At 37.7% G+C, this 131,248-nt stretch overlaps 1 protein-coding gene and 2 pseudogenes across 1 annotated transcript; all 3 read left to right on the forward strand.

Moving 5' to 3' along the window:
- The first annotated feature begins 25,898 nt into the window (after window positions 1-25,898).
- Window positions 25,899-63,869, forward strand: Vmn2r116l-ps34 (vomeronasal 2, receptor 116 like, pseudogene 34; annotated as a pseudogene).
- A 2,228-nt stretch (window positions 63,870-66,097) lies between these two features.
- On the forward strand, window positions 66,098-84,228 carry Vom2r16 (vomeronasal 2 receptor, 16). Its single transcript, NM_001099655.1, has 6 exons — window positions 66,098-66,294; window positions 68,699-68,990; window positions 70,473-71,285; window positions 76,954-77,181; window positions 80,693-80,816; window positions 83,333-84,228. Exons 1-6 carry the CDS (start codon window positions 66,098-66,100, stop codon window positions 84,226-84,228), a joined length of 2,550 nt encoding a protein of 849 aa, NP_001093125.1.
- Vom2r-ps32 (vomeronasal 2 receptor, pseudogene 32) lies at window positions 120,311-120,554 on the forward strand (annotated as a pseudogene).

The following is a 131,248-nucleotide window of genomic DNA, read 5'->3' on the forward strand; positions in this document are numbered from 1 at the left end:
TACTGCTTGTAATATTCTTTCTTCATTTTATGCATTTGGTGTTTTGACTATTATGTGACAGGAGGAGTTTCTTTTCTGGTCGAATCTATTTGGAGTTCTGTAGGCTTCTTGTATGCTTATGGGCATCTCTTTCTTTAGGTTAGGGAAGTTTTCTTCTATGATTTTGTTGAAGAAATTTATTGGTCCTTTGAGCTGGGAGTCTTCACTTTCTTCTATACCTATCATCCTTAGGTTTGATCTCAGTGAGTCCTGGATTTCCTGTATGATTTTGACCAGTAGCTTTTTCCATTTTCCATTTTCATTGACAGTTGTGTCGATGATTTCTATGGAATTTTCTGCTCCTGCGATTCTCTTTTCTATCTCTTGTATTCTGTTGGTGATGCTTGTATCTACGGCTCCTTGTCTCTTCCTTTGGTTTTCTATATTCAGGGTTGTTTTCCTGTCTTCTTTCTTCATTGCTTCTATTTCCTTTTTTAATTCCTTCAACTGTTTGATTGTGTTTTCCTGGAATTCTTTCAGGGATTTTTGTGATTCCTCTCTATAGGCTTCTACTTGTTTATGTATGTTTTCCTGATTTTCCCTAAGGGAGTTCTTCATGTCTTTCTTGAAGTCCTCCATCATCCTGATCAAATATGATTTTAAATCTAGATCTTGCTTTTTTGGTGTGTTTGGATATTCAATGTTTGCTTTGGTGGGAGAATTGGCCTCCGATGATGCCATGTAGTCTTGGTTTCTGTTGCTTGGGTTCCTGCACTTGCCTCTCACCATCAGATTATCTCTGGTGTTACTTTCTTCTGCTATTTCTGACAGTGGTTAGACTGTCCTATAGGCCTGTGTGTCACGAGTGCTGTAGACCTGTTTTCCTGTTGTTTTTTTCAGCCAGTTATGGGAACAGAGTGTTCTGCTTTTGGGTGTGTAGTCTTTCCTGTCTACTGGTCTTCAGCTCTTCCTGTGGGACTGTGTCCTGAGTTCACCGGCAGGTTGCTTTGAGCAGAAAAGTTGGTCTTACCTGTGGTTCTGCAGCTCAAGTTTGCTCGTGGGGTGTTGCTGTTGAGCTCTCCGTGATAGAGGCAACCAGGAGGGCCTGTGTTGCCTTCTCCAGGAACCCCTGTGCACCGGGGTCCCAGATGTCGTTAAATGTTTTCCTTTGGAGTCAGAAATGTGGACAGAGTGAAGCCTCTTCTGGCTTTCCAGGCTTGTCTGCCTCTCTTAAGGTTTAGCTCTCCCTCCCACGGGATCTGGCTGCAAAGAACTGTTGATCCGGTTCCTTCAGGTCCCTGCGGTGTCTGGAGCATAGGAGACCTGCAGCTCCAGTGCCCCTATATTCCGGTTCCCAGAGGCCGTATACAGTTTCCTCTTGGGCCATGGATTTGGGCAGGGGTGGGCACTATTGGTGGTCTCTCCTGCTCTGCAGTCTCAGGAGTGACCACCTGTTGGCAGTGAGCTCTCTCTCCCAAGGGGTTTGGGAGCAGTGAGCTGTGACTGGGGATCAGGGAGGTTGGGAATCCAGCTAAAAACCGGGAGTGTTAGGTCCCAGAGGACTTTTGCCTCTGTGTGTCCTGAGACCACCAGTCACGTGGCTTGGAGTAGAAAAGTTGGTCTTACCTGTGGTCCTGCGGTTCAGGTTTGCTCATGGGGTGTTGCTTTTGAGCTCTCCGTGAGGCGGCAACCAGGAGGGCCTGCACCGCCTTTTCCTGGAGCCCTGAAAAATCATTTTCTTAATCTTTTTTTCTTTTTTTAAATAAATTATTTTATTTATTTATATTCTAAATGATGTTGCAATACATGTCCTCATCCTAGTTCTCTTTATCTCAAACCCCTCCCTTTTGCCTTTGAAAAGGTGTCCTTGTTCCCAGCCATACAAAGTCCTCTTTCCCTGGGACACTTTCTACCACAAAAATCAGTCAAGGCAGTCCTGTGCTACACATGTTCCAGAGTCCATGGTCCAGCCCACGTAAAATCTTTTGTTGATGGTTGAGTCTCTGGAATCTCTCAGGAGTCCAGTTTAGTTGATATTATTTTTCTTCTTATGACGTTGCCATCCTCTTCTGCTCCTTTGATCTTTCCCCCTAACTATTCCATAGGAGTTCCTGACCTCAGTCCAATGGTTGGCCGTTAGTATTTGCATATTTCTCAGTCTGCTGCTGGTAGAAAATCTTGGAGGACAGCTATGCTAATATTCTGTCTGAAAGAACAACATTACATAAATAATAGTGTCAGAGTTTGGTGCCTGCATTTGGAATGGAACCCAAGTTGGTCTGGTCACTAAATGGCCTTTCCATCAGTCTCTGCTCTATTTTTGTCCATGCATTTTCTTTAGGCATGAAACAATAATTCTGGGCCAAAATTTTGAAGATGGGTGTGTGACCCTATCCCACCACTGAGGACCCTGTCTAGCTACTTGAGGTGCTCTATTCAGGTTCCATCTCTGCATTTTTTGGGCATTTCCGCTAAAGTCATCCATATTGAGTTCAGAAAGACACTCACATCCCAGATATCTGGGAATTTCTAGAAGTTCCCCCACCCCTTTGCCTACATACCCTCCAGTTGCATATTTCTATTCTTTCTCCCTGTCCTCCGGGCTTCTCTCCTGTATATCCCCATATCTGTTCTGTCTCCCTTTTCCCCTACCTCTCCCATCTCCCACAAAAGTTCGTCCCCACCCCACCCCATACTTATTTTTTCCCCTTCTAAGTAGCATTGACATATCCTGACTTGGGCACTCCTTCTTGTTTAATTTCATATGGCCTATGAGTTGTATCATGGGTGTTCTTTATATATGGGATAAATGCACTTATAAATGAGGGTATATCATGTATGTCCTTTTATATCTGGGTTACCTTGCTCATAAGGATATTTTTTCCTTCCATTCATTTTCTGGCAAAATTCATACTCTCCTTGTCTTTAATAGCTTAATTACATTTTTTAGTTGAATTAAACTTTCTGTATCCATTCTTCCATTGAGGGAGATCTGTGTTTTTTCGAGTTTCCGACAATTATGAATAAGTCTGCTATGAACAGGGTAGAGCAGGTGATCTTATCTTTTGTGTGTATTCCCAAGAGTGGTATAACTGAGTCTTCAGGTAGATTTATTTCTAATGTTTTGAGGAATGACCATTTTTGTTTTCGAGAGTGATTGTACCAGTTTCAAATCATACCGGCAATGGAGGAATGGTCCTCTTTCTCTTTATCCTGGCCAGAATGTGCTTTCTATTGAGTTACCTTTCAAAGTAATCTTATAAGAATCACAAACTTTACTTTCATATAGAAATTATTTATATTAATTTTAAATGTTCTGAATGCTAAGAGTCAGAAATTCTCATTAAGTCATATCAGGAACCTGAAGGTAAAAATGAGAATGAGAAACCAACCCTTACCAATCAGATTCAGAGTTACATCAGGCAGTGCTGCCACTTTTCTTGCCCAAGACCTTTAAAATTCACTGGATTAACTAACCAAAGTATGCCTTTCTGAATTTCAAATTATTCCCTTAGATTTTGTACATCAGATCCAGTAGCAGAATCATTTCGAACTGCCTTCACTAACAACTTTATATTACTGAAAATCTGCATCTCTAAGTTCTTTCCTAGGGTGGTGATTGAATCATTCCTCCACTCCAGAAGCATTGCCTGAAAAAAATTAATTATTATCGTGAGTGCCAGAAATACTGCCTAGTAAGGTGTTGTAAGCCCATTTTGAGTTTTCATACAATTCTTAGATAAGAGGAAAGTGGTAAGATCAAGCAAAGCACAACTCTAAAACATCATGAAATCTTAAGGAAACAGTCCATGGTACCTTGCCTTAACTAAGGTGTACCCATAGTACTTCTGTTAAAAGGTAGGACATATTCTATGAGTTCTAAAGCCATTTGTCATTCCTACTCCATGGCACTGTACAACTCGATCCATCAAAACTCTGCATTTGTCACATTACTATTGAATAAAACATTTGTTTTATATACTATATATATTGTTTTATATTACTATTTTATATAGGAAGTATCAATGATGAAGAATCCATACTTTAAATATTCCTGGGCCTAGTTTATAAATGATAAATTTCTTTTGTAAAAAATATTTTATTAACTTTCCTCTATAAGGTTCTTTAATAATACACATGTATTATTGACAGAGTCAAGAATAAAGTTTAGAATCACAAGATGTAGAATTGAGATAATTTTTAGTTGCCAAGGGCATGCTAGGCAGTGAAGTAAGGTCCTTTTATGAAATAGCCAGTTCCCTGAAGTGCTCCTTATTAGAACTCACTTGTCTCTCAAAGTTTTTTATCTGCATACTTGCATCTTTATATGACTGTTCTGAAATTGTGGGACCACTAAAGTGAACTCTAACAGAGAACGCTTCCCTCTGCAGTAGTCATGTTCGGTTCTTTCCAATAATATTTCTTCACACATGTACTCACACAAAAAAAGAAATCATATAGTGTATGATCTCAAATCATTATTTATGAAACTATTTGCATTTAGATTCTTCCATACTGTTCTCTTGGAGATTCTAAGATGGCTTAGCATTTAACAGCACATAATGTTCTTGGAGAATAAGTATGTTTGATTTCCAGCATCTATATCATGGCTCACAATTGAGTGTAATTTTAGTTCTGGAAAATTTAAATTGCATAGGCACCAACAATGCCTGGGCAAGACACAAATACACACACACACACACACACACACACACACACACACACACACCCCACCACCACCACCACCACAACCACCACCACCAGACACACTTCTTTCTTTCTTTCTTTCTTTCTTTCTTTCTTTCTTTCTTTCTTTCTTTCTTTCTTTCTTCTCTCTTTGTCTCCTTTCTTTCTTTCTTTCTTTCTTCCTTTCTTTCTTTCTTTTGAATGTAAATTTTTTCTTTTTTTAATTAGTCATTCCATTTCTTTACATCTCAAATGATATCCTACATCCTGGTTACTCCCATAAACCACCCATACCACATCCACCCTCTCCCTCTCCACTTTGTCTGTATGAAGGTATTCCCACTCCAATGCTTCAGCATCACCCTATACTGAAGCTTCAAATTACTACAGGACCAAGGGCTTCCCATGTCTTTCCTGTCAGGAAAGACCATACTCTGCTAATATGTATCTGGAATTCTGGATCTCTCCCTGTATACCCCTTGGTTTGGGGTTGAGTGTCTAGGAGCACTGTGTCGTCCAGCCACCTAATGTTGTGCTTCCTATGGGATTTCAATCCCCCTCCACTCCTCCAGTCCTTCTGATCTCAGTCTGATCTCAGTCTGATGATTGATTACAAGCATACACATCTGTATTGGTCAGTTGCTGTCTGGACCTCTCAAGGAGCAGTCATACCCAAGTTCCTTTCAGCAAGTGACTCTTGACCACAGCAACAGTGTAAAGTTTGGTGTCTGCAGACAGGATGGATCCACAGCTGGGGCAGTCCCCAGATGGCCCTTCCTTTAGTCTCTGCTCTATTTTTGTCACCTTTCTTCCTTTGGACAGGACCATTTCTAGGTCACAATCTTTGAGATGAATGAGTTTCACCATCCCTCGAATGGGGGCATGACTATCTGCTGGAGGTATAATAGTTTCTATGTCCTCCTTCTCTGAGTATTTCGGCTAAAGTCATCACTGTTGGGTCCAGGGATCCCCCTTGCTTCCTTGGTATCTGAGATCTTCCAGTGGCTATCCCCAGCTCTCCATTCCCCCACCCTGCTACATAATTTTATTTGATTTCCTGAACCTCTGTAACTCTTTTCCATCCCCTGCAGTACCTGATAATGCCACCTTATTACCTCCCACTCCTGTCTCCCTCCCAGGTACCCTTCTCCCTCTACCTCCCGTGATGATCCAGTTCACTCCTCAAGACGAGAATGAAGCATCCACTCCCTGGACTTCTGTCCACCTATGCTCTGTGTGATCTCTGGGGTGAATTATGGGCATTGTGAATGTTGGGGTTTATATACAATTATGAGTGAGTACATGCCATTTGTGTTCTTTTGTGTCTGGATTACCTTACTCAGGATGAGATTTTCTAGTTCCACCCATTTTCCTGCAAATTTCATGAAGTCACTGTTTTTAATTGTTAAGTAGTACTCCATTGTGTAAATATACCACATTTTCTAGGTTGTTTCCAGGTTCTGGCTATTATAAGCAGGGCTTCTATGAACATAGAAGAACACGTGTATTTTTCTAGAAAATCATCCACTTCATCTAGATTTTCCAGTGTTGTTGAATATAGACATTTGTAGTAGGATCTGATTACTTTTTGAATGTCCTTCTTTCTGTTATTATATCTCCATTTTCATATCTGATTCTGCTTATTTGAATACTGCCTTTGTGCCCTCTGGTTAGTCTGGCTAAGGGTTTGTCCATCTTGTTGAGTTTCTCAAAGAACCTGCTCCTAGTTTTGTTGATTCTTAGTATACTTCTCTTTGTTTCTACTTTGTTGATTTTAGTCACACTAGGTTCCCAGCCATGACACAGTTTTCAGTTTGGTGTTCTCAAGTTGGGCTGTCCTTGGTTGGTCATTCCATTTGTCTCTGTTCAATTTTTTTGTTCATGTTCTTCCTTAGGACAGGAACATTTCTGGGATAAAAAACACTGAGATTGATGGGTGGTCCCATCGCTCAAACAGGGGCTGTGCCTATATACTGGGGGTGGTCTTCACAAGTTCTATCTTCACTTTCTCTGAGTATTGTAGCCAAAGTCAACCCCATTGAGTCAAGGGAACCTTATGTTTCTCAGGAGGCTGGAACCCTCCAGTAGCTATCCCTAGTTAATCATCCCCCATATTGCTTGATTTCTTGACCTCTCTGTATCCCTCTCAAATCTCTTCTAGTTTTTGATACTGCCACCCTTATTTCTTCTCCCTCCTTTCTCCTCTTTTTCCCCCATCCTTCTACCTCCAACAATTGTCCTGAAGCATCCAGCCCCTGGTATTTCTTCCTGCTATGCTCCATATAATGTGTAGGTTGCATCGTGCGAACTGTGAGCCTTTGGACTAGTATTCACTTATTAGTAATTACATATCATATGTGTTCTTTGTGTCTAGGTCACCTTACTCAGTATATTTTCTACTTCTGTCCATTTGCCTATGAGTTTTGGGAAGCTGTTTTTAATCACTGCGTAATATTTCATTGTGTATATGTACTACATTTTCTATACTCATTCTTCTGTTGCGGGACTTCTGGGTTGTTTCTAGCTTCCAGATATTATAAATAAAACTGCTAGGAACATAATGAAATATGTGTCCTTGCTATATGATGGAGCATCTTTGGATATATGCTCAGGAGTCATATAGCTGGGTCTTCAAGTAGAACTGTTTCTAATTCTTTCAGGAACCACCATACTGAGTTCCTAAGTAATTTTACTAGCTTGAAGCCCCAACAGCAATGGAGGAGGGTCACTCTTTCTGCATATCTTCACCAATATCTGCGGTCTCCTGCATTTATTTATCTTAGCCATTCTGACTACTGTGAGGTGGTTTCTCAAGGTCATTTTGATTTGCATTTCCAAGATGATGTTAACATCCCTAAGGATGTTGAACATTTCTTTAAGTGTTTTTCAGCACTTCTACATTACTCAGTCCAGAATTCTTTATTTAGCTCTGTACTCCACTTTTTGATAAGGTTATTTGGTTGTCTGGAGTCTATCTTCTTGAGTTCTTTCTATATTTTGGATATTATCCCTCTGTCAGATGTAGGGTTGGTAAACATCTTTTCCCAAATGTGTGGGTTGCATTTTGTCCTATTGATAGTGTCTTTTACTTTACAGAGGTTTTTCCATTTGGTGAGGTTCCATTTTTTAATTGTTGCTCTGGTTAACAGATCATCTGAAAGATCTAGAACCAAAAAAGCAAACACACTCAAGAGGTGTAGACAGAAGGAAATAATCAATCTCTGGGCTGAAATCAACCAAGTAGAAACCAAAAAGTACTATACAAAAATCAACAAAACTAAGAGCTTGTTCTTTGAGAAAATCACGTGAAAGACAAATCATTAGCAAGACTAACCAGAGGGAGCAGAGCCTGTAACCAAATTAACATAATTGGGAATGAATAGGGGGACATAATAACAAAAACCGAGGAAATTCAAAATTCAGATCCTACTACAAAGTTTATACTCAACAAAACTGGAAATCCTGGATGAAATGGATGATTTTTCTAGGCAGATGCCAGGTACCAAAGTTAAATCAGGATCAGATAAACCATTTAAAGAGTCCCATAGCCCTTAAAGAATAGAAGAGTCATTAGAAGTCTCCCCCACCACACATGCACACACACACACACACACACACACACACACACACACACACAGACATGCACACACACACACACACACACACACACACACACACACACACACACATATATTCAGGGCCAGATGTTTTTAGTGCAGAATTATATCAGATATTCAAAGTGTATTTAATATTCATGCTCCTCAAACTATTCCATAAAATAGAAATAGAAGGAACACTACCCAATGTTTTCTAGGAATCCACAGTTATATAGATAACTAAACCACAAAAAGACCCAAAAAGGAAAGAGAACTATAAACCAATTTCCCATATGAATATCAATGCAAAAAAACTTAATAAAACTGTCACAAACTCAATCCAAGAACACATCAAAATGATTATCTAACATGTTCAAGTAAGATGCATCCAAGTGGTCAATATATGAAAATCCATCAATGTAATTGACCATATAAACAAACTCAAAAAACCCTCATGATCATCTCATTAAATGCTGAGAAAGCCTTTGACAAAATTCAATATTCCTTCATGCTGAAGATATTATTGAGATCAGAAATTCAAGATATAGATAGATAGATAGATAGATAGATAGATAGATAGATAGACAGCAAAAAAATAGACAACATTAAAATAAATGGAAAAAAACACAAAGCATTCTCATTAAAATCAGGGAAAAGACAAGGCTGCCTACTCTCTCCTTACATACTCAATATAGTACTCAAAGTTCTAGCCAGAGTAACTAAACAACAATAAGAGATCAAAGGGATACAAATTGGAAAGGACAAAGTGAAAATATCAGTATTTGCAGATGATAAGATAGTGTAGTATTTTGATCCCCAAAAATCCAAGCATATATTCTATTAAGGTGACAAACAACTTCAGCAAAGTGGCTAGATAAAAAATTAACTCAAATAAATCAGTAGCCATCCTCTACTTAAAGGATAAAATGGATGAGAATAAATTAGGGAAACAATAAATTTCATAATAGTCGAAAATAATATAAAATACCTTGATGTGACTCTTAACAGAGAAAATGTAAGATCTGTATGACAAGAGCTTCAAATCCATGAAGAAAGAAATAAAAAAACAACTCCATATCTGGAAAGAACTCACATGCTCATGGATTGGTAGGACTAATATAGTAAAAATGGTCATCATACTGGAAGCAATGCACAGATTCAATGCAATCCCCACCAAATGCTAACTCAGTTTTTCATATTAAGCAATAGCAATTCTCAAATTCATTTGAAATAACAAAACAAACAAACAAACAACAAACTATGCAAGATAGTGAAAACTATTCTCAACCATAAAAGAACTTCTAGAGGAATCACTCCCCCTGACTTCAAACTATACTATAGAGCAATAATGATTGCAAACTGCATGGTACTCGTACATATACATGCAAGTAGATAAAAGAAATCAAATTTAAGATCCAGAAGTGAACCTGCACAAATATGGTCACTTGTTTTTTGACAAAGGAACTAAAATCATCCACCACAAAGAAGACAGCATTTTCAACAAATGGTCTTGGTTCAACTGGCAATCTGTGTGTAGAAGAATGCAAATCAATCCATTTTTATCACCTTGCACAAAGCTCAAGTCCAAATGTGTTAAGGACCTCACATAAACTAGATATGCTGAATCTAATGGAAGAGAAAGTATGGAAGGGCCTCTAATACTTGGGCACAGGGGAAAGCTTCCTAAACAGACAATAATGACGTAGGGTTTAACAGCAACGATTTCCAAGACTTTTAATATGAAAGATTAATGATTTTTGTCAAATGCTTTCTCAACATGTAATTAAATGATCATGTATTTTTTTCTGAGTTTGTTTATGTAGTGGATTACCTTGATGGAAATTTTAGTGTATTTTAATGTCACAGATCCCTAGGACTCCATGTGTCTTGCATTCTTTCTCTACTTTATGAATTCTAACTCTATGAGAAATGGAAAGTTTATCTTTTATCGTAATAAGACCTCTGATATTTTTTCTAGTTATAATTCACCATTCCATTTGCATTGAAATGCAAGCAACGGCAAATAAAATCAATATGTTGTACATGTTTGTGTGATTAATTTCATGTGTATTTACATACAAAAGTAAGCAAAGTTCATAATTTTCAGAATGATTTGCCTTTATGGGAGAGGTAAAATTGGCAAAATGAAGGTGAAGGTTTTGTAAATATAGTAATAGTAATGCTTGAACACTGCAAAAAATACTCCCTCACTTTGGTGCTCATTTTTGCAGTCTGGACACTTAATTCTTGAGTCATGTTCACAGGAAATAGTAACACTATCACTGAAGGTTAAAAACTCAGTATCTACTTAACAGTGAAAAGTCCAACATATTGATTCTATCATCTTTAGGAGAAGATAGCACCTTTTCTTTCCTTAATTGCTAACTCTGTGAGACCATCAAACTTTGAGTTATGCTTGAGTGAAGTTGGTATTAATAAATCACCATGTTATGAAAACACAAGACCACTGAACAAGAGTTGTAATATATTTGCATTTACTAATATTAGCCCATTCATGTGTTGTAATTTTCTTTATTGAAAGTCTTAAAACATGATTACAATTGTGGTAAATTTTTACATACATGCAGAGACGGATAATTCACTTCCAGAACTTGAAATACTATATTATAGGTCAATGCATTAATGTACATCTGCAAACAGTTAATTTGTTAACTTTAGTATTGGCTCTGCTGTGTATACAATATACTGTTCTTGTATAGGGACTGATTTCAGTTGCCTACTCACATATTAGGTGTTCCACACCAGAGACACTGGATGCTTCTCACTTATATATGCACTTGCATATACATAATCACTCACTCCATATACATACACTTATTTAAGTACCAATAAAATAATCTTTGATTATGTTTTCCACAGTACACACAATATTCAATTTCCTACTTGTGTTGCATTCAATATAATTTTATTACACTAAGTTTAATTACTAAGGAGTATGTTGTAAGTTGGAGGGCATTCAGGTCAGAAGAAAACTTCTAGAAGTGGGCTATGTCATCTTACTACATGGACATAAATGTACTTTAGGAACCGTTGTCAGGAGCATTTGCCTGCTTCTCAACAAAAGCATCTCTACTTGAAGAGTCACAGCATGTATGGTTCTGACTGCATACTGGCCTGCTCAAGCATGGAAGGTTAGGAGGAATACAGTTGACACTCAAGGCAAGGGGATGAATTTTATATTGACCTTGGTGGGAGGAACAGGCAAGTCTCTAGATAAGAATAGATAGCCAGTGAACATGTTAGCAATTGTTTCTGCTAGCTTGTCAAATTGCTTTTCAAGGCATCACGAGAAATAAAAATGCTATGCAAAATAAACTCAGGGCTGCTGAATCTATTTCTCTCTGTGTCATCTTTCTGACTTTTCTATCTTTAATCCTCAGTCCACATTTAGGGACTGTTCAATCTGTGCTGACATACATTGAAACAGGAAGTGATCAAACCCTAGGGCTCTGAGTGTTGGGGTATCGAGTAAAGGCCACTGCATAAAAAGTGATCACTCGGGAAAATTAATGGTGTGGTGAGTATTTCTTTGGAGTAAAAGACATAGGTAATAACATAAATGGAAGGTCAGACAAAGTAAGAAGCCTCAGAAAATGTAAAAGACATAGGGGAGAAAAAGAAGAAAAAATAAGAAATATTAACAGTTGTTAAGTTTTTGTACAAATGCTGAAGAATATGTTTTTTCCTCTTGGAAGCCAAGAAGGGCAACAACAATTTCTTATTTTTTTTTCGATTTTTGTTCAGAAGGTTTATCCTTGTTTTCCTGAGGAAGATATAGTAAATATAGGAGAAAACTTGAGTGTTTTTCATTTGATTTGGGATAATTTAGAATCAAGATAAAAAGGAGTAATGTGTTTCTGGGAAGCAGCCCCAATCTGTGGACATTTTGATGAAGGTAGAAAGTGAAACTAAACTGTCAGTTCCTGCAGTGGAGCCAGGATTTGAGCTGCCACCTTGTGAGGGGTGGTAGGAGAACCTGGATGTGGTGGATGCTGAGCAGTTGTAGGAGGAAGCCATGGGCGGGAAAGTACTTCACCACCTTGGCAAAACATGCAAATACAAGGATATGTTAGTAATGGAGGTAATACAGTGACTGTGAAACACTTTCATTTCATTTTCTGTACAAGTGCAGCAGTTAAAGGTTCTTCAACCTCAATGGGTATTTGTGGGATCATTTAAATGGATTCCAGGATTGAGGGCTAGTAAAACTACAAACATCATGGTTGGGCTAGAACCCCTCTTCCGAAGACAATGTAATGATAGTGGTGCAAAACAGTCCACTGTATTAGTGTATACATTTTATACATTAAGATGCATGTTATATAAACTAATATATATTTTACAAGTTAGACATATATATAAAACATGTAAATAAAATGTATATTTTATTCACATGTTCTCAGAAAATTACCATTCTTGATAACTACACACTATTCACACATGTATGTACGTATATAAATTATCAACATTAAATACAAATTAGTTATGATGAATATAAATTGCCACGATTAAATATAAATTATATGCTAAATATAAACTATAATGGATAAGTACAGATTATATGTGTTAAATATAAATTATTTACATTGCCTGTATATATAATACACAGTGAATATAAATTGTATGCATTGATTACAAGTTGTATACTCTAAAATATGAATTATATAAGCCAATAAATACTGTTTATACAGTATATAATAAACATATACATAAATATTACTTTAAATATAAATTATCTAAGATAAATTATACACATTAAATTGTGAGTCAAATGAGTTAAATCTATAAAATAGGAGTTAGAATCTATATAATTAAAATATAAACTTTGCATGTTCCCATGTCCTATTGTCCTATTGTCCTCATGTCCCCAAATATATAAAATTTTTATTCCATCACCTTCACTAAATTTGTAGAGCTCATCATAGCTGTTGTGGCTATATTTCAAAAGACGAATGACTCTCCTTTTAATTTGTTTACCGGTAGTCAATATATTTCCAGGGCTTTAGAAACTAATAATTTGCCTCAAGATCTTTTTTTCTGAAGTAAAATGATGTCTCCTAGAATGTACCCACCACCAGATAGGGCATATTCCAACTCATTCAGAACTCCCAGAGCATCTTGCTCACTGCAGTAGTACTAAAGATAAAGCTGGACAAGTGATAGGTCTTTCAGAAGATGAGCTATCAAAACAATGAGATGTTTTGTATCATCAAAATTGTCAGTTTCCTAAAACAATTTCATATTTCTAGAGAAGGATTATGACAAATTGTTTGCCAATATATCTCCTGTCCTGAATATTATTCCTTATCTCATTATGGGCTTAATCTTAGAGGTCTAGTTTCCAATCAGTTGTGGCAAATGGTTGTTACACATCTAGTTGAATTGGGTAGATTAAGGTATGTACATGTTTCAATAGATACATTTTGAGGTTTCATTATGGGACTGTCCAAACAGGAGAAGCCACTAAGCATGATATTTCTCATTGCTTACAGTGCTTATGAGACAACCTAACAGGATTAACATGTAGAATGTAAGCTAGAAGGTAAGTTAAATACATTATATGAGAGACTGTGAAGGGTTGAGTGGTTCCAGGTTGGGCTAAGAGGTTAAGCCTCTGAGATCCTGAAAAGAAGTTAGGAGATTTGCCTACTCCCAGGTACCAGGCCCCAGCCAAGATGAAGGCCTTCTCCTATAGATCTGCTTTCTAGTCTCTCATAGAACGTATTTCTGTGTTCCCAGCCACATCAAGCTTAAGGTAAAGCCTGCCACCAAGCCCAGGACCCTACCAATGGGACCAGTGGGAACTCCCCCTATTCTCTCCCCTATTGCTGCCAGCCAGATACTGCCTCTGGGCTCCCACTCCACTCTCAGTTCTTTCCAGGCTCCCAGCTGTGCCTGGATTTCCAAGAACCTGAGAAACAGGATGGCTTCGGACTTGTCAGAGGCCCAGTAACACTGTAAAAAGTTCTGGGTATCCTGCACTCCAGTCTGTGCTTTCCCACCCTGAAGAGGGGTTCTGCAGCTTCCCTATGGCACAACACCCAACCAAAATCTGTTTGAAGTAAGTTTAGTGAAGTCTTGCATCTCACAAGAGCTGTGATCTGTGAAAGAGGGTATGCCGGACCCACAACCCTACAACAGTACAGTATTTAGAAGATGAAGTTCCAAGGCTGAAGGTGAGATCATGTTTAGATATTACATAGAATATGGATTTGTATTACCACTAAAGCATATAACGAAAGTCAACAAGTGTAGGACAGGATAAATTTACATATTAAAGGTATTTGGCATGATGCTAATATTCTCTTGGATCTAATTCAATTGCATAAGGAAAATTTGAATCTAAGGGATGCTAAACCCCTGCAATTCAATGCTGTACAGGCTGTGTCTGATTGGTTAGAACAAATAAGAAAGAACATGCCTTTCTTCCTTCATTTACTCATTTGGCCCTTATTGTACTCACCTTGTGTGGTAGGATTATACCTGTTACCACTTATGAGTAAGTGCACCCTCCATTTCTTTTGGAATGTAAATAAAGATTTTTATCACATACAGCTCAAAACTATAACCTAATGGGTTACTTCCACAATACAGAGTTTGATAGACAAAGAGAGGTAAGATTTTCTTAGAGAATCACACTACTTAGTAGCAGTGTTAGTTGGCTTAGCAACTTCCTGGGCAAACTTCAATTTGCTGTATCCAGGGTCCAACTATCATAAATCTGCTGTTAAATCTCTACCACTCATCAATGTTTCTTTGTGTTCCAGTCAAAAATTTATAGATATTATATATATATATATTATTATTATTATAGATGCCTGAGCCAAACATATTCTATCAGAATGGTTCATTAGTATGACATGTTCTCCAGGGAATGCTATTTTCGTTAATACAAGTCTTCTTTCATCATGGAATAAATGACTGAGAGAGGGTTCACACTAGAGAATGTGTGGCAGATATGCACTTTTTGTGCTCCCCCTCACAGAGTGCATTTGACTATTATTGAGACATTCCTGGTGAAATTCTATTCACAACAAAGCAAACTGGCAACCGTATCCCATTACCTGTATAGTTGAATCTTTCTTCTTTCAGCTAGTATCCCATAGGTGGCTATCATAGCAAAGGTATATTATTCATTCTCACGACAATCTCCAGATCTTCCCAAAAGAAAAAATACTTGTTGGGGCTTCAGGAACATAGGTCAAATAAAGCTTTCCTCTTGTTTACATTAGGGAATAGCCCATCACCATCAGCATCTCCATCATCAATTGCTTTTTCCGTGTAATGAAACTAATCTCTGGAAGACATCTGTCACTTACAGCATCCTGTAAAACACACAAACATTCCCTCATATTTGCAACATCTCTCAATTCCAAAAATTGAGCTGAAGTTCACAGAGTAAAAGTTGTATACTTAGGCTTAATCATGTATCCCATAGACTGTGGTGCCATTAGAGGATCCACATGTAAAAATTATCTGAGCTCTGGGTATAGGAGTCTGTCACATTATTTTATGGAATACTAATGCATGAATACTCACAAACTGCAATAATTTATCATTAGGATTATGAATAACTCCAGATATTGCCAAAAGCAAAGGCCCATATATTCATATTTTGAAATATCTAATCAACTTGTTTTGCAAAAGTCATTGTAATACATGAGGGCTCTGCCCCGAAATACTTTTTAGATGCCTGTCGAACCATCTATAATAGAGAAACAAGAGCTTCAAGTAAGGCAGCAATACCTTAGCAGGTAAAAAGATAGGTACAAGCAAAGTACCTTGTCATACTACTATATTATGTGCATGGGCTGTAAAAAGAACATACTTATCCCAAATCTGTATATTGAATATCCTGTTGCTCAATCGCTTTCTCCACCTTATACATAGCCTGTTTACCAGAAGCCATTAATTCTCTATCAGGAACTAGATAAGCATTACTCCTCAAAATGTCAAAGAGAAGTTTTAGCTTCACTGTAGAAATTTTCAAATGAATGGTAAGCCAATTTATGTATTCCAGTACCTTTTGAAAATCATTTACATTTTCAATTCATCCTTCCTTATTTGGAGTTTAGAGGGCATAAAAGCTTTGGGCAAAAATTTATGTCACAAGCAAGAATAACATGGATCAATCTGCATTTTTTGGGTGCTATTACTAAGTCCTGTTCTTTCAAAGATTTCTTAAACGTATATAAGCTGCAAGTAGCAGCTCTTCTTCTTTATTGCTTAATATACTATCATCCATATAATGAAATAAATAAACCAGGATGTGCTTGCTTAGCTTTAATGAGACCTTGGACCTCAAAATATTAACATAAAGACAGACTCTGCCATGCGTTGGGCTAAAAACTTACCATGAAAACTTTTAATGGCTTCTTGCAATTTTATGAATGGCACACTAAAAACAAATATCTTAAAAAGCTTGGGAGTAAGAGACGGAAGAATAACTGTCCTTCAAATCCACAATAGTCTTAAAGGTACCTTCAGGTACAACAGAAGGGGTTGGCAAAGCTGACTGCAATTCTTCCCTTAAATTCATAGTTTCCTTATATCCCTAGTGATCTTGCAAGAGTCTCCAATTTCCCATTTTAGTTTTAAGCACAAAAATGGGTGAATTCCAATAGGAATTAGAGGGCTCTAGGTGGCCAGTATCAAGCTGTTCGTGTACCAACTGCTCTGCTATTGCCAATATTTCCTTTTTAAGAGATCTGCCTACACAGATTCCTTGCTCTTCCAAGTAATAAGATCTATATGAAATACTGGCCAGTACCCTCTAGAATAAATGCAAGATGCTCACAGAACTCCAAATAGATTGCACCAGAAAAGAAAGTCCTCCCGTCACACAGTGGTCAAAACACCAAATGCACAAAATAAAGAAAGAATATCAAAATCAATAAGGGAAATGGTAAAGTAACATATAAAGGCAGACCTACCAGAATTACGCCAGACTTCTTGCTAGAGACTACGAAAGCCATAAGATCCTGGACAGATATCATAGAAACCCTAAGAGAACACAAATGCCAGCCCAGGCTACTTTCAATTAACATGGATGCAGAAACAAAGATTTTCCATGACAAAACCAAATTTACATGATATCTTTCAACTAATCCTGCCCTAGAAAGGATAATATTTAGAAAAGGTCAACAAAAGGAAAGAAACTACACCATAGAAAAAACAAGAGAGTAATCTCCTTGAAACGAAACCAAAAGAAGAGAGATAACACTCCCATAATTCCATCTGTAAGTATGAAAATAAAAGGAAGCAACAATCACTATCTCTTACTATCTCTCAACATCAATTGACTCAATTCTCCAATAAAGAGACATAGACTAACAGACTAGATTCATAAAGAGGATCCAACATTTTGCTGCCTACAGCAAACACACTTCAGAGACAAAGACACATAGTACCTCAGAATAAAAAGCTGGTAAACAATTGTCCAAGGAGATATTCTAAAGAGACAAAGTGGAGTGGCCAATCTAATATCGAATAAAATCGACTTTCAACCAAAAATCATCAAAAAAGTAAAGGAAGGACACTTCATATTCATCAAAGGAAAAATCCAACAAGATAAACAATAAATCATAAATATATATGCTCCAAATGGAAGGTCACCTACATTCATAAACGAAACTTTACCAAAGATCAAATCATACATTTCACCACACACAATAATAGTGGGAGCTTTCAACACTCCATTCTCATCAATGGAAAGATCACAGAAACAGAGTTAAACAGAGAAGAAGAGAAACTAATTGAAGTTATGTACCAAATAGACTTAATAGATGTTTATAAATCATTCCATCCTAAAACAAAAAAATATGCCTTCTTCTCAACACTTCATGGCACCTTCTCCAAAACTAACCACAAAATCATTCACAAAACAGGCCTCAACAAATACCGCAAGATAGAAATAATCCCATGAAACCCATCATATCAAAATGGACTAAGGATGGTCTTCAATATCAAAAATAGTGACAGAAAACCCACATATACATGTAGGTTGAACAATGGTCTATTCAATGAAACCTGGTCAAGGAAGAAATAAAGAAAGAAATTAAAGACTTCTTAGAATTTAATGAAAATGAAGGTGCAACATACCCAAACTTATGGGACACAATGAAAGCTGTGCTAAGAGGAAAACTCATAGTTCTGAATGCATGTGAAAAGAAATAGGAGACACTGCCCAGACCTGAAGGGAATCAGTCAACAGTTCTCTGTACCCAAATCCCATGGGAGGGAGAGCTAAACCTTCAGAAGGGCAGACACGCCAGGGAAGCCAGAAGAGACTACAATCTGCCCGCATTTCTGACTCCAGAGGAAAACACCTAACACCATCTAGGACTCCAGTGCACGGGGCTATAGCAAAAGGTGGCGCAGACCCTCCTGGTTGCTGCCCTCACTGAGAGCTCAAAAGCATTCCCCAATGAGCAACTTGAGTGGCAGGACCAGAGGTAAGTCCAACTTTTCTGCTCCAAGCAACCTGCCTAGTGGACTCAGGACACAGGCCCACAGAAACAGCTCAAGACCAGTAGACAGGAAAGACTACACACCCAAAAGCAGAACACTCTGTTCCCATAACTGGCTGAAAGAAAACAGGAAAACAGGTCTACAGCACTCCTGACACACAGGCTTATAGGAGGGTCAAGCCACTATCAGAAATAGCAGAACAAGGTAACACCAGAGACAACCTGATGGTGAGAGGCAAACACAGGAACCCAAGCCACAGAAATCAAGACTACATGGCATCATCAGAGCTGAATTGTCCAACCAAAGCAAACACTGAATATCCAAACACACAGAAAAGCATGATCTAGATTGAAAATCACATTTGATCATGATGCTGGAGGACTTCAAGAAAGACACGAAGAACTCACTTAGAGAAACGTAGGAAAACATAAATAAACAGGTAGAAGCCTGTAGAGAGGAATCACAAAAATCTCTGAAAGAATTACAGGAAAACATAATCAAACAGGTGAAGCAGTTAAAAATAGAGAGAGAAGCAATAAAGAAAGGACACAGGGAAGCAATCCTTGATATAGAAAACCAAAGGAAGAGACAAGGAGTCGTAGATACAAGCATCACAAAGAGGATCGAGAGAGCGAAGAGAGAATCTCAGGAGCAGAAGAAGAAAGAAAAGAAAAGGAGATCAAGGGGATACAGATTGGAAAAGAAGAAGTCAAAATATCACTATTTGCAGATGATATGATAGTATATTTAAGCGATCCCAAGAGTTCCACCAGAGAACTACTAAACCTGATAAACACCTTCAGCAAAGTGGCTGGGTATAAAATTAACTCAAATAAATCAGTAGCCTTCCTCTACACAAAAGAGAAACAAGCTGAGAAAGAAATTAGGGAAACGACACCCTTCACAATAGTCCCAAGTAATATAAAATACCTCGGTGTGACTTTAACCAAGCAAGTAAAAGATCTGTATGATAAGAACTTCAAGCCTCTGAAGAATGAAATTGAAGAAGATCTCAGAAGATGGAAAGATCTCCCATGCTCATGGATTGGCAGGATTAATATAGTAAAAATGGCCATTTTACCAAAAGCGATCTGCAGATTCAATGCAATCCACATCAAAATACCAATCCAGTTCTTCAAAGAGTTAGACAGAACAATTTCCAAATTCATCTGGAATAACAAAAAAAAAAAAAAAACAGGATAGCTAAAACTATGCTCAACAATACAAGGACTTCTGGGGGAAACACTGTCCCTGAACTCAAGCAGTATTACAGAGCAATAGTGATAAAAACTGCATGGTATTGGTACAGAGACAGACAGATAGACCAGTAGAATAGAAGTGAAGACCCAGAAATGACCCCACACACCTATGGTCACTTGAGTTTTGGCAAAGGAGCCAAAACCATCCATTGGAAAAAAGGATAGCATTTTCAGCTGTTGGTGCTGGTTCAACTAGAGGGCAGCATGTAAAAGAATGCAGATCAATCCATGCTTATCACACTGTACAAAGCTTAAGTCCAAGTGGATCAAGGACCTCCACATCAAACCAGATACACTCAAACTAATAGAAGAAAAGGTGGGGAAGCATCTCGACACATGGGCACTGGAGAAAATTTTTTGAACAAAACACCAGTGGCCTATGCTCTAAGATCAAGAATTCACAAATGGGATCTCATAAAACTTCAAAGCTTCTGAAATGCAGAGGACACTGTTGTTAGAACAAAATGGCAAACAACAGATTGGGAAAAGATCTTCCCAATCCTACAACAGACAGAGGGCTTATATCCAAAATGCAAAAAGAACTCAAGAAGTTAGACCGCAGGAAGACAAATAACCCTATTAAAAAATGGAGTTCAGAGCTAAACAATGAATTCACAGCTGAGGAATACCAAATGGCTGAGAAACACCTAAAGAAACATTTAACATCTTTAGTGAGAAGGGAAATGCAAATCAAAATAACCCTGAGATTTCACCTCATACCAGTGAGAATGGATTAGATCAAAAACTCAGGTGATAGCAAATGCTGGCAAGGATGTGGAGAAAGAGGAACACTCCTCCATTGCAGGTGGGACTGTAAACTGGTACAAATATTCTGGAAATCAGTGTGGAGGTTCCTCAGAAATTTGGACGTTGAACTGCCTGAGGATCTAGCTATACCTCTTTTGGGCATATACACAAATGATGGCCCAACATATAACAAAGACACATGCTCCACTATGTTCATAGCAGCCCTATTTATAGTAGCCAGAAGCTGGAAAGGACCCAGATGCCTTTCAACAGAGGAATGGATACAGAAAATGTGGTACATCTACACAATGGAATATTACTCAGCTATTAAAAAACAATGACTTTATGAAATTAATAGGCAAATGGATGGAACTGGAAAATATCATCCTGAGTGAGGTAACCCAATCACAGAAAAACACAAATGGTATGCTCTCATTGATAAGTGGCTATTAGCCCAAATGGTTGAATTACCCTAGATGCACAAAACACATGAAACTCAAGAACAATGACCAAAATGCAAATGCTTCACTCCTTCTTTAAAAGGGGAACAAGGGAATAGGGAGGCAAAGATTTGAACAGAGGCAGAAGCAACACCCATTCAGAGCCTGCCCCACATGTGGCCCATACATATATAGCCACCCAATTAGATATCATGGATGAAGCAAAGTGAAGGCTGACTGGAAGTGAATGTAGATCTCTCCTGAGAGACACACCCAGAATACAACAAATACATAGGCGAATGCCAGCAGCAATCCACTGAACAGAGATCGGGACCCCCTTTGAAGGAATCAGAGAAAGGTTTGGAAAAGCTTCAGGGGGCTCGGGACATCATATGAACAACAATGCCAACCAACCAGAGCTTCCAGGGACTAAGCCAGTACCCAAAGAGTATACAAGGACTGACCCTGGCCTCCAACCTCATAGGTAGCAATGAATAGCCTAATAAGAGCACCAGTGGAAGAGAAAGCCCTTGGTCCTACCAAGGTTGAACCCCAGTGAACCTGATTGTTGTCGGGAGGGTTGTAATAGGGGGAGGATGGGGAGGACAAGCCCATATAGAAGGGGAGGGGGACAGGTTACAGGGATGTTGGCCCAGAAACTGGGCAGGGGAATAACAATCAAAATGTAAATAAGAAATACTCAAGTTAATAAAGATTAAAAAAAGAGAAAAGAAAAGAAACAGGAGAAATGAAAATCAAGAAGGATGTATAAAATGCAGATGCTTCACTCCTTCTTTAAATGGGGGACAAAGATATCCATAGGAGGGGATAGGGAGGCAAAATTTTGAGCAGAAACCGAAGGAACAGTCATTCATTGTCTGCCCCACATGTGGTGGAAACATATCTATATCTATATCATCTCTCTATATATCCATATCTATATCTATATCTATATCATCTATATATTTATATCTATATCTATTCTATATCTATATCTATATCTATATCTATATCTATATCTATATCTATATCTATCTATCTATCTCTCTATCTCTCTATCTATCTCTCTATCTATCTATCTATCTATCTATCTATCTATCTATCTATCTATCTATCCACCAAAATTAGATACGATGGATGAAGCTAAGAAGTGAATGCTGCCAGGAACCGGATATCGATGTCTCCTGAGAGACACAGGCAGAACATGGCAAATACAGAGGCGAATGCTAACAGCAAACCACTGAAGTGAGAATGAGTTCCTTGTTGCAGGAATCAAGGAATGGGTGAAAGAGCTAAAGGGGCTTACAACCCCATAAGAAAACAATGTCAATGCCAATCAACCAGATCTCCCGAGGATTAAACTACCCAAAGACTATACATAAACTGACCCATGGCTCCAACTGCATATGTAGCAGATGAGGGCCTGTGGGGTACCAATGGAAGGAGAAATTCTTGTTCCTTGTTGGACCCCCAGTGTAGGGGATTGTCAGGGGAGGGTAAGGGGTGGCTGAATGGGGAGGAGAACACCCTTATAGAAGAAGGGGAGTGGGAAGGGATAGGGAGCTTATGGAGAGGAAACCAGGAAAGGGAATAGCATTACATATGTAAATAAAGAAATATTCAATTAAAAATAATTTCCTGTGTCATAACACAACCTGATATCTTCTGACAATTTTTCCATTTCCTGAAAACTGTATAATGCTTGCAGGCATGCGGTATTATCATTCTCAAAATAAGAATTTTGTACAGTATAATAGCTTGGGCTGGCATTATTTTTTATCTTATGGTCTACATAACATCAGTCCAAAATCTTCTAGCTTTATGGTCTCTGTTGAAAATTCTTATGCAATTCTGGTAGGTCTGCCTTTATAAGTTACTTGACATTTTTCCCTTACCACCTTTAATGTTCTTTCTTTCTTCTGTGCACATGTTGTTTGAATTATTATGTGATGGGAGATTTTTTTTCATGTCCAATCTGTTTGGTGTTCTGTAGGCTTCTTTTTTATTCATGGACATGTTTTTGTTAGGTTAGGGAAGTTTTCTTTTATAATTTTGTTGAAGATGCTTGCTGGGCCTTTGAATTGTTTATCTTTACTCTCTTCTACAGCTATTATTCTTAGGTTCTGACTTTTCATTGTGTCTATAATTCTAGAATGTTTTGAATTAGAAGCATTTTGCTTTTTGTATGTTTCTTGATTGGTGTGTATGATATCTTCTACCTGGAATTCTCATTTCCATATATTGTATTCTGTTTGTGCTTCTTATATCTTAGATGCCTCCTCTCTTTCTTAGGTTTTCCATCTCCAGGGCTGTCCTTCTTTATGTTTTCTTCAATGTTTCTATTTCTATTTATAGATCCTGGAAGGTTTTATTCACTTCCTTCACCTGTTTAATTGTGTTCTCCTCTATTTCTTTAAGGGATTTATGTTTTTTTCTCTTTAAGTGCTTCTACGTGTTTACCTGTATTCTACTATATTTTGTTAAGGAAGTTACTTATGTATTTCCTAACATCCTCTATCATCTTCATGAAAAGAGAACTTAGATCTTAATTCTTGCTTTACAGATGTGTTGGTGTATGTATGGCTTACTGCAGTTGGACAACTGGGTTCTGATGTTGCTAAGTAGTATTGGTTGCTAAGTAGTATTGGTTTCTGTTGCTTATGTTTTTGTGCTTGCATCATGTCATATAGTTATCTCTGGCCTTAACCATCCTCACTTTCTTTGACTAGATACTGTTCCTCCTGTCAGCCTATGATCCTGTAATCCTGGATGTGTCAGAACAACTGTGGGTTGAACTACAATTAGGATATGGATTGGGTGGGTGGGAATGCAGCACAGAGGCTCTGCTCCTGACAGACATGCAAAGTTGATGATGCATGGGTCTCTGGCTAAGTAAGGGTACTGGGGAACCATGTTATGTTATGTTTTAGGATGGGGTTTAATGTACACCTGTGATCTTGGTTGTGTGACAACACACTGGGGAGTTGAGCTACAATTGGGATGTATCAAGGGTATGTGGGGATCCTGAAAAAAGGCTCTGCTCCAGGCACAGGTGTAAACTGGAAAGCACTATTTGTTTCTAAAACACTAATTGTAAGAATTCTTCAAAGCAACTACAGGAAAGTAATATTAGAAAAATCACTGTAGAAAATCAAATAAAAATTAAAAGAAATACCTCTAAACAAGGTTTTGATCTGTGAAAACTGAGGGTCAGATTTGAAGGTAATGTTTTATAACTCAAATAAATATTCAGCTTAATTTATCATTGATATTTATTGGATATGTGAGAGCTAGGTCTTTTTTTTTTTATTAACTTGAGTATTTCTTTTTTTTTTTATATATACATTTCGAGTGTTATTCCCTTTCCTGGTATCCGGGCAAACATCCCCCTCCCCCCTCCCCTTCCTTATGGGTGTTCCCCTCCCAACCCTCCCCCCATTGCCACCCTCCCCCCACCAGTCTAGTTCACTGGGGGTTCAGTCTTAGCAGGACCCAGGGCTTCTCCTTCCACTGGTGCTCTTACTAGGATATTCATTGCTACCTATGAGGTCAGAGTCCAGGGTCAGTCCATGTATAGTCTTTAGGTAGTGGCTTAGTCCCTGGAAGCTCTGGTTGCTTAGCATTGTTGTACATATGGGGTCTCGAGCCCCTTCAAGATCTTCCAGTTCTTTCTCTGATTCCTTCAACGGGGGTCCTATTCTCAGTTCAGTGGTTTGCTGCTGGCATTCTTTGCTTCATCCATCTTGAGAGCTAGGTCTTAAATAGTGTTTGAAATGAGTGCACCGAATTAACATTCTCTCTGAATGTTGCTGAATATGTAAAATGCCAGAGAACCCACAGGGGTTTCATGACTAGAATGTAAATAAATAAAAACTTAAAATTAAAAATCATATTACCCTTCGTGATATATGTTGGAAGAAAATAAAATTCTAACAATACAGGAGAATTTTGTAGATGGGTATTAAAATTATGATAAAATGAGTTTAATAAAAATAGAAATATACATAAGTAAAATTAGTTTTTCTGCTGATCTGGATAGGTTATAATACAGCAGGTATAAGTACATTTCTATATTGTCATTAATTTTATTTCTCAATATAATGTAAATACATATTTTGTTTAGATATTCTGTACCTGTCAATGCTGTAGTATTGCGCATACTGCATTCTAAGTAGATATCCAGTACTTTAAAGATGAGGCTGGTTTTCCTTCTCTGGAGATTTGTAACACAATGGCCAGTATGGAACCATGACCTCAGGCCTTGTGCATCCTACATGAACCATGAAAGCAGGTCTCAACATAGATCAACTAAGAATATCCATTGACATTATTTAAGGTGTTTATATAAACAGATTTTGAAACAGTCCTGGGACCAAATTTTCTCAAAGTTGAGTCTTTCCAGGGACTTTCATTTCCACAAACACATATGATGACATTTATCTAGCAATATGATCTTCATCTATATTTATATTCATTTTATATTTTATTTTTTACAAACAAGTTTATCATATGGACAGTGGACATCAGATGAAGCTTCTCAGGAGAGTGTGTCAATGATTCCTCCAGGGGTGATGAAACACCTCTAAAAAAGGAAACATGAATACATATGTAACATCTAACTTGGCAACAGTGATAATAGTATATGGGGATATATTAGTACCTGTTAGATTTGCTGCTCTGTGTGGCACTTCTCTATCCATATTGCCTAGATTCAGAGCAAGAAAATATGTTCATCATGATTTTACTTTTATTATTCCTAAACGTTCCACTTCTACTGGCTGATCTTTTTCATCCCAGGTGCTTTTGGAGAATGAAGCAGAATGACCACAAGGATAGAAACCCGGGAACAGGTTGTACCTTCTTTATTGCATCAGTAAAATGGCCTGTGGAGAAAGAATATTTCAGTCATATTTTCAATACACAGTAAGTGCTTTTGTGTCTCACATGTAAAAGTCATCATGAATATTTCTGAAGACAACTGAGGATTAGGAGCAAAGCAAAACTTTGAGACATTTGTACTGTTTTCACACTGCAAAAAAAGCATTCAAAATTCTATTAGAGACTTAATGCTATATTACCACTTTAAATTTACATAGAGTATATTTCTTTCTATCAGCCTCACAATTACAGGAATGAAAGCTGAAAAATATAACAAATCTGGACCTTTATTTGCCTCACAAATCTCTATCCTAGACAGGTTCCACAACATAGTAGGCAATGGTGTCTTACTGAAAGAGTCCCTGTAAATTTTCTTTGACTTATCTTAAGTGTGTTTCGGCAAAGGGCCAAAGAGTCTGCTGATATTCCTTCCATCAGAGTGCAGTTTCCAGTACATGTTCTGGGGCCATGAATGTTCAAGACATACCTAGCTGTGGAGTGCTTTCTCTCTCTCTCTCTCTCTCTCTCTCTCTCTCTATATATATATATATATATATATATATATATATATATATATATGTGTGTGTGTGTGTGTGTGTGTGTGTGTGTGTGTGTGTGTGTGTGTGTATTATATTCAGTTACGTTCTTAAATTTCCTCCATGTCGTCCCTATTTATGTATTGAGGCAGCATCAACAATTTAACTAAGGGATCTGTCCACTGTGAACTTCATATTTTGATCTATACAAATTCATTGCATTTAAGGTCTTACAAAGTCCAGGTTATTCTTTTTTTAATTCTCTCTTTAGAATAAAGAAACAATGTATGCTATGGACTCTAAGCGATGCAATTGCACTAATTGAAAAGTGATGCTATTAGTAATAGTGATGACATCTCATTTATGAGAAATGACCTTTCATGAATATTTCAAGATTTTATAAACTTTGAGCTTCTATTTTCATCTCAACAACATTATACAGATTGTTTCAATATTTATGTGGACAAAACAATCTAGAGCAGGATTGTCCTTTTGTTGACTGCAAATGATTTCTCTAAATATCTGACAATTGTAAACACTGTAACCTTTTACAGAACACATTCTGAAAACCTCAAGTATGCTCTGGCTTTGGCTTTTTCTATATATGAAATCAACAGGAACCCTGATATTTTGCCAAATATGTCTCTAATATTTGCATTTTCAAGAGACACTTGTGATTGGGAATCCCAATTAAATGGTGTCATTCATAAGAGTTTACAAACTCACAATATTCTGCCTAATGATAGCTGTAAGGAATTCAACAAGTGTCCAATGGCACTTACAGGACTAAATTGGACATCAACCCTTAAACTTCATACAATCCTAAACAGCTTCATATCTCAGCGGGTAAGTAGCAAACGTGTGTGTGTGTGTGTGTGTGTGTGTGTGTGTGTGTGTGTGAGTGGTGTGTGCACACATACAATTATTGGACTCAGGGTAGGAATTCAATCATGAGATCATATATCTGTGCCAGCATGACCTTACTAAGCTTGGGATAATCTATGTAGATCAAGGGTAATATTTCAGAGACATGACATAGCTTCCACTTTCCCTTATATAAAATGAAAATGAGGGAGGAAATAATAGATAGTTGAGATTTCTAGAACTGTGCAGGAAAAACGTGTTTACAAGTACTAAGAATTCATTTTGTCTCATGCTCCTTCCTATGTTCTAGTTCCTTCAGCTTACATATGGACCCTTTCATCCTGTCTTGAGGGATAATGAAAAATTTCCATATCTATATCAGATGGCCTCTGATGATACATCTCTAGCCCTTGCTCTGGTCTCCTTCATAATTCATTTCGGCTGGAACTGGGTAGGGTTGGACATCTCAGACAATGATCAAGGTACCTAATTTCTCTCCTATTTGAGAAGAGAGATAGAAAAAAGTTCAGTCTGCTTTTCATTTATCAACATGATCCCAGTGAATATGCATTTATACATGACAAGAGCTGAAATGTATTACAACCAAATCATGACATCATCCACAAATGTTGTTATCATTTATGGTGACACAGACAGTACTTTAGCTGTGAGTTTTAGAATGTGGGAATCTCGAGGCCTACAGAGGGTATGGGTTACCACCTCAAAGTGGGCTCTCATTCATAGTAAGGAAGACTTCACATTTGATGACTTATATGGAAGTTTTGCTTTGGGGCAACACCATGGTGAGATTTCTGGTTTTAAAAAATTTGTTCAGACATTGAACCCTGTCAAATACTCAGATGAATTTCTGGTAAACCTGCAGTGGATGAACTTTAACTGTGAAGTCTCAGCATCTAAGTGTAAGACACTGAAAAACTGTTCATCTAATCACTCAATGGAATGGCTTATGATACATACTTTGACATGGCCTTTATTGAATGGAGTTATGACATATACAATGCTGTATATGCTTTTGCCCATGCACTCCATGAGATGACTTCTCAAAAGTTTAATAACATGCCCAAAAACAATGTCAAAGATTACAATTATAGATGCAAGAAGGTAGTGTTTCTACTCTTACATGATACTTAGTTTTATAAATGCCATAGTTTTAAGAGACCAATAGATACCAAATCCAAGTGTGCTAGAAAATATTTCCAAAATGCAAATAATTTTTACTGAGAAAGTAAATCTAGATATTGGTATATACCTGTAATATTAAGAGATTGGATTTGAAGGCATAATGTGTTATTATAGGCTTTGTATCTGTTACAAATTACCTGAATATCATCATGTATGTGCTAATACAAAAACCATATAGAGTCCATCCACAAGAGTCCTTTCAATGATTAATCCTTGTTCATTAATTCTCAAATATGTTCTTATCACTGAAGGAGATGGCTTTAATTAGAGTTCCCAAAACATGATGTTCACAATCTAGGCTTGTGGACTCACTTGGTGTCTGAGAGAACCTAGACATAAAATAGTGCTAGTATTCAACTCATTGCATTCCTTTGTGGTCATGTGTGTGAATGTATATTTCTCATTGCATATTTTTATTTTTCTGTGAATCTTTATGTCTGTGTGAATATCTATACCTATACCTATATTTAGATATAGATGATATATATATAGTGGGAGATATACAGAAAGATATATAGAGAAATATATGAAGATATACAGAGAGATGGATTGTTTATAGTTTTTTACCTTCTATCTATCTATTTATGGCAGTTAACATAAGTTTATTTCCATTTATTTTCTGTATGCTGGATTTTATCAATATTTATATTCCTTTATATAATTATCCATACACATGTCTGCATGTACCTGTGCATTTTGTGTGTTTTTGTGTATGTTCTTTCATTTTTTTCCTTTTGTCTGTGTGTGAGATCATAAAATTTTGTGTGTGTTAGAGTCACTTTGTGTGGGTGTCAGTACATGTCCACATCTATCTATGAATATATCTTTGTTCATGTGTTTCCCTCTGTGTGCATACCCGAGTATGTGTTTTTGTGTATCTGTTTGACATTTAGATGCATATTCTGTCTCTGTGTGCAGCTGTATTTTCACATCTGTGTTTGGCCATATATGTGTATGTTTTTGTAAATAACTGTGTGATTCTACTATTTGTGTATCTCTCATGGACACAACTCTGTCTGTTTCATGTGTCTTTATGTTTCATATTACACACATATTTGCTGTCTATATGCATGTTTATGCTTGATTGGTAATCTCCTCTTAAAGAACTAAAATAACAAGAACATTATCACTTTGTACATTGTAGAGGGCCGCAATAACATGCGCGACCACTAGATGGCGCTGGCTTCCACTGCGCCCCACGTGGAAGGCCAAGTCAGTCAAGATGGCGCCAGCCTTCGCTGCGCCAGCTGGCCCCCCTTTCAGGTAGTTAACTGTGCGCATGTGCAAGAGTGCCTTCCTGCCAGGTCTTTGCCCATTCCGGGGCGTGCCTGATGAGATCATGAGTAAGCAACCAATCAGGTGTGGATGCGTGCGCGAGGGTTAAATAGGCGTGCCTGGCCGGCGCGAAGGGCTTCTCCATGAGATAGGAGTAAAGTATCACTCATAGCAAGAATTTCTATGTCTCGCGTGCTTCTTGCCGGCGGAAAGTCGCATGTGGGACAGTACATCTCTTTAATTTCACTGAAAAAATTCACCTGCATATTGTCAATCAAGTAGCCTTTAAAATGAAACAAAAATATATTTTCTTGCTATAACAAAGAAAGTATACTCTATAGTGTGTTGCATGTCTTTCAGCTGTGTTCCTTTTTGAGGAAGACCCCCTTCACTAATCCTGTTGGAGACAGAGTGAATATGAACCAAAGAAACAAACTGAAGGAAGAGTATGACATTTTCTACATTTGGAATTTCCCACAGAGCCTTGGACTTAAAGTTAAAATAGGAATGTTTAGTCCATATTTTCCAAAAGGTCAACAGCTACGTTTATCTGAAGATATAATCAAGTGGGCAGAAGGAAGTACACAGGTAAGTTCAGAAATTGTACTAATTTAAATTGTACTGACAAATGTGTGCATCCAACCTTCCTTAAAAATGGTGAGAAACTAATTTTTACCATCTTAAACCATGTTTAGTTTTTCATGTTTTAGGTAACTTTTTAATAATTCATTGAGGATTTCCAACATGCATACAATATATTTGTATGATATCAAAAACATTTTCCTGCATTTAATGCTAACTTAACTTTTATAAAACAGTGTGATATTATTTTCGTTATAATGAGCAATATTCTATTATGTTCTATTAGTCCCAATTATTACTACTACAGGGTGATGTCCAGTCTTTTTTTTTTTTTTTTACAAAAATCTTTAATGGTTTTACAAGGGATTAAGTCACTCACTCCAATTATCCAGCTGAGCCAGAAAACAATATCATTGTTTATCGACCAATAAAAATATGTGGTTGCTATCAACATTTATGATAAATTATAGAAAATTCCTTTCAACTTCTCTATTTGATATTGTCACCAAATTTTACACAATCACTACATAATTTCTGATTTCCAGCTATTAGTACAGGATGTAAAAATTGAGTACATGTGATATCAAATCAATTCAAACTGATTGTTAGTTTGTTCTCTTTTTTTTATCAATAAGATTTTATATTAGTAAATTCTCGCCCCACAAAATGTCCACACAACAAACTCAGCCAATTGATACTGATATAAACTGCCCACCCAGACACGACAAATTGTCTTGTAATAATCCATCCCTTATAAGATATTCATAACTACCTGTGGCTATTAATTCCACACGGGGCTGGTTCATTCTTCTCCTCCCCCTCTTTATTTCTTCTCCTTTTTCTCCTCACTCTTCTGCCTTTCAAAAACGATGCCCCTGCCTTTATTTTTCATTGCCCAATCACAGACCTTGTCTTAGCTTGTGCCTGTCCTCAAGTGCATATAAATAACAACCCACACTACCCTGAGTTGTTTGGAAAATTATAAACCTTTTGTTTTCCATGACGAATCTTTCTTTTTTTTATTTATTTTTTTATTAACTTGAGTATTTCTTATTTACATTTCGAGTGTTATTCCTTTTCCTGGTTTCCTGGCCAACATCCCCCTAACCCCTCCCCCTCCCCTTCTTTATGGGTGTTCCCCTCCCCATCATCCCCCCATTGCCGCCCTCCCCCCCAACAATCACGTTCACTGGGGGTTCAGTCTTAGCAGGACCCAGGGCTTCCCCTTCCACTGGTGCTCTTACTAGGATATTCATTGCTACCTATGAGGTCAGAATCCACAGTCAGTCCATGTATAGTCTTTAGGTAGTGGCTTAGTCCCTGGAAGCTCTGGTTGCTTGTCATTGTTGTTCATATGGGGTCTCAAGCCCCTTCAAGCTCTTCCAGTTCTTTGTCTGATTCCTTTAACGGGGGTCCTGTTCTCAGATCAGTGGTTGGCTGCTGGCATTTCCCTCTGTATTTGCTGTATTCTGGCTGTGTCTCTCAGGAGAGATCTACATCCGGCTCCTGTCGGCCTCCACTTCTTTGCTTCATCCATCTTGTCTAACTGGGTGGCTGTATATGTATGGGGCACATGAGGGGCAGACTCTGAATGGGTGTTCCTTCTGTCTCTGTTTTAATCTTTGCCTCTCTATTCCCTGCCAAGGGTATTCTTGTTCCCCTTTTAAAGAAGGAGTGAAGCATTCACATTTTGATCATCTGTCTTGTGTTTCATGTGTTCTATGGATCTAGGGTAATTCAAGCATTTGGGATAATAGCCACTTACTAATGAGTGCATATCATGTGTATTTTTCTGTGATTGGGCTATCTCACTCAGGATGATATTTTCCAGTTCCAACCATTTGCCTACGAATTTCATAAAGGCATTGTTTTTGATAGCTGAGTAATATTCCATTGTGTAGATGTACCACATTTTCTGTATCCATTCCTCTGTTGAAGGGCATCTGGGTTGTTTCCAGCTTCTGGTTATTATATATAAGGCTGATATGAACATAGTGGAGCATGTGTCTTTTTATATGTTGGGGCATCTTTTGGGTATATGCCCAAGAGACTTGTAGCTGGATCCTCAGGTAGTTCAATGTCCAATTTTCGGAGGAACCTCCAGACTGATTTCTAGAATGGTTGTACCAGTCTGCAATCCCACCAACAATGGAGGAGTGTTCCTCTTTCTCCATATCCTCGCCAGCATCTGCTGTCACCTGAGTTTTTGATCTTAGCCATTTTCACTGGTGTGAGGTGAAATATCAGGGTTGTTTTGATTTGCATTTCCCTTATGACTAAAGATGTTGAACATTTCTTTAGGTGTTTCTCAGCCATTTGGCATTCCTCAGCTGTGAATTCTTTGTTTAGCTGTGAACTCCATTTTTAATAGGGTTATTTGTCTCCCTGCGGTCTAACTTCTTGAGTTCTTTGTGTATTTTGGACATAAGCCCTCTATCTCTTGCAGGATTGGTAAAGATCTTTTCCCAATCTGTTGGTTGCCTTTTTGTCCTAACCACAGTGTCCTTTGCCTTACAGAAACATTGCATTTTTATGAGATTCCATTTTTTGATTCTTGATCTTAGAGCATAAGCCATTGGTGTTTTGTTCAGGAAATTTTTTCCAGTGCCCATGTGTTCAAGATGCTGACCTAGTTTTTCTTCTATTAGTTTGAGTGTATCTGGTTTGATGTGGAGGTCCTTGATCCACTTGGACTTAAGCTTTGTACAGGGTGATAAGCATGGATCGATCTGCATTCTTCTACATGTTGTCCTCCAGTTGAACCAGCACCATTTGCTGAAAATGCTATCTTTTTTCATTTGGATGGTTTTGGTTCCTTTGTCAAAAATCAAGTGCCCATGTGTGTGGTTTCATTTCTGGATCTTCAATTCTGTTCCATTGGTCTATCTGTCTGTCTCGGTACCAATACTATGCAGTTTTTATCACTATTGCTCTGTAATACTGCTTGAGTTCAGGGATAGTGATTCCCCCTGAAGTCCTTTTATTGTTGAGGATAGTTTTAACCATCCTGGGTTTTTTGTTATTCCAGATGAATTTGCAAATTGTTCTGTCTAACTCTTTGAAGAAATGGATCGGTATTTTGATGGGGATTGCATTGGATCTGTAGATCGCTTTTGGTAAAATGGCCATTTTTACTATATTAAGCCTGCCAATCCATGAGCATGGGAGATCTTCCCATCTTCTGAGGTCTTCTTCAATTTCTTTCTTCAGAGTCTTGAAGTTCTTATTGTACAGATCTTTTATTTGCTTGGTTAAAGTCACACCGAGTTACATTATATTATTTGGGTCTATTATGTTGTTTCCCTAATTTCTTTCTTGGCTTGTTTCTCTTTTGTGTAGAGGAAGGCTACTGATTTATTTGAGTTAATTTTATACCCAGCCACTTTGCTGAAGTTGTTTATCAGCTTTAGTAGTTCTCTGGTGGAGCTTTTGGGATCACTTAAATATACTATCTTATCATCTGCAAATTGTGGTATTTTGACTTCTTCTTTTCCAGTGATGTCCAGTCTTATGATAAACTCTGTAAAACGATGTTTAAATACTCCAGTTCTTTGCAAGGACAAACTAAGTTCATCATAACCATATCGACGACTTTTATGTAATTTTTAAGCCTGTTTAATAACTAGTCTTAAATTTCCAACAACACTAGCTAACCATACATTAACATTTTGTAAGAAATTTAGATACTCCCTGAACTAGAATTTGTGGGGTTTTTCTGTTTCATTATTATTTTGGTATGGGTGATTTGTCTGCATATATATATATGTATATATATGTATATATATGTATATATGTATATATATGTATATATATGTATATATATGTATATATATGTATATATATGTATATATGTGTATATATGTATATATGTATATATATGTATATATATGTATATATATGTATATATATGTATATATACATATGTATATATGTATATATATGTATATACATATATAGATATAGATATAGATATAGATATAGATATAGATATAGATATATCTTTGAAACACCTATATGTGCAGTGCATATGGATAGATGAAGAGTTATTCAAATCTCAGGCCATTTTCAAGAGCTTCATGCCATTCAGGGTTACTGGAAATCAAACATGGGTTCTTTCCCTGAGTAATAATTTTTTTGAGAATTTGAACATATGTCCAGGCCTGAATCATAAGTTTTAAATATGGATGCTCACTGAAGTAAACTTGTCTGGTCTTGTTCATTCCTGCATAAGTCTTTCAAATAGAGGTGTCTGTGCCTAGTTGCCTTCTCTATATGAAGAGAAATTATTAGTAATAAAAACTTGCTTTGAAGGAAATTTGAAAATTAAATGGCTCATATGCATGCTAGGTATAGTACAGGTAAGAATTCTGTTGTGTTTAGTTTGGTTGTGTCATATTCAAACTGCCCTATTTTATTTGAAGTAATAACTCATGTTGCTCTGACAGTATGAAATTTAAAGTCATTATTCTTTCCTCAGTTCCACTGTTAGGGAAAAAACATAGGAGCTGAAAATGAAGTTACAGAACTGAGTATCCATTTGGAGTGTAGCATTGAAATATCACATGTGTTCTAACCATACCACACATGAGCCTTATAAACATATTCACTGGTAGAATATATATTTTTTAAAAATGAAAACAGTGTTCTACTCATATATACTTTAAATACATTATTAAATCTAATAAATAAAAATGTGAAGACATCATGTTAATATTCCCAAGATCAGAATCATAAATTTAAGTGGATATAGGTTCAATGAGGAACTAAACAATAAATAAAAGAATGGTTAAAAAATGGTTTAAAAAATCAGAGGGAAATAATCACCTCTAGTAGAATGCTATGATAGTGTCAAACTATAATATTATGAGACACTGAGTTCAGAAATGGCATAGGTATTCTGTAAAATTATAAAATAAAGAAATTTTTATATTTATATGTATGTATATGTATATGGAAAAACCAAATAAACCAAATAAATACCTCAGTGAATCGTCTTCCAGAAGTCATGCTCCAAAGTGAGGACAGGATGGCAAGACATGAAAAAAAAGACATGAACAGTAGACAACTCTAACTATGACAAATCATACAACAAGGTAAAAATGAAACTCATAGGTGAACAACAAAGTATGATTAAAGGTCAAATTTAAAATGAATGGGAACAAGCCAAGAAGAACACACTCTATGTATCAAAAGTATATCCATGAAATTGCAGCTGCATATAGCTAAAATAATGTGGGAAGGGTAGAAACCTGTCTAGTTAGAAGCATATCAATAGCAACTTTGAAATAGGAAATACTCAGCTTTTGAAATGAAATAGTGCTTCACCAATTTTTGGTAAAGTTTATTGTGGAACAAGGAGCAGATATGAAAGCTGCAGGAGAGAACCCCTCTTCATAGCAAGTCTTGCTCTGGTAAAAGGTTCTACTAGCCTCAATCATTGTCAAATGTAGTTAATTCTCACATTCACCTATTCACTTTACATAATAATAACCATTTACACATGGTCCTCTGCTTCTAGTCTTTCTCCTATCCTTCCCTTCTTTCCCATCCCCTACTTCTTCCTTTTTCAGAAAAGAGAAGCCATCTACCCTGCTCTCCCCTCTCCTCCTGGAAATCAACGTGCTTTGCCTAATATGCTGCAAAACAACTAGGCCCAGATTTATATTGCCTTATTGGTTTCAGGGGAGGCAGCCCAGAAGGGGTAAAGTATCCCAAAGAAAGGCAAAAGACCAAGACAGCAAAATTGGTATTGCTCTTAGGAGTGCAACATAAAGACCAAGCTGTACCATGGTTAAAAATGTTTAGAATGCCTAAATCAGTCCCGTGCATTATTTGTGTATAGGATGAGGTCATTATGCAGGTTAAGGCAGTTACAAGATAGAACTAGTCCTGTCATTGGATGAGATGGAAGGATGTGCAGGAGAAGACTTTTGGAAAGGATGGAGAGACTGGAACCAGAGAGTAGGTAGCCAAGAGAACATGGATGCAATTGTTAAAATTTCTCTCTGCACATTTACAGGTTTTTAGGAATATTCTCAATGGATGGATGTGTACAGAGCTTTGTATGTCTAGGTGGGCAATTATATCTTATCAATTGGATTGGAGGTTATTGTGTTGTGTGTTCTTTCATGTGGCAATTTAATTGAATTGAAGAAAGTTTGCAGTGGCTGGAGACAATGGGCAACCATAGAATTGGGTTATCTATGCCGGGCATGGTAGCAAGCTGGCTTGGGAACAAGGCAAGTAGGGAGATTGTTGCCAGACTCAGAAAGTAACCATCTGCCATGTGATATGGGATAGAGCAAAGTGGGTGAGACACTTTGCTGACAGAGATAAAGATATATACCAGATATCTTGGTACACTATGCTGTCAGATCTAGTGCTGGGCAAAAGACAGAACTTTATTTAAATCTTAAAGCAACATTCCTTGTAGTTTGTTAAGTTTCTGTGAGTCATTATGGTGTAAGATTGGTTGATTTTGTAAGTATTCTTGTGGTCTCCTTGACCTCTCTTGTTCCTACATTCCTTCTTCCCCCATTTTGTTAGGATTCTCCAAGTTCAACCTTTTGTTTAGGTGTGGATCAATGCATCAGCTTCTTTTAGTTACTGAGTGATGCCTCTCTCATTATGGATATGTTAGGCTCTTGCCTTCAAGTATAAAAGAATATTATTGCCAGCATCAGAGGTAAGCTTTCTCTCATGGGTTATCTCTCCAGATGGATCAGGCATTTGTTTCTATGCCATCATACAATGCCTCTGCTCCATCTCTACTCCCACACATTTTAGGCAGAATAAAGTGTAGATGAAATGTTTTGTGGATGATATGTTGCCTCAATCCTTACCCTGGAAAATTACTGGTTCTCTGAGATGGACATTTCAGGCCCTCTATCCCTCTTTGCTAGGAGACTTAGCTTAAGTCACCCTCGTAGATTTCAGAGAGTTTCTATAGCCTTAGCTTTCTAATTTGACTTAGACATGCCGCCCTTATTAATAGTGTCTCCAAATATTCTGTACTCTATACTCCCTCTATCATTCCCTTCTGTTCTGATCCTCATCCCTGACCTTTCAGTGCACAACCACTTCAACCACTGTGTCTATTCTATTTCATCATCTCAGGGGAATATTGCTATCTTTTTACTTAGCATTTTTTTTTTTTAGTTTTGGAGATTTTCAGAGACCATGGACATTCTTAAATGGAGAGAATAATAATTTTGTCTTTCAAAAATTCAGAAATATAATTTTGTATCCCATTATTATATCAAGTGGGTTCATTCCTTATAATAAAAGGAGATGAAAAATCTTCAGTATGAATACAATTACAATAAGCCATAACTTATAAATGAGCACTATGAAGGACTTTAAAAGAACTGTATCATGTATAAAAGTAAGATAAGCACAAGGGTCAAAACAACATATAAACAACTTTCTAATGCTTGACAGAACAACTTATAAAATGTACCAAATATTAAAGTAACAACAACTGAACAATAATTAATTATTTTAGTAATAGAGTGTTAGTGGTAATCTTCTCTATTCAAACACCACAAACAATGTATGGTTTAATTTTAACAAAATAATTTATGGATTAATTTGGAATTTAACATAATTCATCCTGTTCATACTTAGTTCCCAGTTCTTCCATGTTTGCCTCTCCATGACAGCACCCCTCAAAAATTAAATTGAAGAAGACCACTTTTTTTATTTATGTACTCAATGAAGCATGACAAAACTCTCAGTTCCTTTCCTAAAAACAGAACTTAGTTGTTCTTTCCCTAAGTCCCTCTGGAAGCCCTCAAGAAATATCAGTTTATTTTCCATATATTTTAAGAGTTTTTTTCCTTCCTCTTTAACCTGCTTCTCTTTCTTGGATGGTGGTAGAAGGGAAGAGGTGAAGATGTCAGTACGAGTTGTTACATAAACCTTTCCTTTGCATCTATGAATTTACAATGCTTCAAATCACAGCAAAAGTAGTTTCCTAGAACTGTTAGAGTATCAGGAACAAAGATGTACAAGGTTTATAGTGTTATAAGAGACAAAAATCCTGGGTCTTATATGCAGCAGGGACACAGACATGGACAATGTCCTCAGAGTCAGCACAGCCCATGTACGTGGTTCCATGCTGCAGTCCAGACCATGAAAATTCCCAAATCTTTAGTAATAACATGTTCCACAGAAATCAACATAGACACTGATACAGTAAGACCATAGACCAGACAGAGCCATCCAGAGCACCATGGATTCTGACATCTCCCTTGCCTCTATGACAATGAAGTTAAATCAGTTCAATGTGGCTCTAGGCAATAGTAGATCCCATGTACCATAGCATGAGATAAGGTAACAACCCAGCCTTAGGGCATCCACATGTTCTTTGGTGGTATCACACATAGTTCATGGACATAAATAAAGACTGCATTGGCTGTAGAAGCTCAAAACTCCACATATATATTGTGACATCAGTGACCACATATACCTGTAGAGACATTAGCGAAAACAAAACAAAACAAAACAAAAAAACAAACAAAAAAAAACAGGTATTAGCAATGACTCTGGGTGCCATAGGACTATAGACCCAGATATGTACCTTGGTAATAGTAATGACTAAACTGCACCAAGACTACAGATAACAGCACAGGCAATTCACATCAATATGGCCACTGGTAGACTTATTGGTTTATTAAAAATTTATATTTTAATCCCGTGTCCTGTGGAGGATCGATGCCATAGAGAATGGAGATGTTAGAGGGTTAAGGTGGCAGTGGGAGTGCAGATGGAGGAAACTCTCTTAGAGGGAAAGTAGAGGTGGTTGTGGAGCAGCGTTTGTAAAGGGGAGACCAGACCAGGAAGGGTCATAACATTTAAACTATAAACAAATAAAATGATTAACAACAACAACAACAACAGAAAATAGATGTCCCTTTATGCCCTCCCTAGGGGGATGTATGCAAAAAAAACTCTGTTATATACATCAACAGAGCACAGCTATAAAAATGGGAGGGGAACAACATAATAGAACAGAAAAAAACTAATTAGATCTCATTGATCATTAAGGACATGCCTAAAATAATTCTTGACTAAATATCAACCAATAAAAGTCAGTCACACATCTAAAATATCGGTCCCTGTGCCAAAATGACTTCATTTCAAAAATGCACGTGTGGTTCATCATAAGCACAACAGTTAAGTTTAAAATATACCACAAATAAACTAAAAGATAAAACAAATTATCCAACAGCATGCTCTTAATTCAGTCTAGCATCATTTCAAAATTTAAAAATCAAATATATGACAATGTAGAACACACGTTGCAATAATGATGTTGTCTATGTCAAACCTACTGATGAGGTTGTACTACATGGATTTGAGAATTTTATAAATTTCATTAAAATCAGAAATGAGACCAAGGTTTTTTTTAGTGTAATGTGTCTTTTTTTTCTTTTACAGGATATATTTTAAATTACATTTTAAATGTTATCCCCTTTCCTGGTTTCTACTTCAGAAATATGCTATCCCATCCTGCCTCCCCCTGCTTCTATGAGGGTGCCCCTTCTACCACCCAACTAGTCCCTCACACACAGCCACTCCCACCCACCTAACCACCCTGACATTCCCCTACACTGGGGCATCAAGTCTTGAAAGGAACAAGAGCCTCTCCTCCCATTGATTCCCAACAAGGCCATATGAACCTGGAGACATAGATCACCGCCTGTGTACTCTTTAGTTTGTGGATTAGTCCATGGGAGCAGGGGTGGTTTGGTGTTTCTAGGTAGTTAATATTGTTGCTCTTCCTATGTGATTTCAAACTCCTTCAGCTCCTTCAGTCCTTTCTCTACTTCCTCAATTGGGGACCCCATTCTCAGTACAATGGTTCGCCATGAGCATCCACCTCTGTATTTGTCACGCTCTGGCAGAGCCTCTCAGGAGACAGGTATAACAGGCTCCTGTCAGCATGCCCTTCTTGGCATCAGCAATATTGTTTGGCTTTGGTGACTGTATATGAGATGGATCCCCTAGTTGGGCAGTCACTGGATGGCCTTACCTTCAGTCTCTGCTCCAACCTTTGTCTCCATATTTTCTCCTGTGAGCATTTTTCTTCTTGCTTGTAAGAAGATCTGAAGCATCCACACTTTAGTCTTCCTTCCTCTTGAGCTCCATGTGGTTTGTGAATTTTTTCTTGCTTATTCTGAGCTTTTGGACTAACATCTGTTTATCAGTGAGTACATAGCATGTATGTTATTTTGTGATTGGGTTTCCTCACTCAGGATGATATTTCCTAGTTCTATCCACTTGACAAAGAATTTCATGAAGTCATTGTTTATAATAGCTGTATAATATTCTGTTGTGTAAATGTACCACATTTTCTGTATCCATCCTCTGTAGAAGAACATCTGGGCTCTTAACATCATCTGGCTATAAACAATAAGGCTGCTATGAACATAGTGGAGCATGTGTCCTTGTTATATGTTGGAACATGATTCAGGTATATGGCCAGGGATAGTATAGCTGGCTCCTCAGCTATATATATGTCAAATTTTCTAAGGAAACCCTGGACTGATTTCCATAGAAGTTGTACCAGCTTGCAAATTGACCAACAATGGGGGAGTGATCCTCTTCCTCTACATCCTTGCCAGAATCTGCTATAACTTGAAATTTTGATCTTAGCAATTTTGACTGGTGTGAGGTAGAATCACAGGGTTGTTTTAATTTGCTTTTCCATGATGACTGTGTTGAAAATTTCTTTAGGTGTTTCTATACCATTTAATATTCCTCAGTTGAGAAATTTTGTTTATTTGTATACCTCATTTTTAATAGGATTATTTGATTCTTTCAAATCCAAATTCTTGAGTTCTTTATATATTGGATATTAACCCTCTATCTCATGTAAGATTGGTAAAGATGTTTTTCCCAGTCTGTTGGTTGCTGTTTTGTCCTAATGAAAGTATCCTTTGACTTACACAAGCTTTGTGATTTTATGAGATCCCATCTTTGGATTTTGGAACATAGAACATAAGTCATTGGTGATCTGTTTAGAAAATTCTCCACTGTGACTATGTGTTCAGGGCTTTCTCTACTTTCTATTCTATTAGTTTCAGTGCATCTGGTTTTATGTGTAGGCCCTTGATCCAGTTAGACTTGAGCTTTTTGCAAGGTAAAATGAATGATTTGATTTTGCAGGACTAACGGCTTTTCCTCCTACTGATGCTAGACAATAACATCCTCTGCTACATATGTGACTGGATCCATGGGTCCTTCCAGGTGTACTCATTGCTTGGAATTATAGACCATGGGAATTCTCGTGGGGTCTGTTTGGTTGATATTTTTGTTCTTCCTATAGAGTTGCAAACCCCTTCAGCTCCTTCACTCTTTTCTCCTCCATTAGGGTCCCCTTGTTCTGTCCAGTGGTTAGCTGCCACCATCCTTATCTGTATCATTTGGGGTCTAGCAGATCCATAGAAGCAGGGGAACATGAAAGAGGTATAGGAAAAGGAGCAAAAGGGATTACATTGGAAATGAATGGTTCGATCTACATTCTTCTACATGCTTACCACCAGTTGAACCAGCACAGTTTAGTGAAAATGCTGTCTTATTACCACTGATGATTTTAGATTCCTTGTCAAAGATCAAGTGGCCATAGATTTGTGAGTTCATTACTGTATCTTCAATTGATCTACCTACCATTCTCATTACCAACAACATACAGGTTTTATCACTATCAATCTTTAATATAGCTGGAAGATAGGGATGGTGGTCCCCTCAGAAGTTCTCTTAATGTTGAGGATAGTTTTTGCTATTGTGTGTTTTCTGTTCTTCCAAAAGAAATTTGCAAATTTCTCTTTGGATGGGATTGCATTGATATATAGGTTGCTTTCAGCAAGATGACTATTTTTACTATATTAATCTTGCCAATCCATGAGCATGTGACATCTTTCCATCTTCTGAGAACTTCTTCAGTTTTTTTCTTCAAAGACTTGAAATATTTGTCATACAGACTTTTCACTTGCTTGGTTTTAGTCACACCGAGGTATTTTATGATATTTTTGACTATCATGAAAGGTGCCATTTTCCTAATTTTGAGTTAATTTTATATCCAGCCACTTTGTTGAAGTTGTTTATTAGCTGTAGTAGTTTTATGGTGTAATTTTTGGAGTCATTTAAGTATACTATCATATCATCTGCAGATAGTGATATTTTGACTTATTCTTTTCCAATTTGTGACATTTCTCCTACTATTTTGTCTAATTTTTCTGGGTAGGGTTCAGGTAGTATATTGAGTAGGTAAGGAGAAGAGTGGGCAGCAATGTCCAGTCCCTGATTTTAGTGGGATTATTTCAAGTTTTTCTCCATTTAGCTTGATATTGGGTATTGGTTTGCTCTATATTGCTTTTAAAAGCTTTAGGTGTGGGCCTTGAATTCCTGATCTTTCCAAGACTTTTATCATAAAGGGGTATTGAATTCTGTCAAATGCTTTCTCAGTATCTACTGAGATGGTCATATATCTTTTATTCTTTGAGTTTATTTATGTAGTGGATTATATTTATGGATTTTTGAATATTGAACCATCCTTGCATAACTTGGGTGAAGCCTACCTGATCATGATTGATGACCCTTTTGATGTGTTCTTTGATTCTGTTTGTGAGAATTTTATTGAGTTTTTTGGAATTGATATGTATAGGGGAAATTGGTCTGAAGATTTCTTTCCTTTTTGAGTCATTTTGTGGTTTAGTTATAAGTATAATTGTTGCTTCATAGAACAAATTTGGTAGTGTTCCTTCTGTTTCTATTTTGTGAAATAGTTTGGACATATTCATATTAAGTAAGCTGTGAAGGTATGGTAGAATTCTGCACTAAACCTATCTAGTCTAACACGGGGCTCTTTCTTTCTTCCTTCCTTTCTTCCTTCCTTTCTTTCTTTCTTTCTTTCTTTCTTTCTTTCTTTCTTTCTTTCTTCCTTTCTTTCTTTCTTTTTTGTTGGAAAACTTCTTTTAGTGACTGCTTCTACTTCTTTGGGAGTTACAGAACTGCTTTTAGGTTTATTTGACACTGATTTAACTTTGGTATCTGATATCAGTCTAGAAAATTGTTCATTTCATCCAGGTTTTCCAGTTTTGTTGAGTATAGGTTTTGTGTGATACTCCAAGGATATTTTGGTTTTCCTCAGTAACTGTTGTTATGTCTTTCTTTTTATTTCTGGTATTACTACCTTGGATATGTTCTCTGTGACCTCTGGCTGGTCTGGCTAACGGTTAGTCTATCTTGTTGATTTTTTCAGTGAACCAGCTCTTGATTTTGTTGATATGTTGTATAGTTATTTTTGTTTCTACTTGTTTGATTCCAGGCATGAGCTTGATCATTTCCTGTTATCTACTCCTTTTAGGTGTCTTTGCTCCATTTTGGTCTACAGATTTCAAGTGTGCTATCAAACCTCTAGTGTATGCTCTCTCAGTTTTCATTTTACAGGCACTCAGAGCTATGAGTTTTCCTCTTAGCACTGCTTTCGATGTGCCCCCATAAGTTTCGGTATGCAGTGCCTTCATTTTCATTAAATTTAAGAACTAGTTAATTTCTTTCTTTATTTCTTCCTTGACAAAATTATCATTTAGTGCAGCAGTGTTCATCATCCATGTATATGTGGGATTTCTGTCATTTTTATTGTTATTGAAGACTATCCTTAGTCTCTGGTGATCTGATAAGATGCATAGAATTATTTTAATCTTCTTACATCTGCAGAAGCCTGTTTTTGACCAATTATATGGTAAATTTTGTAGAAAGTACCATGAGGTGCTGAAAAAAAAGGTATATTCTTTTGCATTAGGATATCATGTTCTAAGTCCATTAAATCCATTTGGTTCAAAACAGTTGTTAGTTTTACTGTATCTTTGCTTAGTTTCTATTTCCATGATCTAGTCATTGAAGATAGTGATGTGTTGATATCTCCTACTAGGATTGTGTGTGGTACAATGTGTGCTTTGAGCTTTAGTAAAGTTTCTTTAATAAATGTTGTTGGCCTTGTATTTGGAGCATATTTGTTCAGAATTGAGAGTTCATCTTTGTACATTTTTATTTGAATGAGTATGAAGTGTCCTTCCTTATCTGTTAAGTTAATTTTCGGTTGAAAGTTGAATTTGTTTGATATTTAAATGGCTATTCCAGCTTGTTACTTGAGACCATTTGTTACGAAATTTTTCCCCCAGCCTTTACTCTTAGATACTGTCTGTCTTTGTGACTGAGGTGCTTTCCTTATATGCAGCAAAATGCATCATCCTGTTTAAACATCTAGTCTGTTTATATCTTTCTTCTTGGGGAATTGAGTTTATTGATGTTGAGAGACATTAGGGACCAATAATTGTTGTTTCCTATAATTTTTGTTGTTAGAGGTAGAATTATGTTTGTGTCACTATCTTCTTTGGAGTTAGTTGAAAGATTACTTTCTTGCTTTTTCTATGGTGTAGTTTTCTTTCTCGTGTTGGAGTTTTTCTCCTATTATATTTTGTAGTGCTCAATTTGTGGAAATATATTGTTTAAATTTGGTTTTGTCATGGTTTATCCATCTATGTTCATTGAGAGTTTTGCTGGGTATAGTATCCTAGGCTGGCATTTGTGTTCTTTTGGGGTCTGTCGGACATCTTCCCCAGATCTTCTTGCTTTCATAGTCTGTTTTAAAAAGCTTGGTGCAGTTCTCATAGATCTGTTTTTATATGTTAATTGAACTTTTTTTCCCTCACCACTTTTAATATATTTATTTGTTTAGTGCATTTACTGGTTTGACTATTATATGATGGAAGGAATTTCTCTTCTGATCCAATATATTTAGAGTTCTGTAGGCTTCTTGTATGCTTATAGGCATCTGTTTCATTAGGTCATGGAAGTTTTCTTCAATAATTTTGTTGAAGATACTTACTGGCCATTTAATCTAGGAATCTTCATTCTCTTCTATACTTATTATTGTTAGGTTTGATCTTCTCATTGCACACTGGATTTCCTGGATGTGTTGGTTTAGCATCTTTTTGCATTTTGCATTTACTTTGACTGTTGTATCAATGTTTTTTATGGTATCTTATGCCCCTGTGATTCTCTCTTTTATCATTGTATTCTGTTGGTGATGCTTGCATCTACGACTCCTAATCTCTTTCCTAGGTTTTCTACTTCTAGGTTTGTCTCCCTTTGTGATTTGTTTATTGCTTCTATTTCCACTTTCAGATTCTGAATGGTTTTATGCAATTCTTTCACCTGTTTGATTGTATTTTCCTGCTGTAATTTCTTAATGGATTTTTGTGTTTCTCTTTAAATGCTTCTATCTGTTCACCTGTGTTATTCTGTATTTCTTTAAGAGAGTTATTTATGCCTTTCTTAAAGCCCTCTAGCATCATCATGTAATGTGGTTTTCAATCAGAATCTTGCTTGTCAGATGTGTTGGTGTATCCAAGACCTGCTGTAGTGGGAGAACTGTGTTCTAAAGATGCCAAGTAGTCTTGATTTCTGTTGCTTAGGTTCTTGCACGTGCGTCTTGCTCTCTGGTTTTCTCTGGTGTTAGCTGGTCTTCCTGTCTCTAACAGTGGCTTGATCTTCCTGTAAATCTCTGTGTCAGCACTCCAGGGAGACCAGCTCTCTCCTGGTGGGATCTGGATAGGGGAGCTCTGGCATATGGTCAGCTTCAGGTACAGACAGAAACTGGAAGGATCCTGTCCCAGACTGCTCCTTTGCTCCTTCATCATTAGGACTCCATACTCATCCCTCAGAGAAGTGGTAGTCTTACCTGTGCTCTCAGGTATGTCAGCACTCTTGGGAAACCAGCTCTCTCGCAGCTAGATCTTCATAAAGAGAGTTGTGGCACTGCGTCAGCTCTGAGCTATGGCACATGTAATTAATCTATTTTCTTTAAACTATGAGTCTGGAGAATCTCTCTGCATTGGTTGTCATTCAGAATTTTGAATTAACTGTACTCAAACTGGGATGAAATGGGTAATGTACCTTAAATGAGATAGGCAGAGTATGGACAAGGAAATGTATGTTTGGAACTTGTCCTCAACATAGTATTTAAAAATCTTAGTAAGTGTGAAAATGAATTAAAAAATTAAAAACAGTAAAAGAAGGAAAGTCTACTCCCATAATCTATAAACACAGTTGTGGTCTAATACTACAAGGGAAAGCTTTTTCAACAACAACAACAAGAAGAAAAACAAAAGAATTGTGGTTAGTCATATTTCTGGAGAACATGAGATAAATCTGTGGATAACTGACTCTGTAATTGCAATATTAACCTAACAAAAACAAAGAATGCAACTTCAGCATGCAGATATCAGCAAAAATTCAATGCAGTGTATATATACCCATGATGAGATTCATTGTAAAACCAAGATTTTTTTAATTTAAGAAATGCTTGAATTAACTTTAAGCAATCTAAATATTCCTCAGGGTTTTACACGATTTGCAGTCTCCGTAAATTTTATTTTTTTACCTCAGGAAAACCTCAATCTACCTTCTCACTATACAACAACCCTGTACCTGCTAACCACAATTATTTTAGGGGCTGGTTATATGCTTCTGTTTCCTGTGTTCACTTAGTTTGGTTAGGTTTTTTGTTCTAATGTTGTTGTGGTTACTTTGCTTATCTGATACATGAGGCCTTATTTACCCCACTTTGTATGTTGCTGCTTCAAAACAGTAATTATAAGCAAAGTGATGAGGAAAAGATTGATTTGGGACAAGGGTTATGCTCAAGGGAAGAAAGGGCATGGAAAATGTGACTGAAGTATAGTCATTCAAAAAAACTTTGCTTACTGGTTTGTTCTGCATGTTTTCTAATCTACCACTGGCTATACAAGAAACACTGCTCATAATGGGCTGGACATTCCTAAATGAATTAAATATTTAAAACTTTCCCTCACATATATGATGACATGCTAGTTTGAGGGAGATAATTTCTCAATTGGGATTCTCTGTGAAATTATACTGTACTTTGTGTTCAGATAACAAGAATTAACTAGAATAACCACCTTGAAACTTCTGTAGAGTTTTCACACAGAATGCTAGCAGGCTTTGTTACTGAATTTCAAGGAATTGAAAAACAGTTAAACTTTTCCTCATTTTTTTCCATATATTGATATGATATACATATATAATATAATTAGTTTATTAATATAATTTGCTAATATAGTTATGGAAGGGGTAAGTAAAACTCCTGTTAGCAGCACATGTCTACTTTTCATTAGATGCCAACTTCTGTGTGCAGTGATGATTGTGGTCCAGGATTTAGAAAATCAGGAAAGGAAGGAATGGCAGCATGCTGTTTTCATTGCAAACCCTGTCCAGAAAATGAAATTGCTAATGAGACAAGTGAGTATGTCCTGATGCAATAAGTATCAATTGGCTCCCATATTGGAATGCTGAAATGGCCTAAAATGGAAGTTTGAAAATGAAATATATCTTAGTCCTATATCTCAGTTCAAAGTTAGTCATTTTAGGATACAGTAACTTAAAATGTTCTTATTAAGAAAAAATATTAATTGTTCTATATTTTTAACTCCTTGAAAACTTATAGTAGATGGTATATTCTCAAGTAAATAGCTTTGATAAGAAATCTTTTGTGTCAGTTAACTCTAGTCAAGGTCTTCCCTGGTATTTAATCCTCTCTAAAAATATGTGTAAACATGACTCCTTAAATATTTACTTATTTCATCTTGATGTATATGCCCTTACATATGTCTATGCATATTTTGCATGTATAGAAGCAAATCGAACACAAAATAAGGCATGTGGTTATGGATAAACAAATGTAAGTCCTCTGAAAGATGAATGAAGTGGGCAAATAATATAGACTCCTTAAATATTTACTTATTTCATCTTGATGTATATGCCCTTACATATGTCTATGCATATTTTGCATGTATAGAAGCAAATGGAACACAAAATAAGGCATGTGGTTATGGATAAACAAATGTAAGTCCTCTGAAAGATGAATGAAGTGGGCAAATAATAACGTATAAAACTATCATAAATTCAACTGAGTACTTCCTTCCCTTAGAGGATATTTTGCATAATAAAAATCATTCTTTTTCTTCAAATATTCAACGTTACGTAAAATTTAGAAAACTGATGGTCACTCTTGTCTCATGTTATGAAAACATTAGGGGTCTTCTATTCATTACTATTATACCTAGTGCCAGTTAAAATTTACCACAATGGAACACATTGAACTTGTTTTATCCCGAAAGAAATTAACCATAGATTTCAAACGCCATTGGCACTAGAATAGACCATGTTAGTCAAATACCTATTTAGTCAAGATGAAATAAGTGCAAATTATAGGCATGTAATTTTCCTGCTCCTTTTGGTGCCAGCCTATATAACTGAAGAGACATCCTAAAAGTATATTTATTGCCAGTAAGATGAATTAGCAGTTAAATCCCTTTCCACTAAGTATGATTTTGTAGGTTTATTTCCAGAACCCATCAAATAGTAAGCGTTAACCAACTCCTATATGTTGCTTTGTAATATTCATGCAGTTATACATTAAACACAAAGATAAATAATTCAACATGGCTGTTTGGAGGCATGCAACATTGGTGATGTGAAGCAAACTCAAGTATTCTCCAAGAGCCAAACATTCTGCTCACAACCAACCTAAATTCCTAAGCCCTTAAACAGCAGCAGCAGCAACAACAACAACAACAACAACAACAACAACAACAACAACAAATAGCTGCTCTCCACAAGTGTACTGCTCCATGTAAAAGACTTCTAATCTTGAATGTAAATTATCCCTTATTGCAGTCATTCAACAATTCAGTGAAACGGCAATTAGATTTCCTACACACAATGGTGGTAATTACAGAGCACTTTACCTTCGCTAATTGGCTTACTGCCTTTTTATGAAAAGGCCTTACAAGATTATGTTGCTACAGTAATAAGAGGAAAATACTTAGAATGATTTTTTTAAATTATTTTTGCAGTTACAAACATCAGTACTATATTTGGACAGAGTTCAAGTCTCAGTCTTAACCTCATTCTTTCCCCATATAAACCCAATCATTCTCAAGTTAACAATAACTTTTGTTACTTTTTCTTGTACTCACACTCATAAATATACACACTCATGATAAATGATTTCAACAATATAGTGAAATAGGCAAAAAATATTTTTGCTATAATTAAAAACGGATTCAATTATTTTATGTAGCTGTGGTCTTCAATGAATTCTCAGTAACCAGATTCATGTATTGCAACACTTCTATATGCTTAAATGAAATATATTGTCAGTAAAATTGCTGAAGCTGCACTAATATTTTCATTTCTCCATTAGATGTGGATTTATGTGTCCAATGTCCAGAGGAAGAATATGCAAACACAGCACAGAATCACTGCATTCCTAAAACTGCTGTATTTCTTAGTTATGAAGAACCAATGGGGATGACACTTTCCTTAATCTCCTTGTGTTTCTCTGCATTACAACTGTGGTTCTTGGGGTCATTGTAAAGCATCACAGTACTCCCATTGTTAAGGCCAATAACCGCACTCTCACCTACATCTTGCTTATCTCACTCATCTTTTGTTTCCTCTGTCCCTTGCTCTTCATTGGTCATCCAAACTCAGCCACCTGTATCCTGCAACCAATCACATTTGGAGTTGTATTCACTGTTTCTGTTTCCACTGTGTTGGCCAAAACAATAACTGTCATTCTGGCATTCAAAGTCACAGCCTCACAAAGAATGATGAAGTACTTTCTTGTTTCACGGATAACTAACTATATCATTCCCATCTGTACTTTCATTCAAGTTATTGTCTATGCAATCTGGCTCGGAGCTTCTCCTCCTTCTGTCGATATTGATACACACTCTGAGCAAGGCAACATCATTGTTGTATGGCACAAGGGTTCAGTCAATGCCTTTTACTGTGTTCTGGGATACTTGGGTACCCTGGCTTTTGGCAGCTTTACTCTGGCTTTCTTTTCCAGAAACCTTCCTGGTACCTTCAATGAAGCCAAATCTATAACATTCAGCATGCTGGTGTTCTGCAGTGTCTGGGTAACTTTCATCCCTGTTTACCAGAGCACCAAAGGCAAGATCATGGTAGCTGTTGAGATCTTCTCCACTTCGGCCTCTACTGCAGGGATGCTGGGATGCATCTTTATTCCTAAATTTTACACAATATTGTTTAGACCCAAACGAAATTCTTTTGAAATGATTAAGGTAAAATCATCTCCCCATGCCCACATTTCATAAATTCTGAAAAACATATATATAGTTGGTTCGTAATCACCAATTTTTTTTTATAATTTTGCCATACCTATGTGGTTTTGGAATGACTCTCACTATTTCTTCTAATGGTATTGCCCAGCAAAACCATGTCTACTTACATTCCCATTGTCTCCTATAATCATCCTCAATGTTCTAAAACAATCTTCCTCTTCTACAGAAGGAGATAATAGAATCCTGATCTATTCTAAGAGTTAGATGAATTCTTCTATAAGTTTAGAGTTGACAGAAATATTTTTATCAACATGTTGTTAGAATATTTCCAAAGATGAACTAATGTCTTTGCAGACATAATCATGGCCTTCTTTTATAGAGAAACTGATTCAATACTGAAGCGCAACAACTGCTGTTACCAAACAACTGTAACAATAGCTCTAAAGAAACAGATGTTTTCTTCTGGGCTCCATAATTACCTGAAGCTATTTATGCACATAATGAAGCACACACACACACACACACACACACACACACACACACACACACACGTACACACATACACACACCTAAAATTACATTAAATTGAAAAGTTATAGAAGAATGTTACAAAAGGTTTACACTGCAAGTGTGCTTTTCAATGTTCTTCAATAGTGTCAGAACTACAGAAACCTAGAGAAAGGATTGGATATGTTTAGAGATGACTGTGTTTATGTTCAGATACTTTACACAAGAATTCTCAATTTTAAGTATATCATCAAGGACAGACTTGTGAAATTTTCAGGAAAAGCACAACTTGTTGAAATAATCTCTTCTATCTGAGGAATTTAGATGACTACATAAATATTGACACCACAGAGTTACTGGAGGAAGCCAGGTTGTGTTGAGAGGAGCTGATATGGGTTGTTCTAGAAACTCACAGGACTTGCTGGCTATGACATCCATAGGTTAGAGAAGAGAAAGAGGAGAAAGAAAAATCAAACATTCACAGTTACATGGAAACAGACATACCTATGTACATTAACACACACACACACAGACACAGACACACACACAATGGTTGAAGCAAAGTTAACTTTCTGCAATATAATGCAAAAAATATATACATCTAGACACACACACACACACACACACACAGACACACACAAATACATATTCATACATTTGATGGCTTAAGCCAGGATCCTTCAAGAAGGTTTCAAGCAGTTCACATAAACACATATATACACATATACACAGATACACATATAAGCATATACACATACTAGTGGATGAATGCCGCAAATTTCCAACAGGTAGGCTCCACGCATTTTGCATAGGAACATATTTACATACTTGCATAGTTGTACATACATACATATACACATACCAGTGGGTGGATGTGACAAAATTTTAACAGAGGGACTCCTAAGATTTCTCACATAATGCACATACATATTTATATGCAATTGGTAGAAGAAGCAGGCTTCAAATCATACCCAGACATATATAAATATCTGAAGACATGATGAATGTAACACAGTTCCAATACACTCTTACACTTTATACACACACACATACACATACACGAATATATATATACGAATATGTATATATATAAAACATACATACATACATACATACATACAAACAAACAAACAAGTTGGAAGGTACAAATTTCCAAAATACTCTAACACAAACCTTATACATCTACATACATACACAGAGTTGACAGGTGAAAAGAACAATGTTGCAATCCCTTTATTCTTCTATTGCTTAAGTAGCCAGAAATATCTTTTAAGTAATATAATATGATGCTTTAGTTCTCTACTAGTGAATGACTATGAAATAACAGTATGTTCTGAATACCTCCCCAAGAAATATTACATAGTACAGATAGAAAAGACAAGAAAGTAGTTATGGGTTAGCAAATTGTGAGGCAACATGGTAAATTTCTCAGCCAATTTCTTTTACTGGCAGGCAGAAATCTGCAATTACAAACATAGGAGCAATTGTTTTATTAATCTTCTTTCTTCTCTTTATGATTCAATTATTTTATTTATTTATATTCCAAATGCTGCTACACTTCCCCATCCTCACTCCTAGAACCCTTCTTCTCAACCGCCTCCTCTTTGCCTCTCAAAGGATGCTTACCACTCCCAGCCACCCAGCGTTACCTTTCTTTGGGACATCAAATCTCTAAAAATTTAGGTGCACCTTCTACTATTGAAGTCAGTCAGTCCAGCCCATATATACTCTTTGGTTGGTAGTTGAGTCTTTGGAAGCTCTGAGGTGTCCAGTTTAATTGACACTGTTTTTCTTCCTATGGGGTTGCCATATTCTTCTGCTCCATCAATCTTGCCCCCTAACTATTCCATGTGGGTCCCTGACCTCAGTCCAGTGTTTGGTGGTAAGGACTTTTGTCTGTCTCAGCCAGCTGCTGGTAAAAACTGTTGGAGGACAGCTATGCTAGGCTCCTGTCCACAAGAACAACATGACGTCAATGACAGTGTCAGTGTTTGGTGTCTGCATGTGGAATGGAACCCAAGTTGGGCTGGTCACTAGGTGGCCTTTCATTCAGTCTCTGCTCCTTTTTTGTCCATGCATTTCCTTTAGACTTTTTTTTAACAATCCTGGGTCAAAAATTTTGAAGATGGGTGTGTGGCCCCATTTCACCATTTGGGGCCCTGTCTAACTACCGTACACGCTTTATTCAGGTTCCAACTCCCCATTTTGGGGCATTTCAGCTAAGATCATCTTGAGTTCAGAAAGACTCTCACATCCCAGATATCTGGGATATTCTAGAAGTCCTCCTGTTTCCTGCCTCCATACCCCAACAACTGCAGAGTTTTGTTCATTCGCTCTTCCCTCTACTCTTCTCTCCTATTTTCCCCATACCTGAGCTTCATTTTCCACTTAACCATTCCAACTCCTACACAAGTTCTTCCATTGTTGTCTTTCTCCCCCTTCTTAGTAGAATTAACATACCCTGACTTGAGCCTTCCTTCTTAAACATCATATTATCTGGCAGTTGTAACAGGGATATTCTTTATATTTTGTATAATATGCACCTATAATTGAGTACATACAAAGGACATGTATGTCATTTTAGGTATGGGTTACCATGCTCAGAATGATATTTTATAGTTCCATCCATGTTCTGGCAAATTTCATGATGCCGTTGTTTTTAATAGCTAAGAATTGTATAAATGAACCAAACTTTCTGTATCCATTCTTCCATTGAGAGACATCTCTGCTCTTCTAGCTTCTGACTATTTTGAATAAGGCTTCTATGAACAGAGTTCAGCATGTTTCCTTATGGTATATTGGATTAAATTTTGGGTATATGCGCAGGAGTGGTGTAGCTGTGTCTTGAGGTAGAACTATTTCCAATTTTCTGAGGAACCACAAGATTGATTTTAAGAGTGGTTGTACCAGTTTAAAATCGCACCAGCCATAGAGGACTGTACCTATTTCTCCACATCCTTGCTAACATCTGCTCTCATGTGATTTATCTTAAAAGTAACCATATAAGAATTGAAAAGCTTTACTTTTATATAAAAATCAATTATATTTACTTTAAGTGCTTTAAATAGTAAGAATCGTCAATTCTTATTAAATCATATCTGGAACCTGAGGGAAAAAATGGAATGAGAAATCAATCATCACCAGTCAGTCTCAGTTAGAGTTATATCAGGCAGTGCTACCATTTTTCTTGTCGCATGACCTTTAAAGTCCCTAGATTCACTAATCAAAGTATGCCTTTATGAACTTCAAATTATTCCCTTAGATTTTTCTTTTACATCAGAGCCAGTAGCAGATTCATCTTAAACTAATTTCCCTAACAATTTTAGTTTGTCAAATTGTTTCTAAGTGGGGTGGTTACTGCTGCCGATCTACATCTCTAAGTTCTTAACTAGGATAGTGATGAAATCATTCCTGCTCCAGGAGCAATTCCTGAAAGAGATTAAACATTAGTTTTGAGAGTGCCAGAGATACTGCCCACTGAGTGATTGGAAGCCAATTTTGAGTTTTCATACATTTCTCAGATTGAGCAGGAAATGGTGAGATCTAAAATAGCAGAACTCTAAAATATCATGAAGTCTTCAGGAAACAGTCTTTTTGGCCTATTACTTCCACTAACAGGTGGAACATATTCTATGTGTTATAAAGCCATTTGTCATAACTGCTGCATAGCACTGTGCAACTCTGGCTATCAAAAGCCTCTGCATTTGTCACATTATTTTTGAAGTAAAATATTCGCGACAATACTACTATATCATGTAGAAACTGTTAGTAATGACAAATTTATGGTTTAAATGTCCTTGGGCCTGTGTTATAAATGGTAAATTTCTTTTGTAAAAAGTAATTAACTTTCCTCTATAAGGCTCTTTAATAATATATATGTAGGAACCTAATAGTCAAGAATAAGGCTTTGAATGTTAAGACCTAGAATGGAGATACTTTTTCATCTGCCAAGGGGATGCTGGGAAGTGAACTGGGGTCCTCTCAAAAAAGAGCCAGTTCCTTAATTGCCCCTTGTTAGACATCAATTGTTCCTTAAAGTTTGCTATCTGCATGTTTGCATCTTTATGTGACTGCTCTGGAATTGTGGGACCACAAAGGTGAATTCTAGTAAGAGGTTGTCACCTTCCCTTCTACACAGGCTCAGTCTTTTCTGCAAATAATTTCACATAGGTACTCACACCAAAGAGAATTCATGAAGTATATGACCTCAAATCAAAGGTTGTGGGATCTTAGTTGCATTTTTATTCATTTATATTATTCTCTTGGAGATACTAAGATTGTTTTCCATTTAACTGCACATGCTGTTCTTGGAGAACAATTAGGTTTGTTTTCCAGCACCCTATATCATGGCTCACAACTCAGTGTAAATTTACTTCTAGGATATTTGAATTTCACAGGCACCAGTAATGACTGTGGCAAGACACACGCACACACACACACACACACAACCCCCACAACACACACACATGACACACACAACCCCCACAGAACACACACACACATACATATTTATTTTTGTTATTTCATGGTTTGTCCTTCACTATTAATCATTCATTCATTTACATTTCAAATGATATTCCATATCCCACTTACCCCTCCACATACCACCCATCCCACATCCACCCTCCCCTTCCACTTTGCCTATATGAGGTTGCTCCTCACCAGTAATTCAGCATCTCCCTATGCTGAGGCTTTAGACTACCCCAGGACCAAGACCACCCATCCCATTTTTGTCAGGCAAAGGCATCATCTGATATGTATTCCTGGATGCCTCCTTGTACACTCCTTGGTAGTTGTCTACTATCTGGAAGCACTGAGTGAACCAGTCAGTTAATGTTGTTCTTCCTATGTGGTGCCGATGCCGATCCCTCTCTCATATCCAGTTCTTCCATCAATTCCTCAATGAGTCTTCCATGGCTCAGTCTGATGGTTGGTTCCAAACATCCAATTTGCATAGGTTAGTTGCTGACTAGTGAGCAGCCACACCAGGTTCCTATCAGCCATTGCCTCTTGAGCATAGCAAGTATATAAGGTTTGGAGTCTGCAGACAGGTTAGATCCCCAGGTGGAACAGTTCCCAGATGGTCCTTCCTTCAGTCTCTGTTTCATTTTTTGTCCCTTTTCTTCCTTGGACAGGAACATTTCTGCGTTAATAATTTTGAGATGGGTAGGTGGCCTGATCCCTTTTACGTGGGTTATGTGCTTCTCCTGGAGATGGTCTCTACAGTTTTTATCTCCTTCTTCTCTGAGCACTGCTGCTAAAGTCATCCTCATTGGGTCCTGGGAACCTCTTATTTCCCCAGTGTTTGGGAACCTCCAGTGATGCTCCCTCGTTCCTCATCCCCCGGACCCCTGCTACATATTTTTATTTGATTCCTGACCCTCTTTACCTTTCTCAACCATCCCCTACTGTGCCTGATACCGTCCCCTTATTTCCTCCTACTCCTCTCTTCCTTTCAGGTCCCTCCTTTATCCAACTCCCATGATGATCCTGTTACCTCGTCAAGGCAGGACTGAAGATTCTACTCTCTCATCTTCCTTCCTGATATGGTCTGTGGGTTGAATCCTGGGCATTGTGAGCTTTAGGGCTAATATCTTCCTCTCAGTGAGTACATACAATGCATGTTCTTTTGTGACTGGGTTAACTCACTCCGGATGATATTTTCTAACTTCATCCATTTGCCTGCAAATTTCATGAGGTCATTGTTTTTTATCATTGAGTAGTATTCCATTGTGCAAATGTGACACATCTTCTGTATCAATTCTTCCGTTATGGGACATCTGGGTTTGTTCCAGCTTCTGGCTATTATAAATAGGGCTGCTAGGTTCATAGTAGAAAATATGTCCTTTTTATATGTTAAAACATCTTTTGGTTATATTCTTAGTAATGGTATATCTGAGTCTTCAGGTAGAACTAGTTCCAGTTTTCTCAGGATCTGCCAGATTAATTTCTAAAGTGGTAATATGAGCATGAATTCATACCAGCAGTGGAGGAGTGTTCCTTTGTCCACGTCCTTGCTAACACCTGCTGTCACCTGCATTTTTAGTCTTACCCATTCTGATTGCTGTGTGGAATCTCAGGTTTGTTTTGATTTTTATTTTCCCTGATGACTAAGAATGTTGAACGTTTCTTTAAGTGCTTCTCAGCCACTTGAGATTTCTCACTGAAAATTCTCTGTTTAAATTTGTAGTGCATTTTTAATAGTGTTATTTGGTTCTCTGGAGTCTAACTTCTTGAGTTCTTTATGTATTTCAGATAGTAGCACTCTAATGGATGTAGGGTTATTAAAGATCCATTCACAATCTGTGGGTTGACAATTTGTATCATTGACAGTGTCCTTTGTATCCCTTTGATCTCCTTTCATTGTCTAATTGCTCTGGATAGAACTTTGAGTACTATATTGAATAGGTAGACAGAGAGTGTGTAGCTTTGTCCCTGATTTTAGCAGTATTGCTTTGAGTGTCTCTTTGTTTAGTTTGACATTGATTGTCTATTGGTTTGCTTTATATTGATTTTATTGTGCTTAGGTATGCACCTTGTGTTCCTGATCTCTCCAATACTTTTAACATGAAGTGTTGTATTTTGTCAAAGGCTTTTCAGCATCTAATGATCTGATCACGTGGTTTTTCCATTGAGTTTGTTTATATATATTGATGCTTTTCTTTATATTAAACCATCCTTGCATTCTTGTAATGAAGGCTACTTGATTATGGTGAATGATTGTTTTAATATGTTCTTGAATTCAATTTGGAAGAAGTTTATTGAGTATTTTTGCAACATTATTCATAAGGGAAATTGGTTTGAAGTTCTCTTTCTTTTTGGGTCTTTCTGTGGTTAGGTATCAGTGCAACTCATGGGTCATAGACAGAATTGTGTAGTATTCCTTTTATTTTTATTTTTTTTATTAACTTGAGTATTTCTTATATACATTTCGAGTGTTATTCCCTTTCCCGGTTTCCGGGCAAACATCCCCTTCCCCACTCCCCTTCCTTATGGGTGTTCCCCTCCCAACCCTCCCCCCATTGCCGCCCTCCCCCCATAGACTAGTTCACTGGGGGTTCAGTCTTAGCAGGACCCAGGGCTTCCCCTTCCACTGGTGCTCTTACTAGGATATTCATTGCTACCTATGGGGTCAGAGTCCAGGGTCAGTCCAGGTATAGTCTTTAGGTAGTGGCTTAGTCCCTGGAAGCTCTGGTTGCTTGGCATTGTTGTACTTTTGGGGTCTCGAGCCCCTTCAAGCTCTTCCAGTTCTTTCTCTGATTCCTTCAATAGGGTTCCTATTCTCAGTTCAGTGGTTTGCTGCTGGCATTCGCCTCTGTATTTGCTGTACTCTGGCTGTGTCTCTCAGGAGCGATCTACATCCGGCTCCTGTCGGTCTGCACTTCTTTGCTTCATCCATCTTGTCTAATTGGGTGGCTGTATATGTATGGGCCAAATGTAGGACAGGCTCTGAATGGGTGTTCCTTCAGTCTCTGTTTTAATCTTTGCCTCTACCTTCCCTGCCAAGGGTATTCTTTTTCCTCATTTAAAGAAGGAGTGAAGCATTCACATTTGATCATCCGTCTTGAGTTTCGTTTGTTCTAGGGATCTAGGGTAATTCAAGCATTTGGGCTAATAGCCACTTATCAATGAGTGCATACCATGTATGTCTTTCTGTGATTGGGTTAGCTCACTCAGGATGATATTTTCCAGTTCCAACCATTTGCCTACGAATTTCATAAACTCGTTGTTTTTGATAGCTGAGTAATATTCCATTGTGTAGATGTACCACATTTTCTGTATCCATTCCTCTGTTGAAGGGCATCTGGGTTCTTTCCATTTTCTGGCTATTATAAATAAGGCTGCGATGAACATAGTGGAGCACGTGTCTCTTTTATATGTTGAGGCATCTTTTGGGTATATGCCCAAGAGAGGTATAGCTGGATCCTCAGGCAGTTCAATGTCCAATTTTCTGAGGAACCTCCAGACTGATTTCCAGAATGGTTTTACCAGTCTGCAATCCCACCAACAATGGAGGAGTGTTCCTCTTTCTCCACATCCTCGCCAGCATCTGCTGTCACCTGAGTTTTTGATCTTAGCCATTCTCACTGGTGTGAGGTGAAATCTCAGGGTTGTTTTGATTTGCATTTCCCTTATGATTAAAGATGTTGAACATTTCTTTAGGTGTTTCTCAGCCATTCAGCATTCCTCAGCTGTGAATTCTTTGTTTAGCTCTGAACCCCATTTTTTAATAGGGTTATTTGTTTCCCTGCGGTCTAACTTCTTGAGTTCTTTGTATATTTTGGATATAAGGCCTCTATCTGTTGTAGGATTGGTAAAGATCTTTTCGCAATCTGTTGGTTGCCGTTTTGTCCTAACCACAGTGTCCTTTGCCTTACAGAAGCTTTGCAGTTTTATGAGATCCCATTTGTCGATTCTTGATCTTAGAGCATAAGCCATTGGTGTTTTGTTCAGGAAATTTTTTCCAGTGCCCATGTGTTCCAGAAGCTTCCCTAGTTTTTCTTCTATTAGTTTGAGTGTGTCTGGTTTGATGTGGAGGTCCTTGATCCACTTGGACTTAAGCTTTGTACAGGGTGATAAGCATGGATCGATCTGTATTCTTCTACATGTTGACCTCCACTTGAACCAGCACCATTTGCTGAAAATGCTATCTTTTTTCCATTGGATGGTTTTGGCTCCTTTGTCAAAAATCCAGTGACCATAGGTGTGTGGGTTCATTTCTGGGTCTTCAATTCTATTCCATTGGTCTATCTGTCTGTCTCTGTACCAATACCATGCAGTTTTTATCACTATTGTTCTGTAATACTGCTTGAGTTCAGGGATAGTGATTCCCCCTGAAGTCCTTTTATTGTTGAGGATAGCTTTAGCTATCCTGGGTTTTTTGTTATTCCAGATGAATTTGCAAATTGTTCTATCTAACTCTTTGAAGAATTGGATTGGTACTTTGATGGAGATTGCATTGAATCTGTAGATTGCTTTTGGTAAAATGGCCATTTTTACTATATTAATCCTGCCAATCCATGAGCATGGGAGATCTTTCCATCTTCTGAGGTCTTCTTCAATTTCTTTCCGCAGTGTCTTGAAGTTATTATTGTACAGATCTTTTACTTGCTTGGTTAAAGTCACACTGAGGTACTTTATATTATTTGGGTCTATTATGAAGGGTGTCGTTTCCCTAATTTCTTTCTTGGCTTGTTTCTCTTTTGTATAGAGGAAGGCAAATGATTTATTTGAGTTAATTTTATACCCAGCCACTTTGCTGAAGTTGTTTATCAGCTTTAGTAGTTCTCTGGTGGAACTTTTGGGATCACTTAAATATACTATCATGTCATCTGCAAATAGCGATATTTTGACCTCTTCTTTTCCGATCTGTATCCACTTGATCTCCTATTGTTGTCTGATTGCTCTGGCTAGAACTTCAAGAACTATATTGAATAAGTAGGGAGAGAGTGAGCAGCCTTGTCTAGTCCCTGATTTTAGTGGGATTGCTTCAAGTTTCTCTCCATTTAGTTTAATGTTAGCAACTGGTTTGCTGTATATGGCTTTTACTATGATTAGGTATGGGCCTTGAATTCCTATTCTTTCCAGGACTTTTATCATGAAGGGGTGTTGAATTTTGTCAAATGCTTTCTCAGCATCTAATGAAATGATCATGTGGTTCTGTTCTTTCAGTTTGTTTATATAATGGATCACTTTGATGGTTTTCCATATATTAAACCATCCCTGCATGCCTGGGATGAAGCCTACTTGATCATGGTGGATGATTGTTTTGATGTGCTCTTGAATTCGGTTTGCCAGAATTTTATTGAGTATTTTTGCGTCGATATTCATAAGGAAATTGGTCTGAAGTTCTCTTTCTTTGTTGTGTCTTTGTGTGGTTTAGGTATAAGAGTAATTGTGGCTTCGTGGAAGGAATTCGGTAGTGCTCCATCTGTTTCAATTTTGTGGAATAGTTTGGATAATATTGGTATGAGGTCTTCTATGAAGGTTTGATAGAATTCTGCACTAAACCCGTCTGGACCTGGGCTCTTTTTGGTTGGGAGACCTTTAATGACTGCTTCTATTTCCTTAGGAGTTATGGGGTTGTTTAACTGGTTTATCTGTTCCTGATTTAACTTCGATACCTGGTATCTGTCTAGGAAATTGTCCATTTCCTGAAGATTTTCAAATTTTGTTGAATATAGGTTTTTATAGTAAGATCTGATGATTTTTTGAATTTCCTCTGAATCTGTAGTTATGTCTCCTTTTTCATTTCTGATTTTGTTAATTTGAAGCACTCTTTGTGTCCTCTCGTTAGTCTGGCTAAGGGTTTATCTATCTTGTTGATTTTCTCAAAGAACCAACTTTTGGTTCTGTTGATTCTTTCTATGGTCCTTTTTGTTTCTACTTGGTTGATTTCAGCTCTGAGTTTGATTATTTCCTGCCTTCTACTCCTCCTGGGTGTATTTGCTTCTTTTTGTTCTAGAGCTTTTAGGTGTGCTGTCAAGCTGCTGACATATGCTCTTTCCTGGTTCTTTCTGCAGGCACTCAGCGCTATGAGTTTTCCTCTTAGCACAGCTTTCATTGTGTCCCATAAGTTTGGGTATGTTGTACCTTCATTTTCATTAAATTCTAAAAAGTTTTTAATTTCTTTCTTTATTTCTTCCTTGACCAGGTTATCATTGACTAGAGCATTGTTCAATTTCCACGTATATGTGGGCATTCTTCCCTTATTGTTATTGAAGACCAGTTTTAGGCCGTGGTGGTCCGATAGCATGCATGGGATTATTTCTATCTTTCTGTACCTGTTGAGGCCCGTTTTTTGACCAATTATATGGTCAATTTTGGAGAAAGTACCATGAGGAGCTGAGAAGAAGGTATATCCTTTTGCTTTAGGATAGAATGTTCTATAAATATCCGTTAAGTCCATTTGGCTCATGACTTCTCTTAGTCTGTCGACATCACCTTTAATTTCTGTTTCCATGATCTGTCCATTGATGAGAGTGGGGTGTTGAATTCTCCCACTGTTATTGTGTGAGGTGCAATGTGTGTTTTGAGCTTTAGTAAGGTTTCTTTTACGTATGTAGGTGCCCTTGTATTTGGGGCATAAATATTTAGGATTGAGAGTTCATCTTGGTGGATTTTTCCTTTGATGAATATGAAGTGTCCTTCATTATCTTTTTTGATGACTTTTAGTTGGAAATTGATTTTATTTGATATTAGAATGGCTACTCCAGCTTGCTTCTTCTGACCATTTGCTTGGAAAGTTGTTTTCCAGCCTTTCACTCTGAGGTAGTGTCTGTCTTTGTCTCTGAGGTGTGTTTCCTGTAGGCAGCAGAATGCAGGGTCCTCGTTGCGTATCCAGTTTGTTAATCTATGTCTTTTTATTGGGGAGTTGAGGCCATTGATATTGAGAGATATTAAGGAATAGTGATTATTGCTTCCCGTTATATTCATATTTGGATGTGAGGTTATGTTTGTGTGCTTTCATTCTCTTTGTTTTGTTGCCAAGACGATTAGTTTCTTGCTTCTTCTAGGGTATAGCTTGCCTCCTTATGTTGGGCTTTACCATTTATTATCCTTTGTAGTGCTGGATTTGTAGAAAGATATTGTGTAAATTTGGTTTTGTCATGGAATATCTTGGTTTCTCCATCAATGTTAATTGAGAGTTTTGCTGGATACAGTAACCTGGGCTGGCATTTGTGTTCTCTTAGGGTCTGTATGACATCAGTCCAGGATCTTCTGGCCTTCATAGTTTCTGGCGAGAAGTCTGGTGTGATTCTGATAGGTCTGCCTTTATATGTTACTTGACCTTTTTCCCTTACCGCTTTTAATATTCTTTCTTTATTTTGTGCGTTTGGTGTTTTGACAATTATGTGACGGGAGGTGTTTCTTTTCTGGTCCAATCTATTTGGAGTTCTGTAGGCTTCTTGTATGTCTATGGGTATCTCTTTTTTTAGGTTAGGGAAGTTTTCTTCAATGATTTTGTTGAAGATATTTACTGGTCCTTTGAGCTGGGAGTCTTCACTCTCTTCTATACCTATTATCCTTAGGTTTGATCTTCTCATTGAGTCCTGGATTTCCTGTATGTTTTGGACCAGTAGCTTTTTCTGCTTTACATTATCTTTGACAGTTGAGTCAATGATTTCTATGGAATCTTCTGTTCCTGAGATTCTCTCTTCCATCTCTTGTATTCTGTTGGTGAAGCTTGTATCTACAGCTCCTTGTCTCTTCTTTTGGTTTTCTATATCCTGGGTTGTTTCCATGTGTTCTTTCTTGATTGCTTCTATTTCCATTTTTAATTCCTTCAATTGTTTGATTATGTTTTCCTGGAATTCTTTCAGGGATTTTTGTGTCTCCTCTCTATGGGCTTCTACTTGTTTATTTATGTTTTCCTGGAATTCTTTCAGGGATTTTTGTGTCTCCTCTCTATGGGCTTCTACTTGTTCATTTATGTTTTCCTGGAATTCTTTCAGGCATTTTTGCGATTCCTCTCTGTAGGCTTCTACTTGTTCTCTAAGGGAGTTCTTCACGTCTTTCTTGAAGTCCTCCATCATCATGATCAAAAATGATTTTGAAACTAGATCTTGCTTTTCTGGTGTGTTTGGATATTCCATGTTTGTTTTGATGGGAGAATTGGGCTCCGATGATGCCATGTAGTCTTGGTTTCTGTTGCTTGGGTTCCTGTGCTTGCCTCTCGCCATCAGATTATCTCTAGTGTTACTTTGTTCTGCTATTTCTGACAGTGGCTAGACTGTCCTATAAGCCTGTGTGTCAGGAGTGCTGTAGACCTCTTTTCTTCTCTTTCAGTCAGTTATGGGGACAGAGTGTTCTGCTTTCGGGCGTGTAGTTTTTCCTCTCTACAGGTCTTCAGCTGTTCCTGTGGGCCTGTGTCTTGAGTTCACCGGACAGCTTTCTTGCAGCAGAAAATTTGGTCTTACCTGTGGTCCCGAGGCTCAAGTTCGCTCGTGGGGTTCTGCCCACGGGCTCTCTGCAGCGGCAGCAACCAGGAAGACCTGTGCCGCCCCTTCCGGGAGCTTCAGTATACCAGGGTTCCAGATGGCCTTTGGTGTTTTCCTCTGGCGTCCGAGATGTATGTACAGAGAGCAGTCTCTTCTGGTTTCCCAGGCTTGTCTGCCTCTCTGAAGGTTTAGCTCTTCTTCCCATGGGATTTGGGTGCAGAGAACTGTTTATCCAGTCTGTTTCCTTCAGGTTCAGGTGGTGTCTCAGGCAGGGGTCCTGCTGCTCCTGGGCTCTCCCCCACGGGAGGCCAGAGGCCTTATACATTTTCCTCTTGGGCCAGGGATGTGGGCAGGGGTGAGCAGTGTTGGTGGTCTCTTCCGCTCTGCAGCCTCAGGAGTGCCCACCTGACCAGGCAGTTGGGTCTCTCTCTCACGGGGTCTGGGCTGCTTCTCTTTCTTGAGGAGTTAAGGAATTGTTTAGATGGTTTTTCTATCCTGATTTAACTTTGGTACCTGGTATCTGTCTAAAAAATTGTCCATTTCACCCTGATTTTCTAGTTTTGTGGAATATAAGCTTTTGTAGTAGAATCTGAAGATTTTTTAAATTCCTCAGATTCTGTTGTTATGTCTCTCATTCCATATCTTTTTTCTTCTTCTTCTTCTTCTTCTTCTTCTTCTTCTTCTTCTTCTTCTTCTTCTTCTTCTTCTTCTTCTTCTTCTTCTTCTTCTTCTTCTTCTCCTCCTCCTCCTCCTCCTCCTCCTCCTCCTCCTCCTCCTCCTCCTCCTCCTCCTCCTTCTTCTTCTTCTTCTTCTTTTTTTTTTTTTCATTTAGGTACTGTCTTGGTGCCATATTATTAGTCTGGTTAAGAGTTTATTGATCTTGTTGATTTTCTCAAAGAATCGGTTTCTTCTTTTTTTTTTTTTTTATTCTTTGAATAGTTCTTTTGGTATTTACTTGGCTGGTTTCAGCCCTGGATTTGATTATTTCCTGCAATCTATTCCTTTTGGGTGTATTTGCTTCTTTTTGTAGTAGACCTCTTTGTGCTGTCAAAGTGCTTATTATGTATGCTCTCTCCAGTTTCTTTTTGGAGGCACTCAGAGCTATGAGTTTTCCTCTTAGCACTGCTTTCATTGTTTGTGTCCCATAAATTTTGGTATGTTGTGCCCTCATTTTTCATTACATTCTGAAAAGACTTTCTCTATTTCTTCCTTGACCAAGTTATTATTGAGTTGTTCAAGTTCCTGTTTATGTGGGTTTTCTGTTGTTTTTGTTGTTATTGAAGGCCACTCTTATTTCGTGGTGATCTGACAGGATGCATGGGATTATTTCAATCATCTGATGTCTGTTCAGACCTTTTTATAACCGATTATGTGCTCAATTTTGGAGAAAGTACCATAAGGTTCTTAGAAGAAGGTATGTTTCAAACTATGAGGATGAATTTTTCACTGACAGGAAATTTGTGACAATTTGCCCACATTGTCACATTGTGTTTAGCCATGAATGGTGACTTGGTGGAATATTCTTGAACCATTAAATCATGCCTTATAAAAAATCTACTGACATCATTTCTAAAGGAGTTCATATAAACGTATTTTGAGTTAGTTCTGGGACCACATTTTCCCAAATAGCCATCCTTCCAGGGACCTTAATTTTAAAAAACATGGTGATGTCATGGAACTAGCTAAACCATCTTCATTTGCATTTATCAACCAGTTTTCACATACACTGTGGACATCAGATGCAGAGTCCTAGGAAAACTGTCAAAGATACTCCCAGAGTTGAGGAAATGCTTGGTAACAAGAAGGAATGAATATACAGGCAGACTCTTCTTTGGCCACAGAAAGAAAAGAATATTGGAATATATGAAATATTTGATTTGCTGACCTACCAGACACTTCACCATTCTTACTGCCAAGGCTTAGAAAAACTATGCACACTCTAATTTTATTCTTCTTGCTTTTGAATATTCCACTCCTTGTGGTCAGTTTGATTCATCCCAGGTGCTTTTGGAGAATGAAGCAGAATGAAGAGAAGAATGGAAACCTGAAAACAGGTTGTATCTTTGCATTTGGAGTTGTGAAATGGCCGGTGGAGAAAGAGTACTACTACAATATTCTCAGTACACAGTATGTGCTTTTATATTTTCCTTGTAAATGTCATCATGCCTGTTTCTCAAGTGTTCTAAGGATGGTGAGCAGGGCAATGCTATGAGTCTCCTGTCATGTTCATCATACCTGTTACTCAGGAAACAACACCAAATACTTTTAGAGACTCAATAATATTTTGTCATTTTAAAGTGACCCAGTTTGAATATTTCAAATTGACCTCCCACTGACAAGACCATAACTGAATTAAAAAAAAATCTTTGTTGATCTTTCACATATATCTCTACTCTTGACAGGTTTGATAGCAAGGTAGCCAGTGATATCTTCTCAAAAATTTCCCCACAAAAATTTAATGAGTTTTATTCTTGGTGTGTGCAGCCACATGGTTTTTGAATGTGATGGTGATCCTTTAATCAGTATATAGGTTATAGTGCATGTCCATTGGATACTATTGTTGGTACAAAACCTTTCAATGGAAGTTTCATCTAGGTATTCATTTACTATATCAAATTCCCTGTATGTCATTACTCTATCACTTCAGATGCTGCACTGCAAATTCCACTTTGGATCATAGTTCCCTCCATACTTCATTGCTGTAAATATATAAACACTATCTTTTAAGTATTACAAATATGAATACCTTACTGTCTCTTCTGAAAAAAGAAGGAATGTATGGTCTTTATGTGAGGTTTACATTCTTTGACAGTTTGGTTTTTTTTAATAGGTGTCATACTATCTTCTCCTTGTCACTTGCAAGGGTGAAAGCTGTGGCATTTGATAGCTGGCAAGACTTGAAAACAAGGATACAGGAGATACATAGTAGTTCATACTTGCCATTATATAAAAGGATGTGTCTTTTCTAGATAAGTCTAAGATATTTATAATCCTACACATGTTACATTTAACACATTTCTCCTTCAGAACTTTCATTAAGTATAGCTGACCTGAGCACTATACAATTTTGATATTATGGATTCAGAATTGTTGTCTTCAAACAACCACTTTTGAAGACTAAGTTATTCTGACAGCTCAAATAATTCAATGTTTTTCTACATTTAGTATGCATGTGTTAGTGTTTGAGTTTTAGAGGTTCTAGCCTCAAATTTGTGTTTCTGGTTATTGAAATTTAAAAGGCATAACTTTCCTTTGTTGATAAAATAACGTTCAAAAGTATTTCTTTTTTATATATAAAGATACCACATATGTATAGTTTCTAAGGATAACCAGATAATATCTATGAGTGAATCTTTGAGAATGAAGGAACATGACTGAATTTTCCTGTTCAGATGATTTAAAATGACTTGGAAGAGATAGAAGCTATTACTTTTCTCATGAAAATAAATACAAAATGGCATTATTCTACTACATCTGACTTGTAGCTCATTTTTATACCAAAACCAACCAGGAATGTTTTTTATACACTTTACATTTTATATTCTTTTAATTTATAAACATGTATGACTAGGGTATAAAAATGTCTCAGCAATTTTCAGATGTTTCTAGATCCCATTGGGGTGGTAGTGCTGTGTTGTTGTAACTCAGATATTAGTGAAAATGCTTTCTAAAAGAAAAATAATATCACTGTTATATATTAATTATGAGAATATTAAATGCCTTTATAATTAAATCATAGGCTAACAGTTATGGGTTCATGTGCCATGCCCTGCATTCAGGACATGGATCAGGTGTATCCCTGTGTGTTTGAGGACAGACTAACCTGGAAAAGGATCATTTAAAACCATATTATTCATTGTTCACTCATGGCCTAAATGAGCATTGCCTATTCATATAATTACAGATTTGTATTGACATATACCTTTCTTCAAAAGTAATTACTTAAAATTAATTAAAAATAAATATTCATGAAATGGTTTTCAACCTGTAATTAATAAACTAGAAACATAAAATAACCTAAGTATGACTATAAGGGGATATAGTAAGTTTATTTCCCATTAATTAAAATTATTTGATATACAGGTGAAAAATGTTTCTTGAGAAAGACTACTGTGCATTCATCAGGCATTGCTGCCCCGCCTTATAAAGTGATATGAAATATAGAACTTCAATTGTCCCACATCACATGAATTTTATATATTTCTCAATGATTTCAAAAGTAAGACATGGTCAGTTTTCATGTTTGACCAGAACTCTTGACAATATATTTGCCTTCATAACGAACAAACAGTAGAATGAAAAATGCTTAGATGTTCCAATAATACATCTTCTTTATGTGAGATTAACTCACTTGAACTTCCAAAGATTTGCCAGCTTACACCACCATACATTATCTGAACCTTATTACACAGATTGTGTGTTTCAATGGTTAGGGATGGGGGCAATAACTTCCTGTTCAAGATAATCATTATTTTGCTTTCAAATGATATTTTCAGATCTCTACACATAATAAACTCTCTAACAATTACAGAACAAATACTGAAAATCACCAGTTTTCTCTGGCCTTGGCTTTTTCCATGGATGAAATCAACAAGAACCCTGATCTTTTACCAAATAAGTCTTTACTATTTGACTTCCCATTTTACAGTTGTAAAAGTCACTCAGAATTAACCACACTCATTCATGGGTCTGTACAACAATACGATATTTTTCCTAATTATGTTTGTAACAATGAGACCATGTGTACATTGTTGCTAACAGGACCAAATTGGAAAATATCTGTGATACTTCGGACATACCTGGACCTTTACAAATCCCAGCAGGTAAAATTTTTGTAAGGTGGGGATATATGAAATAAGGTCTCCTTTGGTGCCATTCCCAGATCCTAAGAACAAAGTAAAGAGGTCAGCCATTCTATGACTATGTTGTTCTATATACTGATAGGATTATACTGAGAGATGGATAGGGGTCCCAAAATTACTTACTTGAAACAGAGATGAGGAAAAATGTAACAGATGATGAGGTTTTTGTTTTATTATGTTTTTAATTCTTTTTTGTAGTGGATATTTTCTCAACTAACATTTCAAATGTTCTACCTACTTTTCCCTCCAGAACTCCCCCTCTCCCATACCCCTTATCTCTGCTTCTATGAGGAAGATCCCCATCCAAGCCATCCATTCCCACCACACAGCAGTGGCATTCCCCTATACTGGGGAATCCAGTTTTCACAAGACCAAGGGATTCTCCTCATATTGATGCCACACAATGCCATCATCTGCTAAATATGTGACTAGAGCCATGATTCCCTCCATGTGTACTCTTTAGTTGATGGTTTCGTCCCTGGGAGCTCTGTAGTGTCTGGGTGGTTGATATTGTTGTACTTTCTAAGGGGTTGTAAACACCTTTAGCTCCTTCAGAACTTTTGTAACTCCTCCATTGTCGTCCCCAAGCTCAGTCAGGTGGTTAGTTGCAAGCATTCTCATGTGTATTAGTAAGGCTCTAGCAGAGCCTTTCAGGAGACATCTATAATGAGGCTCCTGTTAGCAATCACTTCCTTGTACCCACAATAGTGGCTGGGTTTAGTGGATTCATATGGAATGGATTCCCAGGTGGGGCAGTCTCTGGACAGCCTTTCCTTTATTCTCTGCTCCACTCTTTGTCCTTGTATTTATTTTGGGCAGGAGTAATACTAAGTTCAAATTTTCAGAAGTAAGGGTGGCTCCATCCCCCAAACTGCGGCCTTGCCTAACCTCTGCATATAGTCTCTAAAGGATCTCCCTCCCCTTCTGACATTTCAGCTAATCTTATCCCTGGTGGTCCTGGGAGCCTCTTGCTTTCCAGGCATCTGGGACTTGCTGGTGGCTACCCTCAGTTCCCCATCTCCCACTGCTACACACCTCTGTTCCAATTCCTGACCCTCTGTATATTTTCTCTGTCACATCTCATAACTGATCCTGCTCCCTTCTCCCCTCTCACCCTCCTTTTTCTCCCCATGTCACTCAAATCCTCTACCTCCCATGAGGTGAATATTTTATTCACCCTTCTATTAAGGACTGAAACATCCACATTTTGGACTTCCTTCTTCTTAAGCTTCATATGGTCTCTGCATTATGTCTTGGGTATGCTAAACTTTTGGGCTAATACCTACTTATCAGTGAGTGCTCACCATGAGTGTTCTTTTGTGACTGGGTTACCTCATTCAGGATATTATCTAGTTCCATCTATTTGCCTAGAATATTTTGCAGAAAATCATGTTTAAACATTTTTTGAATGCATTCTACACCATGCTTCTTTTTGTGTTCTAGTTCCTTCAGCTTACTTATGGACCTTTCCATCCTGTCCTGAGTGACAATGAACAATTTCCTTATCTGTATCAGATGGCCCCTAAGGAAACATCTCTTGCCTTGGCCCTGGTCTCCTTCCTAATTCATTTCAGTTGGAACTGGATTGGGCTGGCCATCTCAGACAATGATCAGGGTAATCAATTCCTATCATATTTGAGAACAGAGATGGGAAAATATACAGTCTGCTTTGCCTTTGTGAACATGATCCCTGTCAACATGCAATTATTCATGACAAGAACTGATGTGTATTACAACCAAATCATCACATCATCCACAAATGTTGTTATTGTTTATGGTGACACAGATAGTACTCTTGCTTTGGGCTTTAAAATGTGGAAATCTCTAGGTGTACAGAGAATATGGGTTACCACTTCAGAGTGGGATGTCATTACTAGTAAGAGAGACTTCACATTTGACACTTTCCATAGCATTATTGCTTTTCAACACCACCATGGTGAGATTTCTGGTTTTAAAAATTTTGTGCAGACATTGAACCCTTTCAAATACTCAGATAAATATCTCGTAAAGTTAGAGTGGATGTACTTTAACTGTGAAATTTCAGCATCTAACTGTAAGACACTGAAGAACTGCTTATACAATGAGTCATTTGAATGGCTAAGTGAACAGACTTTTGACATGGCGTTTAGTGATGGCACTCATGACATATACAATGCTGCATATGCTGTGGCCCATGCCCTCCATGAGTTCTTTCTTCAACAAGGAGATAATCAGCAGAAGTACAGAGGGAAATGGCCCAATTCTGTGTGCTTGAAGGTAGTGTGTCTTCTATTTGATGGTATATTGAGTAAACAATATCGTAGTTTTACTGTCTATCAGATGTCCAAACTCAGAGGTCTAGTAAATATTCACAAAAAGTAAGGATTTTATAACATTTTTCCTGCTGAGGTAAAAATGTTTGTATACATATGAAATGAAATGTCAGTTGAGTAGAATGCATTATTTGTAAATGAAGAAATTGATTGTGACATAGTACCTGAATATCATAGCAATTTTTCTAATACTTAAAACTTAATCATTTCTTTCTCATGAAGTATTTCATTGAAGAAGATTTTATTGGATTTAATTTTATTTGTTTACTGATATACTTTACATCCCTCTCACTGCTTCCTCCTGGTTTCTTTCTTTTCTTTTTCTTCCTTAACAAATTTTATAAGCATATTTTTACTTTAACCTTATCAAAATAACATCCTCTTCATATACAATGTCTGTAACTCAAAAATACTTTCAGGCATTTATTTAATTTATTTATTTATTTATTTATTTATTTATTATTATTTATTTTTACATCTTGATCATTGATCACTGTCACCACTCAAGTCACCCTCACCTACAATCTCTCTGCCATTCCCTCCTCCCTTTCAAATCTCTGCAGGACTAATCACATTATCTCCAATTGAGATCAGGGAAGGCGCCCCACCTTGAAGAACATATCCCATAAACTGACAACAGATTTCCAGATAGTCTACATTCTGTTATGTTGGGACACATATGAAAACCCAGTTGTACATCGTGGAAAAGGTGTAGGAGGCTTGTTCCTGTCCCTTTATGTTCTTTGTTTGATTATAGAGTCTCTGGGAGCCTTATGGATCCAAACTAGTTTACTTTAATGGTCTTTCTGTGGAGTACCTAGCCCCCTTTTGACCCTCAATATTCCCCCCAACTGTTCCAAAATAGTCCCCATCTCTAGTCACTGTTTAGCTCTGAGTCATGGAAGCTTCTCAATTCCCTGGAGTCTGAGACTATCTACTGGGTAATCCTAGTTCCCTATCCCCCACTGCCAAATTTTGATTCAATTTCCTGACCCTCAGTACTTCTCTCCTGTCCCTTCTAATACTTGATCCTCATTGCCTAATTTTCCCTCCCCCTCCTCTCTCCCTCTCACATTTTTCCATTCTTCTACCTCTTGTGATTGTTTTATTCACTGCTCTATGTAGGAATGAAAAATTCTCCACTTTGGTATTCTTTTGTCTTGAGCTTCATATGGTTTGTGGGTTGTATGGTGGGTATTCTGAGCTTTTGGGCTAATATGCACTTATCAATAAATAAATACCATGTGTGGTCTTTTGGGTCTGGTTTACCTCACTTAGGATGATATTTTCTACTCCCATCCACTTGGCTGCGAATTTCATGAAGTCATTGTTTTAGTAGCTGAGTAGTACTCCATTGTGCAAATTTACAACATTTTCTGTATCTATTCTTATGTATAGGAATATCTGGGTTGTTTCTAGCTACTGGCTATTATAAATAAGACTGCTCTAAACATAGTGGAACATGTTTCCTTATTTATGTTGGAGCATCTTTTGGGCATATGTCCAATAGTGGTATTCAGGTAGAACTATTTCCAATTTTCTGTGAAATGAATAGACTGATTTCCAAAGTAGTTTTACTAGCTTGAAGTCCCAACAGCAATGGTGGAGTATTTCTCTTTCTCCACACCGTCTCCAGGATCTGCTGTTAACTGTACTTTTGTTCTTAGTCATTCTGATCGGTATGTGAAGGATTCTAAGGGACATTTTGACTTTTCCTCTTTTCTGAAGAGCAAGGGATCAGGAGAGGTTAGGAGAGGAAAGGTGAAAAGGGAAGGACTAGGAGGAGAGGAGGGAGGGGAATATATGAATAGTAAATAACTCATTTTAAAATGATTGTCCATGGTGGAATATGTTGTTATGTAAATGGGGCATCTATTGTTATGTAGATCTATTGCATTGATTAACCTCTTTGTCCCTATACCAATACTATAAAATTTTTATTAAGATTACTCTATTATGCTGATTAGGTTAGGGATGATGATTCCTTTGCAAGTTTGTTTATTGTTCAATATTTTTTAGAATTTTGATGGAAATTGCCTAGAATCTCTAGATTTCTTTTGGTAAGGTGGCCTTATATCAGTGATACTCATACAGATTCATGAACATGGAGATCTTTACATCTTCTGATGTTTTTCTCAGTGTCCTTCTGCAGCAACTTGAACTTTTCAAATAGATCTTTCAGTTGCTTGTTTACAGTGGCACGATGATATTTTATGTTATTTGAGACTATTGCATATGGTGTTGTTTCTATAATGTAGGAATGTTGTTTCATTCTTGACTATTTTATCATTTTCATAATAGATAGCTACAGGTTTTTTGGGTGAATTTTGTTTCCAGCTACTTGGCTGAACAAGTTTTTCAGTGGTAGGTATTCTCCTGTAAAATTTTTGTTTCTCTCTCTCTCTCTCTTTTTTTTTTATGAGCAGTAAAGCAGTATTTACTTTAAGTTGGGTATTTCTTATTTACATTTTTTGTTGCTATAAGTATACAAGATTGATTCTTTTTAACTTTTATATTTAGAAGACTTGCAAAGAAATAAAAATAATACATACAAAACTTAAAAAAATTGTTGCTGCTTCTGTATACTATATCATCTCCAATTAGTGAAACTTTGAAATCTTCTTTTCCACTTTTTATCTACTTCATCTCTTATAGTTATCTTACCACTCTGGCAAGAATTTCAAGTACTCTATTGCATAGATAAGGAGACAGTGAGTGACTTTCTCTTATTCCTGATTTCAGGAGAATTTCTGTGAGTTTCTCTCCATTTAGTTTAATATTGCCTATAAGCTTTCTGTATATTGTTTTTATTATGTTTTAGTATGTGCCTTGTATTCATAATTTCTCTTATACTTCTAATAAGAAGGGATAATGAATATATTTCAAAGTAATTTTCTGTAATAATTAAAATAGTAATGTGATTTTTTTTCTTTCAATTTTCTTATAACATGGATTATGTGGATGGTATTTTCTATGATGAACCATCTTTGCATCCCTGGGATAAAGTCTACTTGATTATGGTAGATGATGTTTTAGATATGCTCCTTGATTCTGTTTGGAAATATTTTATTGAGGATTTTTGTATCAATGTTCATAAGACAAATTCAGTCAGAAATACTCATTCTTTGTTGAGTGTGTGATTTAGATATTAGGGTAACTGCAACTTCACAGAATGATATTTACAGTGTTGCTTTTACTTCTCTTCTGAGGAATATTTTTAGGAATATTGGCCTTAGCTTTTCTGTGAAAGTCTGATAGAATTCTACACTAAAATCGTCTGGCTATTGGTTTTTGGTTGATAAATTTTAGTGGTGACTTTTCAATCTTTAAAAGCTATAGGGATGTTTAAATAGTTTATTTGAGCTTGATTTAATATTGCTAAGTAGTACCTGTCTAGAAAATCATCCATTTCCTTAGGATTTCCCAATTTGGTATAGTGCAGGTTTTTGAAGTAATACATACTGATTCCTTGAATTCCCCCATTGTTAGGTGTTATTTCTCCTCTTCATTTCTGATTTTATATAATGTTTCTCTTTCTTTTGGATAGTATAGCTAATGGCTTATCTATGATTTTTTTTACAGAATCAATTCTTTGTTTTTGCTGATTCTTCGTAATTTTTTAAAATTCTAACTGATTGATTTCAGCCCTTATTTTAATTATTTCCAGTCTTCTACTCCCCTGCAGTCTGCTTGCTACATTTTTTCTACAGTTTTCAGGTGTACTTTTAAATTACAAGTATGAAAATTTTCTAATTTCTTTATGGAGGCACTTAGTATTGTGAACTTTCCTCTTAGTACTGATTTTTTGTGTCCAATAATTTTGGGTATGTTGGGCATTAATTTTCATTGAATTCTACAAGAACTTTAGTTACTTTATGGCCTCCCTGACACAGCTATCATTGACAACAGACTTGTTTAATTTCCACAACTGTTTAGGATTTATAGTGTTTATGTTCTTGTTGAAGTCTAGTTGCATAGTGGTCTGATAAGATACAAGGTGTTGTCTCAATTTTCTTGTATTTGTTTATGCTTGCTTTTTGGTGAAGTATATGGTCAATTTTGCAATATATATATATATATATATATATATATATATATATATATATATATATATATGGTGCTGAAAAGAATACATATTCTGTTGTGCTTGGGTGAAATATTCTGTAGTTGTCTGTTTGGTCCATTTGATTCATAGTCATGTTAGTTTCATTATTTGTATATTTAGTTTTTATGTGGATGAACTGTAGGTGGGTGAGAATAAAGAACTCAGTAAGCATGGAAGATGGGAGTGGGAATAGAATCTAACCTGTGGAATTCAGTATTTACAGGTCTGATCAAGATGGGCAGAAATATAACAGATGACAGGAGAATGTAGGCCCTGAGGACATAGCAGATTTCCCAGGGCATCTGGGTGTTCCCCAGGGGACTAAGTGATCTGACAAGTTGGGTGATGAAAAGGAATCTAACCTTTATGGATTAGGATCTGAACATCTGTTGAAGGAGGGTAGAGAGATGACAAGACAATGGTGGTCTCCAGGGGTTATCAGACTTCCAAGAATAGCTAGGGGTATCCTTTAGCACTGAGCAGGCATGGAAGGTAGGTAGGTAAAGGGAATATTACCTGTGTGGAACAGGAACTACAAGTCTCATGAAGGTGGACTGAGCAGTGGCAAGAGGTCAGGAGATAGCATTCACAAGTATTCTCAACTACTTCTGTCTACACTGTAGGCCAGGGGAAACCTTGTGTGTTTTGTGTAGCTCTGTGTTGCAACAAATATACATGTTTTGTATATTTGTCCATCTAACTGACTATGGAAATTAAAATAAAATTTCCATGTGTCAATGCCTTTCAGTATGGATGATTTTGTATATATGTACCTGCTATTTTTTTAACCAGTGCATGGATTAGCATGTGCATTTTGTGAGAGAGAGAGAGAGAGAGAGAGAGAGAGAGAGAGAGAGAGTGTGTGTGTGTCTGTGTGCATGTGTTTTGTGCTTCTGTGTAAGGTTTTGAATGTATGTATACCTATTTTGCTTTTGTCACTCTTTCTGTCTGTATATTTGTATATGGATGTGAGCAAAAACTTGTCTGTTTATCAGGGACTCTCTCTCTCTCTCTCTCTCTCTCTCTGTGTGTGTGTGTATGTGTGTGTGTGTGTGTGTGTTCCTGTGTTGCTATATCTTGTATGAAAAATATTACTATCTCTCTGTTTGTGTCTGAATACTTATATATGTGACTTGTTATGTATATATAGCTATGTATAAAAAAACTCTTGTGTTTCTACTGTATGTGTTACTCTGTGTGGATATGAGTGTCTCTGGATGTAGATATATCTGTATGCATGCATATTGCAAATCTATATTTGGTTTCTGTATGTATGTCTGTGTTTATTTTAAGTACGTTCCTCTGAGATAACTAAAGTGTCAAAATACTGAAATGAATTTATTTATCCATTTACTTTTCTTGAGAATGCTTTCCTCTATAGCTTCACTGTAGTTGCCTCTAAGTTGAAATGAGAATGAATATATATATATATATATATATATATATATATATATATATAATCTTCAAGGAAGGACATATACATTATATTGTACTGCCTGACTTTCAGTTACATTCTTTGCTAAAGAAGACCCACTTCACTAATCCTGTTGGGGACAGAGTAATTATGAACCAGAGAGAAAAAATGCAGGAAGAGTATGACATTTTCTACATTTGGAATTTTCCACAAGGTCTTGGACTTAAGGTAAAGATAGGAGAGTTTAGTCCATATTATTCAAGTGGGAAACAGCTCTGGTTATTTGAAGATATGATAGAGTGGACCACAGGAAATAGACAGGTGAGTTTGACCTAACTGTACTAATTTAAATTTCACAGCATCAAACACTGTAAGAGGCTCTACTTGTGCTTCCTTGTAATATACTAAGGTCAAATAGATTTCCGCAAAAAGAACCGATCACTTGCAGTCTATATTGTATTTCTTGTTTAATTTTTGATATGATATTTTCAGTAATTTGTCAAGAATTTCAGACATACAATCATTGTATTTTTATATGAGGACATGTTTCTATTTTTTAATCTGAATATAGAATTTATGTTGAAAACTGTTTGATAGTATATCCAATAAAGTCAGCAATATTCTCTTAGATCCAGTCTTACTACTACACAGTAATTTTTATATTTGTTCTGAACATTTAAAAAAAGAGATCATGAACAGTGTCTAACTCATTCTAAAGTCAACATACACAAGTCATAATTTTTGTATTATGTAATTTATAAAAGCCACTTTACAAACAAATATTAAATATCCAACACCTCTCACCATACAGTTAGATTCACTATGAATGTTTACCTGTTTTCTTTCTCTTTTTAATATGGGTATGGGTGTTTTTTTCTGAATGTATGCCTAAGCAATACCAGCATGTGTGGCATGGATGAATGGCTGAAGAAGAATTAAAAATTCCAGAAACATGGCAGAGCTTAGTACAACTCAGTGGCTGCTGGAAATCAGATTTCAGTCAACTTCATGTGTAGAAATTATTCTTGACAGCTGAATCATCTCTTCTTCCATGAATCATATATTGTAAAAGAAATTACTCAACAGTTACCTTGCTTTTTGTATAGGTCACTATAACAAGAAGTATGTGTCTATATTTCTTCTCTGTATGGGAAACAACTATTTGTAATATAAAATTGACTTTGAAAATGTATAAATAAAACATCCCAATTTGGGTCCTGTTTATATTATAGATATGAATTCTTATGTGCATGGTTATATAATTCAAACTATATCCCAACTATAACCGTTATTGATATCTTTTTAAAAAATTGAGTTCAGAAAAGTCTTCAATCTTGATTTGAAGTAATATGTCATGTTACACAGTTATGAACTTTACTGTTAATATAATTCATTATAATGATGAAGATATTTATTCTCATGGAAAACAACATATAAGCTGAAAATGTAGCTACTGAGATAGATATGCATTAGCATAGTAGAAGAGTAACCTCATGTATGATCTATCCATAGCTCAGTTGAATATTATAATCACATACACTAGAATAATACAGAAGATTAACAAACACACTACCAGTTTTCTATTTTCACATATAGAAATAGACAAAAAAATGGAGACATCAAAGCAACATGAATTTCAAATGTCTTAGTCATAGATTAATGTGACTAATAGATTAATTTCCAAAGATATACTAAACAGAGAATTGAAATTATGATCATAAGAATTTCCAAAAGATCAAAGGTATACAAATTAATGCGGGGAAGATAGCAAAATATCATGGAAACTTGCATGAAATAAGACACTGAGTTTTTATGTGACAAAGGAATTCATTAATGGTAGAAAATAAGAACAGAAATTCAACCTAAAATATGTAGCAGAAAAACAAAATATATCAAATAAACTTCTTAGTGAAAAGTCTCACAAAAAGACTACATCAAGCTGAGACAGACTCATAAAATTGAAAACTAGGCTTAAGAGAAAAGTCAAACTGTTGCACAGAAAAAAAATGAGGAAAACGAAAATCATAGGCAATCAAGAGAGAATATTTAAAAGACTAAACTTACAATAGATGGGCACAAGACAAAGAGGATACACTAGAGGTACAAACAGTGAACTGTAGCTATACATTTCCAAAACAATGAGAGTCATGGGTACTGGAGACAATTAAATATCAAACACTAAACATTAAAAATAAAACAGTTCATTACATATTTTACTTAAATTTTATTTTGTAACAAAGGAAGAACATATAATTACAGGACAGGACCTCCTGTCATAGACAGGCCCTATTTGCATAACAACAGACTCTACCATGGACACACTTTTTTAAATTAATTATTACATACATCCTTAAAGCAGATTCCACTCCCTCCTCTCCTTCCAGAACTTCCTTTTTCACCTTGCCTCCCCCAATCTCTCCTGATTCCTCACTCTTAAGAAAAGGGGAAGCCTCCCATGGATATCTTCCTGCTTAGCATATCAAGATGTAATCCTATACGCATAGGCATCATCTTCTATTGGGGCAAGAAGAGCCTGCTCAGTAGTAACAAAGGGCCCTGAAAGCAGGCAATAGCATTAGAGCTAGACTCTTCTTCCACTCTGAGAATTTACACATGAAGACCAAACTTCTTCATTCTTAATTATGTGTAAAGGGCCTAGAACAGTACCAAGTGTGCCCTTTAACTGCTTTTTCAGTCTCTATAGTCTCCTATGAAACCAGGTGGGATGATTCTGTAGGTTTTCTTGTGGTTTATTTAACCCAAATTGCTGTTACATTCCTTCTTTCCACTCTTTTGCAGAATTCCCCAATTTCTGTCTAATGTGTGACATTGGGTCTCTGTATCTTGTTCCATCTGTTGCTAGGTGAAGTCTCTCAAATAACAGTTATGTTAGACTTCTGTCTCTAAGTGTAGAAGAATGTCATTATCAGCCGCAGTGGTGGTTTCCCTCTCATGGCACTGTGTTGAGCTGGACCAATCATTGTTTGGTAATTCCCACAATTTCTACTTTATCTTTACTTCTGCATTTCTTATAGGCGAGACAACTTGTAACTCAGTTAATAGTCTGTGACTGGGTTGCTGTCACAGTCACAGCTTTAGAAGTCTTGCTAGTTACAGAAGTTTGCTTGTTTGATAGGATTCTTAGTTAGGGTCACATTAATAGGGAGTTTCCATTGTCCTAAGTTTCTAGCTTTTCTCAGATATATCCCCATTTTCTAATTTTATCTCCCAGTACACTTGCTTTGACTTCTCACTGGATCTATACTGTCCTCATCCATACTCCTTTTCTGTGTCTATATAAAGGACCACAGTTAGAAAAAAAGTATTAGAAAATTATCAAAAATTTGATTAACAACAAAAGGACTATAATTATGAAATATTTTATGTAATAATTGAGGGTTAGTTGTCACATACTTTAATAAAAATACACAGACAATTAAATTGGCTTATTTAGTTTTTTAAAAGAATATTTTTTTGACTCTTTAGGAATTTCACTTCATGCACCGTGATCACACTGATTTCTAAGCCATTCCATATGGAGAGTTAACTTCAAAATTTTTATCCTGTTTATTAAGATTTCTAAGATAGTCATCAAAGTTTGTTTTGTGTGCAAGTCTTTGTAGGGTGATTGGGGTTGGAGTAGTGGTAGTGTTTGTCAATTAAGCTTTTCATTACCCTCTCCTATGTCCATCTGCAACCAATAATATCAGTGTAAAAGTAGCTTCCTAGAATTTGTGATATATACAAAATAAGCATATTAACATCTCCTTATATTAATATAATTTAGTTTTGAAAGCAGTAGATTAAACTGCTTGTGTCTATTTCTCATTAGATGCCATCTTCTGTGTGCAATAGTGATTGTGGTCCTGGGTTCAGAAAAATCTGGAAGGAGGGAATGTCAACCTGCTGTTTTGATTGCATACACTGCCAAGAAAATGAAATTTCTAATGAGACAAGTGAGTATTTCCTACTCTTGATCTTAGCCAAAAGATAAGTGATAAGTGAGTATTTCCTTCAGGAATACAATTTTCACATTGACTATCCTCTCACAGCCATACTGAGATTTTATATACATATACACACAGACACATACACACACACACACACACACACACACACATACACACACACACACACACATACACGCACACATACACATATCTTATGTGTGTGTGTGTATATTTGAAAATTTGATGGCAAACATTGTGTATATAATGACTGACATTCCCACATTAATTGTTATAACAACACAAAAATATTAAATGTCATTATTTTAAAAAATTATTGTTTGTCATACATTTTTGACAGATGGAAAATTTACAGTAGATGGCATATTCTCTTATATGGCTATAAGCCTATTCTTTAATAGTTGAGACATCTCTCCAGCCTGCATATTCTCAAAGAAAGAGTTTTGAATGAAAAACAGAGCATCAGTGTAAATTTTCTACATAAGAACATTTCAAGTGATAAACAACATATATACTTACATTATATTAGACAAAAATCATAAATGTCTAAAACTATTTGTTCTTTTTGCATTGAGGTATGTGTCCACATATAAGTTTATATACAACATGCTTGTACAGAAGCTCATGAACAACAGAGGAAGACCTGTTTAAGACCTGATGCATTTTTTCTTGGAGGTGCTAGAAATCAATACTCTTTTCTCTGTTTGATTTAATAAAAGTGGTGAAATAATTGCTTGCAAAATTATCAAAAACTACTAAATATTCGACAGAAGATTCCTCTCTCCAACTGTTCAATATGATTTGAAATTTAGAAAAGGAGGCACCAGTGCTGACAAATGATAGAGAGGATATGAGAAGTCCTGTATTTAATATTTTATACACAGCACATTGTTAATATCAGGAAATGATATACTAAAATTGTTTTGTACTGAAAAGAACTAGCCACAATTATTAAAATGGTATTGGTACCTGCATAACCTTTATTAGTCAAATAAATATTTAGTCAGGAAAAATTAAATACAATGCACGTCGTGGGCATGCATTTATTCTCTTCTCTTGCTGCTATCACAAATATTTGAATAAAAAGCCTTAAGCACAATTATGGCCAGTAAAATGGCTAAGAAATTAAATCACTTTCCACTAAGTTTGAGAAATATAGGTTATAGAAAGAATTCATAAAATAGTAGGAGGTAACCACCTTCTAGTTTTGTCTACTGATAGCAATGCAGTTTAACATAAAACATACACACAGGTAATTTAACAAGGTATAAAGAAGAGTAGCAGGCAGCTGTGAGATGGATGCTGAGATTTGATCTCAGAGTTTCTGCAAGTTTATATATTCTTTCCAATGTGGAGCCAATTCCCTGGGGTCTTAAAAAGTTAAATAACAGATTCCCATAAATGCACATTTCTATGAAAAATAATATAAATCTTGGAAGAATCATTCCTTTCCCATTGTAATACAAATCATATTTCTTATAGTTACAGTGGGGGTAATAACAATGTATGAATGGGATATTTTTGAGTACCATAAATATTCTTAATTGACACCCTTGCTTGTGGGATATAGAGTTAGTTATCTTTTAATATAATATGTGTTGATCTCTCCTTCATCCTTGAGTATAATTACTGAATCTGGTTCTCATCTAGATTGAAATTATGGAAGGAGAATAATGCTATGTGCTCTCAAATGTTGTCAAATCAAGATGTAGTGATATTTAGCTCTAATTAACAACTCAATTTTTTATCTTCAGTGATAGGATTACTGATTTTTATGAAAATATCTCATGAGTACAAAGGCCATACTATAAGATGAGTAGAAAACTAAGAATTTTTCAGTTTTTATATATTATTGCTGTATTTATAAAACATTTACCTCTCAATCTCAGCCTATTTTTTCTCACACATCAACCCAATTACTTTCAAATTCATGAGTTTCTGTTTCACTTTTATATACAAACACATTTACAAGTATATGCGCACACTACTGATTCAATTTAGTATACATTCATTATCAGTGATCTTAGGTTTGCAAATATGAAGTAGAAACAATATCACAAGTCTCATCCCAATAAAATACAATTTTTCTCATGGGACAGCATTCATGTAAGAGAGAAAGACCTTCAGAAAAACTGAATTAAGACATGGGTGATTTCAAAACACACTCAGTAAAATACTCTTAGTGAGTTTAGCTTCTGTAAATTCACCAATCTACGTAATTTGAGCATAATATATTTATGTACTGCAACACCTATGCTTTGTGAAAATCTGATAAATTATTTCATCAATTAGTAAAATAGATCAAAATTATTTTTGCTATCTAGCCACATGATGATAATCATCATTGAAAACTAGAAGCAAATATTTTGTGAAGCAGTTTCTTTCAATTACATCCTCAGAAACATAGTCACATATGATAATATTTCTTCTACATACTTAAAAGAAATAACTTCTCGATAAAATTACTAAAACTGTACTTTATGATATCTTTATTTCTCTATCAGATGTGGATCAATGTGTCAAGTGTCCTGAGGACCAGTATGCTAACCCAGAGCAGAATCACTGCATTCATAAAGCTCTTATTTTTCTGACCTATCAAGAAACCTTGGGGATGACTCTTTCCTTAGTGGCCTTATGCCTCTCTACTCTCACAGCTGCCATTCTTGGCGTCTTTGTGAAGTACCATACGACTCCCATTGTTAAGGCCAATAACTGCAGACTCACCTATATCTTGCTCATCACCCTCATTTTTTGTTTCCTCTGCCCCTTGCTTTACATTGGCCATCCAAACTCAGTCACCTGTGTCCTGCAGCAAGTCACATTTGGAATTGTATTCACTGTGGCTATTTCCACTGTATTGGCAAAAACAATTACTGTCATTCTTGCCTTCAAAGTTACAGCCCCTCAAAGAATGATAAAATATTTTCTTATTTCAGGAGTATTTAACTATATCATTCCCATCTGTACTCTCATCCAAGTTTTTGTCTGTACACTCTGGCTGGGAACTTCTCCTCCTTCTGTAGATTTTGATCCACAGTCTGAGCATGGCCACATCATTATTGTTTGCAACAAGGGTTCAGTCACTGCCTTTTACTGTATGTTGGGTTACCTGTCCTGCCTAGCCCTTGGGAGTTTCACTCTTGCTTTCTTGTCCAGGAACCTGCCTGGCACATTCAATGAAGCCAAGTTTCTGACATTCAGCATGCTGGTATTCTGCAGTGTCTGGATCACTTTCCTCCCTGTCTACCATAGCACTAAGGGAAAGGTCATGGTGGCAGTGGAGATTTTTTCCACATTAGCTTCCAGTGCAGGGATGCTCGGATGTATTTTTATTCCTAAGTGCTACATAATTTTGTTAAGACCAGAGAGAAATTCTCTACAAAGGATCAGGGAGAAATAATCTTCCCACACTCATATTCCATGAATTCCAAAGAAGTAATGTATATTTCGTTCATAATCACAAATATAGGATTACATGAAGGATCCATCTTCTTTTACAATGACGCAATTTTTCCTATAATAATGTTGCCTATCAGTAGCACATTTAATAAAATTGTATACATTTTCTCCTATAATCTTCCACAATGTTCTCAAATATCTATAACAATAGCTCCAAAGGATTACATGCAGTATTCTGGACATCAAGATACCTTAAATGACATGTGTATATAACAACAGACACACACACAATCAAACAAACACACACACAACTGAAATTTTATAACTTTTTAAAAATGGAAAAGAATAATACAAAACTGTACACCAGTGTTCTGCTTATTAATGTGATCTTAAGATGTCAAAATTACAGAAACCTACATGGGAAGTATGAAGAGATTACATACTTAGACTGAAATTCTTTATAATAGCTGTTTGACATGATAAAAAATTAGTAAGAACACGGGTATTTCAGGAACCATAGACTTACAAAAATGTTTATTTTTCACCTTTATTAACGAGTATTTCTTATTTACATTTCAATTGTTATTCCCCTTCTTGGTTTCCGGACCAACACCCCTATTCCCTCCCCTCCCCTTCTCTATGGGTGTTCCTTTCCCCATCCTCCCACCATTACCACCCTCCCACCAACAATCACATTCACTGGGGATTCAGTCTTGGCAGGACCAAGGGCTTCCCCTTCCACTGGTGCTCTTACTAGGCTATTCATTGCTACATATGCAGTTGGAGTCCAAGGTCAGTCCATGTATAATCTTTGGGTAGTGGCTCAGTCCCTGGAAGGTGTGGTTGGTTGGCATTGCTGTTCATATGGGGTCTCAAGCCCCCTGAAGCTCTTTCAGTCGTTTTTAAGGTTCCTTCAACGAGGGTCCTGTTCTCAGTTCAGTGGTTTAATGATGGCATTTGCCAATATATTTGCTGTATTCAGGCTGGGTCTCTCAGGAGAGATCTACATCTGGTTCCTGTCTTCCTGCACTTCTCTACTTTATCCATCTTATCTGGTTTGGTGGCTGTATATGTATGGGCCACATGTGGGGCAGGCCCTTAATGGGTGTGCCTTCTACCTCTGTTCTAAACTTTCCCTCCCTATTCCTTGCCAAGGGTACTCTTGTTCCCCTTTTGAAGAAGGAGTGAAGCATTTGCAATTTGGTCATCCTTCTTGAGTTCCATGGGTTGTGTGCTTATAGGATAATTCGAGCATTTGGGCTAAAATCCATTTATCAATGAGTGCATACCATGTTTTCCTGTGACTGGGTTACCTCACTCAGGATGATATTTTCAAGTTCCATCCATTTGCCTATGAATTTCATAAAGTCATTGTTTTTGATAGCTGAGTAATATTCCATTGTGTAGATGTACCATATTTTCTGTATCCATTCCTCTTTTGAAGAGCATTTGGGTTCTTTCCAGCTTCTGGCTATTATAAACAAGGCTGTGATGAACATAGTGGAACATGTGTCTTTGTTATATGTTGGGGCAGATTTTGGGTATATACCCAAGAGAGATATAGCTGGGTCCTCAGGTAGTTCAATGTCCAATTTTCTGAGGAACCTCCAGACTGATTTCCAGAATGGTTTTACCAGTCGGCAATCCCACCAACCATGGAAGATTGTTCCTCTTTCTCCACATCCTCAACAGCATTTGCTGTCACCTCAGTTTTTGATCTTAGCCATTCTCACTGGTGTGAGGTGAAATCTCACAGTTGTTTTGATTTGCATTTCCCTTATGACTAAAGATGTTGAACATTTCTTTAGGTGTTTCTCAGCCATTCGGCATTCATCAGCTGTTAATTCTTTGTTTAGCTCTTAGCCCCATTTCTTTAATAGGGGTATTTGACTCCCTATGATCTAACTTCTTTTCTATTAGTTTGAATGTATCTGATTTGATATGGAGGTCCTTGATCCACTTGGACTTAAGCTTTGTACAGGGTAATAAGCATGGATCGATGTACATTCTACTACATGCTGACCTCCAGTTGAACCATCACCATTTGCTGAAAATGCTATCTTTTTTCCATTGGATGGTTTTGGCTCCTTTGTCAAAAACCAAGTGACCATAGGTTTGTGGGTTCATTTCTGGGTCTTCAATTCTATTCCACTTGTCTATCTGTCTGTCTCTGTACCAATACATGCATTGTTTTGACTAATGTTCTGTAATAGTGCTTGAGTTTAGGGATACTCATTCCCCCAGAAGTCCTTTTATTGTTGAGGATTGTTTTAGTTCTCCTGGGTTTTTTTGTTATTCCAGATGAATTTGCAAATTGTTCTGTCTAACTCTTTGAAGAATTGGATTGGTATTTTGATGGGGATTGCATTGAATCTGTAGATCATTTTTAGTAAAATGGCCATTTTTACTATATGAATCCTGCGAACCCATGAGCTTGGGAGATCTTTCCATCTTCTGAGATCTTCTTCAATTTCTTTCTTCAGAGGCTTGGAGTTCTTATTGTACAGATCTTTCACTTGCTTGGTTAAAGTCACACCGAGGTATTTTATATTATTCTGGACTTATGAAGGGTGTTGATTCCTTAATTTCTTTCTCGGTTTGTTTCTCTTTTGTGTAGAGGAAGGCTACTGATTTATTTGAGTTAATTTAATACCCAGCCACTTTGCTGAAGGTGTTTGTCAGGTTTAGTAGTTCTCTGGTGGAACTTACGGGATCACTTAAATATACTATCTTATCGTCTGCAAATAGTGATATTTTTACTTCTTCTTTTCCAGTCTGTATCCCCTTGATCTCCTTTTGTTGTCTTATTGCTGTGGCTAGAACTTCAAGAACTATATTGGATAAGTCGAGAGAGCGTGGGCAGCCTTGTCTAGTCCATTATTTTAGTGGGATTGCTTCAGGTTTCTCTCCATTTAGTTTAATGTTAGCTACTGGTTTGCTGTATATGGCTTTTACTATGTAACACCAGAGAAAAACCTATTGGCGTGAGGCAAGTGCAGGAATCCAAGCAACAGAAACCAAGACTACATGGTATCATCTGAGCACAATTATCCCACCAAATCAAACACTGAATATCCCAACCCACCAGAAAAGCAAGATCTCTATTTAAAATCACATTTTATTATGATGATGGAGGACTTTAAGAAGGTCATTAATAACTCTCTTATGGAAATACTGGACAACAGAAGTAAACAACTACAATCCCTTAAAGAGGAAACACAAAAATCCATTAAAGAACTACTGGAAAAAAACAATAAAACAGGAGAAAACAAAGAACAAAACCATGTAGAAGTTAAAGTGGAAATAGAAACAGAGTAAGACAACACTGGAGACAGAATACTTAGGGAAGAGTTCAGGAGTCACAGATGCGAGCATCACCAACAGAATACCAGAGATAGAAGAGAGAATCTCCAAAACCGAAGACTCCATAGAAATCAAGGACACACGTGTCAAAGATAATGAAAAATGGAAAAAGCTACTATCCCAAAACAGAAAGAAAATCCAGGACACAATGAGAAGATCAAACCTAAGCATAATAGGTATAGAAGGGAGTGAAGACTCCCAACTCAAAGGACCAGTAGATATAATCAACAAAGTCATAGAAGAAAACTTCCCTAACCTAAAGAAAGAGATGTCCATAAACATAAACAAAGCCTACAGAACTCCAAATAGATTGGACCAGAAATGAAACTCCTCCCACCACATAATAGTCAAAAACTCAAATGCACAAAACAAATAAAGAATATTAAAAGCAGTAACGTAAAAAGGTCAAGTAATATATAAAGGGAGACCTATCAGAATTATACCAGACTTCAACCACAGACTATGCAGGCCAGAAGATCCTGGACAGATGTCATACAAACCCTAAGAGAACAGAAATGCCAGACCAGATTACTGTATCCACCAAAACTCTCAAATAACATAGATGAAGAAACCAAGATATTCTATGACAAAAACCACATTTAAACAATATCTTTCTACAAATCCGGCCTACAAATGATAATATGTGGAAAAGGCAATCTATACACTAGGAAAAGCAAGACTAATCATCTAACAGCAAAAAAGAGAAGAGAAGCACACAAACATAATCTCACATCCAAATGCGTAGATAACAGGAAGCAACAATCTTTATTCCTTAATATCTCTCAACATCAATGGACTCAACTCCCCAATAAAAATATACAAATTAACAAACTGGATACATAATGAGGACCCAGCATGTTGCTGCCTACAGGAAACACACCAAAAGAGACAAAGACAGACCCTAGTTCACAATAAAAGACTAGAAAACAACTTTCCAAGCAAATAGTCTGAAGAAGGAAGCTGGAGTAGCCATTTTAATATAGAATAAAATGGATTTTCAACCAAAAGTCATCAAAAAAGATAAGGAAGGACATTTGATATTTATCAAAGGAAAAATCCATCAAGATGAACTCTCAATCCTAAATATCTGTGCTCCAAATACCAGGGCACCTACATACATAAAAGAAACCTTACTAAAGCTCAAAGCACACATTGCACTTCACACAACAATAGTAGGAGATTTAAACAACCCACTCTCATCAAGGGACAGATCATGGAAACAGAAATTAAACAGAGACATAGACAGACTATGAGAAGTCATAAACTAAATGGACTTAACAGATATTTATAGAACATTCTATCCTAAAACAAAAGGATCTTCTCACCACCTCATGGTAGTTTCTCCAAATTTGACCATATGATTGGTCATAAAACAGACCTCAACAGATACAGAAAGATAGAAATAATCCCATGCGTCCTATCAGACCACCACGTGCTAAAACTGGTCTTCAATAACAATAAGGAAAGAATGATTCATAAACATGGAAGTAGAATAATGCTCTACTAAATGATAACCTGTTCAAGGAAGAAATAAAGAAAAAAATTAAAGACTTCTTAGAATTTAATGAAAATGAAGGTACAACATACCCAAACTTATGGGACACAGTGAAAGTTGTGCTAAGGGGAAAACTCATAGCTCTGAGTACCTGTGGTAACAGGAGAGAGCATATGTCCGCAGCTTGTCAGAACACCTAACAGCTCTAGAGCAAATGAAGCATATACACCCAGGAGGAGTAGAAGTCAGGAAATAATGAAACCCAGAGTTGAAATCAATGAAGTTGAAACAAAAAGGACTATATAAAGAATCAACGGAACCAAAAGCTGGTTCTTTGAGAAAATCTACAAGATAGATAAACCAGGAAAACCAGAGGACACAGAGAATGTGTCCAAATTAAAAAAAAATGAGAGATGAAAAGGGAGACATAACAACAGAATCAGAGGAAATTCAAGAAGATCATTAGATCCTACTACAAAAGCCTGTATTCAATAAGAGTTGAAAATCTGGAGGAAATGCTCAATTTCCTAGACAGATACCAGGAACCAAAGTTAAATCAGGAACAGATAAACCATTCAAACAACCCCATAACTCCTAATTAAATAGAAGCATTCATTTAATGTCTCCCAACCAAAAAGAGCCCAGGCTGAGATGGGTTCAGTGCAGAATTTGATCAGACCTTTAAAGAAGATCTCATAACCATACTATCCAAACTATTCCACAAAATTGAAACAAATGGAGCACTACTGAATTCCTTCTATGAAGCCACAATTACTCTTATACTTAAACACAAAGACCCAACAAAGAAAGAGAACTTTAGACCAATTTCCCTTATGAATATTGATGCAAAAATACTCAATAAAATTCTTGCAACATGAATCCAAGAACATATCAATAACAATCATCCATCATGATCAAGTAAACTTCATCCCAGGTACACAGGGATAGTTTAATATATGGAAAACCATCAACGTAATCCCCTATATAAACAAACATAAAGATAACAACCACAGGATGATTTCATTAGATGCTGAGAAAGCATTTGACAAAATTCAAAACCCCTTCATAGTAAAAGTCCTGGTAAGAACAGGAATTCAAGGCCCATACCTAAACATAATAAAAGCCATATAGAGCAAGCCAGTAGCTAACATTAAACTAAATGGAGAGAAGCTTGAAGCAATCCCACTGAAATCAGGAACTAGACAAGGCTGCCCACTTTCCACCTACTTATTTAATATAATTCTGGAAATCCTAGCCAGAGCAATCAGAGAAACAAAGGAGATCAAAGGTATACAAACTGTGAAAGGAAGAAGTCAAAATATCACTATTTGCAGAAGATATGATAGTATATGAAAGTTATCCGAAAGGTCCCACCAGAGGACTACTAAACCAGAAAAACACCTTCAGTAAAGTTGCTGGATATAAAATTAACTCACGTAAATCAGTAACCTTCCTCTACACAAAAGAGAAACAAGCTGAAAAAGAAGTTAGGAAAACGACATCCTTCATAATAATGACAAATAATATAAATTCACTCAGTATGACTTTAACCAAGCAAGTGAAAGATCTGTATGATAAGAACTTCAAGTCTCTGAGGAAAGAAATTGAAGAACATCTAAAAAGATGGAAAGATCTCCCATGCTCATGGATTGGCAGGATTAATATAGTAAAAATTGCCATTTTACCATTGCCATTCAATGCAATCCCCATCAAAATACCAATCCAATTCTTCATAGAGTTAGACAGAGCAATTTGCAAATTCATTTGGAATAACAAAAAAACCCAGGAGAGCTAACACTATCCTCTACAATAAATGGACTACCAGTGGAATCACTATCCCTGAACTAAAGCAGTATTACAGAGCAATAGTGATTAAATACTGTATGGTATTTGTACAGACACAGGCAGAAAGACCACTGAAATAGAATCAAAGACCCAGAAATGAATCCACACAGCTATTGTCACTTGATTTTTGACAAAGTAGCCAAAACCATTCAATGGAAAAAAGATAGCATTTTTAGCAAATGGTGCTGGTTCTACTGGAGGTCAGCATGTTGAAGAATGCTCATCAATCCAGTTTTATCACCCTTTACAAAGCTTAAGTCCAAGTGGATCAAGGACCTCCGCATCAAACCAGATACACTCAAACTAATACAAGAAAAAGTGGGGAAGAATCTTGAATACATGGATACTGGAGAAAATTTCCTGAACAAAACACCAATGACTTATGCTCTAAGATCAAGAATCCACAACTGGGATCTCATAGAACTACAAAACTTCTGTAACATAAAGGACACTGTTGTTAGGACAAAATGGCAACCAACAGATTGGGAATAGATATTTACCAATTGTACAATAGATAGAGGGCTTACATCCAAAATGTCCTAAGAACACATGAAGTTAGACTGCACAGAGACAAATAACCCTATTAAAAATGGGGTTCAGAGCTAAACAAAGAATTTACAGCTGAGGAATATCGAATGACTGAGAAACACCTAAAAAATATTCAACACCTTTAGTCATAAGGGAAATGCAAATAAAAACAACCCTGAAATTCCACCTCACACAAGTCACAATGGCTCAGATCAAAAACTCCAGAGACAGCAGTTGCTGGCCAGGATGTGGAGAAAGAGAAACATTCCTCCATTGTTGTTGGGATTGCAGACTGGTATAATCATTCTGGAAAGCAGTCTGGAGGCTCATCAGAATATTGGACATTGCACTACCTGAAGACCCAGCTATACCTCTCTTGGGCATATACCCAAAAGAAGCTCCAACATACAACAAAGACTCATGTTCCACTCTGTTCCTAGCAGCCTTCTTTATAATAGTCCATAGCTGGACGTATCTCAGATGCCCTTCAACAGAGGAATGGATACAGAAAATGTGTTATATCTACAGAATGGATTACAACTCAGCTATCAAAAACAATGATTTCATGAATTTCATAGGAAAATGGATGGAACTAGAAAATGTCATCTTGAGTGATGTAACCCAATCACAGAAAAACATATGTGGTATGCACTCATTGATAAGTAGATATTAGCCCAAATGTTCAAATTACCCAAGAGGCCCAGAACACATGAAACTCAAGAAGGAAGACCAAAATGCTGATGCTTCACTCCGTCTTTAAAAGGGAAACACAAATACCATTAGGAGGATATAGTGAGGCACAGTTTAGAATAGAGACTGAAGGAATTCCCATTCAGAGCCTACCCCAAATGGTCCTGTACATATACAACCACTAAATTAGAAAAGATGGATGAAGCAAAGAAGTGCAGGCTAACAAGAATCCAATATATATATATATATATATATATATATATATATATATATATATATATATATATATACACACACATATATATATATATATCCTGAGAGACACAGCCAGAATATGACAAATGCATAGGTGAATGCAATAAGAAAACCAAGGAACTGAGAATGGGACCCCTGTTGAAGGAATCAGAGAAAGGACTGAAAGAAGTGAAGGGACTTGAGACCCTGTATGAACAGCAATGCCAACCAAGCAGAACTTCCAGGGACTAAACCACTACACAAAGACTATACATGGACCGACCCTGGTCTCCAAATTCATAGGGTGCAATGAATAGCCTAGTAGGGGTACCATTGGAAGGGAAAGCCCTTGTTCCTGCCAAGGCTGGACCTCCAGTGAACGGGATTGTTAGGGGTAATGAGGTAATGGGGGAGGATGGGGAAGTGAACACCTACATAGAGGGGAAGGCAGATGGGTTGGGGGATGTTGGCCTGGAAAGTGGGAAAGGGAATAATATTTGAAATGTAAATAAGAAATACCCAATTTAATAAAGATGGGAGAAAAAAAAAGAACAATGACTAAGTGAAGTTCTTAGGGAAATGGATGGAACTAGAAAATATCATCCTGAGTGTGTTAACCCAATCACAGAAGAATACACATGGTATGCACTTACTGATAAATGTATATTAGCTCACAGCTCAGAATACACATGATACAATTTATGGATCACTTGAATTTCAAAAAAAGAAGTGAGACCAAAGTATGAATTCTTCAGTCCTTCTTACAAGGCAGAACAAAAGTACTCACAGAAGGAAATATGGAGACAAATTGTTTACGAGGGGCTGAAGGAAAGGCCATCCAGAGACTGCCCCAGCTGAGAATTCATCCCATATATAGTCACCAGACCCCAATATTTTTGGAGATTCTTACAAGTGCATCTTGAAAGGATCCTGATATCATTGTGACCTGAGAGTCTCCGCCAGAATCTGACAAATACAGAGGCAGATGCTCACGGCCAACCATTGGATTGAGAACTGAATCCATAATGGAGGAGTTAGAGAAAGGACTAATGTAACTGAGGAGGTTTTCAATCCCATAGGAAGAACAATATCAACCAAGCAGATTCCCCAGAGCTCAAAGGGATTAAACCACCAACCAAAGAGAACACATAGAACCATGACTCCAGCTGCATATGTAGCAGAGGATGGCCATTTTGTGTTAAAGGGGAGGAGAGGTCCTTGGTCCTGTGAAAACTGGATGCCTCTGTGTAGAGGAATGTAGGTGTGGGGAGGAGGGAGGGAGTGCGTGATTGCTGGTGCAACCTAATAGAAGCAGGGAGAGGTGGGATGGTATAGGTGTTTGTTCGATGGGGAACCAGGAGAGGGGATAATATTTGAAATGTAAATAAAGAAAATAGCCAATAAATGAAAAAATGTTACAGTGGAGAATCTAGGATATTGAAAATGTCAAGACTGTGATTTTTCCCAAGGAATCTGGAGGTACAGAATGGAGCTTGCCCAAGTAAAATCTTATGTGTGCTTCAGGCAAAAGTAGTATAGAGACAGGCATGAACAAAGCCATATTATTTACCATTATGTGATCATGAGCTCCAGATGATGTACATAATTTCTTCGGGGGTTAATGTTTGGGATGATGAACTTTGGTCTGCTTTGATCTGGTCTTTACTTGTTTTGGCCTCTTCTTAACATTTCAAAATATAATTGCCACGCCCAACCTCGACCAGCAAGGGAGACTCGACCACAGGAGATCTTCAAGCAGTTTTACTCAGGAACCTTGATACAATCTTCTGACCTCTATCTCTTCTGACTCTCCCCTTCTGACTCTCTCTCTTCTGACTCTATCTCTCTTCTGACTCTCTCTCCCTTCTTACTCTCTCTCTCCTGACTCTCTCTCCTCCGGGAATGCCCTGTACCACACTTAAATAGCTAGCACTGTCTAGTCCTAGCAAGCCACGTGGGTCATGTAGATAGGCTGTCACTATGCGGAAGCTAGCAGGCCAGGCAGACATAGCCAAATAAGGACTTGTTTACTGTAAGGAGCTCTCACCATTGGGAGGGTAGAAGGTGGAAACCAGCGCCATCTTTGAGGCGCGGCACATCATAGCTCTCTACAGTTCCCCCTTTTTGTTTAATTAATCAAGCAGGCAAAGGCACCACTGAGTGTGGCGACCCCCCCACCCCGTCTTAGGATCATCCCTTCATTAAACCCATAGTAGGACACCTCGTCGCCCACAAGGTTCCATGCCTTAGGTAGAAGGGAAGTTGCCCGTCGCTGGGCAAGGTCACTCATATATACTCAGGGGTAAGCTCTTCTGAATGACTGTAAGCCAGGCTTGAGGGGACTGTCCTGCTTTAGTGGTTGTAAATGTCTGTACCACATAGCCTCGTGCCGCCTATGAACAAACCTCATTCTACAGAGACACCTCTAGGGAGACCAGCAGCAAGAATCCAGCTAGGGCTCCCATACTCACCCACTCTCTAAGATGATTCATAGCAGCAGCAATCCAAGATGACAATCCCGTAGCCAGTCTAGCATCTGCACATGTGGGTTCACGGTCACGATGGCTACACATAGCTGATCCATTAAGAAATCGAATTCTCCAGTCCAATTACCTAAAAAATAACTTGACAACTGTTTAGACAAATTAGAGGAGTGGGCTTAAAGGTCATGATGTATCGGCATGAGTCTCGGGAACACCGATAATTGCCAGCAGCCTGTTCATTGGCATTTCAATTAGAAAAGCTCTCCAATCTAGATACTGCCCTGGGCTGAGGCACGCTTGCGCCAGGTTGGTCCAATCATTAGGAGTCATGCAAAATCTGTGCAGAGCCTCTCTCTGAGCAATAGTAAAGGAGGCAGTGGTACCATATGTTCTCACTGACTCAGCCAAGGCTTTAATCACCTTGAAATCAAGAGGCTCATGATATCCTTATTGAATAGCATCCACATAGACAGGATAGGCCAAGTGTAGTTATGTGCGGACTGCCTTCCACACTTCTAGGCAGAATGTACAAACCGAAACGCTACTTCCTCCCTCTACAATATTGCAGGGAGGAGGAGCAGAGGGGAACCGCTCAGGAGGTTCCTCCACCATTTTAGGCTTTTTCCTTTTCTTCTTCTGTCTATTCCTTAGAGACTGTTTCCGCATTTGATCTATCAACTCTTGTAACTCTTCTTCTGAATCTGTTTCGTCGGTTTCCTCCTCCGTGTCTGTCATTTCTGTGTCTGTCTCCTTTGCGCTTCCCTTCTTTTCTGACCTCTCCTCTTGAAGCATTTCTAGGGCAGCTTGCCCCTTCTCTATAGCTGCCTGACAACATTTCTGACCCTTTGATACAGCAGCAAAATTCCCGCTTTCAACTGACTATTAATATTACCCTGAACATCTAAAGCTTCTGCAACATGTGTGGATAGATTACTTACAGTTGCAGATAAATTACTTACAGCTGCCGCAGTCTGTATTACGGAGGTATGGGATATGGCCACAGCAATGGCTGCAGCAGCAGAAACTGCTATTAACAGTAACAATGGCTGTAGTAATGCAAAAAAAAACTCTCCAGATTTCTGGGTGTAAGCTACGTCCCTCTTAACTTGTCCCAAAACTGGGAACTTTATAGTCTCGATCCGAGAGCTTTGCGAATTGTCCCAAAACCTGCAACCTTATTGTCTCAATCTGAGAAATTAACCCTCGTTCCTATATACATTTCGAGTGTTATTCCCTTTCCCGGTTTCCGGGCAAACATCCCCCTCCCCCCTCCCCTTCCTTATGGGTGTTCCCCTCCCAACCCTCCCCCCATTGCCGCCCTCCCCCCATAGACTAGTTCACTGGGGGTTCAGTCTTAGCAGGACCCAGGGCTTCCCCTTCCACTGGTGCTCTTACTAGGATATTCATTGCTACCTATGGGGTCAGAGTCCAGGGTCAGTCCAGGTATAGTCTTTAGGTAGTGGCTTAGTCCCTGGAAGCTCTGGTTGCTTGGCATTGTTGTACTTTTGGGGTCTCGAGCCCCTTCAAGCTCTTCCAGTTCTTTCTCTGATTCCTTCAATAGGGGACCTATTCTCAGTTCAGTGGTTTGCTGCTGGCATTCGCCTCTGTATTTGCTGTATTCTGGCTGTGTCTCTCAGGAGCGATCTACATCCGGCTCCTGTCGGTCTGCACTTCTTTGCTTCATCCATCTTGTCTAATTGGGTGGCTGTATATGTATGGGCCACATGTGGGGCAGGCTCTGAATGGGTGTTCCTTCAGTCTCTGTTTTAATCTTTGCCTCTCCCTTCCCTGCCAAGGGTATTCTTTTTCCTCATTTAAAGAAGGAGTGAAGCATTCACATTTTGATCATCCGTCTTGAGTTTCGTTTGTTCTAGGGATCTAGGGTAATTCAAGCATTTGGGCTAATAGCCACTTATCAATGAGTGCATACCATGTATGTCTTTCTGTGATTGGGTTAGCTCACTCAGGGTGATATTTTCCAGTTCCAACCATTTGCCTACGAATTTCATAAACTCGTTGTTTTTGATAGCTGAGTAATATTCCATTGTGTAGATGTACCACATTTTCTGTATCCATTCCTCTGTTGAAGGGCATCTGGGTTCTTTCCATTTTCTGGCTATTATAAATAAGGCTGCGATGAACATAGTGGAGCACGTGTCTCTTTTATATGTTGAGGCATCTTTTGGGTATATGCCCAAGAGAGGTATAGCTGGATCCTCAGGCAGTTCAATGTCCAATTTTCTGAGGAACCTCCAGACTGATTTCCAGAATGGTTTTACCAGTCTGCAATCCCACCAACAATGGAGGAGTGTTCCTCTTTCTCCACATCCTCGCCAGCATCTGCTGTCACCTGAGTTTTTGATCTTAGCCAATCGCACTGGTGTGAGGTGAAATCTCAGGGTTGTTTTGATTTGCATTTCCCTTATGACTAAAGATGTTGAACATTTCTTTAGGTGTTTCTCAGCCATTCGGCATTCCTCAGCTGTGAATTCTTTGTTTAGCTCTGAACCCCATTTTTTAATAGGGTTATTTGTTTCCCTGCGGTCTAACTTCTTGAGTTCTTTGTATATTTTGGATATAAGGCCTCTATCTGTTGTAGGATTGGTAAAGATCTTTTCCCAATCTGTTGGTTGCCGTTTTGTCCTAACCACCGTGTCCTTTGCCTTACAGAAGCTTTGCAGTTTTATGAGATCCCATTTGTCGATTCTTGATCTTAGAGCATAAGCCATTGGTGTTTTGTTCAGGAAATTTTTTCCAGTGCCCATGTGTTCCAGATGCTTCCCTAGTTTTTCTTCTATTAGTTTGAGTGTGTCTGGTTTGATGTGGAGGTCCTTGATCCACTTGGACTTAAGCTTTGTACAGGGTGATAAGCATGGATCGATCTGCATTCTTCTACATGTTGCCCTCCAGTTGAACCAGCACCATTTGCTGAAAATGCTATCTTTTTTCCATTTGATGGTTTTGGCTCCTTTGTCAAAAATCAAGTATTGTCTCTTTTTGGTTCGCTGCTACCGCGAACTTTACTTTCGGTTCACTGTTACCGCGAACTTTACTTGCTCACTACCCTGAGACTTTATAGCCGCTTATTTCCTGCTTATTGTCCCACCTTACCTTGGGAACTTTTCAGCGCTGCCCTGACTGTAAGAAGTTCATCTCAGAGAGATTTGAATCCCTTTACGGTGGATTCGAGGATTCCCCGCAAGGGCCACGACTTGCTACCGCAAACTTTACTTTCAGTTCGCTGCTACTTTCGGTTCTCTGTTCCTGAATAAATTTTTCCCCGGGGAACGCCCTGCACCACACTTAAATAGCTAGCACTGGCCAGTCCTAGCAAGCCACATGAGTCATGTAGATAGGCTGTCACTATGTGGAAGCTAGCAGGCCAGGCAGACATAGCCAAATAAGGACTTGTTTACTGCAAGGAGCTCTCACCTTTGGAAGGGTTGAAGGTGGAAAGCAGCGCCATCTTTGAGGTATAGCACATCGCAGCTCTCTACATATAATGTTTACTTTTGCTATTGTATACTGGATGTAACTTGCTTTTGATTATACAGAGACACACAACAAAATATTTTGCCTTGAGCCCATAAGAAATGTTGATTTTTGTTTTGTTGTTGGTGGTGTTAGGTGTGGGAAAACTCTGAAAATTAAGATTAAAGTCTACCATTGACAGGATATTCTTCTAGGACTTAGCGTGTAATGAAAGGCTTCCTTATTTAGCAGGTCTTCTCTGACCCTACCTTGGGAATTCAAAACCCTCATGTATTCCTCTACCTAAGGAACATCACGTAGGCTTAATTAGATTACAGGATCAACATTTTTTCCTCCTGATTGGAACTCATTCAGATGCCTGATATTCCTGAAATGATTCCCCATGCTACTAGGGCATTTTGATACCTTAACCTTCAAGCAGTGATCTTTGCCCATTCTATCCTAAGTCACCCAAATTATATAAAGTTGAACCCTAATCTGGTTCTGGCATGCTCATTCACTGTACGTTCTCATAGGGATTTTGAACCCTCCTCCCACTTCCCAGACATGAATTATTACTTACAAAATCTAGACCCCTTAAGGTCTTTGCACAACTCTTTGAAAGCTTGATAATTAGAAATTCACCTTTCTTAAGATATCCTTATAATCATCATGTCTGCTCCCATTGCTCTCATGGACGGATATTGACTGATAATCCTCAAGGGTAGGAAGAGTCATAAGTAAGATCCCAAGGATTTGTTAATTTTAGGTAAGCACTCTATCATCAAGCTGTACATCCACACTGTGTTAAGTCCCCAGCCTTGGTCTTTGGACATTTGAAAACTATTGTGTTATTAAGATTTACATTGTAGGAGCAGGGATGAAATATAACATAATATAATAATTTTAATATTAAATGTCTCCCACAAACTCATGTGTTTATACACTTAGCACACAACTGGTGGTTTGAGGGTAAAAGTCTTTTGAGGTTGTAACCTAGCCTCACTTTTGTCTAGTTTCTCTGTTTCCTAAATCATGAGGATTTATATACATATACATACATATATATATATATATATGGAAATATATATATATTTTTCTGTCAACAAATGCTTTTGACAGAGTGCTTTTGACACTATGCCTTCCTTGTCATATCCATGTCCAACTGACATCTCCTGATGTGACTTTGAGTCAAAATTAACATTATTTGCTTTTAAAAAAGTTGGGTATAATTCTGCACTAAAATCATCTGGTCCTGGGATATTGTGGTTGGTAGACTTTTAATAACTGTATCTATCTTTAGTGTCTATTTGTCTATTGAAACAGTTTACCTGCTGTTGATTTAATTTGAGCAAATTGTATCTGTCTAGAAAAGAATCTGCCTCTTTAAGAATTTCCTGTTTTTTGGAATACAGGTTTTGACATTAAAACCCACTGATTCTTTGAATTTCTCAGCAGTTGTTATTTCTAATTTTCTTTTCTGATTTTAATTATTTTTATACTGAGTGTGTCTTTTAATTAGTTTTACTAGTCGTTTTTGTGTTTTGTTGATTTTCTCAAAGAACCAGCTCCAGATTTTTTTTTGAATTTTATATTGCATTCTTTATTTTTAATTAACTTATTTACTTCAGCCCTGATTTTATTATTTCCTGACTTCTCTTCCTTTTGGGGTGATTGCTTCTTTGAATTTATTTTAAAGCTTTCAGACGTACTTTTATTTAGTGGTATGTGATTTTTCTATTTTCTTAATAGATGTACTGAGTACTAAAAACATTCCTCTAAGAACTGCTTTCATTTTCTTCTATAATATTAGGTATATTGTGCCTTCATTACATTGAATTCTATAAAGTATTTATTTCTTTATTTCTTCATTGACCTAGAGATTACTTCTTTATCCATGAGTATATAGGTTCTCTGGTGTTTCTTTTCATGTTGAAATCAAATTGTGGTGCATAGTGGTCTGTTAAGATACTAGGTATTTAACCAAGCAAGTAAAAGATCCATATGATAAGAACTTCAAGTCTTTGAAGAAAGAAATTGAAGACGATCTCAGAAGATAGAAAGATAGCCCATACTCATGGACTGGCAGGGTTAATATAGTAAACAGGGCCATTTTACCAAAAGCAATCTACATATTCAATGCAATCCTCATCAGAATTCCAATCCAATTCGTCATAGAGCTTGACAGAACAATTTTCAAATTCATCTGGAATAATAAAAAACCCAGGATAGCTAAAACTATCCTCAAAAATAAAAGGGCTTCCAGGGGAATCACTATCACTAAACTTAGGCAGCATTAGACAGCAATAGTGATAAAATACTGTATGGCGTTGGAACAGAGACAGGCAGATGGCCCAGTGGAATAGAATTGAAGACCCAGAAAGGAGCCGGCACTCCTATAGGCACCTGATTTTTGCAAAGGTGCAGAAACATCCAATGGAAAAATGATATCATTTTCAGCAAATGGTGCTGATTCAACTGGAGGTCAGCACGTAGAAGAATTCAGATCGATCTATGCTTATCACCCTGTACAAGGCTTAAGTCCAAGTGGATCAAGGACCTCCACATCAAACCAGATACACTCAAACTAATCCAAGAAAAAGTGGGGAAGAATCTCGAACACATGGGTACTGGAGAAAATTTCCTGAACAAAACACAAATTGCTTATGCTCTAAGATCAAGAATCGACAAATGGGATTTCATAAAGCTACAACACTTCTCTAAGGCAAAGGACACTATCTTTAAGACAAAATGGCAACCAACAAATTGGGAAATGATCTTCACCAATCCTAAAACTGACAGAGGGATTATAGTGAAAATATAGAAAGAACTCAAGAAGTTAAATTGCAGGGAGACAAATAATGCTATTAAAAATGGGGTTCAGATCTAAACAAAGAATTCCCAGCTGAGGAATATCGAATGACTGAGAAGCACCTAAAGAAATGTTCAACATCTTTAGTCATTAGGGAAATGCTAATCAAAACAACCCTCAGATTCCAACCAGTCAGAGTGGCTAAGCTCACAAATGCCAGACACAGCAGATGCTGACCAGGATGTGAAGAAAGAGGAACAACCCTCCATTTTTGGAGGGATTTCAGGCTGGTACAACCATTCTGGATATCACTCTGTAGGCTTCTCAGAAAATTGGACATTGTACTACTGAGGACCCAGCTATACCTCTTTTAGGCATATACACAAAAGATGCCCCTACATACAACAAAGACACATGCCCCACTCTGTTTATAGCAGCCTTATTTATAATAGCCAGAAGCTAGAAAGATCCCAAATGCCCTTCAACAGAGGAATGGATAGAGAAAATGTGGTATATCTAAACTACTCAGCTATCAAACACAATGGCTTCATGAAATTCTCAAGCAAATTGATGGAACTAGAAAATATCATCCTGAGTGACGTAACACAATCACAGAAAAAACACACATGGTATGCACTCATTGATGAGTTGATATTAGCCCAAATGCACAAAGTACCCAAGATGCTCAGAACACATGAAACTCAAGAAGGATGTCCAAAATGCTGATGCTTCACTCCTTCTTTAAAAGGGGAACAAGAATACCTTTAGGAAGAGATAGGGAGTCATAGATTAGATCATAGACTGAAGGAATGGCCATTCAGAACCTGCCCCACATGTGGCCCATCCATATACCGCCACCAAACTAGATAAGACGGATGTAGCAAAGAAGTGCAGGCTGTCAGGAACCGGATGTAGATCTCTCCTGACAGACACAGCCAGAATATGGCAAATACATACGTGAATGCCATCAGCAAACCACTGAACTGAGAATGGGACTCCTGTTGAAGGAATCAGAGAAAGGACTGAAAGAGCTTTAAGGGGCTTGAGACCCCATATGAACAACAATGCCAACCAACCAGAGCTTCCAGGGAACAAGCCACTAACCAAAGACTATACCTGGACTGACCCTGGGCTCCAAATTCATAGGTAGCAATGAATAGCCTTGTAGGGGAAATAGTCAAAAGTGAAGACCTTAGTCCTGACAAGACTGGACCCCCAGTTAATGGGATTGTTTGAGGGAGGTCAGTAATAGGGAGGATGGGGAGGTGAACACCCATGTAGAAGGGGAGTGGTAGGGGTTGGGGGATGTTTTCCTGGAAACCGAGAAAGGGAATAACATTTTAAATGTAAATAAGAACTACCCAATTTAATAAAGTTGGAAAAAATAAAATAAAAATGAGTAAATGTGAATAATGAGGCCTTTAAATAGATATTAGAAAAATGTTTCTGCAACCTAGTCCATTGCTATATTTGTATCATTTCTAATAGATTTTAAGGTAATTACCTATAGAAAGAATCATAATTTATTAAATATTTGATGCAGTAGATTTTCTTCAGATCTTGTAAAATGAAGCTTACATATTAAAATGTTATATATGTATATATGAAAATATGCATAAAGTATGAAAAATCATACTAGGTATTATCTCAATTTTCTTGTATTTGCTGAGGACTGCCTCACAGCCAGGTATATCGTCAATTTTAAATAGTACTTAAGTGCTAAGAAGACATTATATTCTACTGTATTGTGTCAAATGTTGTGCTGATGTACCTTAGGTCAATTTGATACATACAATATCCTGGTTTATTTCTCTGTTTAGATTTTGTTTGGATATCCAGTAGGTGAGAATGGAGTGTTGAAGTTAATATGTGAGATTAGCTGTGTGATTTAAGCTTGAGCAAATTTTCTGTTTTGAATAATGGTCTTATGTTTTGTGCATTGATGTTGAGGATTGAGATATCACCTTGATATGTTTTTCCTTTGATGGGTATAAAGTGTCTTTTCCAGTCTCTTTTGAAAAATTTTGGTTGAAAGCATATTTCATTAGTTATTAGAATTGCTAGTCCAGGTTTTGTTTTTGTACATTTGCTAGGCAAAATTTTTCTAGCACTTTAGTTTGAGGTAATGCCTATCTATTGCTTTTTGGATGGAGCACAATGATGGATCCTGTTTTCCAATTCATCCTCTTAGCCTGTGTCTTTTTATTGGGGAACTGAGAATTGAGTCCTTTAATTTTGGGAGATATTCTTGATCAGTGATTATTAACTACCAATTATTTTGATATTGTTATTCTTTTTTGGGGGGGGGTCTGTAGATTGTATATTTAGATTATCATGTGGCAGAAGAATTTTCTTCTTTGGTACAACCTAATTGCTATTCTATAAGTTTGATGTATGCTTATAGTCACCTCCTCCTTCAGGTCAGAAAATTTTCTTCAATGATTTTGTTGAAAATATTTTCTGGTTTAAGGCTGTGATTCTTCAACTTCTTTTTTTATTTTTTATTTACATTTCAAATCTTATTCCCTTTCCCAGTTTGCTGTACATAAACCTCTTATCCCATTCACATCTCCCTTCTTACAGAGTGTGTTCCCCCACCGCAACCAACCACACCTTCCCACTTCACTACACTGATGTACACCTACATGGGGGGTGGGGTCTAGCAGGACTGTTGGTGATCAACAAGGCCATCCTCTGCTACATATGCAGCTGGAGCCATGGGTCTCTCCATGTATAGTCTTTGGGTAGGGGTTTAGTCCCTGGGAGCTCTGGTGTTTGGTATTGTTCTTCTTACAGGGTTCAGCTCCTTCAATTCTTTCTCTAACTCCTCCAACGGGGGACTGGTTCTCAGATCAACAGTTGGCTGCTTTCATTCGCCTCTATATTAGTCATGCTCTGGCTGAGCCTCTCAGGGGACAGCTATATCAGGTTCTAATCAGCATGCACGTTTTTGGCACCAGCAATTTTGTCTGGGTTTCATGGCTATAGGTATATGGGCTGTATTGCCCAGGTGGGGCAGGCTCTGAATGGCCATTTGTTCAGCCTCTGTTTCAAACTATGTCTTTTATTTCTTCCTGTGAATATTTTTGTTCCCCCTTTAAAGAAGGACTGAAGCATCCGCACTTTGGTTGTCCTTCTTCTAGAGCTTCACATGGTGTATGGATTTTATCTTGGATAATTTGAATTTTGGGGCTAATATCCACTTATCAGTGAGTGCATACTACTTGTGCTGTGTTTCTGTGTTTGTGTGTGTGTGTATGTGTGTGTGTGTGTGTGTGTGTGTGTGTGTGTGATTGGGTTACCTCACTTAGGATAATATTTGCTAGTTCCATCTATTTGCCCATGAATTTAATGAATTCATTATTTTTGATAGCTGAGTAGTACTCCCTGGTGCAGATATAACACATTTTCTGTATCTTATCCTCTGTTGAAGACCACCGGGGTTCTTTGAGCTTTTGAGTATTATAAATAAAACTGCTATGAAGATAGTGAAGCATGTGTCTTTGTTAGATGATGGGGCATCTTTGGCTATATACCAACGAGTGGTATTACTCAGTTGTCAGGTAGTACTATATCCAATGTTATGAGGAACTTCCTGATTCATTTCCAGAGTGGTTGTACCAGCTTGTAATCCATCCAACAATGGAGGAGTGTTCCTCTTTCTCCATATCCTCTTCAGCATCTGTTGTCATCTGATTTTTTTATCTTAACCACTCTGACTGGTGTGAAGAGGAATCTAAGGCTTGTTCTGAATTGCATTTCTCTGATGAATAAGAATGTTGAGCATTTTTTAGGTACTTCTCAGCCATTCAGTAATCCTCAGCTGAGATTTCTTTCTTGAGCTCTGTAACCCATTTTTCCCCATCTTTATTAAATTGGGTGTTTCTTAGTTACATTTCAACTGTTATTCCCTTTCCCGGTTTCCAAGCCAACATCCCCCTAACCCCTCCTGCTCCCCTTCTGTATGGATGTTCCCCTCCCCATCCTGCCCCCATTACTGCCCTCCCCCCAAGAATCCCATTCACTGGGGATCCAGCCTTGGCAGGACCATGGGCCTCCCCTTCCACTAGTATCCTTACTAGGCAATACATTGCTACCTGTGCAGTTGGAGCCCAACGGTCAGTCCATGTGTAGACTTTGGGTAGTGGCTTAGGTTCTAGAAGCTCTGCTTGGTTGGCATTGTTGTTCCTATGGGGTCTCAAGCCCCTTCAGCTCTTTCAGTCCTTTCTCTGATGCCTTCAACAGGGGTTCTGTTCCCAGTTCAGTGGTTGGTTCCTGGCATTCGCCTATGATTTGCAGTATTCTGGTTGTGTCTCTCAGGAGAGATCTACGTTCAGTTCCTGTCAGCCTGTACTTCTTTGCCTCTTTCATTTTATCTAGTTTTGTGGCTGTATATGTATGGGCCACGTGTGGGGCAGGCTGTTCTAAACTTTGCCTCTCTATCCCCTCCTAAGGTTACCATTCTTCCCTTTTTAATGAAGGAGTGAAGCATCCACATCTTGGTCACCCTTCTTGAGTTTCTTGTGGTCTGTGCACCTTAGGTACTTCAAGCATTTTGGCAAATATTCACTTATCAATGAGTGCATACCATTTGTGTTTTTCTGTGATTGGGTTACCTCACTCAGGATAATATTTTCTAGTTCCCTTCATTTGCCTATGAATTTCATAAAGTCATTGTTTTTGATAACTGAGTAGTATTGCATTGTTTAGATGTACCTCATTTCCTGTATCCATTCTTCTGTTGAAGGGCATCTGGGTTCTTTCCAGCTTCTGGCTATTATAAATAAGGCTGCTATGAACATAGTGGAGTATGTGTCTTTGTTATTTGTTGGAGCATCTTTTGGGTATATGCCCAAGAGAGGTATAGCTGGGTCTTCAGGTAGTGCTATGTCCAATTTTCTGAGGAACCTCCAGACTTATTTCCAGAATGGTTGTACGAGTCTGCAATCCCACCAACCATGGAGGAGTGTTCATCTTTCTCCAAATCTTCACCAGCCTCTGCTGTGCCTGAGGTTTTGATCTTGGCCATTTGATCTGACTGTGTGAGGTGGAATCTCAGTATCGTTTTGATCTTTATTTCCCTTATGACTGAACATGTTAAACGTTTCTTTAGGTACTTCTCAGCCATGCAATATTGGTCAGCTTTGAACACTTTGTTTAGCTCTGAACCCTATTTTTTCATCTTTATTAACTTGGGTATTTCTTATTTACATTTCGATTGTTATTCCCTTTCCTGGTTTCCCATCCAATATCCCCCTAACTCCTCCCACTCCCCTTCTCAATTGGTGTTCCCCTCCCCATCTTTCCCCCATTACCACCCTCCCTCCAACAATCACATTCACTGGGGATTCAGTCATGGCAGGACCAAGGGCTTCCCCTTTCACTGGTGCTCTTACTAGGCTATTCATTGCTACATATGCAGTTGGAGCCAAGGTATAATCTTTGGGTAGTGGCTTATTCCTTGGAAGCTCTGGATGGTTGACACTGTTGTTCATATGATCTCTCAAGCCCCTTCAAGCTTTTTCAGTCCTTTCTCTTATTCCTTCAACAGGGGTTCCATTCTCAGTTCAGTGGTTTAAGGATGGCATTCTCCTATGTATTTCCTATATTCTGGCTGTGTCTCTCAGGAGAGATCTACATCCAGTTCCTGTGGGCCTGCACTTCTTTGCTTCATTCATCTTATCTAGTTTGGTGGCTGTACATGTGTGGGCCACAAGTGGGGCAGGCTCTGAATGGGTTTCCCACTGACTCTGTTCTAAACTTTGCCTCCCTATTCCCTCCCAAATGTATTCTTGTTCCCCCTTTAAGAAAGGAGTGAAGCATTCACATTTTGGTCATCCTTCTTGAGTTTCATGTGTTCCATTTATCTAGGGTAATTCGAACATTTAGGCCAATATCCACTTATCAATGAGTGCATACCAAGTGTCTTTTTCTGTGATTGGGTTACCTCACTCAGGATGATATTTTCCAGTTCCATCCATTTGCCTATGAATTTCATAAAGTCATTTTTCTATAGCTGAGTAATATCCCATTGTGTAGATGTGTCATATTTCTGTATCCATTCCTCTGATGAAGGGCATCTGGGTTCTTTACAGCTTCTGGCTATTATAAATAAGGCTGCTATGAACATAGGGGAGCACATGTCTTTGTTATATGTTGGGGCAGCTTTTGGGTATATACCCAAGAGATGTATAGCTGGGTCGTCAGGTAGTTCAATGTCCAATTTTCTGAGGAACCTCCAGACTGATTTCCAGAGAGGTTGTGCCAGTCTGGAATCTGACGAACCATGGAGGAGTGTTCCTCTTTCACCACAACCTCACCAGCATCTGCTGTCACCTGAGCTTTTGATCTTAGCCATTTTCACTGGTTTGAGGTGAAATCTCACAGTTGTTTTGATTTGCATTTCCCCTATGACTAAAGATGTTGAACATTTCTCTAGGTGTTTCTCAGCCATTCAGCATTCCTCAGCTGTGAATTCTTTGTTTAGCTCTGAACCCCATTTTTAATAGGGTTATTTGTTTCCCTGCTGTCTAACTTCTTGAGTTCTTTGTATATTTTGGATATAAGCCCTCCATCAATTGTAGGATTGGTAAAGATATTTTCCCAATCTGTTTCTTGCCATTTTGTCTTAACAACAGTGTCCTTTGCCTTACAGAAGCTTTGCAGTTTTGTGAGATCCCATTTGTTGATTCTTGATCTTGAGAATAAGCCATTGGTGTTTTGTTCAGGGAATTTTCACCAGTGCCCATGTGTTTGAGATTCTTCCCAACTTTTTCTTCTATTAGTTTGAGTGTATCTGGTTTGAAGTGGAGGTCCTTGATCCACTTGGACTTAAGCTTTGTACAGGGAGATAAGCATGGATCGATCTGCATTCTTCTACGTGCTGACCTCCAGTTGAACCAGCACCATTTGCTGAAAATGCTATATTTTTTTCAATTGGATGGTTTTGGCACCTTTGTAAAAAACCACGTGACCATAGGTGTGTGGTTTCATGTCTGGGTCTTCAATTCTGTTCCACTGGTCTATCAGGCTGTCGCTGTACCAAAACCAAACACTTTTTAATCACTATTGCTCTGTAGTACTGCTTTAGTTCAGGGATAGTGATTACCCCAGAAGTGGTCTTATTGTTGAGGACAGTTTTAGCTATCGTGGGTTTTTTGTTATTCCAGATGAATATGCAAATTGTTCTATCTAACCCTATGAAGAATGGGATTGGAATTTTGATGGGGATTACATTGAATATGGACATCACTTTTGGTAAAATGGCCATATTTACTATATTAATCCTGCAAATCCATGAGCATGGGAGATCTTTCCATCTTCTGAGATCTTCAATTTCTTCAGAGGCTTGAAGTTCTTATCATACAGATCCTTCACTTGCTTGGTTAAAGTCACACTGAGGTATTATATAATATTTGTGAATTTTATGAAGGTTGCTGTTTCCCTCATTTCTTTCTCAGCTTGTGTCTCTTATGTGTAGAAGAAGGCTAATGATTTATTTTAGTTAATATTGTACCCAGTCATTTTGCTGAAGGTGTTTATCAGCTTTCGTAGTTCTCTGGTGGGATTTTTGCGATCACTTTCATATACTATCTTATCATGTGCAAATAGTGATATTTTGACTTTTTCCTTTCCAATCTGTATCCCTTTGATCTCCTTTTGTTTTCTGATTTCTCTGGCTAGAACTATGAGAACTGTATTGAATAAGTAGGGAGAGAGTGAGCAGCCTTGTCTACTCCCTGATTTTAGTGGGATTGCTTCAAATTTTTCTCCATTTAGTTTAATGTTAGCGACTGGTTTGCTGGATATGGCTTTTACTATGTTTAGGTATGGGTCTTGAATTCCTATTCTTTCCAGGACTTTTGTCATGAAGGGGTGTTGAATTTTGTCAAATGTTTTCTCAGCATCTAATGAAATGATCATGTGGTTTTTAATCTTTCAGTTTGTTTATGGGGTGGATTACATTTTTAGTTTTCCATATATTTAACGATCCCTGCATACCTGGTCTGAAGACTACTTTATCATGATGGATGATTGTTTTGATGTATTCTGTATTTGGTTTGTAAGAACTTTATTGAGTATTTTTGCATCAATATTCATAAGGGAAATTGGTCTGAATTTCTCCTTCTTGGGATTTTGTGTGGTCTAGGTATAAGAATATTTCTGGCTTTATAGAAGGAATGCCGTTGCGACCCGTTTGTTTCAATTTTGCGGAGTGGTTGGCATAGCATTGGCATGAGGTCTTCTATGAAGGTCTGATAGAATTCTACACTGAACCCATCTGGAACGGGGCTCTTTATGATTGGGAGACTGTTAATGACTGCTTCTATTTCTTTAGGAGCTTTGGGGGGGGGTTAAATAGTTTATCTGTTCCTGATTTAAGTTCACTACTTTGTATCTGTCTAGGAAATTGTCCATTTCCTCCAAATTTTCAAGTTTTGTTGAGTACTAGCTTTTGTAGTGGGATCTGACAATTTTTCAGTTTCCTCTGATTCTGTTGTTATGTCTCCCTTTTCATTTCTGATTTTGTTAATTTGGACATACTCTCTGTGTCCTCTGCTTAGTCAGACTAGGGGTTTATCTATCTTGTTTATTTTCTCAAAGCACTAGCTTTTGGTTTTGTTGACTCTTGGTATAGTTCTTTTTGTTTCTACGTGGTTCAATTCAACTCTGAGTTTGATTATTTCCTGCCTGCTAATCCTTCTGGGTGTTTTTGCTTCTTTTTTTTTTCTAGAGCTTTTAATTGTGCTGTCAAATGGGTGATATATGCTCTCTCCTGTTTCATACTGCATGCGCTCAGAGCTGAGAGTTTTCCTCCTAGCAAAGCTTTCATTGTGTCCCATAAGTTTGGGTATGATGTACCTTCATTTTCATTAAATTCTAAGAAGTCTTTAATTTCTTCCTTAACCAGGTTATCATTGAGTAGAGCATTGTTCAACTTCCGTGTATAGGTGGACGTTCTTTCCTTATTGTTATTGAAGACCAGTTTTAGCCTGTGGTTGTCTGATAGGATGCACGGGATTATTTCTATCTTTCTGCGTCTGTTGATGCCTCTTTTGTGCCCAATTATACGGTCAATTTTTGAGAAAGTTCCTTGGGGTTGTGAGAAGAAGTTATATCCTTTTGTTTTAGGATACAATGTTCTATAAATATCTGTTATGTCCATTTAGTTCTTGACTTCTCTTAGTCTGTCTATGCCTCTGTTTAATTTCTGTCTCCATGATCTGTCCATTGATGGGAGTGGGGTGTTGAAATCTCCTAATATTATAGTGTGAGGTGCACTGTGTGCTTTGAGCTTTAGTAATGTTTCTTTTATGTATGTAGGTTCCCTTTGTATTTGGAGCATAGATATTTAGGATTGAGAGTTCATCTTGGTGGATTTTTCCTTTGATGAATATCAAGTGTCCTTCCTTATCGTTTTTCATGACTTGTGTATGAAAATTGATTTTATTTGATATTAGAGTGGCTACTCCAAGTTGCTTCTTCAGACCATTTGCTTGGAAAATTGTTTTCCAGCCTTTCCGTCTGAGGTAGTGTCTGCCTTTGTCTCTGAGGTGTGTTTCCTGTAGGCAGCAGAATGCAGGGTCCTCATTGCATATCCAGTTTGCTAATCTATGTCTTTTTATTGGGTGTTGAGACCATTGATGTTGAGAGATATTAAGGAATAGTGATTACTGCTTCCTGTTGTCGCACCCAACCTCGACCAGCAAGGAAGACAGGACCAGCGAAGATCTTCTTCAAGCAGTTTATTCAGGAACCTTGTACACGTTTCTGATGATGGGGAATCCCCACACCACACTTAAATAACTAGTGCTGGCCAATCCTAGCAAGCCACGTGGGGATAGCGGATAGGCTGTATCTATGTGGAAGTGACCAGGCTGAGTGGGCCTAGCCAAATAAGGAAACCAGAGCCATATTTGAGGCATGGCACGTCGAAGCTCCCTACAATCCCCCCTTTTTGTTTAATTAATCAATCAGGAAAGGCACTGCTGAGCGTGGCGACCCCCCCGTCTTAGGAGCATCCCTTCATTAAACCCATCTTAGGACACCTCGTCGCCCACAAGGTTCCATGCCTTAGGTAGAAGGGAAGTTGCCCGTCACTGGGCAGGGTCACTCACACATACTCAGGGGCGAGGTGCAACTACGTCTTCTGAATGACCGTAAGCCAGGCTCAAGGGGTCCTTTAAAATCAGTTTCTATCAACTGGACCCACATCCAAGGAGTTAGTACGGCAGTGGAGCGGAGGTCCAGTCCTGCAGAGCCCTTCGTGGCTCTCCTTGGTCCCTCGGATGGCGAAGGGACAGCCATCTCTCGTGACTCTGTTCTACATCCTGATTCTCAACTGCCCCATATATATGTGGGCCCTGGGGTTGTGGGCCCTGCTGTCCGTTTTTTGGACATGCTCCACCAAAACCCGAGGTAAGAGGCTGCCCATTGATGTCTTTTACCAAGCGCACTCACTAGCCCAGTGGTTCCCTTTTTTGCACTTGGGGCACAGCCCTGGTTGCCTTGGGCATTGGCCACTTCCTATACTGACTAGACTTCCCCTTTCTGGACATTGCCTTTTTAGGTGCCCCTGTTTACCACACTTAAAACACACTCCTGAGTTTCCTCCTTTTCTCTGCGTCATCTGCATAATAGCAGCCGCAAGTCCAGCATTAGTCAAAGGTCCTCCTATTTCTCTACAGACCTTCATCCAAGCTTCAAGTCCCTTGTTCTTGTAAGGAGTGATAGTGGTTTGACATTCCTTTGTGCACTGCTCATAGGCCAACTGTTTAATCAAGGGAATAGCAGTATCGGGGTCTCCAAAGACTCTCCCCGCTGCTTCCACTAATCAGGCTACAAAGTCAGAGAATGGCTCCATAAGTCTTTGAAGGATCTTGGTGAGGTTTCCACTCACTTCTCCCTTATTAGGCAAGGATTTCCATGCCTTTGTTGCAACTTCATTAATCTGCTGGTAAACCTGTCCTGGATACCCTGTCAGAGCATTGGCAAAGTGTCCCTGACCCAGCAGCATATCCCTATCCCAGGCAGCCTGTTCATTGGCAAACTCAATAAGAAAAGCTCTCCAGTCCAAATACTGTCCCAGACTAAGACAGGCCTGAGCAAGGTTAGTCCAAACACTAGGAGTCATGCAAAATCTGTGTAAGGCCTCAACCTAAGCTATGGTAAATGAGGCCGTAATGCCATATGTCCTGACTGATTCCGCCAGGGAATTGATCATAAACCTTAAAGTCTAGAGGCTCATGATACCTTTTTTGATTAGCATCCACATAAACAGGATAGGCCAGATGAAGTTGTGTGCAGACTGCCTTCCACACTTCTGGGCAGAAATTATGCCCCTGGCTTCTACTTCCCCCTTCTACAGGATTAAATGGAGGAGGAGCAGATGGGTGTTGTCCAGGGGGTTCACCCTTCATTTTACACTTACTTCCCCTTTCCCTATGCTTTGGCTTTAAAGTCTGTCTTTTCACTTGTCCTATATAATTCCTGTAACTCATCCTCAGTATCCGTCCCCTCCGTCTCTCTGTCTGTATCTGATCTTTCTGTATCTGTTTCTTTCGTACTTCCTTGCTTTTCTGATCTTTCTTCCTGGAGCATTTCAAGGGCCACACGTCCCTTTTCTAACGCTTCCTGACAGCACTTCTGATCCTCCAGGCAACTACGCACTAGACGCCAAACTGGGTGAACTCCTGGTTTTAAGGTTCTTTGGGACCATGCAAAGTCTAAGTCTTCACCTAGTTTGTCCTAACACGCAACAGAAAGATTACCCGAGACTGTGATCCAGGGTGCAATGGCATCGCATTCACTCAGAAACCTCTCTATGGTGCTCCTTTTCATCTTCAACTTTCTTGATTCAGACAGCTCCTGAAGAGCCAGAAAAATTGGGTGGGATTATGAATTCCCCATGATATTGTGTAACTCACCGTTACTGTACACAATCCTCACAGCAATAAGCATAAATGACCCCCCCCAAAAAAAGGAGGTTTACAAGCAGCCACAAAATAAGGAGGATGAAAAAGTCCATCGGCTACAAGGCTGTCTGTTTTTACTTCCGGTTCGTTACTGCCGCGAACTTTACTTTCAGTTCGCTACTACCTTGAACTTTTTGCTCACTACCCTGAAACTTTATAGCCGCTAATTTCCCGTGGTCTTTATGGTCCCACCTTACCTTGGGAACTTTCCAGCGCTGCCCTGACTGCGAAAAGTTCTGATCTCAGGATTCCTGTACGGGCCACCACTTGTTGTGCCCAACCTCGACCAGCAAGGAAGACAGGACCAGCGAAGATCTTCTTCAAGCAGTTTATTCAGGAACCTTGTACAAGCTTCTGACGATGGGGAATCCCCGCACCACACTTAAATAACTAGTGCTGGCCATTCCTAGCAAGCCACGTGGGGATAGCGGACAGGCTGTATCTGAGTGGGCCTAGCCAAATAAGGAGTTGTTTATCTCAGGGTGTGGTCACCGTCGGGAGGGTAGAAGGCAGAAACCAGCGCCATCTTTGAGGTACAGCATGTCGCAGCTCCCTACTTCCTGTTATATTCATATTTGGATGTGAGATTATGTTTGTGCGCTTTTCTTCTCTTTGTTTTATTGCCAAGATGATTAGTTTCTTGCTTTTTATAGGGTGTAGCTTGCCTCCTTACATTTGGGTTTACCATTTATTTACCTTTGTAGGGCTGGATTTGTAGAAAGATATTGTGTAAAGTTGGTTTTGTCATGTAATATATTGGTTTCTCCATCTGTGTTAACTGAGACTTTTGCTGGATTCAGTTACCTGCCTGGCATTTGTGTTCTCTTAGGGTCTGTATGATCTCTGTCCAGTATCTTCTTGCCTTCATAGTCTCTGGTGAGAAATCTGGTGTAATTCTGATAGTTCTGCCTTTATATGTTACTTGCCCTTTTTCCCTTACTGCTTTCAATTTTCTTTATTTGTTTTGTGGATTTGGTGTTTTGACTATTATGTGACGGGAGGATTTTCTTTTCTGGTCCAATCTATTTGGAGTTCTGTAGGTTTCTTGTATGTTTATGGGAATCTCTTACCTCTTACCTCTTGTTTTGGGCCTGAAGTCGCTCTTCTGGGCTGGGTTTCAGCTCTCTGTGAGTGCTGCAACCAGAAGGGCCTACCCTTCCTTCTCCTGGGTCGCTGTGCACTAGGGCTCCAGATGGTGCTAGGCATTTTCCTCTAGAGTCAGAAATGTGGACAGAGAGTAGTCTCCTCTGGTTTCCCAGGCATTTCTACCCCTTTGAAAGTCTAGCTCTCCCTCCCACAGGATTTGGCTGCTGGGAGCTGTTTGACCAGGTCCGTTCAGATCCAGGCGCAGTCTGGACTGCTGATCTTCTGCAGTTTGACTGCCCCTATCTTCCTGTGCCAAGAGGCCCTGTACAGTTTCCTCTTGGGCCAGCGATGTGGGCAAAGGTGGGCCGAAGTGGCCGTCTCTTCTGCCCTGCAGTCTCAGGATTGCCTACATGTGTAGGCCATCTGCTCTCTCTCCAATGGGGTTTGGGAGCAGGGAGCTGTGGGCCAGGCTCTGTAACCCACTTTTAATAGGGTTGTTTGACTCTCTGGAGTCTATCTTCTTGAGTTCTTTGTATATATTGGATATCAGCCCTCAATCAGATGAAGGATTCGTAAAGATCTTTTTCCAATGTTTTGGTTGCTTTTTTGTCCTAATGACAGTGTCCTTTACCTTACCGAAGCTTTGCAATTTTATGCGACCTCATTTTTGATCTTAGAGCATACGCCATTGGTGTTCTGTTCAGGAAATTTATCCCAGTGCTCACGTGTTCGAGACTCTTCCCCACTATCCCTTCTATTAGTTTGAGTTTATTTGGTTTGATGTGGAAGTCCTTGATCCATTTGGACTTAAGCTTTGTACAGCTCAATAAGAATGGATCAGTTTGTATTCTTCTACATGCTGACCTATACATGAATCAGCACCTTTTGTTGAACATCCTCTTTTCCACTATATGAGTTTATCTCTTTTGTCAAAGATCAAGTATCCATATGTATGTGGGTTTATTTCTGTGTCCTCAATTCTATTCTACTGATTACCCTGCCTGTCTCTGTACAAATATCATATAGTTCTTGTCACTATTTCTCTGTAACAAGCCTGAGTTCAAGGATGGTGATTTCTCTAGAAGTTCTTTTATTGTTGAGGGTAGTTTTTGCTATCCTGTGTTTTTTCTTTTTTTCTTTTTCTTTTTCTTTTCTTCCTTTTTTTGTTATTCGAAAAGTAATTGAAAATTGCTCTTTCTAACTCTACAAAGAATCGAATTGGGATTTTGATGGGGATTGCATTGAGGCTGTAGATTTTGTTTTGTAAAATGGCCATTTTTACTATATTTGTCCTGCCAATCAATGGGCATGGATTTTTTTCCATCTTCTGAGACCTTCTTGAATTCCTTTCTTCAGGGACTTGAAGTTTTTGTCATACAGATTTTTCACTTGCTTGACCAGAGGCATAATAAGGTATTTTTTGTTATTTGTGACTATTGTGAAGAGTATCGTTTCATGAGCAATTTCTCTCCCTGTTTATTCTTTGAGTAGAGGAAATCTACTGATTTTTTTTGAGATAATTATTACCCAGCCACTATGCTGAAGTGGTTTATCAAGTTTAGTAGTTCTCTGGTGGAATTTTTGGGGTCACTTAAATATACTATCATATCATCTGCATATAGTGATAAATTGAGTTTTTCCTTACCAACTTATATTCCTTTGACCTCTTTTTCTTGTCTGATTGTTCTGGCTAGGATTTCAAGTACTGTACTTTATAGGTAGGAATAGAATGGCCAGCCTTGTCTAGGACCTGATTTTAGTAGGATTGCTTCAAGTTTCACTCCATTTAGTTTGATGTTGGCTACTGGTTTGCTGTACATTGCCTTTACTATGTTTAAATATGGGCATTGAATTCCTGGTCTTCCTAAGACTTTAACCATGAACGGATATTGAATTTTGTCAAATGCTTTCTTAGGATTTAATGAGATGATCACATGGCATTTTTTTTTAGTTTGTTTACCACATGGTTTAATTTGATGGACTTCAATATATTGAGCCATCCCTGCATCCCTGGGATGAATCTTACTTGACCATGATGAATGATCATTTTGATGTGGTCTTGGATTCAGTTTGCAAGAATTTTATTGAGTATTTTTGTGTTGATATTCATAACGGAATGCGATCTGACATTCTCTTTCGTTTTTGGGTCTTTGTGTGGTTTAGGTAAAAGTGTAATTATGGTCTCCTTGCAGGAAGTGTTCCTTCTGATTATATTTTGTGGAATAGTTTGGACAATATGATGTCTTCTCTGAAGGTCTAATAGAATTCTACACTAAATCCATCTGTTCCTGGACTATTTTATTTTATTTGGAAGACTTTTAATAACTGTTTCTATTTCTTTGGACTGTTTAGATGGTTTATCTGATACTGATTTAACTTTGGTAAATGGCATTTGTCTAGAAAATTGTCCATTTCCTCCAGAATTTCCAGCGTTGTTGAATATAGGCTTTTGTATTAGGATCTGATGATTTTTTTAATTTCTTCAGATTCTGTTCTTATGTCTTCCATTTCATATCTGATTTTGTTAATTCAAATACATTGTCGGTGCCCTCTTGTTAGTCTGATTAAGGGTTTATCTATTTTAGTGATTTTCTCAAAGAACCAGGTCCTGATTTTGTTGACTTTTTTTATTGTTCTTTTTCTTTCTAAATGGTTGATTTCAGCCTTGAAGTTAATTATTTCCTGCCTTCTACTCCTCTTGTGTGTATTTTCATCGTTTTCTAGAGCTTTTAGATATTCTGTCAAGCTGCTTATATATGCTGTCTCCAGTTTCTTTTTGGAGACCCTCAGAGCTATGAGTTTTCCACTTAGCACTGCTTTCTTTTTTGTCTCAAGTGTTTGTGTATGTTAAATTTGGTTTTGTCATATGTTAAATCCATTTTGTTCATAACTTCTGTTAGTTTCTAAGGGAATATTTGCTTGATCAATTGTTTTCCAGGCTTTTACTCTGACGTACGACCTGTCTTTGTCACTAAGGTGTGTTTCCTGTATGCAGCAAAATGCTGGGTCCTCTTTCTTTATCCAGTCTCTTAGTCTATGTCTTTTTATTCAGGAATTGAGTCCATTAATGGTAAAATATATTAAGAAATAATGATTGCTGTTTCCTGTTATTTTTGTTGTTAGAAGTGGAATTTTATTATTTTGGCTGACTTCTTTTGGCTTTGTTGCAACAAGATTACTTTCTTCTTTTCTAGGATATAGTGTCCCTCTTTTTGTAGGATTTTTCCATCTATTATTCTTTGTAGGCTTGGGTTTGTGGAGAGATATTGTTTAAATTTGATATTGCCATAGAATGTCTTGGATTTTCCATCCATGGTAATTAAGAATTTTGCTGGATATTGTAGCCCGGGCTGTCTTTTGTGTTCTCTTAGGGTCTTGTATGATATTTGTCCAGGATCTTCTGGCTTTCGTAGTCTCTGGTGAGAAGTCTGGTGTAATTCTGATAGGTCTGCCATTATATGTGACTTGACATTTAATATTCTTTCTTGATTTTTGAATTTGGTGCTCTGACTATTATGTAATTGGAGGAATTTTTATTGTGTTCCAATCTATATGATGTTCTATAGGCTTCTTATGTTTATGGGCATCTCTTTCTTTAGTGTAAGAATGTTTTCTTCTTAATTTTTGAAGATATTTGCTGTTCCTTTATGTTGGGAATCTTGGATGTCTTCTATAGCTATTATCCTTAGCTTTGATCTCATTGTGTCCTGGATTTCCTGAATATTTTATGTTAGGAGCTTTTGGGGTTTTACATTTTCTTGGACGGTTTTGTCAAAGTTTTCTATGGTATCTTCTGCACCTGAAATTCTCTCTTCTATCTCTTGTATTCTGTTGGTGATGGTCCCATCTGTGACTCCTGATCTCTTTCCTAGGTTTTGTATCTCCAGGGTTATCTCCCTTTGTAATTTCTTTGTTGTTTCTATTTTTATTTTTTGATCCTAGTTGGTTTTGTTCAATTCCTTCAGCTGTTTGGTTTTGTTTTTCTTCTTTAAGGGATTTGTGTGTTTCCTCTTTAAGGTCTTCAACTCATTTACCTGTGTTGTCATGTACTTCTTTAAGGGGGCTATTTATGTCTTTCTTAATGTCCTCTATCCTCATCATGAGATGCGATTTTAAATCCATATCTTTTTTTCTGGTGTGTATCCAGTATTTGCTTTGGTGGTCGAACTGAGCTCTGATGATGCCATGTACTCTTGGTTTGTGTTGCTTAGGCTCCTGGTCTTGCCTATCACCATCAGGTTTTTTTTTTTTTTTTTTTTTTTTTTTTTTTTTTTGGTGTTAGTTGGTGTTGCTGTCTCTGACAGTGGCTTGACTCTTCTGTAAGCCTGTGTGTCAGCACTCCTGTAGACCTGTTTCCATCCAGCAGGATCTGTTTACAGAAAGCTGTGAGGCTGTGTCAGTTCTGGGTGCAGGCAGAAACAGGAAGTGTCCTGTCCCAGACTGCTCCTGGGTTTGTGTGTCCTATGGGCTCCGGACAGGTTGCTGGGAGCAAAAGAGTTGGTTTTAGCTGTGCTTTCAGGTATGTCAGCACTCCTGGTCACTGGCATTCAACTCTGGGTGCAGGCAATGACCAGAAGTATCCTCTCCCTGACTACTCATGGTTTCCTATATCCATAGGGCTCTATGTGGGTTTTTCTTGTGCCAGGAATGTGAGCAGGATTGATGGTCTTCTCTGAGCTCTCAGCATTGTTTACAGTTCTGAGACTTCAGCTCTCTCCCCCACAGGATTTCAGTACCGAGAAGTGTGGGACTAGTTGAGCTCCATGCTCTGGCAGAAACAGGAAAGGTTGCTGTCCCAGACTGCTCCTGGGTTTGTGTGCCTTGAGGATTCCAGGCAGGTCACTTAGAGCAGAAAAGCTCATCTTTCCTCTTCTCTCCAAATTCTTCTATTCTTATTGTCTTATGTTATATCTTTTCATTATATCTAAGTATCCTGGATAATTTTGTGTTAAAAAAAATTTAGATTTGACATTTTTTTGATTGATTAATCAATGTATTTTTTGAGCCTTCTATGTATTAGATTCTCTCACCCATTTCTATGAATGATTCTTACATATGTTGTTCCTGATCTCATCTGGTGTTTTTTCTTCTCTGGATTCCCACAGTTTGTGTTTTCTTTCTTCTGCCTATTTTCATTTTCAGGTCTTGAACACTTTTATTTATTTATTTCTCCTATTTATTTGTATTTTCCTGGGATTCATGAATGGATTAATTCATTTCCTCATTAAAGATGTTTATCATCCTTAAAAGATTGAATTTAAGAATATTATCTTCATTTTAATTTATATTGTTGAGCTTTTTAGGTGTCATCTTGTCCTGGCTTTTGCTGATATTACTGTGTTCTTTTGAGGGTTTTCAGCTATCTGATAGCTTTGTTCTCTGGATGTTTGTTTCATAGTCATTATTAGGAGGTAGCTTTATCATATCCATTAGCTGCAAGGTTCCTGGTGAGCAGGTCTGTATGCTTTATGTTCTGCAGGTGTATGATGTTGAGCAAAGAGTTGGTGGGAGAATGAAGGTCTGTGGTGTATAGAAGAATACTCAGGGAAGACTGGAGTGTCCCAGATGACTCAGTGTGCAGGGATGATGAGTAGGAAAAAGAATCTAACATATATGGTTTAGGATTTGCAGGTCTTATAAAGGTCAATTGAGAGGTAGCAGAATGAAGACACTCAGGATATAAAAGAATGCCCAGGGAAGCTAGGGAAGTTCCAAAAGAATTCGCTAAGCATGGAAGATGGGTTGTCCAAGGGCATTTAAATTGTATCAATCAGAATCTGAACATCAGATGGAGAAGAGAGAGGTGTCTGGACAATCAAGAGTTTGATATCACAAGTGTTCTCAACTGTTTCTGTTCCCACTGTAGGCTAGGGGACCTCACTGGGCACTCTGAGAGTTTTCACACATATTTGGTTTCTGCATGAATGTCTGTATTTATGTTTGGTACTCTCCTCTAAGAGAACTAAAATAATAGAAACATTATAATGATTTTTAATTATCCATTTGCTTTGGTTGAGAACTCTTCCATGGATACATTTAAGATCACACAAGATTTTTTTTTCTTCAAAGAATGACATATAAATTATATCATGCTACCTGTTCTTCAGCAATACTTGTTTCTGAAGAAGACTCACTTCATTAATCCTGTAGGGGACAGAGAGTATATGAAGAAGAGAGAAAACCAACCAAACAAAAAAAAATAGTATAACGTTTTGTAAAATTGTAATTTTCCAGTGTCATGGACAAAAACTGAAGATAAGAAAGTTTAGTATATATTTTACACTTGATCAGCAGCTCTTTTTCTCTGAAGACATGATAGAGTGGGTCACAGGAAGAAGGCAGGTATGTTTGACATAAATGTACTATTTAAATTGCATGGTCGTACACATTGTCAATTTGTGTTTCCTTGTAACTAAGAATATCACAAGAAGAACCAATCACTAGCTTACTATACTATCCTTCTTCCTTCAATTTTTTATATAGTATTATTAGTAGTTTTTTGAGTATTTCAGACATGCATCCAGAGTACTTTTATCATATGAGAACACGTTTCTGGTTTAAAATATGAATATAGGAGCCCGGCCCGCAGCAGCTCTCTGCTCCCAGACCCGGTGAGAGAGAGACCCAACCGCCTGGTCAGGTAGGCACTCCTGAGGCTGCAGAGCGGAAGAGACCACCAACACTGCTCACCCCTGCCCACATCCCTGGCCCAAGAGGAAACTGTATAAGGCCTCTGGGATCCCGTGGGGGAGGGCCCAGGATCGGCAGGACCCCTGCCTGAGACACCACCGGAACCTGATAGAAACAGACCGGATAAACAGTTCTCTGCACCCAAATCCCGTGGGAGGGAGAGCTAAACCTTCAGAGAGGCAGACAAGCCTGGGAAACCAGAAGAGATTGCTCCCTGCACACACATCTCTGACGCCAGAGGAAAAAGCCAAAGACCATCTGGAACCCTGGTGCACTGAAGCTCCTGGAAGGGGCGGCACAGGTCTTCCTGGTTGCTGCCGCTGCAGAGAGCCCCTGGGCAGCACCCCACGAGCGAACCTGAGCCTCGGGACCACAGGTAAGACCAAATTTTCTGCTGCAAGAAAGCTGCCTGGTGAACTCAAGACACAGGCCCACAGGAACAGCTGAAGACCTGTAGAGAGGAAAAACTACACGCCCGAAAGCAGAACACTCTGTCCCCATAACTGACTGAAAGAGAGGAAAACAGGTCTACAGCACTCCTGACACACAGGCTTATAGGACAGTCTAGCCACTGTCAGAAATAGCAGAACAAAGTAACACTAGAGATAATCTGATGGCGAGAGGCAAGCGCAGGAACCCAAGCAACAGAAACCAAGACTACATGGCACCATCGGAGCCCAATTCTCCCATCAAAACAAACATGGAATATCCAAACACACCAGAAAAGCAAGATCTAGTTCCAAAATCATTTTTGATCATGATGCTGGAGGACTTCAAGAAAGACATGAAGAACTCCCTTAGAGAACAAGTAGAAGCCTACAGAGAGGAATCGCAAAAATGCCTGAAAGAATCGCAAAAGTCCCTGAAAGAATTCCAGGAAAACATAAATAAACAAGTAGAAGCCCATAGAGAGGAGACACAAAAATCCCTGAAAGAATTCCAGGAAAACACAATCAAACAGTTGAAGGAATTAAAAATGGAAATAGAAGCAATCAAGAAAGAACACATGGAAACAACCCTGGATATAGAAAACCAAAAGAAGAGACAAGGAGCTGTAGATACAAGCTTCACCAACAGAATACAAGAGATGGAAGAGAGAATCTCAGGAGCAGAAGATTCCATAGAAATCATTGACTCAACTGTCAAAGATAATGTAAAGCAGAAAAAGCTACTGGTCCAAAACATACAGGAAATCCAGGACTCAATGAGAAGATCAAACCTAAGGATAATAAGCATAGAAGAGAGTGAAGACTCCCAGCTCAAAGGACCAGTAAATATCTTCAACAAAATCATAGAAGAAAACTTCCCTAACCTAAAAAAAGAGATACCCATAGACATACAAGAAGCCTACAGAACTCCACATAGATTGGACCAGAAAAGAAACACCTCCCGTCACATAATTGTCAAAACACCAAACGCACAAAATAAAGAAAGAATATTAAAAGCAGTAAGGGAAAAAGGTCAAGTAACATATAAAGGGAGACCTATCAGAATCACACCAGACTTCTCACCAGAAACTATGAAGGCCAGAAGATCCTGGACTGATGTCATACAGACCCTAAGAGAACACAAATGCCAGCCCAGGTTACTGTATCCAGCAAAACTCTCAATTAACATTGATGGAGAAACCAAGATATTCCATGACAAAACCAAATTTACACAATATCTTTCTACAAATCCAGCACTACAAAGGATAATAAATGGTAAAGCCCAACATAAGGAGGCAAGCTATACCCTAGAAGAAGCAAGAAACTAATCGTCTTGGCAACAAAACAAAGCGAATGAAAGCACACAAACATAACCTCACATCCAAATATGAATATAAAGGGAAAAAATAATCACTATTCCTTAATATCTCTCAATATCAATGGCCTCAACTCCCCAATAAAAAGACATAGATTAACAAACTGGATAAGCAACGAGGACCCTGCATTCTGCTGCCTACAGGAAACACACCTCAGAGACAAAGACAGACACTACCTCAGAGTGAAAGGCTGGAAAACAACTTTCCAAGCAAATGGTCAGAAGAAGCAAGCTGGAGTAGCCATTCTAATATCAAATAAAATCAATTTCCAACTAAAAGTCATCAAAAAAGATAAGGAAGGACACTTCATATTCATCAAAGGAAAAATCCACCAAGATGAACTCTCAATCCTAAATATCTATGCCCCAAATACAAGGGCACCTACATACGTAAAAGAAACCTTACTAAAGCTCAAAACACACATTGCACCTCACACTATAATAGTGGGAGATTTCAACACCCCACTCTCATCAATGGACAGATCATGGAAACAGAAATTAAACAGTGATGTCGACAGACTAAGAGAAGTCATGAGCCAAATGGACTTAACGGATATTTATAGAACATTCTATCCTAAAGCAAAAGGATATACCTTCTTCTCAGCTCCTCATGGTACTTTCTCCAAAATTGACCATATAATTGGTCAAAAAACGGGCCTCAACAGGTACAGAAAGATAGAAATGATCCCATGCGTGCTATCGGACCACCACGGCCTAAAACTGGTCTTCAATAACAGTAAGGGAAGAATGCCCACATATACGTGGAAATTGAACAATGCTCTACTCAATGATAACCTGGTCAAGGAAGAAATAAAGAAAGAAATTAAAAACTTTTTAGAATTTAATGAAAATGAAGATACAACATACCCAAACTTCTGGGACACAATGAAAGCTGTGCTAAGAGGAAAACTCATAGCGCTGAGTGCCTGCAGAAAGAAACAGGAAAGAGCATATGTCAGCAGCTTGACAGCACACCTAAAAGCTCTAGAACAAAAAGAAGCAAATACACCCAGGAGGAGTAGAAGGCAGGAAATAATCAAACTCAGAGCTGAAATCAACCAAGTAGAAACAAAAAGGACCATAGAAAGAATCAACAGAACCAAAAGTTGGTTCTTTGAGAAAATCAACAAGATAGATAAACCCTTAGCCAGACTAACGAGAGGACACAGAGAGTGCGTCCAAATTAACAAAATCAGAAATGAAAAGGGAGACATAACTACAGATTCAGAGGAAATTCAAAAAATCATCAGATCTTACTATAAATACCTATATTCAACAAAACTTGAAAATCTTCAGGAAATGGACAATTTCCTAGACAGATACCAGGTATCGAAGTTAAATCAGGAACAGATAAAACAGTTAAACAACCCCATAACTCCTAAGGAAATAGAAGCAGTCATTAAAGGTCTCCCAACCAAAAAGAGCCCAGGTCCAGACGGGTTTAGTGCAGAATTCTATCAAACCTTCATAGAAGACCTCATACCAATATTATCCAAACTATTCCACAAAATTGAAACAGATGGAGCCCTACCGAATTCCTTCTACGAAGCCACAATTACTCTTATACCTAAACCACACAAAGACACAACAAAGAAAGAGAACTTCAGACCAATTTCCCTTATAAATATCGACGCAAAAATACTCAATAAAATTCTGGCAAACCGAATTCAAGAGCACATCAAAACAATCATCCACCATGATCAAGTAGGCTTCATCCCAGGCATGCAGGGATGGTTTAATATACGGAAAAACATCAACGTGATACATTATATAAACAAACTGAAAGAACAGAACCACATGATCATTTCATTAGATGCTGAGAAAGCATTTGACAAAATTCAACACCCCTTCATGATAAAAGTCCTGGAAAGAATAGGAATTCAAGGCCCATACCTAAACATAGTAAAAGCCATATACAGCAAACCAGTTGCTAACATTAAACTAAATGGAGAGAAACTTGAAGCAATCCCACTAAATCAGGCACTAGACAACGCTGCCCACTCTCTCCCTACTTATTCATTATAGTTCTTGAAGTTCTAGCCAGAGCAATCAGACAACAAAAGGAGATCAAGGGGATACAGATCGGAAAAGAAGAGGTCAAAATATCACTATTTGCAGATGACATGATAGTATATTTAAGTGATCCCAAAAGTTCCACCAGAGAACTACTAAAGCTGATAAACAACTTCAGCAAAGTGGCTGGGTATAAAATTAACTCAAATAAATCAGTTGCCTTCCTCTATACAAAAGAGAAACAAGCCGAGAAAGAAATTAGGGAAACGACACCCTTCATAATAGACCCAAATAATATAAAGTACCTCGGTGTGACTTTAACCAAGCAAGTAAAAGATCTGTACAATAAGAACTTCAAGACACTGAGGAAAGAAATTGAAGAAGACCTCAGAAGATGGAAAGATCTCCCATGCTCATGGATTGGCAGGATTAATATAGTAAAAATGGCCATTTTACCAAAAGCAATCTACAGATTCAATGCAATCCCCATCAAAATACCAATCCAATTCTTCAAAGAGTTAGACAGAACAATTTGCAAATTCATCTGGAATAACAAAAAACCCAGGATAGCTAAAGCTATCCTCAACAATAAAAGGACTTCAGGGGAATCACTATCCCTGAACTCAAGCAGTATTACAGAGCAATAGTGATAAAAACTGCATGGTATTGGTACAGAGACAGACAGATAGACCAATGGAATAGAATTGAAGACCCAGAAATGAACCCACACACCTATGGTCACTTGATTTTTGACAAAGGAGCCAAAACCATCCAATGGAAAAAAGATAGCATTTTCAGCAAATGGTGCTGGTTCAACTGGAGGGCAACAGGTAGAAGAATGCAGATCGATCCATGCTTATCACCCTGTACAAAGCTTAAGTCCAAGTGGATCAAGGACCTCCACATCAAACCAGACACACTCAAACTAATAGAAGAAAAACTAGGGAAGCATCTGGAACACATAGGCACTGGAAAAAATTTCCTGAACAAAACACCAATGGCTTATGCTCTAAGATCAAGAATAGATAAATGGGATCTCATAAAACTGCAAAGCTTCTGTAAGGCAAAGGACACTGTGGTTAGGACAAAACGGCAACCAACAGATTGGGAAAAGATCTTTACCAATCCTACAACAGATAGAGGCCTTATATCCAAAATATACAAAGAACTCAAGAAGTTAGACCGCAGGGAAACAAATAACCCTATTAAAAAATGGGGTTCAGAGCTAAACAAAGAATTCACAGCTGAGGAATGCCGAATGGCTGAGAAACACCTAAAGAAATTTTCAACATCTTTAGTCATAAGGGAAATGCAAATCAAAACAACCCTGAGATTTCACCTCACACCAGTGAGAATGGCTAAGATCAAAAACTCAGGTGACAGCAGATGCTGGCGAGGATGTGGAGAAAGAGGAACACTCCTCCATTGTTGGTGGGATTGCAGACTGGTAAAACCATTCTGGAAATCAGTCTGGAGGTTCCTCAGAAAATTGGACATTGAACTGCCTGAGGATCCAGCTATACCTCTCTTGGGCATATACCCAAAAGATGCCTCAACATATAAAAGAGACACGTGCTCCACTATGTTCATCGCAGCCTTATTTATAATAGCCAGAAAATGGAAAGAACCCAGATGCCCTTCAACAGAGGAATGGATACAGAAAATGTGGTACATCTATACAATGGAATATTACTCAGCTATCAAAAACAACGAGTTTATGAAATTCGTAGGCAAATGGTTGGAACTGGAAAATATCATCCTGAGTGAGCTAACCCAATCACAGAAAACATACATGGTATGCACTCATTGATAAGTGGCTATTAGCCCAAATGCTTGAATTACCCTAAATCCCTAGAACAAACGAAACTCAAGACGGATGATCAAAATGTGAATGCTTCACTCCTTCTTTAAATGAGGAAAAAGAATACCCTTGGCAGGGAAGGGAGAGGCAAAGATTAAAACAGAGACTGAAGGAACACCCATTCAGAGCCTGCCCCACATGTGGCCCATACATATACAGCCACCCAATTAGACAAGATGGATGAAGCAAAGAAGTGCAGACCGACAGGAGCCGGATGTAGATCGCTCCTGAGAGACACAGCCAGAATACAGCAAATACAGAGGCGAATGCCAGCAGCAAACCACTGAACTGAGAATATGTCCCCTGTTGAAGGAATCAGAGAAAGAACTGGAAGAGCTTGAAGGGGCTCGAGACCCCAAAAGTACAACAATGCCAAGCAACCAGAGCTTCCAGGGACTAAGCCACTACCTAAAGACTATACATGGACTGACCCTGGACTCTGACCCCATATGTAGCAATGAATATCCTAGTAAGAGCACCAGTGGAAGGGGAAGCCCTGGGTCCTGCTAAGACTGAACCCCCAGTGAACTAGTCTATGGGGGGAGGGCGGCAATGGGGGGAAGGTTGGGAGGGGAACACACATAAGGAAGGGGAGGGGGGAGGTGGATGTTTGCCCGGAAACCGGGAAAGGGAATAACATTCGAAATGTATATAAGAAATACTCAAGTTAATAAAAAATATGAATATAAAACTTATTTTTGAAAACTTGATACAGTGTATACAATAAAGTAAACATTATTTTCTTTCTTCTGGGCTTACTAGTACACAGTTATTCCCATTCTTATACCAAATATTGAGAAACAATTGGGGAAAGTTTCAGGCTCATTCTACAGGTGCAGTAAAGTTAACATACAAATTCCTTACATTTTATTATATAGTTTTAAATGCCATTTCAAAAACATGTCCTATATTTCCAATACCTCCTACCATACTTTTATGTTTCATGACACATTAGGATACACTCTGAATTATAACTTTTTTCTTTCTCCTTTCATTCTGGGTATGGATGATTTTTTGCATGTGTATCTGTGAAATACCTCAATGTATGATAAGGATGAATGCCAGAAGAATAATTCTGAAATCCAGAAACTTGGCAGAGCTTAGTTCAACTCTGAAACTCAGGATATGCAGGAAATTACATTCGATCTGCTTCCTAAGTACAACCTTCTTTTGACAGCTGAATCATCTTTTTTGCCATGAATCATATCTTGTGAAAGAATTACTCATTAAAACAACCACACTTGCCACCCTTCATTCCTGCATAGTTCATTGAAACAAAGAAGGATATGTCTCTATTGTTTCTCTGGATGGGGAGACATTGATTATAATAAATATTTGACTAATATCAAACTTACAACTGCGGATCCTGCACATATTATAAGTGTGAATATTGATGTGTATTGTTTTTAGCATTCCAATTTAAATGCTCATCTACAACTTGGTGGAGTTTTAAAATTAAGTACAAAAATGTCTTAAAGATTGATATCAAGTGATATATCAGGTTGCACAAATACAACATGTACAGTTAATACTCTTCATCACAATGGTGAGGAGTCATTTTCATAGAAAATAACATATGAGCTGACACCAGAACTACTGAGATATATATCCATCCAGAGGTTCAAAGAGAAGTCTTACAGAATTTTTTTAACCATGGCTCACTTGAGTATTACAGTTATATCTAATGGAAGTGTACAGAAGATGAGCAACACACACACACACAGAGATTCAAATGCAGAAAGAATTAAAAAAAAAAAACATGAAGACTTCAAAGCAACATGATTTCCAAATGGTATAGTCATAGACTTTTGTGGGAGTATTTTCAATTACATATTACATAAAGAATTCATGAATAAGTATAAGGATGTTAAAAAAGATTATAAAGAATAAAAATCTCCTCAGGAAAAACTCAAATAGATCATGAAAGTTTCTATACAACAGAATACTGAGTTTGAATGTGACAAAGGAATTCAATAATGGTAGAAAATAGGAAAAGAATTTTAAACTACAATATATAAAGGGAAAGCAAAATAAATCACATAAACCTCTCAATGAAAAGTCTCACAAAAAGACTAGTTCATGTTGAGGACAGAACTATAAAACAATGAGGAAGTATAGATGATTAAGAGATTAAGAGACCATATTTATAATCCTTGAACACTAAATAAAAAAGGACACTCTAGAGATATCAACAGTATATCTAGTGAATTGAAGCTATAAATTCCTGAACATTAGCGGTCATGTAGACATCTAATTACTGGAGACAATTTAAAATCAAATAGGCAATATTAGAAATGAAATAACACTTGATGTATTTTAGTTAAAATTTGTTTTGTAACAAAAAATGAAAGCTTGAGGAGAAAGGACCCATGTAGATAGCAGCAGACTCCAACAAGAACACATTTTTTAATTAATTAGTAATTATTGTTGGGTCCTTAAATCACATTCCTTCCCTCCTCTCTTCTGAGTCCTATTTTTGTGTTCCCTCTCGCATCCTCTCTTCCTTCCATTCTCTTCAGTAATGGAGAAGTCACCCATGGATATAAACCTGCTTAGCGTATCAAGTTGAAGTAATGCTAGGAAAATAGGCATCTTCTTCTTTTGGGGTTAGAAGAGGCTATTCAGTAGGGAGAAAGGGTTTCAAAAGCAGGCAAAATAGTCAAAGACAGACTGCTCCCTCTTTGTGAAGTCTCACATGAAGACCAAACAGTCCAACAGTTACATATGAGCAGAAGCCCTAAGACAGTCCAATATACTCCCTCTGGTTGTATGTTCAGTCTCTGTGGGCTTCTGTGGCCCCATGTTAGTTGATTCTGTCAATTTTCTTGTGCTTTTATTAACCCATCTCATTCCTGGACTATTTCCCTTCTTCTGCAGTATTTTGTAAGATCTGACTAATATTTGACTGTAGGTCTCAGTGTCTGTTTCAGTCAGTTGCTGGGTGAAGCCTCTAAGATGGCAGTTATGCTAATCTCCTGTCTGCAAGTATAGAAGAATCTCATCATCAGCATCAGGAGAAGGACCATAATTTCTGTGTCTTCTTTACTTCCACACATCTTATAGGCCAGCCAAATTATAGCTCAAAGTCTTATGATTGGGATGTTGTCCCAGTCCCTCCTTTGTAAGTCTTGCTAGTTACAGGAAAATGACTGTATAGTCTCCATAACCTCCATTGCTATACATCTTAAGTGTGGTCACCCTCACACTGGAGTTTCCGTTGCTCAAATATCTAGATTGTCCCAGATATGACCCCCAGATTCCAGTTTCTTCTCCTAGTACTCTCTTCTTTTCTCCTAGATCTCTCCTGTTCTCATCCATACCTTATTCCTATATCTAGAACTATGACTCCTATAAAAAAATCCATTAGAAAACTATCAAATATTGGATTAACAAAAAATTAGCAATAATTAACTAATATTTTAATAATAATTGATGGTTAGTGGTCCTATATTTTAGTCAAAATATACATTATGATATTTGATTACTTATTTTTAACACACTATTTTTATTGATTCTTTGTAAATTACACCCTCACCCTGATCTTCACCATTTTCTAGTGTCCTGTAGAAACCTATCCTCAAATAAATTTTATGAGTTTTTTTAATAGCTATCAAAGGCTATTTAAATGCTTCTCTTTTTTCCTACTTTGGGTTGGTTTGTGGGTTGGGATGGTTATGGAAGCTTTCTATGCACCTGTAAGCAAAAGTAGATTTCTAGCTATTAAACCGTTAGGAACATGGACAGCTATCTTCTAGCTGATTTCTGATAATAATACCTACCAGAATAATGGGCCTCAATAACAGAAGACTATGGACCCAAAAAAGACTCTCAGAAATTAGCATTCTTCATGGACAGCAACATGCTTTCAAGATGTTTTATAAAACATGGACATTCTCAGAGTCTTTGGTTTTACCATGGAACATAACTATCAATAGAGACCACAGATGCAGAAGGACAATAGATCCATATGTAATCCTTGGAACCAGCAGAGATACTGACATCTCCATAGCATCAGGTGCCAGTGCAGAGCTTTCAAATCTGTGTGGCCCCAAGCAATACCACAAACCATGGACATCAGTATGGTTCCAGGGAACTGCCCATTTATAGGTATATGGATGGTCTTTCATGGTAACGTTATCCACGGACTTCAACAAAACTTAGTCTTCAGAAGGACCTCAGATCCAGATATGCACCACAGTTTCAGCACAGTCCACAGGTATCTGCACAGCTTTTAGTATTAACATGGGGCAGAGAAATAAGAAGAGACCCTTGACCCAATAATATCAATGGCCCAGGTATATCTATGGTACATAGATGAATGTGGACATCATCATTGCTTCACAGAGCAGCTGAGGGTACTCATATCAATATGGCCACTGAGGACAAGACTAGTTTATAAAAGGGACATGTTCCTTTTTTTGACATCTTGGTCTGAAAAAAAACTAATTTAAATACACAAATGGAGCATACCTGTAAAAAATGGGATGAAGTCAGTGTAAGGAAGTGGAGTAGAAGAGAGAAACAGAGAACAACTGCTTTCACCTTTGATAAAGATGAAAGCAATAATTCTTTACAAAACACCTCCAAACAGAAGTCAATAACACAACAGAAAGTTAAGTCCCTGTGACAGAGACCTCATTCCAAGTATGCAAGTAGGATTCAACATATAGAA

The sequence above is a fragment of the Rattus norvegicus genome, chromosome 1 (genome assembly GCF_036323735.1).
Source record: "Rattus norvegicus strain BN/NHsdMcwi chromosome 1, GRCr8, whole genome shotgun sequence".
NCBI classification, from domain to species: Eukaryota; Metazoa; Chordata; class Mammalia; order Rodentia; family Muridae; genus Rattus; species Rattus norvegicus.

What these genes read in the sequence shown, in the direction of transcription:
- Vom2r16 (NM_001099655.1), top strand. Translation starts at nt 66,098, where the DNA reads ATGCACACTCTAATTTTATTCTTCTTGCTTTTGAATATTCCACTCCTT. An exon ending in ACCTTTACAAATCCCAGCAG is followed by an intron (nt 68,991 to 70,472) that starts GTAAAATTTTTG and finishes TTTGTGTTCTAG; the next exon opens with TTCCTTCAGCTTACTTATGG. An exon ending in TGAAATTTCTAATGAGACAA is followed by an intron (nt 80,817 to 83,332) that starts GTGAGTATTTCC and finishes TTTCTCTATCAG; the next exon opens with ATGTGGATCAATGTGTCAAG.